We start from the raw sequence: 144,179 nt of genomic DNA, 5'->3' as shown, positions 1-144,179 counted from the left end.
CTAGTGTATCTTGATTTCAGCAAGGTGTTGTTGTTTTTTACAAAGTCCCCCATTATAGTCTTACAAGGAAGCTGGTAAAATGTGGGTTGACTGGGCAACTTTTAGGTGGATTTGTAGTTGGTTGACTGAACAAACCCAAAGAATGCTCATTAATGGTTCCTTGCCATCATGGAAAAAAGTGGCAAGTATTCATCTATCCGTACCCCATTATTTCTTGTGAGAACCAGGAAGTAGTGGAAGACATTTTGGTCAGTTACTAGGCAACCACCCATATGGCTTTCCTGCTGTTCTTCCTTTCATGGTTATGGGCCTGAAGGCTTGCTGGAATGAAGAAGGCTGTAAAATTAAAACTATGGTGACAACAACAACCACAACCCACTTAGTAACTGTCCAGGGGCCTATTTAACATGGAGGGTAGGGAGGAGCCAGCTGGGGGACCCATTTGACCCAGTGCTTAGCTCACACTCTCCAACATGTCCCAGAGGGAAACCGGAACACACATCTTTCAGGGCCACAATCTCATGTTAGAGCATGCCCCCCCAAAAAATGGGATGTCCCAATTAAATTGGGGCAGTTGAGGGGTATTTACTATAGCTTTAGCTTATGCATTCTCTGAGCTAGCTGTTAACTCTGCATTTAGCTCCTTCCGTGGTCCTAAATTGCCTCTTTAAAAGCCCCAGGCAGAAGTGGATCCGCATATGAAAATGCCCCTTTCCTGAAATGTTACGTTTTCCAATACTGCTCTGTTAGAGAAATTAGGTTCCCCATCCAGGCTACAGAAACTTGACCATGTGACATTTTCTGTTTCAGCCCTGTTTTTCTGGCACTCACTTCCAGTTGCTTCTCTTTGTATCAGGTACTGAAGGGAAACATTTCCAGCAGCAATTGTCTCATTTATTTTATTATTTATTTATTTATTTATTTACGGCTATTAGCCCATAAAATATGTACAAACATAAAAACACAGAGACATAAAGACCGATATATCCGACAGCAGAAGGTGAACACCACGATGCAAGGGTGGGTCATTGAGCAGAGCCAAATGACAGCTTGGGGCCAGGAGAGTTCCAAGGGACGGTTCACAGAAAAAGAAAAACTGAAGACGAGATCCGACATGCACTCTCATCATAACAGTCCGATTAGTTTTGATGTTTTTGTTGTTTTTTGGTGGTTTTTGTGTGTGAGATAACCGCATTCAGGAATCTCGCCACCTGCAGAGTTACAGAAGGATCTGTATCCTGAAAAAGCAGTGCGGCGTGTAACTCAACAGGCCTGCCAACCAAACGCAGTAAAGCAGGACCCAGGAATTTAGTCCTGGCTATGCTATGTAGGGGACAGTTGAACATTATATGTGGAAGAGATTCAACAGTTTTCCCGTCACACACACATAGCGGAGACACCAAACCCTTGGAAAATCTGTGGCTCAGCAGGTTCGATGGAAAGACATTGAACCTTGCACGAATAAATGCAAGACGCTGTGGTACTGATGAAAGAGATGACATGTATGATGGAAGGCCAAGTGGTGGGGTTATTCCATGATACCTGGGGGAGCAGACACCCCCACCCCAATTGTCTCATTACCTCAATCCTCAATTTTGAACCCATGGTAGTGTCTTGGGCCACTATATTCTACTCCCAGCAAGGGATTATCACTAACCCCAGTTTGTTAACAGATAGGGCCTAAGTGGGTGCAAGCGTAAATCAGTGTGAAGAGAAGTGACCACGTAAAATATGTTCCTGGAGAATGGTATGAATTGTAAACAGGACATTTGAACAAACCAAGGCTAATTCGCACGTTGCAGTCCTGATGTGGGAAGCCCTGACATACTTCTTCTGGCCAGTGACCCCACATGGTGACTGCAACAGCTGTGAGAAAGACGTGGAATAAATGACCCTTGCACTCTGCAGTCCTAGCGGAGGCTGGTGCTGCTATGAAGAAAGATCTTGATGGTTCTCTCTAGGCATTCAGCCTGGACACATAACAGCAAAAATGTGTCGGAGAATAGGGGTGTGCCCGGTTGCCAGGCACATCTGGGCAAACGGACTTACAAGCTGCCTCCATGCTAAACACAAAGCCTGGGCTGGAGTGGGCAAGTCCAGTACATTCAGAAACATAGGGAGGCAATGAAGCGCATGTTCTTGCCTCACCCCCTATGACTTTGTCCCTTGCAAGTCAAGACTGAACTCCAGAAGAGGGCTAATGCAACCAGGGTGTCCGTGGTGAGAGACTCACATAAATTATGACTCCATAACATAAAAGTGTTTTCCACAGCCTCTCATCTGGAGATTAAATATGAGCATTACCCCCACAGTTTTCCAAGATAGATGCCTTTTAAATTTGTGCTACATTGTTTGGGTGACTAAACCTGAATATAGAGAGTGTTTGTGTTTGTGCTGCATGCATAAAAATATGGCCTGTTCCAAGTTCCTACTGTAGATTTTCCTCTACCTTCCACTCCCCTCGAGGCAAAAAATTATTGTGAAGTCTTCCTGCAGGATTGCAAAGTCCTAATAAGCTCTGTCAGTTTCTGCTAGTCTGGGCCACACACTGGATGATGCGGGTACTGAACTGTTAAATGCAATAAATCAAAGCCGTATTCTCTGTTCCCAAACTCTTCCTTTGATGGGCATATTCAATGGGGCAGCTGAGGCTTCAGCCAAATCCATTTGCCAGTACAGTACAGTAACTGGAACACATCTTATTGAAAAAGCATCAGGATCCACAATTGCACCATGCAGACAGTAAAATCCATGTCCCAAAAACGACAAGGATCTTCTCTAGGTCAGGAGCCATGGTCATAAATTGAATGTACCTCACAGTGTGATCGTTCACCATTTATGTTTCTTTGACCTTTGACATTCCAGTGCAACTAGTCACACTTAACTATTCACAACAAGGGCTATTATTTATTATAGCACAAAACACTGTTGGGTTCATTTTTATAACTCATTTAGATCTTCAGATGTTGGAAAAGATGAATGTTTATAACTGTCAGAATAGAACTGGACATCTTGATCAGCACTGAGGGACACACCAGTCACAACATCAGTTTCTTGCCGCCATTAGGAATGCTATCAATTTAGCACCCAATTCAAAACGAAGCACTTTTCAACCTAGAGTGGCAATTACTGACTAAATTGCTGGTGCGGAAGCAACTCCTTTTGGGTTTTGCTGGGATAATGTATCATACTAAGAAGACACCTTAGGAATTTATATGCTGCCCTCTCAGGATAGCTTACAGCAATAATAAAAACAAATTGAAAATAATGCAGTAAAACAGGTCAATAAAACAAAAACAGCATAAAAACAAATGACACTAATTAGGCAGGAGCAGACTGAAAGGTGTGGAAAAAAGAAAATGAAAGTCTTCACCTGGCATTGAAGACATGAAGGTAGGTACCAGGTGACCATCTCAGAGGAGGAGTGCAACCACGAAGAAGTTATTTTTATCCGTTGCCCCCTCCCACATCTGGAGGCACCTGAATAAGGGCCTCCAAAGATATTAAGGTCTGGGTGAACCTTAATGCAAACATGTGAAGTCAGTCTTCTTCTTCTTCTTCTTCCTCTTCCTCTTCCTCTTCTTCTCAACACCCACATTGCATGTTAAGGAATAGTGAAGGAGATTTGATGGGTCTCTCCACTGTTCTACATACATTATCACATATTTCGGCAGCATAATTTAGTTAAATATAGTAATCCACATGTGTCTGAAAATGTATTTTCAGAGATTACTGAACCATAAAAATCTCCCTCTTCCCCACTGCCATCTCTGACTTGACCATGATATGCAACATTAAATGATAATCCTGAGTTGTTTGCTCCATATACCTTCTTAGCTGCTAAAATATAATGCTTATAATCACAGGATTAGGACCTTATAGGAGGATCGGGCAACAGGCAGTGCAGCAGAGAGCATGCAAGTGGGTACTTTTAAAATGTTCTCCAATCAAGAGATGGCTGAGAAAGGTCATGGAAATCAATGTTTTCAGCTCATCAGAATTTTAGTTTGCAATCACTAACTGATGGAGGCTTTAGGGTAACGCCACAAGCTTAATGGTTTAGGGAACATGCATAGTTATAAATAAAAAAATCAGATCTCATCTTTCTCCCTGAAGCAAACATTGACACAAAAATGCAGCTTAATATTGAATTAGCAACTGGTCAGAACTGCTGTTTCTTGCTGACCATGTTAAGTTGAATTTGTGGGTTTACATCAAATGGCCACTATGTGTTAGATATCTCATGGGAATCGTGAGCAAAAGCAAACCTCAAGTGGGCAGAATTATCCCCCAGATGACCTTGTGCTGCAGTTGTATTCTGGGATGGCTGATCCATTTATAGCATTGGTTTTTATTCTTAATCTTAGAAAGAAGTGCTGTTATCACTGAAATATAAATGCAAATATTATGAAACATATAAAGCACCGGACTAAAATATCACATATTCACCATCCAATAGCAATTGGGCAGACTACCATCTTCCAGAAGAACAAGAAATGTATGCCCTTCCTGCGTGTTTCATGGCCAGCTGCTACACCTGAGGCTAATGAATGGTATTAATGCTACTACATGTTCAATGACATAAGGACGATTTGTGCATTTTGAATGGGTTTTTAATGTAACACTGAGATTTTATTCAGCTGAGAAGCAACTAGTAAATTTCTTTAACCAAATAAACAACTCTTCCAGTGACAGGCCACAAGTTTCTTCCTTTTGGAAGGGGGAACCTGCTATTGGTCATGGAGCATGCTGAGCATCTTCTCTTGTGAGCACAGCATGGTGCCAGCTATGGGAGTTTCCCATTGGGCAATAATCACAGAGGGTCCCATGACTGCTGCTGGGGGTGAAGGCTGTGAAGGAGGGGCTCATGCATTTCTAGCAGTGTGGGAGCTGCTTCAGCATATGGAACCAGGGGGGCAGCGCTGATCATGTATGTCTTTCTCATTGATAAATTCTGAGAGCCCTGCCCACACAGTCACATTCGTTGTGTGCACAGCCCTGCGGTGTAGAATCACACCGTGAGGCAACATTCCCTGCATATGAATCAAACCCTTGCTGGTTCTTCAAGAACTATAACGCAGGTACAGACTATAATTAGAAAGGTCTTACAAAGCTTCTGAAAGCTACACTGGCCATGTTTAGACTTAACGCTAAACTATGGTTAATGTTAGTAAGCCATAGCTGAGGTATCTGACAAACAATCACTTGATTCTTGGATTATTATGTTGTAGAACACTTAAAGGCATCAGCAAGAACTGCTAAGGCTGCACACTTTTAATCTTCATGTGTGCAGGCAAGTGCCTGGAAAGGGCTTCTGTTCCCCCTGGATCTGTGGACATTGATGATAAAATGGGTACCAGGAGTGGTGATTCTGATTAGGGCGTTAATGGCATGGGACGTGTGGCAAACCATCATGGGAAAAGAAGGGTTTGGCATAAGGGATTTGCTCTCTTTCTATTGTCTCTCCATACAACAACTCCTGAGGAGTCAAGGGCATCCATAAAATAGGCAGTTAAATGCATAAATAACTGACATACTGTCAGGCCTACTCAGGCAGGTAAGGATGTCCCAGTTCCCTTCTCAGTTACTGACAGCTTTTTTGTGACCCATTTCCAGGCTCATTGAAGACAGATGAGTAGGTTTCTGTTGCTTGCCTTCAGCATTTCTGGCCTTTGCAGTGTTGCTGACTTGTTGGTTTTGCTACCAAATGTAGTGGATTTTCAAAAGTGCATTCAGTGGGGTAAATTTCTGCCCTTTGGTCAGTTGGAGATGCTGTGTGTCTTCTTTTTTTTCCCTAGCAGAGGTCAGTGGTATTTTTTTTTATTATTTTCAGTGACATTTCTGATTTGAGTTGGAAGCTGGGGAAACGATGTTTGTCAAGAGACGACAAAGCTTGTCTTATTCTGGCCAATAAAAGCCCAAGGAGGATTTGAATCAGTCAGAAGAGTTCATGGCCAAGTGGACGGTGGCATGGTTTCTCAGGCGCCCAGGCCACCGTTTACTCCCACTAGATGTCTGTGGTCTTCAGAGAAGATCAGACCAAGAAGAGGGGGCTGTGGCCTTCAAGTCCCGCAGGTAGGCTTCCTTACAGGCACCTTGTTGGCCACTGTGAGAACAAGGTGCTGGAGAACTAGACGGGCCTTTGCTCTCATCCAACAAGGCTCTTCTTAGGTTCTTGTTTTTAATACTAAGGTGAGGACAATAGCTGGTTGGTTTCCAACCACCAGCCAAGGTAAAAATAACAAATACTTTTGTAGCACCTTAAAGACTCACACACCTCCTCTTTTTTTTAAATATTTATTAAATTTTCCAATTTTTTAAACAAACAAACAAAAACAGAACAAACAAAAACATTAAAAAAGACATATAGTTCATAAAACGTACTTTTCCATAACAAATTTCTCAGACCTCCCCATACTTCTCCTCCTCGTATTCCAATTAAGATTATTTGTTCAGCAAATCCTTCATTTAAAGCATTACAGCTTATATTATTACCTTATTTTTCAAACCCTTTTTTCCCATCTGTATTCATTTATAACCTTACAGATAGAAACCACTCAATTTCAATCCAACACCATCAACATTCCTTAATTTTACAAAATTTCTGTAAATAGTCCTTAAATTTTTTCCAATCTTCTTCTGCTGACTCTTCTCCCTGGTCACGGATTCTGCTCGTCATTTCTGCCAGTCCCATACAGTCGATCAATTTCATCTGCCATTCTTCCAAGACTCACACACCTCCTCCTCCTCCTCCTCTTCTTCTTCTTCCTCCACCCTTCATCCAAAGAACTAATAACTCCCCCCTCCACCGCCACCACCCAAGCATATGTATTGAAAAAAACATCTGAATGCCTGGTTGAAGAGAATCATTTGTGTTTCTTACAGCATAAGCTTTTGCAGGCTACTACCTATGTCATCAGATATGTAGTTATCTTGAGTTGCAGGCATATATAGAGATGGGTGAGGATTGTGAACAGAGAAGCCAGAAGGAAATTAAATGAAATTCATTCCTATACTGACCATGGTGATTATATATTTAACAGTGGCCATTCATAAAAAAGCCCCAGTGGCATTGATAAGACGGGCCCCTTGGCCTCCATAAGCTACCCATACCCGTAGAATATCTGACTTGACCTTTAACATTTCTCCTTCCTCCATGCCTCTCTACCATTTTACTCACCCTCTGCAATTCCTTGAGCTATGACATTCATTCCTCTCTCTCCAGCTCTCCCTGGGCAACACAGGCCCCAACTGCGCATGTGTGACAGCTTACCCAGTGGTTTTTTTTTTCTGGGGCTACGCAGGGCTATGCACACCCCTAAACATTTTGTGAATCTTTGTACTTACTGTATTTACTTTTCCCAATTTGAACTATAAAATGGTGGTTTTCTTGAGTCAAAATGAGAAGACCCCCTAAACATATTTTAAGAAAAAAAGCATTGGGTAAGATGCTCAATTACCTATGAACGTCACAAGCTAACACTGGCTGGGAAATGCCTTTTATTAAGAATTGCAAATAGGTAAAGGCCAGTGCTTGGAATTAACTGGTTTGGTTGAACAAAGTTCACTAAACGGCACGAACAACACCTGAAATAATTGCCACACAGGCTTTTCAGGAGGTGACATGTCCAAGTGACAAGGCCTCACCTGGGCCCAAAAAATGTGTAGGTTTTACAGATGAAGCATGGAAGCCAGGAGGCTCAAGGCCTCCAGCCAAATTGAAATACAGTCCAGTAATTTGATATTACTAAGTTTGTGTCCATGACCTTATTCCAGACAGTGCCATAAATCAGTAAAGTTTCTTGCTATAGAGAACAACCATGAAGGTTTTGAGCAGCCATTTTGTGAAGAGCCTGCATTAACCTCTAATGCGGCATAAAAATAAATTTAAACAGAACTTTAAAATGGATAATAATTTTCTCACAGAGGTCATATCCTAGTTACCCCTTTTTTAATGGTGGCAGCGTTGGAAGGGAGAATTCAAAAGCAGCAGAAGACATCTGGGGCTTATTCATGGAAAAAGTGAGCTCCCTTTTGGCATCTGTATCTGATTATTTTATTTTTTTTACTCTTTATTTTTCACTTAACCAATTACCCACTTGGTAGGCATAAGATAGGTTATCTATGACTTTCACCTTCTAGATGGTGTGTGATTTATTCTTAATCATTACTATTACTTTTTTCCCATTTAGTTTCTTATTTTAAATTTAATTTTTACCCGATCAGATAATTGTAGGCATTGCCTTCTCAAAATGAAATCAAATTCAATTAGCCAATAAGTCATTGCATTAATGTCCATTCAAGCTCCAGAATGCTGGGAAACTGCAGCTGTTAAATCATACTATTTGGGCAATATGGATATGGTCTGATACCCTATGGTGAGATTAGCTCATGCTTCTCCACTACCATGTTGGTGGATGGCTGTCAGTGGCAGAATAATGTGACCTAAAGAACCCATTGAATTTTGAATTGGCATATGGGTTTTCCACTGAAATCACCTACTTAAGATGGGGAAATGGGATAGCAAGACAGAATTCTTCCAGCAGGTGATGTATGTGTCAGTCTAGTGCTACCATTTGAGAGCAATGAGATTTGGTTGCTGAACCAGATCCTAAGCAGGCAGGAAATTCCCAATGGGGAATATTTATCTGTATGTAAGAGGCAAGCACACTGGACGCGGGTGGCGCTGTGGGTAAAACCTCAGCGCCTAGGACTTGCCGATCGCATGGTCAGCGGTTCGAATCCCCACGGCGGGGTGCGCTCCCGTCGTTCGGTCCCAGCGCCTGCCAACCTAGCAGTTCGAAAGCACCTCTGGGTGCAAGTAGATAAATAGGGACCACTTACCAGCGGGAAGGTAAACGGCGTTCCGTGTGCTGCGCTGGTCCTGGCTCGCCAGATGCAGCTTCGTCACGCTGGCCACGTGACCCGGAAGTGTCTTCGGACAGCGCCGGCTCCCGGCCTCTTGAGCGAGATGAGCGCACAACCCCAGAGTCGGTCACGACTGGCCCGTACGGGCAGGGGTACCTTTACCTTAAGAGGCAAGCACAGGTGAGCAAACTGCATATGGTCTTCCCCTACGTGGTGCATGTACTGGCTTGCACATAACAGAACTTTCAAAGTCCCTAAATGGAATCATAGAAAGCTATGTCATGACTTCTTTTAAAATAAGCAGAAGAGAAAAGAATCAACGAAGAAGAAGAAGAGCTTTAGAAAGCTGGCTTAGAGCAGAAAATAAAAGCTATTATTGTGACGCTTTTGAAGAGCATGTTAGTAAAACATGTTTTTTGGCTTTTGTCTACATCTCTGTCTGCAGGGAATTGTCAATATGTTGAAGAGCACATGAATTCAAAGTAAAAAAAAAAAAGCTTTTTCTATATTGTGACCCATGTTTTCATTCAGCTCCTGAATTCAGACACAAAATGCCTACCTTTCACCAGTATGATTAAGAAAAGGCTAATGGAACTTTCCTACACACTGAAGCATGAAGCATGTATAATTTAATAACGCTGATAAATCTTAAAGCCAGGAGCATTTGGCGAACACATGACCCACTTTTTCAATCTATTGGAAACATTTACATAACAGCCTGATTCTCAGGCTTTTCATTTTCTAGATAGAGGAAGAAGAGACAGAAGCACATTTGAACACCTTAAACTCGACTGCCTCAAATAAATTCTGCCATTAAAGACTTAATAGAGCATTCTTGCAAGTCTTTCCTTTTTCTCCGTGCATCAGGATCACTCACTGGGGGCAAAATGGACCCACTGAAAAACAGGAATAACTACTGGTAGATCTCTGGATTGCAAACTCTTGCCCAGTCGCTGTATGTAGAATCAGTACAGCATATACCACCACATGGAGAAACAAAAGGGTTTGTAAATAACAGACAGCACTTCTCCCCTGTCCTCATTACAATTCCTTGGGGATTAGAGTGACACAGTCCTTCTGCCCTTGAGTAACTTTGCAATTTGACAGTCATCACACTATATTAAAATACTCGTGTCTTCCAAACAGCGCAGGCCTCTAATCTCCAGTGTTGCTATTATGTCCACCTACAAGGGTGGTCTTGATGCTGATGTTACCAGACCACGCTTAGATTCACTTCCCCTTTTGCAGTTCATAAGGAGGTGCCTAACAGCAGAGTCCATCTAGCTGCAGCTGGTAGCTGTTCTCCAAGGGTTGGGAAAGGGGGGGGGGACCCTAGTCCTGCTGTATAGTCCTTTTAACTGGTGGTGCAAGCTGTTGAATCTTGGACTTAGATGCAAAGCACATGCTCTAGCATTGAGCTGTGACGGGCTTATAGGGTATGTGCTTGAGGCTGTGCATTTACATATAGGGCCCAGTGATAGCATTGCACACTGAATTTTTACTGCTGTGGGCAACACATGTACCACCATCACAAATGTCAGAATTTCAAACAAGTAAGCATAAATTTCAAACAAGTAGCTCCTGCCAACCTAGCAGTTCAAAAGCACGCCAGTGCAAGTAGATAAATAGCAGGAAGGTAAACGGCATTTCCGTGTGCTGCTCTGGTTCGCCAGAAACGGCTTAGTCATGCTGGCCACGTGACCCGGAAGCTGTACGCCGGCTCCCTCAGCCAGTAAAGCGAGATGAGCGCCGCAACTCCAGAGTTGGTCACAACTGGACCTAAGGGTCAGGGGTCCCTTTACCTTTACTTTTAAGCATGTAGGTCATTTCTGCCAATCCCATACAGTCAATCAGTTTCATCTGCCATTCTTCCAGAGTGGGTTAATCTTGCGTCTTCCAATACTTTGCGATGAGTATTCTTGCTGCTGTTGTGGCATACATAAAAAACGTTCTATCCTTCTTTGACACCAATTGGCCGACCATGCCCAGGAGAAAGGCCTCTGGTTTCTTCAAGAAGGTATAAATACCTTTTTCAACTCATTGTATATCATTTCCCAGAAAGCCTTAATCCTAGGGCACGTCCACCAAAGGTGAAAGAATGTACCTTCATTTTCTTTACATTTCCAACATTTGTTATCGGGCAAATGATAGATTTTTGCAAGCTTGACTGGGGTCATGTACCACCTGTATATCATTTTCATAATATTCTCTCTTAAGGCATTACATGTCGTAAATTTAATCCCGGTGGTCCACAACTGTTCCCAGTCAGCAAACATAATATTATGTCCAATGTCTTGTGCCCATTTAATCATTACAGATTTAACCGTCTCATCCTGAGTGTTCCATTTCAGCAGCAAATTATACATTTTTGACAAAGTCTTAGTTTTGGGTTCTAACAATTCTGTTTCCAATTTAGATTTTTCCACCTGGAAACCAACTTTCTTATCCAAATTGTAAACCTCCATTATCTGATAATAATGAAGCCAATCTCGCACTTTATCTTTTAATTTCTCAAAACTCTGCAATTTCAGTCTGTCCCCTTCTTGCTCCAAAATTTCCCAATATTTTGGCCATTTGGCCTCCATGTTAAGTTTTCTCTGAGCCTTAGCCTCCATTGGTGACAACCACCTTGGGGTGTTCTGCTGCCCTCTATAGCCTGTGGGCAGTGATAAGGGCAAGGGAGCGTCAGCCTTCACTCGCTTGGATCTCTCTTAGGCAGTGATGGAGACTGGGGGAGGGGCACAGTGGCCGTGGCAAGGAGAAGGGGGACCACGGAAGATGCCATGTTGCTGAAGGGCTCTGCAAAATCCTGGAGACAGCACTTGGGTTATTTAACATGGTTCCACTTGATGTGAGAGAAAGTTCCACTTGAACACTCCTCAGAATCATACAGTTGGGCAAACTACTTAGAGCTTGTCACACAAGCAAGCAGTACTGTATATAATTTGTTTTTTAAAAAAGCATAAAAACTTGTCATTATTGAATGGCTTGCAGAAGATAAGTAAGACCAACACCTAGATAGGAAACTCCATGGCATCTAGTTTTGATGGGAATATGGGGAAATAGTTTAGCATTTTGGTAAAAGACTAGTCAAAGGAAATTGGAATCACTGTAATATAAATTTACAATCTGTGAGATGTTAAAGGGAACAAGATGTATTGTGGCTATTTAAGTGCTATTGTTTCTTTATGCTATGTTAAAGCAGAATTCTCCAGGATACCCATCTTAGTAAAATCATACGTATCCCAAATTATTCACAACTTGAGAGAGAAGAAGGAGGCAAATGGAAGATACAAATATAGAGGAAGGAAAGGAAAATTTGTCCTTTAGAAGAACTAACAGCAGGGGCATAGAGTGGGGGTGCCAGGGGGCCGTGGACCCAGGTGCACAATTTTTGAGGGGGTGTGACACAGGCGCCCCCATGCAGACACCCCCAGCTCCTCTATGGCCACCAAAGGTTGCGTCGACCAGCCAGACTCCCCCCTGCACAGGCGGGCAGGTGGCTCAGCGAGGCCCCACTTGGTTCTGATGGGAGTGGGGTTACTCCAGCGGTGGCAGCGAGGGCAGGGCTTGTTCCCACCCACCAGCCCTGGGCACTGGTAACGGATGCTATGCCACTGACTAGGCCTAGAACGTTCAGAGAAAGTTCTTCCCATAGATCACTATCAGTTTTCCAGGTTGTCAAATGCTGTTAAGTGTCCAAGACTGAAAACATTTTAAATTTTATACAGCAATAAACAAAAGTAGCACTTACTTGTTCTCTTTACAGGTGGTCTTCTCCTGTGGAGTCACTTTTTCCTTGGGTCTCCTAATATCAGACTGTTTACCATACCACCATAGAAGATGGAATCTAAGGTTTCTGAAGGTGGCCTGAACGTGACTCTCACCATCCGACTGCTGATGCACGGGAAGGTGAGCAGTGACCATGTGCTTCCTTAAAACAACGTCTGATTCAGGCCCAGCAGCCAGGGATGATTTACTTGTCTAGATGCAAATGCTAAGATTGTGTGGCCATGTCCCATATATTAGTTTAGTTCTCTGACAAATATGCGATTCATAACACAACAAACCTGGAAAACTGTCAAATTGGGGAAGTTATTGTTGTCCACCACTATCAGCTGAAGATCCTGATTGCTGGCGTTTTTTGAGATAGAGGCTCCCAACCAAAGTCTCCCAGAGTTCAGACTTTATAGAGTTCTTGAAATAGTGCCCCAACCCTTCTATATCATCCAATTCCCCATGGCCAAGGTCCTTCTGTAATGCCTACTCGCAAGCAAAGTTTCTTTCTAATGCTAGTTGAAAGCTTCAGGGGATTAGTGATGAAAAGTCTCTGATTTTGTCCTTCAACATCCTCACTGAAGGATTCCAAAGCCACTTTCTCTGCTCACGAGGTGATGGTGCGGCTTTACTTACTGATTCCCTTTCAGTTTGTTTTCTTTCAGTAACAGCATTTCCCCAACAAGAGCAAAAAATAAAAAGATATGCAGGGGGAACAGTATTTAAAAGTGCCCGCCTTGAGGCAATTGGGGGGGTTTAAAACTGGGTTTTCTATATAGTTCAGATATCAGCATAGAACACAAAATATGCACTGTACAAATGTTATGAAATATAATAATGAACTGTGATCAAGGCATCATTAAAGGTATTAAATATATATGTAATGAAATATCAAAGAGTGGGGTCAGACACAAAAATGATTTTTCAAAAGCTTTGGGTGGAAATCAATCATGTTTCTGTTCTATTCACAGAGCTTGTGGGAGCACTCAGTCCATGTTGTTTGCCTAATAGTCTTGTCTATTTCTTGAGTTCCAGTTATCCAGTTACTATAATTTTTATAAATTCCAAATAAAGGTTTATTTGGCTGCTACTCTAGTCTAGCAATGCTCTTATTATTTACAAAAGAAAGCATAATGGCAATTTTACCAGAGGCTGAATATGCCAGTGGTTCCCAACCATTTTTTGGCCATGCCCCACCTAAGGACCTCTAAAATCCTGATCTCTCCCCCCCCCCCCCGTGATATATAATTCTTATTATTCAAAAAGTGAACTATTTACGTGGACAAAGCCTAAAAGGCCACTAACTGTTAATAACTCATTCTCAAATCCCCCCCTCAAAAATCAAATTGCCCCCCTGTGGGGCATGTGCACCACGTTGGGAATCACAGGTCTATGTTAACCTTCCAGCCTGAATCAATGGGCTGAAATGTTCAGCCTGAAGCTTTGGAAGCCCTAAAGAGCTCTTTGCATATCCCCACCAGAGAGACGGCTACACATCCACTTCTGTGTGCTCCTCACCTGAGTGAAACCGAGCCATTTTGTATTTGGTGGACAGACAATACAAACAGCCCTGTTCAGAGTACCTGTTTCCCCGCAGAGCGTGTGAGGGATTGCCTCAGATACTATAATGGCAGTACTTACATTGGGCTTAAAAACAAACAAAAACCCAAGAGAGAGATCTGTTTTTCCCTCTTCTGCAAACCAACCCTACAATTTTATGATCTTATGATTATCCTCACTAGAAATGGTCACAGGCTGGATGCACATCCTGTGCTAGGAAAAAAGAAAGTAACACAAAAAGACTTTTTGCTTAATATTGTGCTTAATATCGCTTTTTACAGCTTTTTAATATTGCTTTTTTAAAAGCCCCGAAGTACACATTAAGCAACTGATTTTTAAAAGATGGTGAAATTATTTTAAAAACTGCCATTCAGGTGAATTAGACATTTTCTTTCCGCATCCGCAAATCTAGGCCACTCCAACTGGAAAGAATATAGCAGCATAATAAATACAATATCCCAAATAGGGTGCAAAGTCTATTGCATTCTTCAGAAGAAGAGCAGCGACCAGGTTGCACTAAGAGCTCTCCGTCGGGAAGATACCCTCTGCGGCCCATATCATTTAATTAATTTCAATCTCAGCCAAGTATGTTTATTAATGAATGTTCTTGAATTCTTACTTTGTTGCAATTTTTCTTTTAAAACAGGAAGTTGGGAGCATCATTGGGAAGGTAATTTCTTCAAACTTTGCATCTTAATGCTTCGATATTGCCTGTGTTTACAAACTGCACATGTGGGAGGGAAATGCCCCTTTCCCAGCTGATTTTTTAGTACAACCAGCTGCAGTGTGTGGTTTGGTGGAATGAGATGTGTTTACTCACTTTAGATTTCTAGGTATGTGTCAGGGAACTGCCATCAGTGCCGGAGGGAGACAGCAAAAGCCAGAGGATTCCAGAGAGCGTCCAGGGATCGGGAGAAGCAGCCCATCTTCTGGGGAAGAGAATCAGCGTAGCACCAGTGGAGAAGGGGGGCAGATGGGGGAAGCGGCGAGCCGGTCCCATGACTCCTTGCCGGGGACCAGCAGGGAGAGTAGAGGTCCTCCGCTGCCCACACCCTCCTTGCGCAGAAGGCTTTCGCGCAGAGAGAGTAGGAGGAGACTAGGCGTCAAAGAGCTTCTTTGCTGGAAGAAGTTTAAGAAACGCCCACTGACGGATTCTGCCAGCGATTGAGTCAGCCACGGGTGAGTGGCTGTCCGGACAGAAAAGGTTCACTTAGGCAACCCAGCCAGGTGTGTGCACCCAGCCGGGGAGATACAGCCGGCTTACGCACGAGCAGCCCCTAGAACCATTACAGTATGCCTCCAGAAGTGACTACCAGTAGATTCTTTTTTTAAAAAAAGTAATATTTATTAAGAGTTTTAAAATTACAAAAAGAAGAAAGAAAGAGTTAAACAAAGCAATACAATACAATACATGAAAAACAAAAAAAAACAGAACACTGCTTATCTTAACAAAACAAAAAACAAACAAAAACAAAGACAGAAACCATTAAAAACACATCCAATATTTCCATATCTTATCTTTCATTTACTTGTTTCGAGGACCTCCTCACACCTCCCTTCTTTGTATTCTAGTTCGGTTAGCTATTTCAGCAAATCCTTTCCATCTTTCTCAGTTTTTGTCCTATAATTTATCTTAACACAATCTAACCTTATTCTTTCCCCTTTGGCCCATTAACAGTCTATTTTTACTTAATTCTTTATAACATTTCTGCTAAAACCATATAACTTCATTCCAGCATCCTTCTAACATTCATTAATTTTACAGTGTTTCTGTAAATAGTCTTTAAAATTTAAAGAAAATTTAAAGACAGTAGATTCTTTAATAGGACCACAAATAATAGTCTCCATTTATGTGAAAGAGGCCAGATGGCACGCTATACCCTGCCATTTGTACAGTTCACCTACAAACAGATTCTTCTGTTAATTTAATAATTTGCTAGAAGGTCAATCAGTTAATTTCAAAATTAGATGGTTGCTGGCTGATGCAGACAAGTTTGTTACCTATATGGTAGCTTTAGATTTCCTAGCAGTGAGAAAGCTGCAGGCTTCTTTTTTGATCCCCAACAGTGTTGACTGCCAAGGGGATTAAAAAACATGATTTACTGTTTCAAGTTTTGACAACTTGTATATGTTTAGCTTACTTTTCAGTTGTCTTGTTTGTTTTTATGAGTTACATTGCAATGGCCATTGACTGCAAATAATAAACATCTGACTGGCTGACTAAAAAGGGACGAGCGATTCAGCTGCCCTGAACCTTCTTAAGATGCAACTTCTATATTATTATTATTTATTGAATGTATATACCGCCCTATACCCAGGGGTCTCAACCATCTACCTCAACCACCCCCTAGATATCCTTAGGTGCAAGGCAGATAAGAGTGTGCCTTACGTAATGGGGAAAACCACGCCTTTCATTTTATGATTATTAAACATAAACATTTATTTCAAAAATCAAAACAACCGCCTATTCTTTCCCTGAAAATGGTGCTATACTGTTGTCACTCTCATTTGTTAAAGGATGCTTCCACACTAGCCAGATATTCTCTTTTAGCCAGAGCTTGAACTACAGTACCAAATAGAAAAGATTAAAAAAGGAGCAAAAGAAAAGACAGAAACAATTATTAGTAGTATTCTATATTTATTTATGCCCTTCCCTTTTCTCTGATGGGACTCCAGGCAACATACAGCTAAAAACAAGAACCACTAAAAACATAGGAAAAACCAATAATTAAAATGCAATTAAACATTAATAGAATTAAAACTATATACATGTATAAAATCTGTTTAAAACATACCAATAATTACAATAAAAACAGCTCAGGACCAGTCCTTTCATTAAAAGCCTGCTGGAACAAGAAAGTCTTCACCTGCTGGCAGAGATCTCTGAATGAGGAGGGGCCATATAAAAATTTAATAAAAATACATACATACATAAAATAAAATAATTCCCCGTCTGGAAGCCCCTATGCACAAATGCCAGTTGTTGCTACGACCACATCTGGAATACATTTAGAAGATATTTCAAAATGGACTTCAAACATAGCAGGAGGTGGGGCTGTATTCTCTCCTCCATGTGCCATAGTGGTAACTTCGGAAGCTGTGCATGTACCAAGATGCGGGACGGGGTGTTTCTGTTTCTTAGTGAGCACCTCAAGGGGAAGGTGTGATTACAAGAGCTATGGGAGAGGTGGAGAGAGACAGACCCAGCTTAAAAGAAGCTGTGATTACTTTCTACAGATCTATCTGGGTCCTTAATAGAGTGGGGTTAGGGAAGAGCTGTCAAGTGCCTTAGGCCAAAAACAGCTGAGCTGTCCATTAATAAATGTAGCGGCATATTGGGCAAAGGATTTGTCTTTAACAGAGCCGAATTCTAAAATTTTCCTCAGTCTACAGGGCAAACAAGTTCACTAGATTTTTGATATAGGATGGTTATGTGCATCAACGGTGTGTTTTACCAGTGTTGTTCCCTGGATACGGGGGAGGAATTCACCGTTCCACCAGGGCAAGCTTTTTGGCTTGCCAGATGGAAGGCTCTCGCTCTCCTTCTCCCCCCGCAGGCTGTTCCAGGAGTTCTCCCAGGCTCCTGAGCCAATTTTGAATGGAGGGGAAATCCTGTTACACAAGCAGCCGTCCTTGTGCAGGGCTTCCGCCGATAGGACTCGTTAGTTAAATCCCTCCAATAATAAGGCAGACATGCTAAAATCCTTTATGGCATGTCTGTTAAATTTGCCTCAAAAGTGTTGATATGATTATAGCAGTTATTTTGCATCTTTTTCAGAAAGGAGAAACAGTGAAAAAGATGCGCGAGGAGGTAAGTGTCCTTCATGGTGATGCTGCAAGTTATAATAATAATATAATAATAATTTATTATTTATACCCCGCCCATCTGGCTGGGTTTCCCCAGCCACTCTGGGCGGCTTCCAACAAAACACTAAAATACAGTAACCAATTAAACATTAAAAGCTTCCCTAAACAGGGCTGCCTTTAGATGTCTTCTAAAAGTTTGGTAGTTGTTTTTCTCTTTGACATCTGGTGGGAGGGGGTTCCACAGGTAATATGTAAACTAGTATGATGATTTCAGAAGTGCAAAATCACAGGTAAAAAGGGCCATATGTTTTTGTGTGGTTGAGGGGGTTAAGTTTCTTTTCATTAGTAATATGTTGGAACATTCTGGAACAGAATGTAGGAACATTCTGCATAGCTCTCACAAATGACAGCTGAAGGAGGGGTCATGCTTTCCTGTGACATATGCCCAGTGCAGACAACTGTAGCCCAGAGATACACAACAATCTTGTAGGGCAGAGCTTTCCAAACTTTTCATGTTGATGACACACTTTTTAGACATGCATCTTTTCATGACATGGCAATTCAGTTTTACTAGAAAACCGGAGGTTAAACTAACCCCTTTTCAGCTCCAGGAAGAACGCAGGGAGCGTTCATGCAACACACCTACACAATGCAGCTGACACACTAACATGTCACAACACACAGTTTGGAAAGCTCTGCTGTAGGGCATGTATTGCTTGTACAATGTTCTGTTTGGGGGGGGGGTTTCACACATGGTTTTACAGATATTTTTCTTATATCCAAGGTAAGATATCAGTAGACATTACATGAGTAAATATAACTAAGCAGATTATCTGAAGAAACATAACTAAGCCGGTATCTGAAGAAGTGTGCATGCACACGAAAGCTTATAACCCAGAACAAACTTAGTTGGTCTCTAAGGTGCTGCTGGACAAATTTTTAATTTTTTAATTTATTTAAGCAGATTAGCTTTGACATCATGTGTGCTTCACATGTGTTGATTTTATAAATATGTGGTGCAAATAATATATCATATGTAATTACGATATGTATGACAAAGTGTGGTCCTTCCATTCTAGAGTGGTGCACGAATCAATATTTCTGAGGGAAATTGTCCAGAGAGAATTGTCACCATAACAGGCCCCACTGATGCCATCTTCAAGGCTTTTGCCATGATTGCTTACAAATTTGAGGAGGTAAGCAAATTGCTTAATAATTTTACAAGAAGTTAATTGATAGGCTCCTTATTGATGAAATGTCTTCACAAAACTGCCTATCAGCCCAGGAGCGAATGCAGACCATCTAGCTGGAAAAGATGCCCCACTCTCACCTGACAGGACGGAGGCAGCCGCCTTGGGCGGTAGAATCCAAGGGGCACCAACGCAGGTGCCGCTGGCAAAATAACAGTGGTGAAGGCTTCCAGGTTTCAGGGAGGTCTTGTGAAAGCCCTATGAAATCTCATGCAACCTCACAAGATTCCACAGGGCTCTTTCAAGATCCTGCCAGAACCCAGAAGCTGCCATTATGCGACCCTGGTAAGCGAGGCTTGGGGTGGGGTGGGGTGGCAAGTGGCAAGTGTCAGGCACACAGGGCAGCACTTTCCCATTTCACCTCAGGCAGTTAAAGGGGACGTGTGGCACCTGCTTACAGGCATCCCTGGCAAGGTATGTTGTGCTTCTCAATCCAGTTTGCAAATGATATGGACTGATTTCTTTAGGAGGCTGGCTATACAAAATATAGCTGAGGTGAAGGGAGGTTACATTTTGTTTAGTTCTCTAATCTTCTAGTTCTATTGTATTGTGCTAAATGTATAGCAGTTACAATCTACGATAATAATACAGTGGTACCTCAGGTTACATACGCTTCAGGTTATAGACTCCGCTAACCCAGAAATAGTGTTTCAGGTTAAGAACTTTGCTTCAGGATGAGAACAGAAATCGTGCTCCGGCGGTGCAGCAGCAGCAGCAGGAGGAGGCCCCATTAGCTAAAGTGGTGCTTCAGGTTAAGAACAGTTTCAGGTTAAGTACGGACCTCCGGAACGAATTAAGTACTTAACCTTAAACTTATTCTTAAATCAGGAGATTCAAGCAATTATCTCGTAAGCTTTTGAGAGATTCACTCCTTCCTTGTGCGCAGGCATGCTTTCTTGCCTTCTCAACTTAGCAGGAATAGAACAATTCTGTTTATTCACTCACAGGCTCATCAAAATGTCCGCCTCATTTTAAATAAGGTAGCATTGTCATCTGCATCATAAGGCTTTTTCTTTCTTTCTGTTCAAAGGATATAATCAACTCAATGAGCAACAGTACAGCTACCAGTAAGCCACCCGTAACGTTAAGGTTGGTCGTGCCAGCAAGCCAGTGTGGGTCACTGATTGGAAAAGGAGGCTCCAAGATTAAGGAAATCAGGGAGGTAAGCAGAGACAGGCTTTGTAGGGTGGCTGGTGGAAAGTCTGGTTATGCAGATTCTCCCGTTTAATTCAGCTTTGGGGATTTGTTGTTGTTGTTTTTGCATGGGGGGGATGGGAAGGTAAAAATACTCCCTGATCTTTTAAAAAGAAAAAAGGGGGGAAATCGTGGGGTGGGACTTACCATAACAGATTTGAGGCAGCAAATTTGTTTTCCGCTTTTTCTTTTTTTAAACAACATTTCCATTGGGCCATTTTTAATATCAGAGATCTAACATTGTTCCTTATTTCTTTATCTTGCCTGTGCAGGCAGAAAACAATGAGGGGATAATTAACAAAGCGAATGGGGAATTGGATTTCACTTCTTGATCCACACATGAATTCCCTGCCAAATGTTAGGCGCTTGCACAAGACTAACAAGCGGTCTGCCTATATTTACTTGTTTTCTCTTCTTCTCTCCCTACCTTCCTGCTCTTCTCCAGTCTACAGGTGCTCAGGTTCAAGTGGCGGGGGACATGCTGCCCAACTCTACAGAAAGGGCAGTGACCATTTCAGGGACCCCCGATGCTATTATCCAATGTGTCAAACAGATCTGTGTGGTGATGCTGGAGGTACAGTCTGTAACAATGGGGGTAAAGTATACAGAAAAAAACCAACAACTGAAAACTTGGACAATGTACCTTTCTTGTAATTCAGTTACTGTTTGGTATTGTTATGGATTCTTGCTTGCTAGAATCAACTAATTATGGTTTCAAGGCATCTGCAGATTATATGAATGATTTCAAAAAGACTTGAAGCAAAATAGCCAGCCTCCTATAAAGACATTGGCCAGAAAGCAAACAAAGTAGCCAGTCTAGTTTCTTGCAATGCCCCACATGGCTGTTCGTTGGATACAAAGTGGAGCATATCATGTGGAATGGAACACTCCAACGGTACTTTAATTAAATAATAATAATTCTCCAGAAAACCAAAGTAACAGAGGAGCAAGCAGAGAAAGAGTAATAAGGTCATCACTGCTATTCTTCTAATTCACAGTGGTCCAACTTTTCATACCAAGTGGGTCACAAGAGTACTTTGACATGGAACCTGCAGGCTGCACACTCCCATATCGGGGGGCGGCGGAATAGAGTGAGCCCAAAATGTGATGCCCCCCCAGCCCTTATTCTGCCTTCCGAAAGGTGGATAAATGAGGCACCAGGCTTTGGGAAGGAGCCACAAGGCTCTGGCAGGGTCCTAGAGCCCTCCTACAATCTTCCCAAAGCTGGGAAAGCACTAGCTAGGATTTGCAATGGAGCTGGACAGGCCTACAGGAATTCTAGGCATGTATGGAACACAGGTATACCACCTAAAACTCCTCAAAATCACAATGGTCTTCTGTCATATTCTAGTACAGCCTAACACCTTTACCTTACACCCTAACACACAAAAGTTAGTTCAAACAGTGGAATAGGGTTGCGAAATGTAGAATAGGCATAGATTACATTGCAGTAGTCCTCAAATTTTGAGGTAGTGAAGGCATGCTAAGTTCCCATCTTATATTAGACAGAGTGCAGCTCTTCCAGGTGGACCTGTCATGGATGTGAAAGAGCTGTGAAAATGAATCAACCTGAAATACATTCAAAATAAAAGCTTTAGGAAATTTAATTTCTAAGAACAGATGCAGAAGGCAAACCTGTGAACCAGAATTCCCTGGTTCAAATCTTACCTCAGTTTTGAATTCACTGGATGGGTTTAAAAGTGATGATTTTGTAGGTTTGTTGGAAGGATTCCTAAGACGAGGTATGTGAGATACTTTGAACACTCTATAGCAATGTATAAATTATAAATATTCCTTATATGGTAGAACCATTCTTTCTGTTAAGTGATTATTTAGCTACTCTGTTGTCTGGAAATTGGGCACGGTAGATTCATACATGGCATCATAGATCCACGTGCAGATCATGGTTTGATCTTTATGTGTTTGGTTGCTCTCTAACATTCTTTTTACTAACATTTCAGGAAATCTGGTCTAATGTTCTCTCTCCCTCTCCTTGTCCCTTTTCCTAGTCCCCACCGAAAGGTGCCACCATTCCCTATCGCCCAAAGCCCGCCTCCACCCCTGTCATTTTTGCAGGTGGTCAGGTAAGAGCCGACCCGCTTGCGGCCTCCACTGCCAACCTCAGCCTTTTACTGCAGCACCAGCCGCTGCCCGTTAGTGCTCTCAGGTTTTCTTGTCTTTTCACTTGCATGATGTCATCCCACTCATGTTGCGCCAAAGCACTTGGACTCAAAGCTCTTTATTGAACACAGGGTGTAGCTTCTTCGTCCTCCAGATAAGAGGCATGAAAGCCATTTAGCACAGCTAAAGCTAACAGATAGTGGCTTCTGGTTCAAACAATACTCTCTACTGATCTCCTCCTTAAGCACAACATTGGAAAAGAGAATGACGCTTCCTGCGGAACCCTCAAAGCAAGCCTCTCCCGCTCTGTAGCCACTCTTGAGTGGGATGTTTGAATAGGGTGTATGTGTCCATTAAAATGGATGGAACAGCAGGAATGATAGCTCATTAGGAGTGGGGTAGTTAGACAGTTCCTGAATCTCTAAGCCACCCTATAACAAAAGTTATAAGGTAAAATCATGGGCATCACATTTGATTTTGTTCATTAACGCCACATCCCAGTGTGAGTCTAGTGGCTTGAGACAAGCATGTTAGGTGCATGGGAAGGCATGTTTTTGCTGACATGAATAGGAGAACAAACTCTGGAGGACAGGATCCTCATTAAGGACACATTTTAATGTGCTTTGCAGGGTGTGCTTGCAAGTGCTTTGACTTGCATAGTTGTTCATTTCGTCCTGCAATTTTTGAGCATATGCTTATTTTAAGAATTTCAGTGCTCACAAAATCACAAAGATTACACAGAAGCGCATTAAAGAGTTCAAAAAGCAGATTTAAAAATAAGAGAAATGAGATCAAACATAAAGCATATCTCAACAGAACTCTAAATGTTTCTGTGCTAAATAGTATTGAATAGCCACGTTTGAGCAATAAATGCAAATTTGATAAGCTTCAAAAGACATTCCAAGTGCAGAGGGGTCTGTTTGAAATTTTTGTCTCTTGATTATTTAACTAATTTCAGTACAATTACTCAGTTTTCTCCAGGGCCATTTTACATTAGTATCTAATTGAAATATTTTTTTTTTTCATTGCGACAGAGTCCAAAAATGGTACTCACAATGAAAAAGCAATGCAGTAGATTAAAATAAACTAATCATGTGTTTGAGTCTCCAAATCTTGACATTAAACTCAGGCTGTAAATTAACGGAACCAAATAACACATTACACTGGACTTCCTTCTGCAAAAAGCTTTCACAAGGGAGACTGATTTGAGAGATTCAGCTCACAAAAAATGTGCCAGGTTGTTTTTCCTTGCACTTTGAGAGGTGGGTTTTAAGTTGGGTGGTGAGCAAAGGATTAAGGCACTTCCCTGTGCCATGAACCCAGTCCAAATCACACCACCACCTCTGGGCTATTTTTTGAAGAAGAAAATTATGTGAGAAATTCCAGATACAGAATTCCAACATACCATTCAGTTTGGCTCTATAAAGGAACCAGTTCATTTTTGTATCATACTTGTTATTTTAGCAGACACAATAAAAATCATAAGCGTATGCTTATTTAATGGATAAGAGTCCACCAAAATCATAACCAGTGCTATTGATTGTAAGAAAAGTATGGAACCACATGATGCAAACACATCAATTCACAGCAAGATTAGAAATAATTAAATGTTTTATAAGCATATTCTTGCAAGTTGCCAAGTAGTAAAACTGGAAAATTCATGTTGTTCCTCCTGAGTTAATGAACAGGATTTGCATACTCATACCTCACCAACTAAATAAATCTCTGCAGATTTTTATCTACCTAGATATTGTGCCTGACCACAAATGTTACCTCTGTTCTGTGCATTCGTGCTGATTTTTTGGGAGGATAAAAATGCCATAATGGCCCCTATCGCTTGTTTATCACTCTTTACCCAGTATTTGATCCATGATGCCTTTTCTCTAAAATAGCAACCTAATGAAAGAGCTTTGGGTCCAGTTTATGCTTCTCAAAAGGGAGAGTAAGACAGAAGGAACACTGCCAAATCATACTAAGAAATAAAGTGTTTGGGATCCTCATCTGTTGATCTGTTGCGTGTCGAGGTCCCCAGGGCCACCCCAATAACTCACACATCACACAGAATTTTTTGTTTAAGATTTTTGGCATAATTTTGGCCACAACTTTATTAAAATACAAATTTGTGAGTGGTTGCTTAGGCATTGGTTGCGACTATCTGCCCCCACCATGGGGGACAGACTGACATTCCGCACGATGTGAAAGTCAGAATAGGAGAATACACTTGGGGGTAGCGACGGAGCAGGGAACCTGCCCCCACCCCAAATGCAACCAGGAGCTCATTGCTATGGCCCGAGCCCCCTTGACAGAGTGGACAAGCAATAGTTAGCCCCCAATTCCTTTAACGGAATCCCTTGCAGCAGCAGCATTAGAGGGGCAGGCACTCAACCTACCAAGGGCAGGCACTCAACCACTGCCCCTCAACCAACCAAACCATAAACCAATGCCTAACTGCAACCTTACAAGTTGTGACGATTTGCTGCACAGTAGGCAAAAACCAAATGGCCCCAGCCAATCAGCCAGATGGACAAAATTCCTACCGGGCCCCTGCCCCAAGAGCAGACGACCCCATGACAGGCATAGCAAGGTCAAAGCGAACCACCCTAATTCTAGGGAGTGGGGGGGGGACAGGCAATCCGATGCACAGGCGAAAAGAGGAAGCCCTAGCCTCGTGCAAGGAGTTTTAGCATTTCTGGCTGTCAATCAACAAATGGCAACATGAACTTCTTCCCAACAACAAGGGAAGCCCCAATCGCATCAGTGGCCAACAATCAATTATCCCGCCCCCAACTTTGGAGTGTCCTGGCGGCCCCCACCGCAACACGTGCTCTCCATGAAGGAGAACACGCTTTATGAGGGCTAGGGAGTCCCAAGCAATAGCAGCCTGCTTTTTTGTCAGGGCTACCAAGACCGTTAACAAGACAATTCAGTACAAAATAGAATAAAAAACAATGCACCTAAGTATAGGATGGGAGCAAATGGGTGTTGGCATCCACCCAGCAAAGGAGGTGATTTTTAATTGCAGCCCCATCTCCTAATTCTCCTAATACTTCTGCAGGACTCCTAATGGGGTGTGTGTGTTGCAGGGTGCTATGAGGGGACTAGAAATTGCTGAGAATTTCTTTCCTCCTCCCCTGTTCCACTGACAGATGCCCGCAGACACTCATAGCTCACATCACAATTCAACATTTGGCAAAACAAAAGCATGGCAAAAACAAAATCCAATTCAGCTGTCAGTGAATAGAGTGTTTGGCACATGAGAACAGTAGCTCCTAACATAGAAAGGTAGGTGCAACCCTTTCCCCATGTCTTCTGAGGAAATACCTTATTGCTAAATTCTCAGATCTCGCAAATTACTTTTTTGGTGTCGTCCAAATTGAACAGCAACCCATTTTAGAAGGCATTCTATGTTTCCTTATATACACAAAAATGGCATATGCATTTGGGTGCGTATAGGGGATTGATTGTTTTAGTATATCATACTTTGATCTGAACTGCAGAACAACCAACATTGGAGTTACGGTGGTAAAAGCTGGCCTCTCCTTTCAGTCAAGCTTCCAGGAGACTTGATTTCCAAGTCAGGCTTAGGCAAACTTTGCCAGTATCACTAACAAATATTTGGGAATGTGTACATTTAAGGGCGTATTAAAATGAGGGGAAACGTTTAAATTTAAAAGGGGGGGAAACCAGTTGATTTGGAAATCAATATCTGGCAGCGTTTCCAACCCAAGTCTCAAGCACTGCTCAGTTCTTTTCAGCCTCCATTTCTGACTCTGATTTGAGGATTTCCTCTTTCTCAAACTTTTACCTCTTAAATCCAGTTCCTTTTTTTCAAAGAGTTAGATATCTATTTTCCTTTGCTGTTGTTACTCTCCCTTTGCAAGTGGTTGTCCATTTTTATCCCATTTATATTGGAATTGTCTTTAAATCACTTTAACTTATAAGAAATGCCTTCCTGAACAATAAGCTTCTTTGGCAGAAAGGCATCTTTAGTTGTAGTTATTTATACAGTGTGTTGTTCATTTCCATTATATTCAAGAAACAGAAAAGGGTTTATTTTAGGGCAACTGCAAAACTTTATTTAGAAATTCTTGATATAAAACAAGGCAGACTCTTAAGGTTGTATCCAGTGAAATTATTCCGTTAGCTCAGGCACTTCTGCCTGTGCATCAGGACTTCCTTTCCCTGTGTGCCCTCAACCCTCTAAAGCAGATTTGGGGGAACACATGGGGAGAGAAGCGTGAGGGACGCCAACATTAGCCCTAGTGCTAATAGGATGATTTTGTTGGAGACAGCCCTCAGATTAAGAGATTAATATACACTTCTGAACCAAGAGCCTGGCTCACTCATAAAAATTACAGCTGTGCATTTGTGTTGTCTCTAGTTTAGGATCATGTAAAATACATGTGTGTAGAAAATGGGGTAATATTGCATATTTATAAACCAACTACATAGAAGAGGAATTGTTCTTCTCCAGGATGTGAGACTGGGATTTTGCTTCATCTGTGCACGGGCTAAGGAACTGTATAGCATTACAGACTTCTTAGCAGCTGACATGTCCAATACTAGGCTATGGTTTTAAGGAATTCTAGTGGAGTAGCTGTGACAAATTAATGTAAATTTTAGACTGGGTGCTTTGGCACATTTTGGTGTGTTCTCCTAGCAGCATTCATATTTGAGCAAGATTCAGAAGGTGAATATTTGAGATCCAAGATCATGGCTTTTGAGAGGAGCTACTGGAAAACGTTGGACATGGGGATATTTAGCCCAGCCATAAACTCATGGGGGGGTGTTGCTCCTGTCTCTAACAACTAACAAGGGCAAAGTGCTTTTATATGACTTGAAGTGGGCCATTAATACAACAAGGGGGTTGTAGTCCAACTTCAAAAATTCCATTCATGCAGTAAACACAGCGTGTAACAGAAATGCACAAGAAATATTAGAGCTGTTGTTGTAAACTACTTGCAAACTACGTGGCCGAGCTACGTTGTCCACAAGAATGTATGGTAGCCTGAAAGGAATGAAGTAACCCTAATATTGCCAAACTAGGGGATTGTGCAACTGAAAGGCCACACTACAAAGCTTGGGGGCTTCTCCAGCTTGGGGGGTCAGAAGTTCTGTTAGACAGGACTAGGCACAGGTCACTGCTCAGAACTCGTGCTCCTCTTGATCCATTCTGAAGTGATCTTAGCAATGCAGATTTTTTATTTTGGGTAGGAATGAACATGGGGGAGGATGATTGAGGTCACAGCCATTAGTTCTGCCCCAATACTTCCTGCATTCAAGGTATCATTTGCACAGAAGCCTCTGCATGTACACCTGAATGTGTGTACGCTTTCTACATGTGAACCCTGGGGAAAAATAAGGGCATGGACCACCTGCAAAAGACACTCTGAAGGACCTATGGGTATAGAGTGGCTAATAACAACAACAACAACAACAACAACAACAACAACAACAACAACAACAACAGTCATTTCTACCCAGAATAAATACTTGAACAGGATGTCAATTCACAGAAACAGTTCCTCTGATGATCTGCTGTGTCTTATCATTGGTGTCTTGAGGCAGTAGTATTGGATGAACCTCTAAGAATGAAGAGATGAAATATGCACTGAATCTGTGCGATATAATTGTCACACCAAACAGCAGCTTACTGGGGGTAGAGTGGATATGGGGGTAGAGTGGATTAGAGACAAGAGAGAGAGAGAGATAGTAAAGATGTCACCAAGTGATTTTTCTTATTATGCAAGGATCACTGGAACATGTTGAGATGCCACAAACAAATGAGAAGATTGAAATTCACCATGTGCTGGCTCAATTCACTTTTCCTCAGTTGAGACATTCTGTAGTAGCTCTCAATCTTCTTGCACATCTGTGTTGTTTCAGAGCATTCAAAACTGACAGAAGTGGAATTACCTGTAATGGCCTTTGTGTATCAGCATATGTGTGTCAAACTCTGAATTAATTGTTCAGTCTCCTTAACCACAGCTTAATCTTTGTCCATATGTGGCCCGCTCCCTGGCACACATTTGGTCTGAGTAAACCAGTTCCACAGATATTATACCATGCAGAATGCCAGTTCTGCAGTTATAAAGAAGGCTGAATTTGACATTCCATATTGAACGCTAGTAGAAGTTTTAAGTTTTATGACATTATTTGATAATGAAGGCTCAAGAGCCCTTACAGTGGGCAACTGGCTCTCAGTTTTATTAAATGTTTCATTAGGTACATACATTTTGTCACTGTATATGACAGTGTATTTGATATGAATGTCTAAATCTGTCTAGAAGAACAGATGAGCTTAAGATACTTGGTGTATTACCATAGGGATGAGAGAAAATTATAAAACTAATTAGTTCCCTCCAACTGTGGTGTAAGTAGTCATTAGACACTACTGACAAATTCTTACACTGCGTGTTGTTTCTCTCTTGCAGGCCTATACAATTCAGGGACAATACGCTATTCCACACCCAGATGTGAGTTTTACCTTCATTGTTTGTATAAGAAGTTTGCTTTCTTATGTCATCTGCATGCTACTGCCAAATGCAACAAATATTAATATTAGAAATTAATATTAATACAACTTTTCTCAAAGTAAATGGCCGTGTGTAGTATTGGTATTAGCCTTTAACCTATTAGCACTCAACTATACTTCTGCTGAGGACTTGGCCTGTTGTGAAATTATTGAAATTATTCTGTGCTATCCCTTTGCTACATTGTGTGTGTGTAAGTGTGTGTACAACACACAAACACACACACACAAATATGCATTTTGTGCCTCAAATATTGGCCATTCAAAACCTTTCCCTCTGCTTCTCCTTCCCCATAAATTGCCCGCAAACAGATGCACCATTCTAAGTTATACATTTGCTTATTTGATAATATAGAGACTATACCCAGAATTGTTAATCATTGTGTGCTTCTCTCAGACTTCACTTCCTGAGTGATTCTACAATCTGTCATTGTAGATATCCTCAGTTATAATGGAAAAGATGTCTGAATACCTGATGATGCTGAAACCCTTCCTCCCAAACCTAGGGGAAAGAAATAATGTTTAAAGTTGGTCATTGTTATTCATGTTCTGGCACCCTGTCCATGGCAGAAAGTGAACAGATGTACTTATATACTTAGCAAAGGTTTGATTTCTTTCTTATGCATCGTCATCTCTGAAAAGAAATATAAGCCACACCTAGACATAATCTTCTAATGTTATTTGGAAATGTTTCTTTGGTGAGGTTAGAGATTGGCAGAGAGAATGAATTTGTATTGGGGCGGCACCATGCCAGCCTATAGGAGGGAGCTCAGTTTTACTTCTTCTTAAACAACTCTTGTGTTTAGCATAACACAAAGAAGCATTCCTGCTTTGCCTTCTTCTGGAAATGAGAAGGCATCTTTTCGTATGGAGATATGTGGGCCTTCACCTGTTATCTGAAGTGGTATAACCAGGGCTGAGCCAAAACAGCTAAATAGACAATATAATATTCTGAGATTTTTTTAAAATTTCCTTTTGGGGGGCTTACTGCCAATGATGGAGAATTTCAGGCAGAGGGGAGACTAAACAGTAGAAAACCTCTCCCACTTCTCCACCCACATATAAGGTGGGGAAATTTGCTTGCAACAGTCAATTCAACCCAATATTATTATTATGAATATTACTGAAAGTATCCATGGCCTCCACCCCTTCCAGTCTCACACCCTTAGCTCATTGCACACTTCGTCTATCAATAGGAACAAACTATAGAGTTTCATTCAACATTAAATGAACCCAAAGTGGGTTTTCGTGGAAGGGAGGGCAAAATCTGAGAATTTCCGTTTAGTCACCAACCCAAACTGTTGAATGGTGCAAAATGGTGAAATGTCTATCACAGCCTTACAGCCCAGAAACAGCATGGAGAGGTACTTTTTGCTCAGTCTTGGGGGCAACCCAGACTCAGGCCTAGAGAGAACTTGGCCTCAAGTTTTGCATTGGTCTGAGGATATGTGTTTGCAGTGGCAGCAGCAGCAGGAGGAGGAAGTTATTTTGGACAGTTTTCTTTTTGCATTCAGCTGGGTTGTATGGCTCACAGTGGCACAGTGTCGTGTCTTCTGTCAGGTAAGCCAAGTGACAGGAAAAATTTGGAAAGGAACTGAAGATAATAATAAGGAACCTGCCACTGTGCCCAGTGTATAGCAGGGGCATGAATACTGTGAACAGGAATCTTCACCTCACCAAATACATCTCTAATCAGAAATGGTACAGAAAAGACCAAAAATTAGAAACACTTTTCAGATGATGAAAAGTTAACTCGTTAGGTTAGAAAGTAGGAGGCGCGTACCCCACAGATGTGGCTACAGTTGGGTCTATTGACTTGTTGTGAAGAGGACCTTGTTGAGAGGACCTGGCGTGTCCGTTGGACAAGGCAGTGGGGATAATCATGGTGGGAATAGCATGAAACAAGGCTGGCACTGCTGTTTGCTTTCATCCCAAGCCACCCTCTCATCCTCAGACAGGAAATGTACAAGTCCTCTTCCTGCTACAACATAAAATATTCCAGTTAAGCTACTAACCAAAGGGGAACTTCATAATAATAGATTTACACAGCAACCAGAAATGGCGCTTCATTAATTCAAGTGGTTGCTTCATTAATTCAAGTGGTTGAAATGGCAGGGCATTATGTGAAGGGGAAAATTCTGCTACATTTAAAAAAAAAGCTTCCTTAGTGGTCCTGTAATAGATATGCATCAGAAGGCAGCTCATAACCTCTAAAAGTCATAAATGGCAAGAGCATAGGGCTGATGGCAAGGGATGTCACAGGCATTAGCCAAAAGGTACTTGTGACATTTGTACAATTTTTTAAAAAATGATCAGAGCTTTGGAAAGTATCACATTTTCCTAGAAACAAAATATTGCAGTTTGAAAGCTGGAAAAGTCAGATATCTCTACAAGACAAACATTACTCCCAAGGAAAACATCTCTATCTTACACAACTGACAAATGACAACTTGTGTACTCAATGCACAAAACAAAATTAGTAATTTAGGTTGCCATTGGCTTGCAGTGCAGAGAAAATTAGACTCACTTAATTCCCATTTCAGGAGGGCTTAATATAGAACTTGTCTTTCTGCAGATTGCTTCTCTGGCAGTCCTTTTTCTGAATACTGTACTTGTGCATATATTTATATAATTGTGTTTGGCTAGAAAAGGACAAGGTTCTCATGCTGCACCAGGATAATTTCAACAAACTATTGAGGAAAATCCCAATGCTTTTTCCTGCTATGTAATTCTTTGTTCTGCTGAACTTGTAGGCCAGGCCAGCCATAAATAAAGATTCTCCCTGCACATTGCTATGACCCTAAGTGAACTCGAGGATCACACCCAGAGCCTTGCCATTTTCATTTATTCTTGCTGGAATGTTTAGATGCTTGAGCAGTTTCTATTAATCTGTCTATGGTGTAGTTAAATGAATACCAATGCATTGGGGGGGGGGCTTATAAATTTATGTTAGAAAACACATTTGCCAAAAGGTTCTATGAATTATTACCTTTTTCTGTTTTGTGAGCATTGCATACATTGATTTCCTAATCTTCCACTGACAGTGTTCAACTTAACCATTTTTTTTCCAGTTAAGGTTTACTTTATAGCCCCAAGGTTCTAAAATAGCCTAGTGTGTTATATCAATGGTTTGATTTATCACAGAAGCATCAATATCATGAGATGGCGCACTGAGATTTTATACACCAACCCTTCTTTCAAAATTGTTTTGCATTCGAATTAAAGGAGTTTAGCTGATTAGTTATCTGGTGCTTAAAAAAATCTGTCTTATAACTGTTCTTCTTGCAGAAGGAGCCTCCCCACCCCCCACCCTACAGTTTTGGCGGGGGGGTCCATCTCCCCCCTCAGACCTTATGCTATAGCTGCTCCATTCCTCTCAGCTCTTGGTGGAACATTTTCAAGGGGCTGTTAAGGGAAGTCCAGTTTTCACCATATTTAATTTTGGATTGAACCCATTATGTTAAAAAGTATTTTGGATTTACTAATGAAAAAAATGACCCTATTTTCTTTCAAAATTATTTCCACTGCACTGAATAAAAGCCACATCTGGTGAAGTGGCTAGGAAATGTAGAAGAATATGCCACCAAGTGGGTTGAGCAAGACGAAGAAATTACACTGATCAGGAAATGCTGTGTCTCTCCTAGGAGACAGAAAGAGGACTTTCAAAGGAAACTCTCTATAGCTTTGAAATCTCTATAATTTCTTTTTTCATATATTCACACAGACCTTTTTTATTAAATCTACTGCTCTTACTACCAGAATTAGTGTGGCTGCATGCGGTGTAGGATAAGCCTAAATGAAGAAAGGTAGTGGAAATGGACAAGAAATCAAACTGTTATGTGCAGAAACCATGCAAACTGGACAAGGATGGTACAACAGGAAAAATGGTTCATTTCCTCCTTTCGCTGCCTCTGACCTTGGGAACATAGATAATTTGCTCTGAAAGATGCATTTCTTAAGGGTAAATTTCAATACATGGCGGACTTTTGAGGGTGATATTTGCTTGAGTTTCATTTGAAAAGTATTATTAGTTACTTTAGGTTCTGATTTCTATCTGTGAGCTTCTTTAAAAGTGGAGATAATTTGCATGCCATTTTCTTCTGGTGTTTTGCTTGCCAACTCTGACAATGGATTGAAAGCTCTATTTTTCAAACTCCCCTTTACCTTCCTACCTGTCTTCTCGAATAGCCTCCCAGGTGTTCTGCCTTCAGTGCTTCACCCTGACTATTACCAAACCAATGTCAGACTTCCCTGCATCCCTTCCCTCCAATATGCTGCAGGAGCAAGGGTTTTCCAGTTATTTTTGCCCAGAATTGAAAGTATAAGCTTCCCATGTCTTGCATTTCAGGGGGCTGCCCTGACTGGCTTGGTAGTATGTTCCTATGGCTGATTTGTTGTTCTTTTGCCATCTAAAGCAGGGGGCCAATGGGGTGCCCTTGAGATGTTGCTGGACTTCAGTTCCTGTCATCCCTGAGCATTGGCCGTGTTGGCTGATTGGAGTTGGGACTCCAACAACACCTGGAGTGCACCACATTGCCTACCCCTGAGGAATCGTATTACTCCCTGAGCCTGCACAGCAAAATTTTGAAAGTGGACATGCTTTGCCATTATTTTCCTTCTTGGGTAATAGCAGAGATGTCTTCCAGATGCACTCCTCTTTATGAGCTCTTTGTTAAGGGGCTCTTAGAAGTCTCTGAGCACAACAAGGGATGAACGGGGTCTGAAATACATACCTATTTTGGCCAAACCCACACACATTGGACTTTTCACCTGGCCTACATACTTCCTAAACCCGCACTAATGCTTGGGTCCCTAGAACGTTTCCTGCCTTGAGCACCAAATCCCAGCTCCAGTTCAGGAGCAGAATTAGCTCCTCTGCTAAGGTGCCCAACTTGGTGCTGAAAGTGCTTTATGTGTGCACTCTTGGTGGTCCAGATGTTTCCCAGTTTTGTTCCAGAAGATGCAAAGCAGAATTTTATTTAGTTGTTTTAGCTACAGGGATAAAAACACCAAAACTAGGCTGCTGTATTTCAGACCCTGATCGAGCACAACTGCCACAGATTTGGGCATTACTGTATTTACCCAGGCCAAGTCCTTCTGTTAAAGCTGTGTTTGCCATGTTTCCACATGGCTTCCTGGTGTTTTTTTTCCTTTTAATTATAATTTTGTTCTTAGTTTTTGGTGTGACTTGTATTCTATAACAATAACCTTCTTAGTTCTAATGTCCCTCCTACCCCTCAGCAGTTGACCAAGCTCCACCAGTTGGCTATGCAGCAAACCCCCTTTACTCCCCTTGGACAGACCACCCCCGCTTTCCCTGGTACGTACCCAAATACCCTTTACAGATTTCCTTCTCTTCTTACCTATGCAGTTTCTCTTTCTTTCTAAGTTCAATTTGTTTAACGGTTTTTTAAAAAATAGGATCTGTAACCAAAGTTGCAAGTATCAGTTTGAGATATGTTAAAGCACTAGAATAATAATCCAGTTTTTCTTCATTGTGGGTATGAGTTCAGTCCACTCATGGGCATTTTTATCTACTTTGCTCTTTACCTTCCTGAGAAATAGACAGGTTATGCGTCTGCAAGTCACCTGCTCATTTTGTCTGCTGCAAGACATCCATGTGGCCAACAACACTTTGTTTATGGGGGCATCGAAAGTGTCAGTTGAGAGGATGCAAATTCGTTCTGGTTCTCTGTCATGGTTTTGGTCACTGTTTGGTCACTGTTTCATTCATGTATTCAAAGACATGAATTCATTGTTAATTAATGTTTAGCAGGTGAAGCTCATGCTTTCATGAGAAATACTGAGAGGGAGCCGTTACTCTAGTGGATAAGCCCTTTATTCGAAGCATGGCGAAGACTTTAAGGGCTTCTGACAGAAACTTAGTAGGTGCTATTGTGCCTCACAAATGTTAGTAAATTATTAAGTAAAGTGAAATCATTTCAACAGAACACTCAATTAGTAGATACTACATTCCATGTATTACGTGTATCTATTTAATATATCTTCATTTCATTTGGGCGATCACAAAATGCGTGCTCTGCCATTTTGTTCATCATATTTTGAGCTTCCTAGATGAAGTGACATTGCTTATCTCCTTGAAGGCAAAAAACATTAAATCTGTTTCTTCTTTGCTCTTCAGGAGAAAAGCTGCCCTTACATTCCTCCGAAGAAGCTCAAAATCTGATGGGCCAATCATCAGGTAAAACAAAGGCTATAGGCAAATACACAGGGTACTATTTGCATTTATAAATATTTTTTCAATTGGATTCTGCCACTTTTGTAGCCACTTACAAATTGACTGCTCAAGTTATGCTGATGAGATAGTTTGACTCTCAGTGGGCATTAATATGTTAGTATAACACAATATGAACTGCTTAAGCTATAACGGTATACAGTGAATCCTATTTTTTTTTTTTAGAAAAACACTGGGATAAAATGAAATTGCAGAACTGAAATGTCTCCTCTTTTACAGAATAATTGCACTGTATAAGAACAGGATTTTGGCTCCTCCTGCTTTCTGTTTTCAGTCAACCTGTGAAACTACTCTCCTCTAAGCCTCTCCAACGTCCTATCAGTGGGTTTTTATAAGCAAATATTAATCAAATATTAAAAGCTTCCCTAAAGAGGGCTGTCTTCAGATGTCTTCTAAAAGTCTGATAGTTGTTTATTTCTTTGACATCTGATGGGAGGGTGTTCCACAAGGCAGCCGCCACTACCGAGAAGGCCCTCTGTCTGGTTCCCTGTAACTTCGCTTCTTACAATGAGGGAACTGTCAGAAGGCCCTCAGCGCTGCACCTCAGCGTCCGGGCAGAACAATGGGAGTGGAGACACCCTTTCAGGTATACTGGGCCAAGGCCATTTAGGGCTTTAAAGGTTAGCATCAACACTTTGAATTGTGCCCAGAAACGTCCTGGGAGCCAATGTAGGTCTTTCAGGACTGGTGTTATGTGGTCTCGGCAGCCGCTCCCAGAGGCCAGTCTAGCTGCCGCATTCTGGATTAGTTGTAGGTCTGCGTACGAGATGGAGCTGGTAGACAGCTGCCCTGGACACAGAATTGACCTGCTCCTCCATGGACAGCTGTGAGTCCAAAATGACTCTCAGGCTGTGCACCTGGTCCTTCAGGGGCACAGTTACCCCATTCAGGACCAGGGAATCCTCCACACCTGCCCGCCACCTGTCCCCCCAAAAACAGTACTTCTGTCTTGTCAGGATTCAACCTCAATCTGTTAGCCACCATCTATCCTCCAATCGCCTCCAGACACTCACACAGGACCTTCACCGCCTTCACTGGTTCTGATTTGAAAGAGAGGTAGAGCTAGGTATCATCTGCAAATTGATGAACACCCAGCCGAAACTCCCTGATGATCTCTCCCAGCGGCTTCATGTAGATGTTAAAAAGCATGGGGGAGAAGATGGAACCCTGAGGCACCCCACTAGTGAGAGCCCAGGGGTCTGAACACTCATCCCCCAACATCACTTCCTGGACACGGCCTAGGCGAAAGGAACGTAACCACTGTATGACAGTGCCCCCCAGCTCCTAGCCCCTCTAGATGGTCCAGAAGAATGTTGTGGTCGATGGTGTCAAAGGCCGCTGAGAAATCCAGCAGAACTAGGAAACAGCTCTCACCTTTGTCCCTAGCCCGCCGGAGATCATTGACCAGTGCAACCAAGGCAGTTTCAGTCCCATGTCTGAATCCTGATTGGAAGGGATCCAAATGGTCTGCATCCTGCAGGCGTGCCTGGAGTTGTTCAGCAACCACCCGCTCAATCACCTTGCCCAAGAATGGAAGATTTGAGACTGGGCGATAGTTGGCCATATTGGCCAGGTCTAAAGTTTTTATTTTAAGAAGCGGTTTAATAACTGCCTCTTTCAGCGGGTCTGGGAAGGCTCCCTCACAGAGAGAAGCATTCACCACTCTGCAGAGCCCAGAGCCCATCCCTTCCCGGCTCGCTTTTATGAGCCAGGATGGGCAAGGATCAAGGAGACAGGTGGTTGGTTTCACTCGTCCAAGCAGTCTGTCCACATCCTCAGAGGTAACAGATTGGAACTGATCCCACACAACTTGACCAGACAGGACTCTAGCACTCTCCTGCCCCAGTCCTGCTTCCACAGTAGCATCTACCTTCTTCCGAATCTGAGTGACTTATCTGCAAAAAAAAAAAAAAACTTTGCAAAATCATTTCAGCAGATCTTGGGGCCTTTACCGGGCCCCAATGGCACAGGTGGTTCCGTTAAATTGTGAACCACCTGAAAGAGTCTCTTGCTGCTATTTTCTGCAGATGCAACAGAGGCGGTGAAGAAAGTCTTCTTCGCCGTCGTTATCACCACTTGGTAGGCTCGATGTTGAGCTCTAACCCGTGTCCGGTCAGATTCAGAATGAGTTCTCCCCCACTGGCGCTCTAGCCATCTCAGTGATTGTTTCATCACCCTCAGCTCCGAGGAAAACCATGAGTCTCCATGCAATCGGAGAGGGTGCTTCGGGGCCAGACAGTCAATAGCCCTGGTTAGCTCTACCAGGGGCACCAGGGAATCAGCTGAAAGGCCATCAGCATGGGATAAAACATCCCCTACCACTCTCTGGAAACCATTTAGATCCATTAAGTGGCAGAGGCGGACCATCCAAATCAGTCCCACCTCCCTGCAGAGGAGAAGGGTCGCAGAGAAGTCCAGTTGCACCATGAAGTGATCCGACCATGGCACTTCATTGTTTTGCTTTTACTTAGTCAGATCACCCACATCAATAGAGGTAAACAACAGGTCTAAGGCATGTCCGCGACAATGAGTTGGGCCAGACTTATTCAGGGACAGCCCCATGGAAGCCATGCTTTCCACAAAGTCCCAAGAGGCCCCTTGTAAGGTTGTGCCGGCGTGGATGTTAAAATCCCCCAGGACAACCAAACTAGGTGCCTCCAGGAGAACATCCGCCACGACCTGAAGCAGCTCGGGCAGGGAATCCTTGGTGCAGCGGGGAGGTCGGTACACCAAAAGCAATCCTCTACTGCCGTATTGCCCAACTTCCGGAACATGCACTCAGAAAACTGGGTCTTCCCAATAGGACACCTGGTGTAAACTAATAACTTCCTAAAAATCTCTGCAACCCGACCACCACCACCATATGACCTGGGTAGCTTAAAATGCTTAAAATCCCCCCACCAAGCGTCCATTTGGTGTGAAAAGTCACAAGAGCCATATGAATACTTTCATGTTTTGCAGCACAACTTGTGTTAGAGAGGGATTCTGATAAAGAATAGCATTACAGGAGAATATGGTTAAAGCCCCCTCCTGAGCACCAGGTTTCCAATATGAATTGGGATTTAGTTTACTTTTTAAAATGGTGTCTCAGCTCCAGAGGTAGCCAAATGCTGCTGCTTACCTGTGTTTTCTTCAGCTGGGTCCTGAACCTAGTTTTGGGATTCTTAGTAAACAATCTGTGCTATAAGCCAGTCACGGGGAGTGTGCCTGGATGTTGTTATGTGAGATGTAGACATGAGGAAGCCTGGAATGCCTTGGGACCATGGGACTTGGGAGGAAGAGTTTGACTTTCTTCTGCTACCATGATCCCAAGAAAAATCACCTCTCCAAAGTTGTTTCTTGCATTTCAAGGGAAGCTCTCCTTGGTGCTGTCAGAAGCTTCCCTTGAAAGGCAGAGAGCAGCTTCAGAGGTGGGGAGTGGGCCTGCCAGGGACAGAGGTTCCTCCTTCCTCTCAGTCCTATGGCTGTTCAGGTTTCCCCATGTCTGCTGTTCACTTATTTAAAATGTACATGCTAATTTCATTCAGGCAATAAATGTCACATCTGGTTAAAATTAACGATGGCAAATATTCACATGTAATTTTCCTTGCTTATTTTCAAAAACAGCAAAATAAAATTTAAGAATTCAGTATTATCTGTGAGCATTACGTAGACCAGATCTAAGATTTGCCCCTGATCTAACACTGCATGAACACAGACTTTGGTGCTGGGAAGGCGTAGATACTGGTAGCTCTTTCAAGGAAGCTGGACTTCTGCTGATCAGCAATTCTGGGAGGGAGGGAGGAGTCTGAGTTCAGTTCTCCACCAGATTGCTTGTTGGGTGTTAGCAAATGGGCAAATAAGAGGCTGTTTCATTATAAGATCATGGAGAGGCAAACTGCCATATTAGAACTGGAAGCCTAAGGAATCACAGAAGTAAGTGATGAACTAGAGAATAAGCACGCTAACTTCATTTTCTTTAAATGTTGAAATTATAAGTCTTGCTTTTATTTCGCATTATATTGCTTGTAATTTGCAGCAGATCTGCTTCCATGCACGGTCAAAGGGAGCAGCCTAAAAGGAAAGTTGTAGTTGAGCGTGCAGCCTTGAATCTTTGTGCAGTCCAAGGAATCTTTCCTTTCAACCTAATAATAATAATAATAATTTATTATTTATACCCCGCCCATCTGGCTGGGTTTCCCCAGCCACTTATCTGAGGCCATTGTGGATAGGACATTAACTAATGCAAAACTAGGCTGAAATAAATTGGATGAAAACCTCCAGGCAGCCTCTTTTGCTGCAACATTTTATAAATCACGCAGAGTGATACAGATACAGACCTCTTCTTACTGCCTCTTCTTATCTTTGCAACCAGCTCCAAAAGAAACAAGGAAAGCTTCCATGTCAGTGGGTTGGTCTCTAAATTTACACTTATTCTTTCAAATGAGTATCTGGAGCAAGAATGGGATATCTGGCCTTCCAGATGTTGTGAAACTCCCTCATCTCTGACCATTGTCCCTGTGGACTCAGGCCAATGAGAGTTGGAGTCTGGCAACATCTGGTGGGCCGACTACAGGTTCAGAATAATTATGTGAGAACTGTTAAGTTCCATGGAAAATCATATTTTTGCAGGCAAATATCCATCTTCTTTTGGGAGAAATGAATTATACATTCCTTGCTTTTTCAACATGGTGTTGAAATTGCATAAAGTAAATTTGGCACTGGAGATGTGCTGTATAAAGAGTGAATCATTATGACTGAGGTGGTCAGGAACATGTTCTCATTCTTCAAGTCATTGGGTTGGATACTAAGAACTTTGAGTGAAAGGAAAACGTTGGCTAGCATTGTTCTGCAAATACTTGCTCAAAAGACCAAGAATTCACACCAGGCTTTATAGCGCTTCTCATGCATTCACTTGTGCTACCGATCGTGCAAGGCGAACAACACGTCTGGATTTAGTTTCACTTTTCTTGCTGTAGTGTGAGGTGGAAAACAGCTGTTCTGTGACAGGTAGGTAGCAGTGTTGGTCTGCTGTAGTCGAAACAAAATAAAAAAATTCCTTCCAGTAGCACCTTAGAGACCAACTAAGTTTGTTATTGGTATGAGCTTTCGTGTATCTGAAGAAGTGTGCATGCACACGAAAGTTCTTACCAAAAACAAACTTAGTTGGTCTCTAAGGTGCTACTGGAAGGAATTTTTTTAAGCTGTTCTGTGAGTGAGAGGCAGTTTTGCATATGGGGCAATTTGAGATGGAGCAAGTTACTTTGTGGAAGTTTTCACAGTTCTTTGACTTTTCTAAAAAAGAATACTGTGGTTTCAAATTGGGTACAACTTATTCAATATATATAGCATTACATATAGGGGTAGGTAGACTGTTTTTTAAGATGACAGCGTATAAATTAGAAGATCAATATATATTTCAGTCATTGATTTCAAAGCAGAAATCTCTTGTCTTGTGACCTATTCCTACAAGAAATAAATGCAATAATAAAGACTAATAGATGTGGCAAAATACAGTAGCAGCAGTGGGAAAGAGCTTGACCACAATCCCAGGGACTGATGATAAGCTACGACAAACTTTAGCTTTGGACTGGGAGTGGGGAGCAAAGCTGGACAGTCAACACATTTGCACAGTCTGGGTAAGCCAAAATTTCACTGACTGTGTTGCCTGAACTGCGCCAATTAATGAACACTCCCTGATTCAGTGAGTGGTCATGTTGTCAGCTCAAAAATTATTTCCTGTTTGTACTGCTTAAACCTGATTAATGCCATCATCAGGCTAATGCATTCATCTACTGTGGAATTGATGGTGATGGACCTTGAAATTGAAACAATATAAGCTATTACAGCCGGAAGCAGCAATGGTTCTGGATACCATTTGCTGGAAACCACAGAAGGGGAGAGGGCTCTTGTTCTGGAACCCTGCTTACTGGTTCTCCATAATGGGTATCTGGTTGGCCACTGTGAGAACAGGATGCTGGACTGATCCAATGGCCTGATCCAGCAGGCTCTTCTTACATTCTTACTTGCTCATAGCAGCCAATATGACAGGAAATTTTGCTTCCCCCCTCCCCAGTTTATACCTTTGGCCTTCACGCCACTTACCTCTGGAGTACATTTGCAGTAGAACTCTATCCTTATATTGGGTTTGGTGTCAAGATATGTTCCATGCTTGTCAGGGGCATCAGCATAATGCAAAGTGGGTAGCAATGTGGGAACCAATTTGTTTATGTTTGGCAACCAAAACAGTCTGGGTGGAGAGACTGAATACGATGTGCTTCACAAAATGGACTTCTGTGGCAGACATTGCATCGTGGCCTGGACATGTTCTCCCCAACACTAACCCCAAGGTACCACAAGGTCCTGGCTGTGTTTTTGCTCTGTTGATGAGCAGCAACTTTTTGAGCCAACTGTTAAGGAATGGTGAGGTGAGGATACGGTACCTATGGAGTTTGTAATGATTTGTATTAGAACCAAATGGGCAGGTTAAGAGAGAACTGGTTCTAGGAGCTCTAGGTTAGTTGTATTAGTGCTTTCCTTTTTACTTTGCCGAAACATGTTCCTTCCTTACCCTCTGGCCCTGGTGCAGTCTGAGAAATTCACAAGGTCTGCTATTTTGGTGGGATACCAGACGCTGTGCAGTGCTATGTCTTCAAGCTATAACCATTTTCCCTTGCATATGCTCAGGTTTGGATGCCAGTCCCCCGGCCAGTACTCATGAACTCACCATTCCCAATGATGTGAGTATCGCATCTCAATGCTCTCCATACCATTTTAAAAACATGTTTCTCTACAAATGACATCTAGGACATTTAGCAAAAGCCCAAGCATTAATTCCAGGCATATTATTTCAAAGTCTTTTAACAAAGTACAGTTACTAAATTGAAAGGGGTGGAATAAAGAATTGGGGAGGGGGATTGCCTTGGCAACCTTTCTTCAGTAGTCTAGTCCTTAGGAAATGGACTGACATCTCTAGAGAACGACACCATTTTCTGACCCTTTCTGGTCCTACAGCATTAGAGGTTTGCCAGCTGCAGGCAGGTGCTGCCTCAGTAATTTCACAAGTTGCCTTATGGGATGAAAAGGGAGTTGTTTTTCTTGCCCATTCTGATCCTGACCTCTGTGCTGAGTGGTAATCAAAGCAGTGCAATTGGAGATGAGTTGGAAAATGGTGGGACTTACTTTGTGCATAGCTGTCAACTTTTCCCTTTTCTTGCGAGGAATCCTATTCGGAATAAGGGAATTTCCCTTAAAAAGGGGGAAACATTGACAGCTATGACTTTGTGGTGGGAGAGAAGTGGGAGGAATCGTGGCTCCATTTCTTCTTATCTGGGTATTGTATTCTAACAGGAAAGGTTGTGCTTCGTTGACTACTTGTTCATGCAAATATCACATTTGTTTCTAGATAAAAAGCAAGTAATTCCTCCCCTATTTTTAAAAACCAGTTTGACAGTTTATGAGAAACAGAACAGAACATATATAGTACTCCTTTTCAAATAGACCCTGCAGAAATTCTACATTTGATGCCGTTTAGAAAGGTTTTCATGCTGGCTATTTATTTATTTATTTATTTATTGTGACTTATTTCAGAGCACAGAAATGTAAATTGACCTCTCTTCCAGTCCACTCCAGCTGTGCTTATTTCACACATTATGAGTATGGTTTAGAACAGGAGTTCCCAAACGTTTTGGACCCAGGACAGCAGCACATTTGAAAATCTAAAAAATTGCTGTGAGCACCACAAAACACTAATTTCACAGAAGAAAAAAGAGCTATAATAGCTCCCTGTCCCAAGCAGACAAAATACCTCCACCTTTAAAAAAAAAATCAAATAAAACACAGAGGGAAGAAGTATACCCCCCCCCAATAACAAGCTATCTATCTGTCTGGAAAGACTAAAGGCCTTGGTGGACACCAAGGTTGGTTTCTGGGGGTACAGTGTCCCGGCCGTATGCACCGCACTGGAGACCCCAGGTCTGGAAACAGTTGAGAGCTAAGCAAGACAAAAACCATGGTGGAGTGCGTTTTAGAAAAAGACAGTGAAAAGGGTCTGACTGAAGTTTCTGAACATGCGTTTCCAGCTCCATGAAATTGTGGTTTTGTATCTATTGGCTTTGGAGAAAAGGTGCAATATAAATGTTATAATAAACAAGGTAGAATGTAGCTCTATCTTACTTGCAATTGTGAGCTTCCTGTCAATTTATCCTAGCTCATTAGAGGACCCTGAAAAGATTAAAAAGTTCCTATTTTAAACAGGCATAGGTCCTTCAGAGTCTCCTCTTTTCTATACTTTTCTTACGAAATTTCTAGAGCCAAAATGTACTGTTAGTGTTGGTTGACTTGAAAGACATAATTGTTTCTGGTATGCTTTTAATTTGTGGGGGCAATTTGCTTAGCAACAAACATTAATTCTCCCCCATTGAGCATGCAAATTTTGGCATGAACATACTCTTTAAAATTAATCTCAGTTATATTTAATTTGTTTGAATTCATCTTCCCTGAATATGGGCAACCAAAACTCTTTTCCAGGTTTGTTCATTCATTCCCCGGGGCAAGCCAGTCCTCCCCTACAGAGACAGCATGACTTTGCCATGTCATGCCAACCCAACATCCACCATTAAAACCTCATGGTTTGCACTGTTTATCCATTATGCAAATGAAAGCAAACTGAGCTCTGGTTTCAGTTAATGTATGTGCAGGGACACTGTCTATCACAATTACATCAACATTCTTCTGTTCCACATTCAATAAAACCTTAACAAAAATATTTAAGCAGGTTTCTAAAAATGCATACCTGCATCTGAAGGTGAACAAATAATGTGGCTGAGGAGGAAAAGGTGATGGAGGAATTCTGACTTGAGTGTTTCAGTTTAGTTTAGTTGGTTTATGCCATTGATTTTTGAGCTTGGCATGCAACCTGAAATTTAGAGGCCGCCATAGTATATTTGAATGAGACAAAGACTTTGGGCTTTTTGAACAGCAAATCATTATTAATTATGGTGTCTTAAAGTGGTGTTATCCTCAACAACAATGAATGGGATGTTCTCTCTAGGACTAGGAATTTCTTCTGAATCTGTAATCCAGTCTGACTCTCTGGCCCATTATAAATGATCTGCCTCTGATCCTACAGAACAATTCTTCAGGAAATCTACCATTTAAAAGACCTATTTTTCTTTCTACTAACTTAAATTATATAGACAGCAATATACTGTGAGCCGTTTCCAGAATGGCTTGTGTTATGTATTTTGATTACAGCTATTATAATATATTCTCCAACACTTCACAGATGAAAACCAGGGTGCCTATGAGTGTTACCCCATTCTCACGTTGAGTATACTGTGACTTCATGTTCTGGACAGATATAGGCATAAATATGCATTATTTTCAATATGCAAGCCATGTTCACTGTAACCTGTTCCTCAATAAGATTCCATAGAAATGCATCCATAGAGTTACGGAAGCAATTTATTTTTGGAGTATGAAAGGGACAATATTCTCTTCGCCATTTGCTTCCAAGGTCCTATCATTGTGGATTCTGTTAGATTTCTCCCCAATACCTTGTTGCTTTCTGGTTGATAGGGTACAAGCTTGCACATCTTTCTATATTCTTACATGGTTCATAGAACCATAGAATAGTAGAGTTGGAGAGGGGCCCGTGAACCAAGCTTCCACTTGAATCAGAAAATCCAGATGTGGTGTATTCCCAACAGATGACTGTCAAACCTCTGTATGAAGACCTCTAGCACACAAACATACACATGCCAGCAATTGGTTCCAATTGGTGTCAAGTGGTCCTTACCAATAAGACGTTACTCCTAAGGTTGCACAGAAGCCGAATCTTCTGTGATAGAAGCCCATTAGATCTAGCTTTGCCCTCCTAGGCAGAAGAAACCAAGTCAATGCCCTCCACTGTGTGACAGCCCCTTTGGGTATTTGAAGTGTGCTTTCATGTCCCTTCTCAGTTCCTTCCACCTTTGCTGTCCATATCCCTGCATCTTCATTGCCATCTTTGGAACCAATTTTTCTACATCCTTGTTGTCATGCTCTGCAGTTCTGATGATGTCTGACAAGTGCAGAACCAAGTGGAACCATTATTTCATAACTGTCAACTTTTCCCTTTTCCGAATAGGAATCCTATTCAGAATAAGGGAATTTCCCTTAAAAAAGGGAAAATCTGAATAACTGTCAACTTTTCCCTTTTCCGAATAGGAATCCTATTCGGAATAAGGGAATTTCCCTTAAAAAGGGGAAAAGTTGACAGCTATGTTATTTTTCATAATGCAGCCTAAGCTTACATCAGCTTTTTTTTACACCCATATTCAGTTGCTGTTTGTAAAAACATTGTTGGATTTATTTGTATATTATTTAGATTTATGCCCCACCCTTCAGATACATTGCCAGGTTTGGTTAAATTCTTAGGCTCTGATACAGTTTCTTAGGATGCTCTGTGATGAGTTTGATGGATAGTTGGTCCTGCCTTTGAGCTAGATCACTACAAAAAGCTTTTTTAAAAAATTACATTGCACTTATAATAGAAGAAAATCAAAATCTGGGGAAAGCACTAACAGGCTCTTGCAGGCAACACTTTGCACACATAGAAGCAACACTGCAAGTTGTCATGATATAGACAGATGCTTCATTCCTCCAGAAACAGGGTGTATCTTGGAGTCCAGCAGACCTTTAAGTCTCAAGGCAACTGAAAATGTGGACCCTCCAGCTCCACAGCATTCGATGGCAGAGGGTGAGAGATGAAAGAGATTCAGCTTCAAAACATTCAACTCTGCTTGAATCATGTGGAATGTGGTGTATTGCCCTGTGTATAGGGATAGGCAAAGCTGTCATGTTGAGTTATCTAAGTTTCTCATGTTTCCAGTCTTAAATTCAGTTCTTCACATTTCTACAACAATTTGCAATTTTATATTAAAAAAATCCTCATGAAAATTCATCAGCCTTTTTTGTGCAGACTTCTCCTGCTTGTATGTAGGTTTTCAGTAGCAAACACATTTTTCAAGCAGTTTCCCCTAATAACTGCATTTTTGTGCACATTTTCCCTTAAAATATTCATTTTGTGCATATTGCTTAGGTGGAGGATGGAAACGCAAAATTCAGAGAAGGACAAACTCCAAAGGAAAGCTGTGTTTTGGTTCACATATTGTTCTAGAAAGTGCAAAATAACTAAACTAAAATGTTCTAACTAAAACCTGAGCAAGATTGAGTATCTCCTCAATCCCTAGCTCTGTATGACAATTTCAGTTCCATTGATGTTCAAGGCAGCTACTAAATTAGATTTACTTTATCATATATTGTTTGTTTATGTTTGCTGGGATGATTTCTTACCTGCTCCTTCACCACGGTCCCAGGGCAGGTCACAGCAATGTAAAAATTGTCTGTTTTTACCGGAGGGGTGGTCCTCCTAGGAATTTTCCTTGCAGGTTTCCCAAAAGACAGCCAAAAATGAGCAGTAGCAGCATTTAGCAGACCTACTTGAGTGTAAATTTATCAGTAAGTAGATTCAGAAATACTGTGAACAGGAAACATCGAGATAGATTTTGGAGGCCTAACATTAAAAGTGACTAAGGTGCTTCACAGAAACAGCAACCCAGGTGTAGCTCAGTGCCCCATTGTGGACACAGCTGTAGTGAATCTTTCTTAACACCTGGTGGCTAAAACTCCTGAGTTTATAGCTGAAATAACATTTCAATTAACACTCATGTGTTTGAAGACTACTTTTATTTTGATGATGGTTCTTTTTACTCAGAAGCATTCTTAAGATTTTGCCTTGGGGTTTTGGCTTCCAGCTGCCTCTTCTCTGCTTCTCTTTTTCACACTTGAAATGTTTAAGTCATGGCTTTGCTTAGAAGGTTTGCATGCTCACTTTAGTTCACTGACAGCTACTGGTATTACTGAAGATTCGTTTTTGTTAGTGGCTTTGATTGGAGGAGCTAATGAGTGAGTGGGCACGAAAAATCAGTTACCTTCTCATCCCTGCTTATGCCACACACACACACCCCCATCCAGCTCTGCCACCACGGAAGTGGGGCACCAGGCCGTGTGTTGACCTGGCCGATCACAAACCTTTCTGTGCCCCTTCCTTTCCCTCTGGTGATCAGCTCAGAGCACAAGCCCTTGCTCCATTCTGAGCACACCTGGGAGGAGAGAAAAGGCAGAAGGGCTGAGGCTGAGGAAGAACACAACACCTGCAGCTCACAGCCCTCTTGCAGAGAAAGGTAAGGGGACAGAGAGCCCTTTCGGCCCTTATTCAAGGCACTGCCACCAACACCATCTTATAGTATAGGGAGAAGGGGACATGGAGCTGGCTGGGTCCACCACATCTCTCTTTTCACACCATCTGCCACCACAACATGCAGGGAGCTGGAGGGGTTGGGACTGGGGCGAGGATGCAGGCCTCTAAAGTCTCCTCAGCCATTTCGTTAGCCATGATTTGTGGCAAGACAAAGTGCCATGCAGGTCATAGACACGCCTGGTGGTGACTGTTTATAACCTGAATAGTTTGGAAGAGATTGCCAAGACACAAGCACAGTTCAGCAGGAGAGTGATATAGCAGAGCTCTTTTGAATATTCCATTTCCAGAGTATTCAAAACAGAAACATGTACCCTGACATATCTCACAAGCCCTACAGTACTACTCACAATTTTTTAACACCAGTGGACCAAATTAAGAAATGCCCCTGTGCCTTTTTTTCTAGCTAATAGGCTGCATAATCGGACGCCAAGGGACCAAAATCAATGAAATTAGACAGATGTCTGGAGCACAGATCAAAATCGCCAATGCCACAGAAGGTTCATCAGAACGCCAAATTACCATCACAGGAACCCCAGCTAACATCAGCCTTGCTCAGTACCTCATCAATGCCAGGTGAGAGCTGCTTACTAAGGTTTCCTAAGTACCTCCCTCACCCCACTTTCATAACCCAAGATATAAATAAAGTGGCCAATTGGATCACAGTGCAAACGTCTCTGATGCCAACATGTACTCTTTGCTCTACATGGCAGCAAAAAGTGAGATCATCCATCAATCTAGTTTTGGGGAATTCAGTGAACAATTATGTTGATGGTTCCCCTTATTCTATTAATCTGGTAATGACAGCTGTAAACACTAAAAAAAAATCCAACTATTTTCTCAGTACAGATATCTCTTTTCATAACTTACAAATTAGTTTGGCTATGTCAGAATCTCTCTTACCTCAGCCAGTGTGGTGTAGTGGTTAAGAGCGGTGGACTCGTAATCTGGTGAACCAGGTTCGCGTCTCCACTCCTCCACATGCAGCTGCTGGGTGACCTTGGGCTAGTCACACTTCTCTGAAGTCTCTCAGCCCCACTCACCTCACAGAGTGTTTGTTGTGGGGGAGGAAGGGAAAGGAGAATGTTAGCCGCTTTGAGACTCCTTCGGGTTGATAAAGCAGGATATCAAATCCAAACTCCTCCTCCTCCTCATTCAAAGGGTGTAATTCAATGTCACAATTCTTCTGTCTGGAAAAGCATTTCCGCTTGCCAGAAGGCACAACCCCACCTTTCCCCCTGCATGCTGTTCTGGAGTTTCCTAACTCCCAAGCCAATTTGGGGGGTGCAGGGGGAAGCCCCATTGCACAAGTGAAAGTCCTTTCACAGGGCTTATGCTGAAAGGGTTCATTAGGTGACCCACCCAAAGAGATGCATAATTTATTTTGCAATATTATCGCTTGTTTTGATCCTAAAAAATGAATTGCATTTGCATTTCCTGTATATATTTTTATCTTATCAGGCACTTTTCTGAATAAGGGCAAATAAGGAGAATGATAATAGGTTGGTCATTCCATCTTAATCAGACTTTTAAAAATTATCCTATCTGCTATTTGAAATAATAGGATGTGTTTTAATAGCAGCCAAACTGGTATGGATGAAACAGGGAGAGGAAATGTGTGGGTGGCACAGCTGCACAGGAAGGATCATCGAGTTGGAAGGGACACTGATGGTCATCTCTTCCAACCTCCTGAAATGCAGGAATCTCAACTAGATCATACATTCCTCCTCTGCTTAAAAGCTTCCAGTGAAGTTGAGTCCACCATCTTATGAGGGAGTCTATTCCAATGTTGAACAGCTGTTTCCATCAGAAAGTTATTCCTGAAGTTTACTCAGAATCTCCTTTTTTGTAACTTGAAGCTCTGGGTTGTACCTTCTGGAGCAAGAGAAAACAAGCTGGCTGCTTCTTCCATGTGACAGCCTTTGAGATTTTTGAAGATGGCTATCCTATCTCCTCTCGGTCTCTTTTCCAGGCTAAACATACCCAGCTCTTTCGAGTGCTCCTCGTAAGGCTTGGTTACCAGACCGTTGATCATCTTGGTTGCCTTCCCCTGCACTCGCTCCAGCTTGTCAACATCCTTCTTAAATTGTGGTGCCCAGAATTGGACACAGTATTCTAGGCGTGGTCTGATGTGGCAGAATAAAGTGGTACTATTACTTCCCTTGATTGGGACGCTAGACTTCTGTTAATGCAGCCGAGAATAGCATTAGCTCCTTTTACTTCTGCATCACACTGTCGACTCATGTTAGATCCTTTTCACATGTTCTGCTAGTAAGCCAGGTGTCTTATAGTTGTGCATCTGGTTCTTCCTGCCTTATATTTGTCCCTATTGAAATTCACTTTCTTAGTTTGGACTTATTTCTCCAATCTGTTCAGGTCATCTTACATCCCAATTCTATCTTCTGCAGCATTGGCCTCCCCTCCCAGGGTTGGTGTCATCTGAAAATTTGCTGAGAATCCCCTCAATTCTTCCATCCATGTCATTTATAAAGACGTCATACATGACTGCCTGCTCACTATCGTACCAGGCAAATTGAAACCAATTTCACCACAAGAAACATATGTGCTCTTGTAAACAATCAAATGTCACTTGGGTAAGGAGAGGTGACTTGTCTCCTCTTGGGTAAGGGTTGCTGGCCAACTCAGGAGCAGGGGGCTAGGGTGGAATATCCTGGAAAGGGCCTGGCTGGCTGGAGCGCTGAAGGTGAGCCCTCCATACAGCAACGTTTCCTTCTTTTTGTCTTCTTTTAAATATACTAACTGTAGTTGTGTTTAAATTAGATCAGATGCTATTTTTTAAGAGAAAAGGATGAGTGTGACAAAATCCATGGTATTGCAGGCAACATGAATGTAAATTAGCTTGTCAGAATCATTAGCAAGCTCTTTTCCATGTTTGAATTTATGTGAACAGGGGACCTAAGGAGTATGGCGTGAAGTCCTCAATGTCTATGTTTGTCATAAACTTTAAGCGATTCCCCACTTTGCCTCCCATTTATTTTTTACAATTATTTATTCTAGGCTGACGTCTGAGGTCACTGGAATGGGCGCACTCTAATTTCTGCCAATCACACATCATTCGGCATCACATGACCCTCTCTAGCCAATGACGCTTCTTCACCCAGCTTCTACAATGCGTATACTTACGGCTTCACACACCCCTCTTCTCCTTGGAAACTTTTCTTTAATAACAAATATATGTATATAAATATATATATATCTATATATATATGTATGTATGTATGTATGTATGTGTGCACATACTAATAAGTTGCTTTATAAGTTGCATTTTGTGATTTTGATTTTGTTCCTGAATTTTAAATTTATGCTCCAGGCCAGTCTGTGTTTCAGCTGTACAGTGCTAACTATTTTGTATAGGTTTTGCCTGGGATTTCCCTTGGTAAGACTTTGGAAGAAGGTTGGTCTCGTTGGTCTTTATTTAGCTCAGTTTAGCTAAGATGGTTTTTTTAATTTTACCCTTTTTTGCAGCACCTGTAGTAGGACTGAGATCTGGCCTAATCTAGAGCAGTGGTTGCTTTGAAATAGCTGTTTCTTTTAATTATTCAATTATTCCTTCCATCTTTGAACCCTGATTGTCCTTGGCTCATCCTTAAAATGTTTGGATCTCTGTCCTAAGAATGTGGCATGACTTTCACCCATTTCATGTTGGAAGTGGAACAGGCAGGAGCCCAGGAGCGTCAACTGGGACCTCATGGGTTCCTGCAAGGACTGGGCTGCTTCCAGTGAGGCACAGCCAAAGCAAGCCATTTTCGTTACCAAGCAGAGAACAAGGTGAGGAAAATATTCCTTTAAATATAGAATTATTTCATAGAAATGGAGACAAATAAAAAATTTTATGCGGCAGGAACTGCTGAAAATATCCTTAAGAGAATCACCCACAGACTTTTGGACTTAGCTCAGGAAGCTCCAGCCTCTGGGAGCCTGCTGTGTTTGCCATTGTTTGTATTTAATAAAAGTCTGTGCAGCTCTGCTAGTAACAAGCTCTGCCTTTGGTCTTTGTGTGCTCCTTCTTGGTTTTCCTTGACAGGCTCTTTGCCTCACCTGCCTCCACTGCCTCCTTCCTCTTCCATGCTTCTGTTTGATCAGATTGGATCCAATAAGCATATATTTAGTGATGGTTGTTGTTTTTTGTTTTGATCCTCCCTCAACGTTCCTATTCACTTTTAAGCTCTGCTGGAAACTCTGAGACACAGGTGGTGCTGTGGGTTAAACCACAGAGCCTAGGACTTGCTGATCAGAAGGTCGGCGGTTCGAATCCCCGTGACGGGGTGAGTTCCCATTGCTCGGTCCCTGCTCCTGCCAACCTAGCAGTTCGAAAGCACGTCAAAGTGCAAGTAGATAAATAGGTACCACTCCAGCGGGAAGGTAAACGGCATTTCCGTGCACTTCTCTGGTTCGCCAGAAGCAGCTTAGTCATGCTGGCCACATGACCCGGAAGCTGTTCGCTGGCTCCCTCAGCCAATAAAGCGAGATGAGCGCCGCAACCCCAGAGTCGGCCACGACTGGACCTAATGGTCAGGGGACCCTTTACCTTTACCAACTCTGAGCGTCTTGAAAGGCAAACCTCTGGGAACAAACCATTCCGAAAAACACGAAGGCAATAATGATGAATGATGAAAATTTACCAGGTCCTCTGACTGTGATGACTCTACTGCCACCCCCTGAAGGCTGGGGGCGGGGGGAGGAAAAGGGAGACGGGGGGGGGGGGGCAGAGGAGAAAGAGGAGGGGATCTTCAAGTGCAGGACTCAGGAAGCGGCATGCTCCTTTTGGACCTGGATCTGCCCCCCCCCAGCTTTTCTGAGCCCACTGCCTCAGTGCTTCATGGGCCCTGGAATTTACCGTATTTTTCACACCATAGGGCGCACCGGACCATAGGGCGCACCCAGTTTTTTGGGGGGGAAATAAAGGGGAAAATTTTTTTCCCCAGGCTCGAGCTTCCCCCGACCCCAGCCCCCAAACAGGCAGCTCTCTGCAAGCCGTGGGAGCGCTCCCGCTGCTTGCAGAGAGGTCCGCGAAGCCTGGACGCGCTGAGCTCAGCGCACGCAGGCTTCAGCATGCAGGCAAGTCTCCGCAAGCAGCGGGAGCGCTCCCGCTGCTTGCAGAGAGGTCCGCGAAGCCTGGACGCGCTGAGCTCAGTGCGTGCAGGCTTCAGCATGCAGGCAAGTCTCCGCAAGCAGCGGGAGCGCTCCCGCTGCTTGCGGAGAGGTCCGCGAAGCCTGGACGCGCTGAGCTCAGCGTGCGCAGGCTTCAGCATGCAGGCAAGTCTCCGCAAGCAGCGGGAGCGCTCCTGCTGCTTGCGGAGAGGTCCGCGAAGCCTGGACGCGCTGAGCTCAGCGCGCGCAGGCTTCAGCGTGCAGGCAACTCTCCGCAAGCAGCGGGAGCCCAGCGCTGGGCTCCCGCTGCTTGTGGAGAGGTGTGCGAAGCCTGGAGAGCGTGAGGGGTCGGTGCGCACCGACCCCTCTCACTCTCCAGGCTTCAGCGAAAGCCTGCATTCGCACCATAGGACGCACACACATTTCCCCTTCATTTTTGGAGGGGGAAAAGTGCGTCCTATGGTGCGAAAAATATGGTACTACAACAGGATATAGCACAATCAGTTCACACTCCTTTCTCAGCACCTGGGAAATGTGGGGTGAAATCACCAAATGCTAACTTCTGCTCTCATTGACCAGTACTGAGACAATTAGGTGGAGCCCCCAGCCCTGGGTTCCACAGCAGGGTGTACTTCTGCCAGCCCATAATCTCCTGAATTGCTCTCCTCCCATAATCCCAGTTGGATGCCTATAAGAAACCAAGTGGGAGGTTGGTGGCATTTTTAAAAAGAGCATCAAATAGTTATCTCTGAAAATGCCAAAAACACCCCTCCACCCGCCAAAGGCATGGTATTTTCACATTCATAAAACTCTACAGATTGTAGTAAATTGCAGTTGATTACAAGTGGAATAAATGGTAGAGAGCAATTCAAACATCTCTTGCTACACAACAATAAGTAGTGATTCCTCACGAAGGGACAGCACAGCACATGCCTCGTTTATATTCTACGTTTGAATGTAACGTTTTCATTTATAGTAATTAAATGTGGTAAGGAATTTTCACTTGCAAAGAAAGCTGTCCAAATGTTGGAAAATTAAGGTCAATCTACTCTTTTTCTAATAAACACTATAAAACCCTTTTAAGACAAATAGTTATGAAGGTCTGTAGAGACAGATGATTTTTCCAGTGGTCTTTAACAACCTTATGGAGACAATGTCGAGTAGCAGAAGTCCACAATCGGCATGTTGGATCTATTAGGACTTGTACAACGTTATGGTTTGGGCAAATGTGAGAAAACTTGAGGTGGCTAAAATCCTTCGCGCTAGACCTTAAGTCTATGGTTCTATGCAGTTTTTACAACATGATGCCTGAAAAGGACATTTCTCAACAATAACTGAACAAATCAAACTGCATGCTAAAAGACCACATCAAAGACACTGAAGAAATAAGAGTGAGTTTACTTCTACAATTTATTATGGGAATAAAATGAGGTAAAGAATCTAAGACAAGGTGACAGAATATCATGGGAGTGGAGGGTGGGAATCATGGATGGTACTAAGACTTGCTATTGGATTCAACTTGGGTAGAAATCCTGTGTCAGCAGAACAGACAGACAGACAGAATACCTTTAGCAGCAAGAATGATAGGCCATTATACATTATACATTAACAAGCATTGGCCAGCTAAAACAACCAGTACTTTGGGTCTCAGAACCACATGTGAAGTTAGGTGTATAGACAGCAATTATTGCTCATCTGTCTGGCATCAGAAAACAGCCAGTTAATCTGATGTGCTGTTACTTTTGTTATATATGCTAAAATGTTACCCATGGACTGCCAAATTGTTGGAAAACCAGGAGATACGTGCTGTAGAGTTTCTGATCTAGATTAAGTCCCCTTTGACATGTGTTACATTGTGCACAGGGAACCAGAAGGGATAATAGCCCATATAAAGCAGAACTCGAATGCAGACAAAATGACACTGATTCTTTAATACCAGTAATTCTAGACGAACACCCTATGGAGATGGTTGTCTGCTATCCAGCTAGATTTGTTTTGGAATCACTGTTGCAACATCATGCATATTAACTGACTGGGAGGGGGGAACGTGATAAATACCTGGGAGGCTCTCTGCACATTGATTTATGCTACATCTTCTCAATGTCAAAATACTGTCTGCTGTTTGTGAGGGATGAGCATGGAATTTAACATGGAGCTATAAAAAAAGTAAACAGTATTTTGTATAATGGATAATATGAAGCACACCGGCAGCATTTACTTCCCATAATTGCCAGGGGAACTAAAACAGAGTGAAGTTCATTTGGGGCAGAACTTTGAACGATTTCTAGCTCTTCTTCATGTTCATTCCCTCCCACACTCCCCCAGCAGGTAGACTGGACTCTTGCATTTAAAAAAAAACAACAAATCAGTAAGTCAATTGGACATCTATAATGAAAGTTAGAAAGCAAAACAGGGCAGCAATATTTTTAGGCATGCAGATATGGAGGAACTGCTGTTTCTATGGATGCTTTGTGACTTAATCACTGCTGCTAAGCAATAAGAAAGAAGGCGAGGCAGACATTTCCTGTATCTTTCCTGCTGAAGAAACTCACTCTCTTCCAAGAAGAGCAGCTTGGAGGGAGAAATATAGGAACAGGAGCAAAGAGAAGGGTGCCTTGTGCCTTTAATCACTATATGGCAAGCAGAAATTAAGCAGGGCAAGCCTTTTCTAGTAAGGAAATACATTAGGAAGAAAGCTTCACCTGTTGACACTTGTGGACCGTTTACTTTTGGATCATATCCATCAGCATAGCAGCTTAAATTATAACATGCTAGATGCTGAAAGAAATAACAGAGGATGGGGTTTTTTATGAACAAAGAGTTCATTTGGATGAAATTGAACTAGAATGGGTTCCTTTTTTAAAAATAAACTTTCCAAGCCCTGGTTATTTCCATATTTATTATTAAAATTTATTTCAGACCAGAATTTAACCTAAGAGCAACTGCCTACATGCTAGAACTCTGGAACAATTACAAAAGACAAATCCTCAGTTGTTTTCACCCCTGGCAGAAACCTGCCTGAATAAAAAACATATTTCATTGTCTCTGGAAAGCACACGGACCTGAACTGCAGCAGATTTTCTCTTTTGGAGGAGCACCCACCCAGCAAGGATATCTCACGATGTGCCCTAATCGTTTGTAAAGTGTTGGACTTGGATGTTTCTACACCTGAACCAAACATAACATTGTTATCTCTGTCACTTCTGATTGTTTAAATGATGCATAAAGATTATGGTGAGAGGGGAGTAAATACACTCATGATTAAAACTCAAGAGCCTATGATGATTACCAAGCCAGAAGAGGCTAGAATTATGGGTAGCTTGGTTTTTATGTAAGACTTGAATATTAAAGTCAAAGTGAGTAGATGTCTGATCTGTGCAAAGTTTATTGTAAATTTGTGTAAGTGTTTTAAGCAAGCCATTCTGGCCACCTCATACACCTCCCTATGTGGACTGCTGTGCGTCCTTTCTAGAGCTAACAGTTCTGGGTAAATAACGTAGGAAGCGCAGCACTGGCCTGGGAACATTAGTTCTGTTATTGGAATGCTCTGAAAATTAAAAGCAAGTGTCTGCTTGAGCATCTGCAAGTGGCAGGGTTCCTATGGCTTGTAAGTTTGCCAGGGGCCTGAAAGCCAGAGCAACTCTCTGTTCCCAGAATGATGCGCTTGCCAAATGTGCAGTTGCTTATACTGGACCCCTGAAGGTACCAATGCTGAGAATTCATACAAGGACAAACGTGCCCCATGAATACTTAGGACCATTCTCAACAGCTGCATGATTTATTTTCTAACTAGCATTTCCATCAAGCCGGAAATCCAGCCAGTCCACTAAAGTTTTGGTACATTTCCTAGGTTTAATTCTGCAGAAATTAAAATATGCAAAAGCCCCAACCACCAAAAGAAAAGTTGCCCTAATCTGAGGCTCTATTTGAGGCATGATGGAAACCAGTGAAAACTTTGGGGCTAATTCTCACTGAGGTGTAAAATTTGTGCTTGATCTGTACCACATTAGACTGTACAGTAAACAGTGCGTTCAATGCTTCTCCATGCAGAAACTTTCCTCTCATATATAAAACTAGCATACGATGCTAGGCCAGAACACATTCCCCTTAATACTTAGAATTTTTGTGAGGGAAGTTTTTTGCTCATATAATAACCTGAAAACACAAAACCAGTCATGATTCCACCACACCAACAGCTCGGGACAGCGAAACATAGGCACAGGTTTACTATCTCGGGGCAAACTAGGACTTTGGGCTGGTGTTGTAACCAGAGATGCATGAATCTGCCAATTTTTGTTCTCTCCATTTCTCATTTTTCCACTCTTAAATTCAGTTCTCTCCATTTCTACAGCAATTTTCAAATTTTAGTCTAATCCTATTGAAATTTCTCCTTACACATATCACAGAACTGCAGAGCTGGAGTGGTCAACTAGTCCAACCCCTTGCAGTTCAGGAATCTTTTGCCAAACGTGGGTCTTGAACCCATAATCCAGAGATTAAGAGTCTCATGCTCTACCGACAGAACTAACCCAGCAGTTTTCTGCCTGGACCAGGCTACTCTGTACCCATAATTTATTTTTAGATGGAGTCTAATTCTGAATATAGGCAACTAAGTCGACAAACAGGGAATGTCCTTCATACAAAGCACAACAAATTGGCTTCCCCACCCTCACCACAAGCCAGCATATTAGCCTGGAGTCCTTTACCTCTTTCAAGATGCTCATTTTCCAGCTTATGTTTCAGGAGGGTGGAGTTTCTCTTAGAATTTACTTAGTAGTTGAACATTTTGGCTTTTGTTTACTTCTGACCAGATGTGGCAGAGGATTCCAGAGCAAAGCTGAGAGGCAGAACTTGTGCTCAGAAATTGGCCCACGGCCGCCCTCTCCACCGGCGCTCTGAAAGTAGGACTGTATGTACTTCATGGTCAGAGCCAAGTTTAATCCAAAATCTACATGGAAAACTCCCCTTAAAATGTTCTCACATCTGTCGCTCTTAGTACTGGCACTCAGAGTGTAATGGGATTATCCTGTATCTCGTGTGGCTCACTTTCTTCAGGCAGGGTAGTTCTATGCGTGGATGAGTGCGTCACACTCTAAGGCCTGCTGAGCCACAACATGTGATGATATTGCAGCATCACTGCTGTGAAAACCTCAAGCTGGTTTGGGGGCCCCATTTGGAGAGTGGTTATCATTTTGTGCCCAAATCGGTGTAGCTCATTTCGAGTGGACTGGGGACCATGGAGATACACAAATGCATCTCCGCCATTTCAAGCTGCCTAAAGATTTGTTTACTAATGGAGAGGACAGCAACTTCAGACAAGGCATTGCAAAAATGAAACAAGAGGAAAGAAAATAACTCCATATTGCCTGGACCACAGCCTTAGTCCTTATTGTCACTCCTCCAGCTGCTTTTTGCGAAAAAAACTTTGCAGAAAATAATTGTAGCCATTAATCTCAAGGGCTGAAATGTGTGATTTGACCTCTGGTGTTTACAGAGTTTGGGCCTTTCCACTCGATACTTCCTGCCACTTGTCTACTTCCTGGATGCTACCAGTTACAGCTAGAGTAGAGCGCAGCCCACAATTTGTAGTCACTTAAGAACAGAGGCATAAGAAAGAGGGAGAATGTATTGGCCACATGCAGTTACAAACAGCAGAGGCGGATCTGTGGAAGCGCAACAGGCACTGGGCACGGAGCCTCAGGGACACCACAGGGGGCGCCGCAACTATGCTGTAGAATGGAAAGTGAGAGCAGGGGGTGCCACTTTTTGACATTGCACAGGGTGCTGCTGAAATTTGAGAACCCAAAGTCTGCAGTAGGAAGAGCAGGTAATGTGCTTTTTCGTATCCATATTTGAGCCCCCTCTCCATCTCCCAACTGCAACCTGAATCACACATACATATTGAATTCCATGCATAGCAGTGTGTTTTGATGGTGGGCTTCTATGATTGACAATAAAACAGCAAGGTGTAAAAGATTTTTGAATAAAGAGCTTTTGCAAACTCCTACAGCTACCATAACTGATAGTGATCAGACACAGACAAAGGAATAGAAAATTAATAGTGGTTAGGAAGGAAAAGTTCAGCTACTTTGTCAGTGATGGTCTCTCCTCTTATTTTCTGATTGAATACAAGCCTTTAATGGGTACCCAACCACAGACCATGATGTCTCTCAGGTTCCAGTTAAAACACTGTGATTATTTGATGTGGTCTCTAGGTTTTGGCTGCTGCGCTTGCTGACTCCGCTGTGGTATGAGATAGAAAAATATTGCTTGTTACCCCTGATGGCCTAACTGTGAGCCAGCAGTAAATCACAACAAGCAAGTTGCAGTTTATTCTTTACTTGCAAAAACAGGATCTGCACAGGAGTGTCAGGCCTAATGAGCACAGCAACTGGAGACTGTGCCTGCGTGTTGCTTATCTCTCCTCTGGCCTTTTCATGATTCTTCTGGTTCTGCAAGACAAGGGTGGAGAGGAGCTTGTCGCAGCAGCAGAGGGAGACATGCGTGACTCTTCGCCAGCCTGACTCATCTCTGCCTCTTGGCCTCCCTCCTTCCACTCTCCTGCTTCAGCTTCTGCCTCTGATTCTGGACTTCTGTCTGCCGTAGACTCGCCCAGCTCACTAGGCCATGTTACCTCTTCCATTTCTGATACCCCCCTCTCCCAGTCTTCATTCTCCTACTCCCCCTCTTCATTGTCCCGCCACCAATGTTTGGGCTCTGAACCTTCTTCCCTTGAGGGTTCCCCAGCTGGTTTCCACCACCATTCCTCTGTGTCCAGAAGCGGCTTAGTCATGCTGGCCACATGACCCGGAAAAACTGTCTGAAGACAAACGCCGGCTCCCTCGGCCTGTGGAGCAAGATGATCACGCAACCCCAGAGTTGCCCGCGACTCGACCTTTACCTTTTAGAGTTCTGGCACTGATTATTTCTAATGCTAAATTCTATCATTTCCATTTTATTGCATGTATAATTCCAGTCACACGCTTTCAGTCTTGGATGACACAACTAAGAGAAAGCTGCATGAACATAGTTTGCACCAGGGGGAGCCCTGGGACTCAGGCTAGATCAGACTTCATTGTGCAACTAACTCCTTGGTTGGTTCCCTTGGCACCCATAAATTCTCCAAGCTTCTGCCATCCAAGCCCCGGTGTATTTCATTAGCCTTCCTTGTAAATATTCTTTAAGGAGCTAACTAAGCAAGACGGGAGCAGTCATGGGTATTATTCAGACAGCGCCTGCTATTTGTTTAATGCAAAATAATCCATGTGTGCAACGCCCCTTGTTGCCTTCGCCCTCATCTGGCTCCCCTCTGACGTGTCCAGGCCTTGTGTCTCCCGTTTGCCTCAGGCTCAGTGCCAGATTTCAACATTTCTCTCCATTTGGCCCTGACACTTGGACTGAGCAAATGTTTGCAGCCTCTTCCAGTCCTGTAGATGGACACAAGTCCAGATCAGTTATGAGGTTCTTTTGCAGAAAGCACCACCTAGGGCATCAGTGTCATTTGAAAGTGAACACCTGGGAAAAGATATCACTGCAGCCGGGGGGGGATGGGGGGTGAAACCTGTTGGGATACTGCCAGGGAGGCAAAGTCCATCATAGCCCCCAAGCCGGCTGCCGGACGATCCATCGATCTCCCGTAGACAGGCAATATCAGCAATTAGCGACACGAAGCCTCAGAAATAGACTGCCACATTCTTAGGCTGGTGCACACTCTATCAGCAGAATTCACACAGCGAAAGATGCACAGCAGGAGAGCATATTTACAAGTTTATTCAGCGTTGGTCAGAACAAAGAAAAAACATGACTGCCTGCTTCGGTATGCTCAGGCAACAAGAGAGAAACGAAAGCAAAGACACAACAGAAACATCCTGTGAAACAGGAAATACGCAGGCTGTGACACAAACATCCTGCTCCCTTTTAAGGTGGAACGGAAATATCCTAACACTAACCACTAGTCTGACCAATTGAGCTAAGTTTCACTATTATTATCACTGTCAAACACATCTAAATAAATCAAGCAATCAATCCAGTCAGTTGTTGGAGTGGGGAGATTTAAGCTTTCTGTCTCCCCCCAGCTGCAATAGTCGTGAAAATCACTTCTCTGCACTGGCAATTAACCTTAGGTGAAAAGCTCTCATTGGTGTCTGGTATATCATTTCTTTTTAAACCCACAAACTGTTTGCTAATCACATCATTAGTGTAACATGTTGCATTAATAGGCACTACAAAAATCAGATACTGCGTATAGTAAGACTCCAGTAGCTTTTCACAGCAGGATCCTCACTGAGCACATTCCCGTAGCTCTTAGCATGAATTAATGCAAGGAAACGCTATTCTCTGCACACTCACTTTCCTAGGCAGCTTTGCACAAAGGAATGTGGCCGCGCTAAACATTTTATCTGCAGGATAAGGGAAAGGGAGACTTGTTAATCAGTTTTGCTGTTTTGTTATGAAGTCAGAAATGTGGGCGGGGGGAGAACTGCTGGGTCCTTTGCTTTCTCCTCCCTGCTCTTTCTTCTCATCAGAACTCTTTTAGGTTTAGAGCTACATCCTCTGCTACAAAAATTCCTTCTCCAAACGACACTTATTTTCTGGGAAATCGAGCCAAACTTTCCCACAAATGCAGACAGCTATTAAAGATATATTATTACCAGATGTTTGGGGGTTTGTCCCATATAACCAGGAGCCAACAGGAGTTAATTGGAAAAATATTAACCCTTCCAAAACCAATAGTGCACTAAAACACTCTATAGAGCTTGAACCGCTAGTTCCACAGATCACGTGCTATAACTGTTGGGTCATCTTCATAGTGGGTTCAAAATAAGCCAAAGTCCTGCCCACTTGGCCAGGTGAGACTGGGTGGGGGCTGCAGGGGACTAGAAACAATAGAAATGTGAAATGTTTGGGAAGAGAATCAGGAAGGCCACTCTGAACTGCTTGAAGGAGGGCAAGATTCACATAAAATAAACGTTTATTTTAAATTAGCAAGCAAGCAAATAAATAAATAAATAAATGCTTTCCATGGCAAGAAATTAGAATTAACTCAAACCCAAGATGATCGCTTACACCAGGGGTCACCAACCCTTTTGGACTAATGGGCACAGTTTGAATTTTGTGAGAGTCACAAAATGGCTGCCATGGAGGGAGGATGCCATAATGCAAAATGGCTTCTGTGGGTTGATTTAAATTGATAGCTAGCTGGGTAGAGAACTGCCGAAATGGAAAAACAAAACAAAGCTAAGGGAAGGAGTTGAATGCCTGCCCACAATAAAAAGTTGTTATATTTAACTCTTGAAGAGGGCAGGGGGCTGCTTTTTCAGGATAACCTAAGTAATTATAGGGTGGTTGTGTTCATGAAAAATCCAACCACCCTCAGGGAAAGCCTTATGTGAGGAGACCTCTGGGCAGGGCTGGCCAGTCCATGAGGCAGACTGAGGCAGCTGCCTCAGGCGGCAGAATCCAAGTGGTGCTTCCGGAGAAGGGAGGAGAAGTGGCTGCAGCTCCCAGGTTCTGGCGAGATCTCACAAGAGTCCCCGAGCCTGGAAGGTGCAGGCGCAAGGCTTTGCCAGGGGAGCACATGGCGCACTGTCCATGCACACGGCAGCACCTTCCCATTTTTCCCCATGCAATGAAGCAGAAGCCCACCCCTGCGCCTCGGAGGGCTCTTGTTGTGCACTCACCCTGCCTTAGTCCCTGAAGAAGAAATTCCTCCTGCTCTTGAAACAAGTTGTCGTTCTTTGAATGAAGGTTGTCATTGTTATGTACTGAGGTTCTCACCCTGGGCCAGCAGGGGGATACTGTAGATAGTTTTAACTCAGGTCCACATATGCAAATAAGGGATTGAAAGTGACGTTCAGTGATTGGATAGTTACAGAAAGTGTTACAGTTGCGTTGTACTGGAGCTCTATATAAGCAGGCTGGCTGAACCCTTCAGTTCAGTTCTGTTCTGGCCTGTGAATAAACAAGAGCTGTTTGAAGAATTGCTGTGTCGTCTGATATGTTCACCCACAACTTAACAGTCATCATCTGCTTGGTCTTGAATCAAAAGTACTGTACATTTTTCCAAATCAAATTCCTGGGGTGGGTGGGTGGGTGGGAAGCCCAAGTTGTGGTGCACCCATGAACCCCACCTCGGCTACAGGGCTGAAGTGAGTGTGACTCCGACACATTCCCCCTTTCCCAGACCTTGACTCATTCCCTCTTTTCCTTATGAGAACAAGACTGTAAACAATTACATGTGGCAACTGTGAGGACCAGGCCATTTCTTCCCCTTGTGGTTGCGTGCTCTCTCCATCCCTCACGGCTCACACTGTGTGACGTGCAAGAGTTGCAGTTGTCAAGCAACTCCAAGCTCCCCAGGCCTGAGGCTTCGCCATGTTCCTTGCTGTGGGGAGAAGCTGCCCTCTCAGCACTTTCCGGAGAGAATCAACAAATGGTACTGTCAACATGTGTAGTTAATACCCAAATACTCCCTGGTGGAAGTAATGAAAATACTGCTTTTTCACCCATCTCACTGTCTGCCTGATCAGCACTGCTGATAAACAGGATGTTTTTTAAACAGGAGGGCCGCTTGTCAGGATCGCAACCAGGAGCACAGAAAGACCTCTTCAGAAGAAGAGGCAGCTTAGGACCATAGCTGTCAATGTTTTCCCTTTTTTAAGGGAAATCCCCTTATTCTAAATAGGATTCCTCACAAGAAAAGGGAAAAGTTGACAGCTATGCTTAGGACTCTGTGGAGAACTCTCAATGGGCGTTTTCACATTAACTTGCTCAGGCATTCCCAGGTCCTTCATATCAGTTTCAAGTACTCGCCCTACAGTAACGGATCTTAATATTTTACTGATATGCTTACATTGATACGCTTTGTGACTGCTACTTTTTATGGCTGATTATAAACCTCCTTAATACCCTGGACTGAAAGGTGGTATATAAAGTTTTAGAAATATGGTAGAATGCAGTTCTATTTTTCAACCTAAAATACTGGCGTTATGTTTTGATTTTTTTCCCCTTAATGAGAATAAGAACCCAAAGATGCTTTATTTGGAAGTTAACCCAAAGGTTTTAAAGGTGTCATTTGTTGTCATGTGTGTGTGTGTGTCTCTGTGTGAGAGAGATTAACACTGCAGTCCTTTCTAGGCACATTTACCGGTAATCAGATGTAAGATGCAGTGAAAGCTGGACCATAAAGTGAAAGCTGGACCATAAAGAAGGCTGATCGCCGAAGAATTGATGCTTTTGAATTATGGTGCTGGAGGAGATTCTTGAGAGTCCCATGGACTGCAAGAAGATCAAACCTCTCCATTCTGAAGGAAATCAGCCCTGAGTGCTCACTGGAAGGACAAGATCGTGAAACTGAGGCTCCAATACTTTGGCCACCTCATGGGAAGAGAAGACTCCCTAGAAAAGACCCTGATGTTGGGAAAGATTGAGGGCAGAAGGAGAAGGGGACAACAGAGGATGAGATGGTGGGACAGTGTTCTTGAAGCTACCAGCATGAGTTTGACCAAACTGCGGGAGGCAGTGGAAGACAGAAGTGCCTGGCGTGCTCTGGTCCATGGGGTCACGAAGAGTCAGACACGATTAAACAACTAAACAACAACAAGATGCATTGAGTTAACTGGAACTTACTACCCAATAAGCAAGAAGATGGATCTCCAAAGGGAAGCAGAGGGTTCATCTCTGTTGGTGCCAGCCTCCTTAAAAACGTCTCTTTTTTAAAAAAAATGCTGCAGCCACCATCCTAATTTTCCCAGAATGCCTCTGGACCCCAGCAGCGGATCATGAGACAAACCTAGGGAATTCAGTGGTGTCAGTATCATGAGCCCCACGGCGCTGTCAGAATCAGGCTCTAGTTGGCAGGCTCTGACCCAGGAGGAGGAAGAAATGTTGGGGTGGGGAGCTGAATGGTGAGAGCCTGAGAAGGAGGGCTCTTCCCCTTCCACTCCAACTTCCATAGCCTGGGAAGAGGGAGCAGGAAGCCATTTGTCATGCCCCCCTACTGCCCCACCTGCATGAAACAGACAAGAAGGGAGCCAGAGCCAGAGGTGGCAATGGCTGAACAGGCGCCAGATAGGAGGGTGCAGTCTGCTCACTCTTTAGGGGTGCTACCTTTGCAAATGAGAAGAGGACCCCCCCGAAGGAGCACACATTTGCAATTCCGACATCCCTGTAAGGTGTGCAAGTCTAGTGAGTGAATGCACCATGCCTCATCTTTGAAAACTTGGTGGGCAGGGAGCGGAGACTTATTGGGGCATCTCCATTGCTCTCACCCAGCTCTGAACTTCTTGTTCTGCTCTTGAACTTCTGAGCCTTGTGTCTGCTGCTGAGCCTGTCCTTCTTTTAAGTATTTCTTACTTAAAAGTTAAGAGCTTCTGCTCGTGTGTGGGGGCTTTTGGGGGGGGGGAGGACAGTAAGCTGGATCTGCCTCGCCCACTTCTTCTCTTTAGGTCCTTTTTTTAATATATAAATGTTTATTAAAGTTTTACAAAACGTATATCACATATAACAAAGCAAGAACAAAAACAACAGACAAAAAATACACACTTAACAGGAAAAAGAAAAGAAAGAAAAGAAAATTCCACTTTTAAATTTCAAAATTCCATATCCCTCTTTCCTGACCTCCTCACATCTCCCTTTTTTGTATTCCTCTTTATTCCGTCAAGTTCAGCAAATTCTAACCCTTTTTCCGATCTCATTTATAATTATATATTTCCAGTTATTATGTCTCTAATTTCCCTTATCTTGATCCTTTACTCCACCTTATATACTTTGACATAATATTATTCTAGTCATACCTCCTCCTTTTTTAAAAAAAATATTCTTCTTTTCATAGCTCTTTTAACCATATCCCAAATGCCATGTTACCTTCAAATCCCACATCATTTTAACACTCAAACATTTTACAATATTTTTGTAGATAGTTCTTGAACTTTTTCCAATCCTCCTCTTCTTCTCTTTGGGTCCTTGGGCTGCATATCAGCACTCTGCCCTGCCTGCAGCCCTGAAATCCATCCTGCTCCCCCCTTGTGAAGCTCACAGGGCTTAGACATGCCTGGGAGGGTGGGCTGTTTCCTGCATCTTTCCTCAACGGCGGCGCTTGAGTATGGAATGTATCTTTCCATTTGACTTCTGGTCTTCCATTCCAGCGTGCAATACTTTCCCCCCCACAAGTGTGGGCTACACCATCATTTAAGTTTCCTTTCCTCTTGACTTGCCACTCCCTTTTCACATGCAGCCCCAGCCCCCCAGAAGTCAGTTCTGTTTCATGAATCTCATGTATTTTGCAACATGAAACTATGATTCTTTAATTATTACCATCAGTGTATAAGTGAAAATGCCACTACATGAACACCCTTGCTTTACAGAACATATTTCTTTAATGCTGTTAATGTTGGATTTAAGTTCTGGATGGGGGAAGTGCTTTTCTCAGGAAACAATGCTTCTGTGGAAAAGATGCACAGTTCCATCCCTTAAAAGGTAGCTGCTTTCGGTGATTCCGTTTTTCTGATGCACAGAAAAATTTTGGAGAAACGAGAGGCCCCTTGAGAGCTTGCATGCTCTTACGAAACCAGCTGCAGATCCACGCTCGGCAGCCAAGGGGGTGCTGTTGCTCTTTCCTCCAGAAAAGTCTTTCTTTCAGAGCAGCTGGGATCTGGCCCAGCTGCAGGGCTGCCAGGAAAGCATGTGTCCTTGATTCCTTCCAGATGTGAAACAACTCCCATATATAGTCAAAGATGAACGGCAAAAGCCATACCATTATCATTAGGCTTTAGTAGACAGTTGACTCCTTTCCAGTTTGTACTGTTCAAAGCAGCCATGAAGACGTGAAGGCCTGGAAACGATGCCTTATGAGGAACGGCTAAGGGAGCTGGGCATGTTTAGCCTGGAGAAGAGGAGGTTAAGGGGTGATATGATAGCCATGTTCAAATATATAAAAGGATGTCACATAGAGGAGGGAGAAAGGTTGTTTTCTGCTGCTCCAGAGAAGCGGACACGGAGCAATGGATCCAAACTACAAGAAAGAAGATTCCACCTAAACATTAGGAAGAACTTCCTGACAGTAAGAGCTGTTCGACAGTGGAATTTGCTGCCAAGGAGTGTGGTGGAGTCTCCTTCTTTGGAGGTCTTTAAGCAGAGGCTTGACAACCATATGTCAGGAGTGCTCTGATGGTGTTTCCTGCTTGGCAGGGGGTTGGACTCGATGGCCCTTGTGGTCTCTTCCAACTCTATGATTCTATGATTCTATGATTCTACGTTTTCAAATGACCAAAGTTTCCTTAACTCTACTACTTTTTTCCCCCCAGTAACAAAGACACAACTGTTTTGTGCAAGAAACTTTTTGCTAAAGCTTCACTAAGAAAAGAGGAAAAACACAATACCCTTTCTGGGATGGTCTGTTGGTGTGTTGTAATGAAAATCTAAAGTCTAGTTCATATTTAAGAAACCAGCTGGAATTTTGGGGGGGTGGGGCAAGGATCCTGTTAATGCAGATTCCCTCTTCCCATTCCTGAACTAGAGCGGAAATCAATGCCAGCCCTATCATTAGGCAGAATGAGGAGGCAGGAGGGGGTGGAGGTGAAATACAGGTGTCACCCAACTGCTGGTCTGATCAGCTTTTATCTATGGAAAGGGAGTTGCTATCTTGCTATTTGCCTCAGCCCTGGTTGAAATACAGGCAACCCTCCATTTACGTGGATGTTACATTCCCAGGCACTAGGCATGTTAGTGAAATTGTATATAATTGAAACCCATTGAAAAAACCTGCAAAAAGCCCTGCCCCGCCCCACCCCCATTCTGCCCTTTTAGTGACGTTTCAGTGACGTCTTTTATGACGTTTCTGGGTCACTTCCAGGTTGGGTGTGATGCATGTATACATAGTCATGCACATTTTGAATGCACATAAAGGGGGGCTGCCTGTATATAGAAAAAGGAACCGCCAAACTGGAGCCAATCCTGCAGTGGCTATGCTGGGACCTATTGTCTCCCCCCCTCAGCACAAGGCAGGTGCATCCAATTGCAGAGCAAGATATTTGAAATAACACATATGCTGATGCAAGTCCTCTTCATGAGTTACTTGAATGAATGAAGAGAGTCAGCCCAGTGGTCGGGGCAGCAGGGCCACACATTCAGCCCAGCCCCGCTCCAAAGTTGTGTGGCTCCTCACACCATTGCCACCTTTATTATGATGTCTACAAGCAGAGGCTCCCCAGGTAATGTTGAGTCCCAGGCCATCACTCCACATTGGGTGGGGGGGTGGCCTCTAAACAAGTCCCTAAATTTAAAATTGTTAACAGTAAATGCACAGGTGACCTACTTCATGTGGTAAACCTTGCAGAGGCCTAAGCTCTTCCTGCATATCCATCACTGTTGGGTCAACACCAACAGTTCAGACTCCTGCCCCATTTACTTTGATTAACTCGTTCCTTTTCATTTCAGAGTGGGGATCATTACTGCCAACCATTTATCAGTGAAAACTGAAATCCCCAGGAGTTAACCATTTAGAAGTCTTTCTTGTTGTGCTCCTGGGTTAATAAACTTTTATCTTCTCAGCTTTTACTGTTATGTACTGAAGTTCTCACCCTGGGCCAGCAGGGGGATACTGTAGATAGTTTTCACTCAGGTCCACATATGCAAATAAGGGATCGAAAGTGACGTTCAGTCATTGGATAGTTACAGAAAGTGTTACAGTTACGTTGTACTGGAGCTCTTAAGTTCAGTTCTGTTCTGGCCTGTGAATAAACAGGAGCTGTTTGAAGAATCGCTGTGTCGTCTGATATGTTCACCCACAACTTAACATTTACCATTCAGTAGATTCGGCTGAAAGGTCTCTCTTGGCAAAACCCCATACTGGTGCTAGAAGGGTGGAGTTGGGACAAGCAAATAAGTGGTGCAATGAGGCAAAGCAGAAGGGCTTTGCTGGGAACGGCTGTTAAAAGAACTGGACAAGAAGCATGAATATGAAGTTCGCTTATAGGAAAACTACCAAATTTTAAAACCAAAAGGGGGGCATTTTTTCCACCATTTGTGATGAGCATATTCAGTTGTACTATAACCATGCAGATATTACTTTATTAGTTGCAGATACAAAGTTAGACAAAGGCCTTGATTTACACAATTTGTTATAAATACCTTCATTCTAATTGCAATAGCATAACAGTTGAGAGGAAAGCTAAAAATGAGTCAGGGGACATTTTGGGGAAGAGAGGGAAAATAAGACTGCAATGCATGCTTGGGAAAGCCTTCCAAGTATTCAGGCTTAATGCAATGAAGGAAACAGCAACAGGGAGGAATGCAACAGAGACGGTGGGGACCTTCATGAGGCAAAATGTTCCACAAAGCATCACCAACACCTGCTTTATGTCACACCTGATGCAGAGCTCTGGAGAACTCAGAAGCTGGACAGATTTTTTGATAATTCTGTTGGTCCTAATAAAGCTAGATTTTAGAACATAAATGCAGTTTACCAAACGTCTCTAGAGCAAAATTACAAAGAGACCAACTTTGTAGGCTTCAACTCTATTATATCTTAAGAGGCTTCAACTCTATTATATTAGATACCCATTTGATACAATTCTGCTCATTTTTCATCTTTACTTGTTAGCCATCTAAACATCCCCTTTATATCCTGAATATTTCATTGGACACTAGAGTCAGCCGTTATACAAAAACATGAATTAACGTGTTGCTGCATTGTAAGTCATTAATCAGTTGCAAGCATATGAGGACAGATAGCAATAATTTTGTAATGGAGCTAAATTACGTTTTAGTATGAGGAGCACAGCCATATTTGAAGAAGGCAGTGGCAAAACTGAACTCGGAGAAGGGAGACTTCAAAATGGGCTGGTGTGTTTCATGACTCACTAGCTAGTGCTGCAGTTCAGCCGAATCTGACACTACTGTTATGTTCCCTCCCTCCTGGAAGAGAGCTCCAGCTCCTGCAAATCCAAGCCGCCTCCTCGTCTTAATTCCCTTCCTTTCTCCTTCCACTCTCTGGAAACTCAGGGACAGAGCAGAAACTTAATAATAATTGCAAACTAGGTGATAATTGTCACCCTCTGAGTTCTAGGCTCCCTCTCTTTTTTCCTTAAATTTGTCCTCAAGTCTCAGTAAATGATAACTACAATCCTTCCAAGATGAAGTTCGCTTACTTTTTCCCAGTCTTCCTATTTCAGGGCTGCTTTCTTTTGAGAACAGTTCTTGCTCAAGTAACAGCAGTCTCCAATGGTGCAGCAACATTTCAAGGTAAGAAGATATTTTCACAGTGTGTTGTCTTCTCCTCGCTTATGCTTACTGCCTTCTTACTACATTGAAATGAAACAACTATCAGTCCATGATCTGATGAAGCATCTGTTGTGTTATTTCACTTCAGAGTTTGGGCGTTAACTTTTATGCTAACTTTTAAGTTTGTCTGACTTATACAAATATGAAAATCAGTAATAGGACAGCAGTATATGCAAGCAAGGGGTAGCAATCATACAGTACATATGTTTTCTTGTCAGAGATTTTTTTCTGTGCTGAGTTGCAGTACAAGCCAAGCCTGTATGTCCCAATAATACGGTGACTAATAAGCCATTATGGAAGTCACCAGATTTTGCTAACTTTTTCAAAAATTACAAACTTTTATTCCTTCTTTGTTTTGAAGAACTCATTAAGGGATATCTGAGGATTATAGCCCCACTTTTTGATGAAGAAAGAGCTTTAAGTAGTGTCTCTAGTGTAGTGAGCATTCAGCTTTGGAGATAAATACTCATGTTAAAAATGAAATGAAAATGAATACCAAAAAATGGCCAAAAGAAGAAGAAAAAAGCTTCGGAAGAAAAAAAGAAAAGAAGGGTGCTTTATATGTACTTTTGACATAGCAGATATTCTTAATGTAATAATCTTTTTATATTAGGAAGAAGAAGTAGTGGCTCATTTTACTGTCTCAGGCTGCGTTCATTTTTCTTTAGTTTCCCTCTTAAAGGAATGCTCTTGAGCAGAGGCTTTCAACTAAATATCAACTGTGTTTATGTGTGTATATGTGTGTGCAGCATCACACCTGTTGGTCCTGTCTCTGACATCCGTGTATTTGAGTGACGTGGGCACAGAGGCTTATGTGTGCATCCTCTAATAAGGGAGCTGGCTTTGGATGTGCAACTTATGCTCTCCATTGGCACGCAACCCCCCACAGGCCCACTGTGCAGATATCCTGAGAGCAGAAAGGTCAGGCATGGCAAGGGGAAGGGATTGAGATGCAATCCTGACCCCTTTCTCCACATGAAGATCTCTACAAAGATAATCCAGATGCCCAAGGCTAGTGACAGTTTCTGGCATCTGCAATATATGGATATTGTAGATGATATTCCAAAACCATAAGTAATAATTTTTAGAGGGTTCTAAACCTTGTGACTAAAGCCACCCAGAGGGACCTTCTTTTCTTAGCTCGCAGATTTCCAGGCCAGAGACTGCTGTTGAGGCTCATTCAGGGGTGTCAACTTGAATAAAATACGGGGGGGGGGGGAGGTAAGCCCAGTCCCACATAATTGATCACAAGACGTGACGCATACACACCATTTGATGCTCATCAACTTGGGGGGGGGGCAGCCCCCTCAAATATTTTATTGGGGTGAGAAGGGAACTCTGCCCCTAGAAGTTGGCTCCTATGGACTCATTGGAATTTCAGAAGTGGGTTGCCATGTTGGGGGGGGGAGTGGCAGGGTGATAGTAGAGAAGCACAAGGTCCAATTCCTGTTTGGGTGTGAAGGCCTCTGCACTGTGGCCCACATGCCTCGTTTTATTTATATATATTGAGTCATTTAAATTAGTTTAATAATAATACTGAGCATTTACGTAGCACTATTTAAAGAGTTTCATGTCCCTTATCTTGTGATAAGGTCCTTGGAAGGTTAATCCTTTCTTTTAACTCCATATTCAGAGGGTGGGGATGTATGAGGCTATGCGAGAGCTTTGTGCCTCCCGCCACCAGCTGAGCTCCAAGCAGATCAACACAGTGGCGTAGCGTGGGGGGTGCAGGGGGGGCCGGCCGCACCGGGCGCAACATCTGGGGGTTAGGGTTAGGGGGCGCAAATCCACGGGTTAGGGGGCGCAAATTACTTGCCTTGCCCCGGGTGCTGACAACCCACGCTATGCCACTGGATCAACAAAAGACAACACGCGAGCTAATAATGTATTGGCGATATTTATGAAACACTATCAGTTGTTTCTTAATTCATAAACAAATTCATAAACAAAAGCCACATAATACGTGCAAGAAGTCACGGACTAATAGAAGCCAAATAAATATTCCATCAACAGGAATTCTTAGAATGGTGTGTGGCCACAAAGAAACACTGAAGTTGAGGCAGAAAGCCTTCTCACAGCTTATATCTATATCAAGGTTTGGTGGAGAATGAACTGGAGCCGGGTGGTGCAGCAAACAGAACACTTCTTCCAGGATAACGAACTGTTTCAATGATATTTCTTCATCAGCAAGTTAATAGTCCCCAAAGAGCTCTCACTCTAAAGTATAGTAGGCTGATCCAAGCAGAGACAGGAGCTCCTCATCTGCAGCTTAGGCTACAGTCCCAGTAGCTAAGGCCACTGCATTCAGTGTGGCTTACTTCCAAGTAAACAGGCAGAGGATAGCACTCTTACACAGCAGTCCTAAGAGGCAATAGGGAGATATACAGACTCTTGCCTGCCAGGATGGAGCGTGGGGGCATTTACACCTCCCTTTTCTGCCCCAGATCCAGTCTGGCACCACAGGGGAGCCCAGACCAGGCCCTTCTTCAGGATCTGACGGCTCCATGGCTGTCCGTGCTCCATCCTACCCCCATAACACACTGTTCGGGGGCCCCACAATAGGCTGCGGCTTGGGGAAACACTGTGGGCAGAAGCCGCCATGCTTTCCACAGCTGCAGCAGGACCCCCCTCTGACAGTAGAGCCCTGTGCAGGTGGAGGGAAGCAGATGGAGAAACCCAGGGGTAGGACTACAGCTCTGGCTCCTCTGGACTGCTGTTCTCTTGTGGGCATCTTCTGCCACATGCTCTGGGCACAATAATCGTGCATCAGCAGTGGATTTATTCTGCTTTATCTTGTTCTGTGATGCTGCCTAATACCACCACATTCTTGCTGTCGAGAGGGGCACTGAAAGAAGGGCAAAAGTCAACCTGAACATTTGTGGCACAAAGCGATGGGATTTCAGCAGGAAGTTCCTAAATATGCACTGACTAGAAAGGAAGCCGTGTGACTGCCCCATCAGTGTGGAAAGAAGGGTCTTGTATGACACTCCATCCCTGCATAGCATCATGATCACAAATGATCATGGATGCACAATAAAGAGGTTGTCTGGATGGGCTCTATGTCGCATAGGTACTACACTGCAATGCTATCCCTCCATCAAAAAAGACCCTCTCAGGTGTACTTCATCATGAAGTATTGCAGACTTTCTGGAGAATCTTGTATTATAAAAAGTGTTCTTTTTCAACTTCCTCTTTCTGATTTTGAACAGATTGTCCTGTGGATCTGTTTTTCGTCTTGGATACCTCTGAGAGTGTTGCCTTAAGAGAAAAGCCTTTTGGGGCCCTGGTGGATCAAGTTAAAGCATTCACCAACCGATTCCTTGATAAGTTAACTGACAGGTAAATGTTGCATGAACTGCCCTGGTAATCCTACAACAAACATCCGATACGGTCTTTTGTCTTGTTCTAAACATTCAAGGCACATTTTTACACAGTAAGAGTAGTAACTTCATTTGAAAAGCATGCATTTTATGTGCATTTTCCTAATCATTGTTCAAAATTCCTGCTGCATTTCATATGGAGAAGAATGTTCTGCAGTCTCCTGCTCTAAACTGCAGGTGGTAGTGGTATTCCTTTTCAAAATTCCTGGTCTTGTTTTATGTTTGGGCAGACCAATGGCGGGGGGGGGGGGGCGGAATGCTTCTTTCATATTTAAGTAGAGCTGAACTTGTTTTCCTTACCTTGCCTTTGTGCGCGCTGATGAAACACAAGTTGATGTTTTGCTATTGTGGTGATAAGTGGCATTTCCAGGTGGAGTGGAACCACTGGTGGTGGAGCCAAGGCAGGGTAAAGTTGCAATACCTGCAGGACAACCAACCATGATTTAAACAGGCCACAATTTTATTAATTACAGACATTAGAAGGTTTTGGCGCAGACATTGGGGGGTGTATCCTGAATCAACTGACCTGTCTGCCGGTTGATTATTTGGCAAGATTACCCAAAGTTAAGGATCGCCCTATGATGTACATCAAATCAGGGCAACTCCCCCCCATCACGATTTTTGGGGGTGGCATGACCCATCCCCCCTCCCTCATCTGGGGTGTCCAGACAGATCACCTCCCTGGATCCCTTTAAGGGGATCCCCTGATCCTTTGGAGAGAGACCCCACCCCTTGGCTATTTAGACTAAGGACCCAGCCTTGTCCCCATCAACTTGTGACAATGACTACGAGGCAGGCAAAACCCCCAGACAGGCCCAATTTGTCTGAAGGCAAATTCTTCCCTGGCCCCAAAGCTGGCGAATAAAGGTTTCCATGGCAAGGTCCTCTGTGGGAGCTGCCTGCTTGCCCTCGGGCAGCCCCACCACATAAGGAGCAGGGAGGGCGGGCAGGGAAACCAGCGACAACTGAGCTGCGGCCTGGGTGCCATGGCTTCTATAGCCAGAGAGCGGACCAGAGGGACAAAGTCTCCCCCCTGGCCAGTTCCCCAAACCATGCCCCATGGCTTCAACTGTGGGTGAGCCCTAGCAGCCAGTGGGCCCAGCAGAGGAAGAAGGGACGTCTTTCCCCAGCTGCACCAGAGCCAGTTGGCCGACCCCACTTGATGCAGCTGCGCCAGAGCTCCACTTCTGCTCCACTTATGGAGAAAGCTAAACATCTGTATCAAGCTGCTATCAACGGCATAGGAGAAGGAACTAAGATGACTAAGATAGCAAGATAACCAAGACAAAAAAAAATCTAGCTTTTGCTCTTTAGCTGAATCAGTGCTGATTTGTTATGAGAGCAGATATGCAAAACACCCTCATGTGCTCCACCCTACAGCAGTATCCTTGAGGTGTCAGGGGCGTTATTGGGTTGTTGTTTTTATTTTGATTATGTATTTTGTGGTTTTATATTTTGATTTTATTCTGTGAACCACCCTGAGATGTCTGGGTATAGGGCGGCATATAAATTCAAATAACCACAACCCCACACCTGCAAGCAGCAGCCTTATGTGCCTCATGGCAAGAGACAGAATCATGCAGCCTCTCATTTCTGGTATGTAAGTCAACAACAACAACAACAACAACAACAGCAACAACAACAGGAAGGAAGGAAGGAAGGAAGGAAGGAAGGAAGGAAGGAAGGGGAGCAACAGCAGACACCATCCGTCCATCCTGCTCCCAGGGCATCCTGGGACACTTGGCAGCCCATCCGGTATTGCCACCTGAGGTGAAATGGAAAGGTGCTGTTCCCCTGCAAGATCTTGGAGTGGATCTGCGAGCCACTTCTGCTCCTCCTTGCTTCTCTGGTGGCAGCAGGAGGCTGCCCCAGTCCACCTCATGGGTGGGCCGGACCAGCTGGTACAGGATGCTGTGGGGAGAAGAAGAAGAGAAGAGTTTGGATTTGATATCCTGCTTTATCACTACCCGAAGGAGACTCAAAGTGACTAACAATCTCCTTTCCCTTCCTCCCCCACAACAAACACTCTGTGAGGTGAGTGAGGCTGAGAGACTTCAGAGAAGCGTGACTGGCCCAAGGTCACCCAGAAGCTGCATGTGGAGGAGCAGGGAATCGAACCCGGTTCACCAGATTACGAGTCTACCGCTCCTAACCACTACACCACACTGGCTCTCACAGATGGAGCTTTCACAGATGTACATTGTGACATATGTCTATTTATACACTATAAACAGATAGAAATAAAAAATATGCAAGGGGCACCAAAGCTAAGGAGGTGGTTCTCTTTCTTTATAGATACTATCGGTGCGACCGGAATCTTGTGTGGAATGCGGGAGCCTTGCACTACAGTGATGAAGTCCAGCTGATCAAGGAGCTCAGCCGGATGCCTGCAGGGAGAGCAGACCTGAAGAACAGGGTCTCCTCCGTGGTGTCTATTGGCAAAGGCACCTACACAGACTGTGCCATCAAGAGGGGGATTGAAGAGCTGCTCATCGGGTAAGTGGGAACGCTAATTTTCTCATTCCTTCAACGGAGGAAAGGAAAAGTGGGAGGAAGACGGGGTACCTGGGCCCTTTCCGGTGGACTGTAGTATTGGTGGCTTGGCAGCTGGTCCCTGATGCCACAGCAGCCCGTTCATATACACCTATCAATTTCACTAGGCAAAAATATTGAACCCTGTGATAAATCGTTTGGATTTTGGTGCAGAATTTGAAACCAAATTTGTTGCCGTGTGGAGAAACCCCTTGGAAACAGGAGGTTTGTTTTAGATGTGTGCTTTTGTGGGCCTATACTAATTTGCTCTTCAGACTTTCTGCTCTTTCTTATTGATGTGATTTCCCACACACTTGACGTGCATCAGTGTCGCACACACAGGAACAAATGCACGCACTATCATGCACGTTTGAGCAGGGCTACGCCCAAGAGCAACTACCCAGCTTGAATGCGTGTGAACAGCACCAAGACAACCTAGCCTGAAGAGGGTTCCCTCTGGATTAAGGCTCTGAGATCGTCCCCTAACATGTCCTTCCCCATCCCCCAATGGTACATCCTTTGGTGAGCCAAACCAGCTGCTCTGTGCCTCTCCCTGTCCCTGCACAAATCCAAGCAGCAGAACTTTGCAGAGCCCTGACAGGGGACGTTTTCTTTTTAGGGTGGGGTACTGCCAAGCATTGGGAAATGCTGCAAATAGTATCCTTCTCCACCAGGGGCTCTTGGGCTGGTCGACTGGGATGAGCATGCTCTGCCTTGGCTCTCTGAGGCTTTGCTGTCTCCATCCCCTTTCACATAGTTGTTTGGGTTGGGGAAGGAAGAGGTGGGGCAGTGGCAGGTGTTTTGCCCTTTACACCAAGAGCTCACAGCAACCTGAGCCTTTGCAGCGGGGTGTGTGTGAGAGAGCAGACACACAGTGACAAGGCTCTTTCCCATCAAATCAGTATCCTCCATCCCAGCAAAATAGTTTAATAAGAAGCACTCAGGTAAATTTATTGCACCGTGGGGAAGAAGCTGTCACACAAGTCTCTCTCTCTCTCTCTCTCTCTCTCTCTCTCTCTCTCTCTCTCTGTGTGTGTGTGTGTGTGTGTAGGGCTGGTTAAAGGGTGGCAAGGGACATTTGGCTTGGTCCTCAAGTTCAAAGGGGGGCTCATTAATTATTTGGTATTTGATAAGCTTCACAAGTTGTTTTTATGCACATTGGACCAACATGTGACAGCTTGGAACTGCAAAGTTAAGCTGCTCTAAGAGATGCAATTTGGTAACATACATCTTGGGGGTTAAGTGATATAGCTTTGATTGTATTAAAGAGTTTAAATCGTTTATGACTTGTCTCTCCCTATACATTGGCTGTGGCGTAAACCCCTCCACTCTTCTTTACTAAGGACTCTGTGGCGGGGGGGGGCACTCTGTGAACCAAAGTGGTGGCTTGGAGTCGGAGTCAGGTTTATCTGCCTCTTGCTCTCTTCTCTTCTTTTCTGAGGATGTTTGGGGGGGGGGTCAGCATACTTGGTTGCCCAGAAGGCCTTTTGAAGAGGAGGGGAGCAGCAATGCAGGCCATTTTCCCTCTCCCTTCCCCTCATTGCCTCAAAGGTCTTTTGAAAAAGGGGAGGGGGATAAGTGAGGCCCCCGCCAAGGCTTCGAGGCCTGTATTTGCTCTGGATTGCTTTGGGGGACCCCTCACCTATGACCTCGAATCCAAAGCCATGCTGGGGGGACACACCAAAGTTTCAATCCTCGCAATGACTTGCACTGACAAACCAAAACGGCCACGACTTTCTGCCCCCGTTCCCCACAAAGATGCACAAAGGCACAACAGGAATTGTTCCAAAATTGCTGCTCCTGTTTTTGTTGGTCTCATCCGCTCAGTCTGCCAGAGCCTCTTTCGCAGGCAGGGGATAGACAAGTCCCTAACGCACTGAGGGTTTGAGGCCCATCGGCTGCCCTCACCTGGTTTAGCTGGTCAGGGGAAGCTGTTCTTGGGGGGCGGCCACTGTCCCAGGTGGACAGCTTCTAGGAGCCACAGGTGAGAACTGAGTGCATGATGGGGACCAAAGATGGGTCAATTACCAAAGAAAGAGCAGGACACGTCCCCCACCATAGATATTACCCCACCCCTAAGACCTCATGCAATAAGAATAATAATTTAAGGTGCTCACACCCACTTGGAGAGTTTAGCCCTCCCTTTGTCACCTGGGGTGCTTGGAGCATGGCAGGCAAACCTGGAGACTTCAGGTTAGTCCTGGGGGTCTGGCAACCCTCTTGAAAGTGCATTCCTAACCTCCTCCACTCAGAATTAAGTCCTATTAAGTTGGGTGGAGCTTACTCCCAGGTACTTGGGGTAAGGAACACAGCCTAACTAGGCAGGAATCTGAGGCATTTCCACTGTGCAGCTCTCTCCCCTTCAGTCTGTGCGTTTAGTTCTCAGGCTTTCTGTCACGAGGAGCATGTGTCTTTCTTCATCTGACGTGGAAGCAGGGAAAGAAGCAGCTTTTGGTTGCTGAATGGGAGGACTTGTATTATATTATATTGTATTGTGTTCACTCATCATTTTCAATTTTCATTATGAGTAGGGGTTTCAAATGTTGAAAGTGGCCTGGACCTCTCTGGACTCTGAGAGGACCTGTGGGTGTTAATGTGTGGGGGGATTTTTTTCCCTCTAACTAAAAAAAAAGTTAGTTTGATACTAGAACAAAATGCACTCCTTATTTACTTTGAAGAGTTTATTTAAGTCATAGAATTTGCACTTTCTGATCACAATATTCACAGTTAGATTTATTATTGCTTGCTTATTTCCTTCATTGTTTACATTTACCCCTCATTCTGTAGGGTGTTGAACGCACACAACAAAATCATAAGCTATTTAATTTAAACATCATTACAAATTGCATCGAATCAATAAAAAACAGTTCAGCCACATTTTCAAAAATAGTGAGACTCATTTACAGACCCCCCCCCAAATGCCTGTGTGAACAAATGTGCTTTGGGTATGTTTAGCCTGGAAAAGAGGAGATTGAGAGGAGATAAGAGATCCATCTTCAAATATATCAAGGGCTGTTACATGGAAGAAGGAGCCAGCTTGTTTTCTCCTGCTCCAGGGGGGTAGGAACTGAACCAATGGTTTAAAATGACAAGAAAGGAGATTCTGAATAAATATATGGAAAAACTGTTTGACAGTGGAACAGTCTCTTCAGGGAGGTTGTGGACTCTCCTTCTTTGGAGGTTGAGAATACACACCAGGAGGGGGGGGGGATGCTATAAATAAGTCAGAAATTAAATTGTTATAACAAAAGGGGAAAAAAGGCTATGGAAAAGCACTTAGAAATTTTTTTTGCTCTCTGGTGCCATCTGGTGTTGCATGTTTATAACACATTCAAAATGCTGTTTCTTGACTAATATAGCTGAGTCCTGAGTTGAGGTTCCTGCCTTGCAGGGGGTTAGACTGCATGACCCTTGGGGTCCCTTCCAACTCTACAATTCTATGATTCTATGATAAACGTCCTCGGTCCAGTATATCTGAAGGAGCGTCTCCACCCCCATCGTTCTACCCAGACACTGAGGTCCAGCACCGAGGGCCTTCTGGCGGTTCCCTCACTGTGAGAAGCCAAGTTACAGGGAACCAGGCAGAGGGCCTTCTCGGTAGTGGCGCCCGCACTGTGGAACGCCCTCCCACCAGATGTCAAAGAGGACAACAACTATCTGACTTTTAGAAGACATCTGAAGGCAGCCCTGTTTAGGGAAGCTTTTAATGTTTGATGTATCACAGTATTTTAATATTCTTTTGGAAGCCGCCCAGAGTGGTTGGGGAAGCCCAGACAGATGGGCTGGGTATAAATAATAAATTATTATTATATTATTATTAATGTGTTTTGTTACATTTCTAGCATATTGCTTGTTGAGTAGGGTTCATCGGCAAATGCAAACCTATATATCTTTCTGTAATTAGACATTACAATTGGTACAGCAGGTGGCTATGCCAGTGCAAGCATTTAGGACTGGTGCTCTGGAGTTCTCATATTATAGAGACAGTATGGCGGCACTAGTGGGTTTGATTTCTTCCCCCTGCAGAGGATCTCATAAGAATGAAAATAAATACCTGATTGTGGTGACAGATGGACACCCCTTGGAAGGCTACAAAGAGCCCTGTGGCGGATTGGAAGATGCTGCAGCTGAAGCGAAACATCTGGGGATCAAAGTGTTCTCCATTGCCATATCTCCAGACCATCTGGTATGAAATGCACACACACGGATGCTATTAGAGCAATTGCTGCCCATAAATAGAGAGAATCAAAGCAGAAACAGGATATTACTTAGCAAATCTGATTGATCCTTTGGCTCACAACATCCCTACCATGACCTGGAAGATAGGCGAAAGGCCTCTCTCTAAACCTTGGATTTTAATAATCTCTGAGGCATTGCTAGATCTCCATGGAAATACAGTATTTCCAGAAATTATTCTGTTCTACCACTGATGCCAGGGCTAAGGAAGAGGAAGAAAGCTAAGTCCACAATTCCACACCCATTTCCTCTCTCCACCAATTTGTATGTGTGAAAAGGCTTTTATTAGAGGTCATTTTTGCCTGTAATGCAGGCGAGGAAAAGGTGACAGCTACGTAAGGTGAGTCAAAACCAGCAACTACTACTAAGAAGTTATGGACAAGTATCAAGCCTTGAACAACCACTTTGTGCATTGGCAGTGATCAACCAGTCTCTTCGGGTTAGGAAACCATGAGTAAAGTCTCAGTATGTCCAGATCTGGAAGAAGAGTGAGTCAAAACCTTCCTGCTAGATAGTCCTAGAACATGCTCTTCGTCTCAGCTATGATCTGAAGTTTGTTTTAGTTCACCTCAGGGTTGAAATCTGGCTCCCTGAAGGAACATAATTTTCTCAAAGAGCTCCACATCACCCCTATCAGATCACAGCACCTGCCAAACATTACTGTCAGATTTTTGTTTACAATCAGCTTCAGTGGACATGCTCAAGTGCCCCCCATTATTTTTTTTAAATAATTTTTATTAACTGGCCAATCACATCAAATTAAATCATATCACATAAATTCCGAATTACATAGCCGAATTTTAAATTTTGTTGGGGGGACCCATATTTCAAGATCCGAAGGGGAATTCTGATCATCTTCTTGCTGCTACGTTAATGTCCAAATCAGTCCAAACAGAGTTCATAATTCTATCCCATCTTATCTTGTTTCCACATCACATCTTGTTCATATATTTTCTCTTTTTTCTTTATGATCTCTTCTGATAGTCTCCTTAAGCCGATAAACACCAATAGTAATAATAGTCCTGTGTGAATTTTCCATTCTTCCAATCCTCAAATCGAGATGGTTTCCATATATCATCTCCTTCATAGATAACATCACTCTTTCTATCGTAGTCTCGTAAAACTGCCGCTCTTAAGTCCCACTGAGGAGTTTAACCCACAATATATAAACAACTCTATTTCTCTCTTTCTCCTCCCAGACTCAAGACCTCCAACAGAGCTTCCCAATATAGCGACGGCATTTTTAACTGCATCATTCCAAAGCTCTTACACATTCCACGCTCTTCTTTAAAGGTGCTTTGGTTCGAAAGTTTATCTCCACACAGCCTCAAATCCACAGCTTAAGTCCTTAAAACGACATTTCTGACTCGTGCGGGGAGGGGGTTCTTGTTTAATCACATAAGGAAAGAAAGGAAAGTTTTTCCCCCTCCCCCATCAGTCATTTGCCGTACCTTGTCTTGGCGTGTCTTCTCATGTTTTATTCTTATCTTGTTTTGTCAGAGATCTCTTCTGTTAGCAGTCTTTACTCCCCCTTCTTTCTTGAAATATGTGCATTCCTTTCATCCAAATTGTTTCTTTTGAAGTTCTTGCAGCTAGTGGCGCGAATCAGGGACGGCGTCCAGGAGTGCCGAAATCACACAGGAGGGCTTTGTGCCTAGTGCCCCCATCCCCACAAATTCGGGGGTGGTATAGGGCACAGCAGGCAAGGGCCGTCCCCCCCCACAATCCTGGGGGGGTTAAGGAGGCTAATTACCCCCATCATAGCCTCCAAATTACCTCGTGTGGGTTGGAGAGATGTTATTGTCAGCCATCTTCCAATGCGCCCCCTAGTGGCCCCCCGAAGTGCCCTCCATTAATAAATTCCTCCCGTTTCCCTGTAAATTATTTTGCCAAAAAGTAAAGAATTGGTTTCAACAAACTTTGCCCACATCCAAGAGAAAATAATTCAGTTAAAATGTGTTATATTACATGTACATTTTGTCTGCAGTATTCCTGCAGTTTATGTCATGAAAGCAAGACTCTTGACTATAGATAGGGCTGGCAGATGGTGCCTAAACAGCCTTGATCCAGCATTTCTGGCTCTTGAGTCCTTCCAATGGTGCTTGCCCAGCCAGCTCCCCTGTATGGTTTGTAGGTAGCTTATAACCAGCCTACTCTTAGACAACGACTTTTAGAGATTGTGATTGCATTGTAAGCTTCATGTGACTACAGTTATCTCCTAGCTTTCTGTAGCGAGTTTCTTCATTGCAGTGTCATCCGATGAACAGAATTACATCAGTTCAGCAGCCCCAAGGAACTTAGATTTGGGTGAGAAAGTAGCATTCCTTCCAAATCTCCCAGTTTCTCATTTCTGCCCGTGTGCTTCTTTTGTCCTAGGAATCTCGGCTCGGTGTGATTGCCACAGACCATTCCTATCGTGAGAATTTCACAGCAACTGGACGTCCAGCACGTGATATTGACAACACAATTGACAAAATCACTGCTAGAATTGTGGGTATCCGTCTTCCCTCTCTGTTTGTTCCGAGTCAAATACATTGAACCATGTTGTGCCTCATATGACTTCTTTGTTGTTTATTTATTTCAGACGGAGACAGTGGAGCAAGAGGTAAGCTGTTTTTCCACCAAGGAATAATTTCTGACTTTTACAATTTCCCTGTATGTTTCCATCATTTATTCTCCAGTAGAACTTCGGCTTGCAGGGCAAATGTAAACCTGAGACCCAGGATTCTCTTTTTCCATTGCCTGTGTGTCAGAAAAAGGAAATTATTTTGCTCACAGAATATCTACCATTCATATTCTCCTGTCCACATCACAGAGGAAGATGTAGCACTGCAGTAGCTGAGCTAGTGGCCTGCTGGAAATAAATTGTCACCCCTGTGCTCCTCCCCATGTCCTCCTCCTGCTGTGCTGCCATGGGCTAAGCCATGCTTTGGCTTAGCTTGTTGACCAAAAACCTGCTTACAGCTTGTGGTTTGTCTGGAGCAAGACAAAGCATGAGCTATAGTTTGGAGAACACATTAAGCCAAACAATGGCTTAGTTCTCAGCAGCAGGAGAACCAGGGAAGGAGGTCAGTGGCCACTATCTCCTCCCTGGGAAGCCTCCTGCTTGTGCATTCTCAATGAGTCAGAGTTTGGCTTAGCATTTCATGCCAAGCAGAAACACTTTACTGGGCCAGTACATTAGCTTCTTAAAAGCTAATTATATGGTGGCTGAAACAACCTAAAGCTTCCTCTCCTCTCTACTTCCCTGCATTTTGGGGCAATCGTGGGGAGTGATAACATGAGATTCCTGTGTAGGTGGAAGTTATAGATGACTATCTATAACAAAGTTTCTGCTTCCAGACAGGCATCTGGTCATCCCTTTCCACCCTAAAGTACCCACCAACTGGAGCATAATGGAGAGGAACCCTTGGTCCAAGCTGAGGCTGCTTGTCAGTATGGAAGGGTTTTGAGGAGAAAGGCCTAAAGGACGGACTGCATTATTCAAGGAGCTAAATAGACTCATGTGCAGTTGTAACATGCAAATGCATTGCATGCTTTGCAGGAAAAAGTCACACGCAAATAGGCCCTTTTATTCCATTTAAAGTGACATTTGTTTCAGATTTGCCAACATTTTGGTGTATAGTCAAGCAATGGAACTTTGCTGGGTCTTTTAGTGTGGTCTTTTGCTTCAGTTTACCAGTCTTGGTACTCAGTAGATTAGTTTGCCATCTATCACATGGAAGCCTATGGCACATCTCTAACTCCCCTAGAGCTGACCAAAGCAAACCTTGGGGGATATGTTAAACTGTAGTTCATTGCATAAACATGAATAAATGGTTTTTCTGCTAGATTAGTAGAGAAAGAGTGCGTGTTCTGTGAAATTTGTTTCCCAGTGAGTCCTTTGCTCTTCCTCTAATGGTATACTTTCTCTTTCTTGGCAGTGCTGCTCATATGAATGCCAGGTGAGTGTCTATCTAGTAATATAAATTAAATTTAATGTCAAAATGGTCCCATTTCTCTGTTCAAATCACGAACTCTTCACTGTTCTTTTTGCAGCCTGCTCGAGGACCCCCGGGACCATTAGGGGATCCAGGATATGAGGTTGGTATTTTACTCAATTTGTCACACCTATAAGGCTGAATGTGGAAAATCTAACAAGTTTTGAGGAATACACTGCCACTGGTGGGACAAGGAGACTGACAGTGGCAAAAACATGTGACATTTGCAAGGTATTCCACCCTTCCAGTTTTTCAGCCAGTGACACAACCGCCTTTGTCTACTGCTAGTCAATGCCAGGTGAGTAAATGGGAAAATAGAAGCCAGCCAGGATTTAATCCTGAATGAGCTTAAAGGTGCTGCTGGATCTAGCACCACACTGGGTGTGCACTGATAGCTGGAGTGCACTTTAATAGCTTAGATTTGCCAGCTGCAACTTTTCCTGGAAAGAAATTACTTAGCCACAGTGATTCTTGCCTTATTCACATCTGGATTAGTCCACTGAAATGAGCTCCTTGAAAAGCAATAAGAAACACCACTTAGTTCCAAATTCATCTGCTTGAGGGTTGCCTGGTGCAAGCTGTGTGCAGAATGCAGTCCCAATTTTGCAGTAGCTTAACTGCCTTCTGGTTTGCTTCCAGGCAATATTTAAAGGGATGACTTGAATCGCCAGAGCTCTAAGTGGGATGGACCCAGGATACTTTAAGAAATAAGAGCTGTCTTCTCCCATAAGAACTTACCAATGTGATGAGATCTTCCTTAGGAGTCCTATTTCATATGCTTCCATTGTCCAAAGTACAAGGGGTGAAAGGTGTACATGTGAGCTTGCAGAAGAACCAAAGAACACAGCATAAATTTCAAAGGGTGTTTTTTTAAAATTTGTTTCTACTGAAGATATTTTTGTGATACAAAGCAAGCAAATAAGTGTACATGTAACATGTACACTTTCATAGTCTTTTTCACAGCTCATTTACATTCTGTATGAAACACTATTGTCCCAGACACTGGGGGGAAAGAGGAAGAGGAGACATACCTCCACATGTGGTGGGAGTGCCCCAAAGTTCAATCCTGTTGGATATCAGTGCTGCTGGAAATCTCCACAGGGTGTATCTTTTTTTTTAAAAAAAAACTATATTATTATGATAACCTTTGTAGTTTAAATTGTAGTGTGGAGACTTTTAAATTAAAAGCAGGTTGCAAATACTTTAATTAATAAATGCTATGACACGAGTGGCGCTGTGGGTTAAACCACAGAGCCTAGGACTTGCCGATCAGAAGGTCAGCAGTTCGAATCCCCACAACGGGGTGAGCTCCCGTTGCTCGGTCCCTGCTCCTGCCAACCTAAGAGTTCAAAAGCATGTCAAAGTGCAAGCAGATAAATAGGTACCGCTCCAGCGGGAAGGTAAACGGCGTTTCCGTGCGCTGCTCTGGTTTTGCCAGAAGTGGCTTAGTCATGCGGGCCACATGACCCAGAAGCTGTATGCCAGCTCTCTCGGCCAATAAAGCAAGATGAGCGCCGCAACCCCAGAGTCGTCCGCAACTGGACCTAATGGTCAGGGGTCCCTTTACCTTTACCTATGTTGTGGTGATGTCTGTTATTTGTCTAATGTTGTTGTTAAGTGTAATTTAGACTTTCTTCTGTGTTGCAAAGGACCAACTACTTAAAGCTGCCTTTTGAAAATGTCTGCAGTGTGGCAGATTTTTTAAAAAAACAAACAGATTTACAAGAACAACGTGGTGGTGGCTTCACCAATTAAATGGGCTCTTGGAAGGAAACTCATCTCATTCACAAATCTGAGGGTATTCTTGGTCCCCCATACACACTTCCCCCCACCCCATGCATTTGTATAGAACTGTAGAGTTGGAAGGTATCCCAAGGGTCTCCTAGTCCACATAGCTGTCAACTTTTCCCTTTTCTTGCAAGGAATCCTATTCAAAATAAGGGAATTTCCCTTTAAAAAAGGGAAACGTTGACAGCTATGCCTAGTCCAACCTCCTGCAGTGCAGGAATCCTAGTCTATGGAACTGAATGTAAAATAAAAATTGTGTCTCATGTTTACTTCTGTTTTGTTTCAGGGAGAAAGGGGGAAACCTGGCCTTCCTGGTGAAAAAGGAGATGCTGGAGAACCAGTAAGTTGCTGTTATTTGACTGGGAAATAATCAAGTAAAATAAAACTTTGTTTAGGGAAACCTATTGAGAAACCTTCTCTGGGTGCTGTGAAGGCTGATTCATGCTATTTACACATTTGTTCAGATGACCACCATAATTTATTTTTAAAATTTTTAAATCTGAAGATCACAGGGCAATTTGCAACATAAAAATACAAAATAAGAACACAAATTATGAAGCAAGATTATGAAGGGAAGATTTATTTATAAAAATCAAAGGCCCTCATTTGTCATTGCATCTTCTGTAGCAATGCCCTTGCATACCCTTCTGAAGGTCGCTGAATGGAGCCCAGGCAGGTAAAAATGCAAGCACCAAGAACACTTCAAGCGAGAGACTGTACACAAGTGTTTATATGCTAATGTTAGAAGCCTCTGAGCCAAGAAGGGTGAAGTGAAGTGCACTGATATATTGCATAAATGAAACCTGGTGGAATGGAGAGAACCAGTGGGACATAGCTAACTCAGTATATAAGCTCTACAGGAAGGGCAGAGAAGGATGTACCAGAGGTGGTGTCGCTCTGTACATCAAAGGGAGCACTAAGGCCAGCAAGCTAGATATCCCAAGAGAGGAAGACTGCTCCACAGAATCCTTGTGGGTGGTGATATTGACGATCCGTGAGTGAAGCGATTTCCCCTGACCCTGGGGGGAGTTTACAAAGCTAATTACCCTCAGTCATCTTTGTTTATTCCTTTGCCAGTGGTCTCCGGTTGCCGTGGGAGCTACTCCATTAAGGCAAACGGATCCGGAAGCCTCAACCCAGAACCTCACCTTAAGTGGGGCCTAGCATGAGACAGCCAGACTTGAGAACCATTGGTGGGTCTTCCCCTCTGCTGTTCCCTGGCACTCATGAGGGTTTCTCTGCCCATTAAGTAAGATTAGCAAGAGACCTCAACCAGGCTTAGGCTACATTCAGTCACCCCACCCCTATATTTCCAGCCCTTTAACTTACATCTCTTTTTTGCCAGGTGTTGGCCAAGAAGCCAACAGTAACATATTCTACCCTCAGATTTATTTATTTGTTGCCTGCCTTTGGGGATCCACCTCTTTCAAAATACAAACAAGGCAGCGTTATTCAGTCCTCTTTGGGATACAATTTGCTAACAGGGTGGAGTGTGTGTGTGTGTGTGTGTGTGTGTGTGTGTGTGTGTGTGTATTCCTTGTTCCCTCCTCTATAAAAACCAAACCAAACCTGGGTACTTTTAGTTTGGGAGGTGGCAAGTTTCTCCCACATCTCCAAAGGGATGGTTACTCATATTGTTTGTTTTGAGTTTGGAAGATCAGGAAACAGCACTTCATTCATTTAAAATTTTTCCTTTGGTTTTATTTTCATGCACTCATTAGGTAGGGGTTTTTTCCTTGGGTTTTCATTCTGATTTTAGTGGGGAGATTGAATGCCTTCCCTGGCTGTCCAGAAAACTAATTATATTTCCATCAGCCAGTTAACCAGTTAGAGGTTTGGGGGCATGATCAGAGCTGCAGACCCACAAGAGCTTCCCCTTCTCATCCACGAAGGGAGAAACATCCCAGGAAAAGAAGTTCTCTTTCACAAAGCTTTTAGAGTTGGCTGACTGCTGGTTTTATAAGCCAGACTGCTGTTGGCATTTTTATTCACTCAGCTGTTTGGACTGTATGTAATGAGTGTTGCTTTTCTTTTAGTTTCCTTTGTAGCTAATCACCTTGTGGATCGAAAGTGGGGTACAAATAGTTTCATGTATTTAAACAGTAAATTAAATACACTGGGAGTCATCAAGTGAAGACAGGATTCTAAAGGAAGTTTGAATGCCTCCTTTCTATATCCCTGGGCCTTCATTTTCTGAGCAAAGAATGTGTGTTGCAACATACTTTCACCACAGTTAGGGCTCGTTTACATTCCGCTTCTTCCGTGCCTAGAGACCACGGGGCTGGGTGCCTTTCCACTTGTCCCATGCTTTCTAGGGATGAATCGAAGTGGTTTTGCCTTTGCACTGCTGGTTTCCCTGGGAAAACCCGTTCTAGTGCTGAATTGGAGTAAATGTCAATCTACAAAAACCCAACTGATGTTTGCTTCAAATTCAGCAGCAAAGGTTGGGTTTTCCCAGGCGAAAATGGTGGGATGAACCCTTAGAATGGCTGCTTATCTTCACCCACAATGGCATACACAGAGTACATTAAAAGTTATAGAATGCTATTAATGTACAATCTTTCGTGTCCTGCCCATAATAGTAAAATTGCTTTTGCTTAAAAAATTTCAGATACTAGTGCATATGACAACAGATGTCTGATTACTTTGTGCGAAGTGGTTTGTGACTTTTCTTATTATTACTTTATTCTAGGGGAAGCAAGGTGACCCAGGACCCATTGGTTACCAAGGCATGAAGGTATACTGTTGGTTAACGGATTGCTTAATTTGACTTTCTATAGTTAAATTTTGTCTCATTTCTTCATTTTGTAATGTGTTTTTCCCCCTTATCCTCTTTAGGGAGAAAAAGGTACCCGAGGTGACAAGGTGAGTGTGCCATTGATTAACAGTGCAACCCTACAGAAGGCAAAGAGCCTGCTCAATAATATTATAAAAAATCCAAAATGGTCCATCAAGTCCACTCACCCTCATGGTGCCACAGTGTTGCTGGTGTCAAGGACCCGGAGAAGAATCCCAGGATCGGCCTCCTGTCCTGATGGGCGGAGCCAGTGAAAGCCCACGCTGCCTATCAGGAGCCAGATCCTAGCCTGCACCCAAGATTGACGAATGGAGGTGCAGCCTCGGCCAGGGGGTGGATGGAGCTGATGGAGCAGAAGGGCTTCCCTCCCGTCTGTGCCCTGGCCATTTAAACAACCCTTACCTGGAGCTCTTACCTGTTCAGCTTTTACTAGGACCAAAATATCACAAAATAGTAAACACAGTATACAGCACAGTCCTGGCCATGAGCACCCAAATATAAGTAGCAATTTGGGGTTGAATACAAAGGGGTTTGTTTTGCTTTTTGACAGAACCAAAACAGTTAAATTATACTTTTGTTGGCTATAGATATGTCAGTGGTGATGGGTGGGAACTGAAATATTTTGTAAGTTTCCACTTACCCATCTTTTTTTTAATGAGAGAACAATCTCTCCACAGTTAGCGAGGGGATTCCTAGACTGTGGTCTGAGGGCACATGATAAAGATGCCTTGCTGGATTTAAGCAGGTTTGGATCTGATCAATGCCAGGATGAAAAGCTGCCTGGGACCAACTCCTGGTTGGTTAGGTGATCAGTGAGGCACATTTCAGTAGCTGGTACCACAAACTAAATCATCTTCTCATCCACAGGGCTCAAGAGGTGCAAAAGGAGCCAAGGTATGTATTGGGGGTTTTTTTTTGGGGGGGGGGAATGGATGCTACTTGGAAAGTTATGCTGGAGACAAGAAACATTGATTTTACATTTTTGGCATTTTTTCTCCTTTCAGGGGGAGAAAGGCAGGCGTGGCATCGATGGTTTAGATGGCAAGAAGGTATGGTTAATATGCACAGGGCACAATCTCTATGTTTTTCCTAGCAAAGAAACGTACGTAAGTCAGAGCAAATGTGCATGAAAAATATTTGCAACAGGGCCTGAAAAGGCTCATTCCAAGAAAATCACCACTAAATGTGTAATGGTAAGAAGAACAGAGATGCAGAAGGAATAGCCAATGTGATGAGCATCCAAGCGCTTAGAGAGGAAATCACCAAAAGCTTATGCTGGAATGAGCAACTCAGATCTTTTTAGGCTGCACTAAAGCTGTGTACACATTACCAACATAAAACATGGCTGGGTTGTTATTTTGATGGGTTGAGGCACAAGCTGGTTTGTGGGGAAATGCTTCACAACACAGGATGGATTCAGGGCAGATATGGAGTCAGGTTAATGTCATGGACACAACACTTTCCAGACCAGGAGTGGGAGTCCACCGTTTGCAGAGCGGTTGGGGCTGCCTAAGTCTGAAGAACTGTTTGCTGTGTATCAAAGCCAGTTGCTTCCATTATTATTATTTTTAAAAAGCTCACTGATTTAGTTTCTTTGGATAATTTCACTTTCTGTGAATGCTATATAGTAGCCTGTTGCATGCTGCTGGTCACAGGAAGAAGAAAAAACAATGTCAGGTTATCAATCTGGGCAACTTTTCTTTCCTTCCAGGGTGAACAAGGATTTCATGGGTTACCAGGATGCAAAGGATCGCCAGGATTTGATGTACGTAGGTTCAAAATATTAGAACTGGTAGCAGCAGAGATCTGAGTCTCCAATAGTGGATGCAGGTTTTTAGATAGAGGGACATGTTTTATGTGTTTTCATCTTTTGCTGGTCTACTGCAGCTGAGAGGATGAGTATGTGCACCCTCTACTTCTGCACTTGCCTTATTGCCTATCTAGCATATTTTACTTATGTAAGGTAAAGGTAAAGGGACCCCTGACAATTAGGTCCAGTCGGGGCCGACTCTGGGGTTGCGGCGCTCATCTCGCTTTATTGGCCAAGGGAGCCAGCGTACAGCTTCCGGGTCATGTGGCCAGCATGACTAAGCCGCTTCTGGCGAACCAGAGCAGCGCATGGAAACGCCGTTTCCCTTCCCGCCAGAGCGGTACCTATTTATCTACTTGCACTTTGACATGCTTTCAAACTGCTAGGTTGGCAGGAGCAGGGACCGAGCAACGGGAGCTCACGCCGTCGCGGGGATTCGAACCGCCGACGTTCTGATCGGCAAGTCCTAGGCTCTGTGGTTTAACCCACAGCGCCACCCGTGTCCCTTTTATTTATTTATGTATGTAGGTGCTTTTACCTTATGCTAGTCTATGACCATAATAAATATTTGGATTGGATTGGATTGGATATAGGTGCACTCCTAGAGTCAGTGTGAGCAGCAGAATCTCACAAGTGGTGGAGAAAGTGCAACATGGGAAAGTTTGAAATGCAGTGCTGGGAGATTGAAGGAGGCTGTGGCAAGGCATGTACCTGAAGAGGACAGTTAGATCCCAGAGAAAAATCAGGCCCCACCCTTGATGAGGATCATTGCAATATGTTAACATATGTGATTTATCTTTGTTTCCCACATACGCTGATTGCAACTTGGTTTCAAACAGGGCTTACAAGGACCTCCTGGGCCAAAAGGGGATCTAGGTCCATATGGACCCAAAGGAAGAAAGGTGAATAATAATCTGTTTTCTTTTTTATGGCTTGGAGCAGTATAGCTGTCTATTTAGGTCAGGGAACAGTTCTATGCTGAAAGTCAGGTGGAAATTGAACATGAACATTTCACCACACTTGCAGAACAAGGCTTGGGGAAGAGGCCTAGTGAGTTGCACTGTTCCTGGCTGTTGTTTTGCTAGGGCGACTTTGATTGCCTAAAATGATCATGCACCCTTTATCTGTGTGTGTGTGGTTTTTTGTTTTTATTTTTGCAAAAAACAGAAAAGTTTGCAAAAGAAGTGTGATCAACATCATGGTGTTGGAAAACAATCTTATTGCAGCAAAATTTATGTTGTATTGAGGCTTCAAGTTTTCCTAGCGACACCTTTTCAAGAATGCACTTTCCAAAAAAGGAAAATGTTGGTTATCATGAGTTCCTGCACTTTGGAACTCCCTGGCTGTTGAGATCAGGCAGGTGCCTTCACTGTGCTCTTTTCAGCACCCGCTTAAAACATTCCTGTTTAGACAAGCCTACCCAGCTGTTTAAAAAGTTGAGGTAATTTTAATCTGTTTTAATATTTTAACTTGTGTATATTTTAAAGTAGGGTTGTATTTTTTCTTGATTTTACTGTTTTATCTTTTGTAAACTGCATTGAGGGTTTTTTTTAAACAACTAAGCGGTATGTAAATTTTATGAAATAATAAATAAATAAATAAAGCTGTGAAGATGACTTCAGACAGTCACACCTAGTCCCCAAATCTTTACGCTTTCCCCTCACAGGATATTTCCCATACTTTAGTGAAGATTAATAGATTCGAGACATGTGTTTCTTTGGAGCATTTGTGACAAAGAGGGATAAAAAAATTGGTAGTAAGATAACCTTCCACTTTACATGGTGACATTCTGTGTCATCCAAATACCCAAATAATCGCCTACCACAAACTTTGGTCTGGTTGGTTAATGCCAAGGAAGTGGCTCAGAGTAGCTTATATAGTGTTGCAGAAAGATACAGGGACGGTATCTGCGGGATTAAACCATGATACTTTAAGAATGGTTGCATGGAAGGGAACTGTAACACACATGCTTCAATTGCTGCCCCGTTTTGGAGGGACATTTAACACCGTCTCTCTCAAATAAAATGAACTGCTGGAGGACCAATATACTCACTCTGCAAAAATGGGTGTTCTTCTGTCCACTTTTGTGATAACCACTATACCACACTGACTCTCTAAGGTGGCAGGTCTTGAGGTCCTGTATACACACTGGTCACCAACCTACATAAGGGATTAGAGCCAAGTTATCAAGAATGATCAATCCGGGGGGGTGGGCTTGCATACACTTCCCTTTCCTCTGGTGTTTCCAGGTAGATGGCCACACTTTAAAGCTCTGTGTCCAAATCCCAACCCCACAACTTGAGCTTTCCCTGCTCTTTAAAGCTTAACCAGAGCAAATGGCAGTTTGTGGGAAATGTGAATTTGTGTTTTCTCTGATGGAACACTGAAGAGTGCGTTTTTGTGGGGAAAGTTCTGGGGCAAAACAAAAATGTTCAGACACAGGGCTTTTAAGGAGAGACTTATGCCTGAAAGAGTGGGACAAAAGGTAAGTGTGGATAAGCCCAGAATCTAGGTTTCCCAGGATACTTGTGAACAGGACTAGGAAGAAATTCTCCCATCACTGCTCATTACTGAACATTGGTTCTTTCCAGCTTGGAGTCTACTGTTGTTCCTCTGAAAGTTCTTGAACTTTTGATCAAGGCTGGTTCCTGCACTCTGGGGCAGATCAAAATTATGCACATGCTTACAGATTATAACTTAAAAACTGAACTATTGAATTTAAAATAGTGAGTCATATTTAGTTTCACAATTCTGTTTTGTGTCTGGGTTTATTTCCTTCAAGGGAGAGCCTGGGCTTAGTGGAAGACCAGGCAGGACAGGAAACTCTGGAAGTCCTGGAGATAAGGTAAGGTTGAAGACATGGCCTGTAGACGATCACTCAGTTCTTTTCCATACTACAATGATGTCCTCAATGTCTCTGTTACCTATACACTCTCTTTGCAAGGAGTCAGTTAAGGTGAAAAGGAGCTTGGTGTTCACCATGCTTAGTTTTCCACACAAGTTCATGAAAGAAGAGCCATCTGGCAGTGAAACAACAATCCCTTTGCATTTGAGAAGATCTGTCTTTCTACCCAGCTCTGATATGTGTTCTAAATGTCTATGGAGTCAGCGTAGTCAGGTACCTGCTGAGACCCATGGCTCAGCTCAAGTATATTTCTGCCTGGGGCCCATTGGCTTCTGCTGTTCCCTGTTGCTGCCCAAAGGTGACGGTTGGCCAGAGAGCAAGCAGGGGTAATGAGAAAGGGGAGAAGTTGCCTTGCTCTTCTCCCTCCCTCTGAGATATTATGAAGATTGGGACCCTGGGCCCTAAAATGGTAGGCTGCAAGAGCAGCGAAGACTGGGAGGGAGAGCAGCATTGACATCTGCCGCCTGCCCACTCAGTTACTTGCAGAGGCCCGGAGAGAAAGGGGCAAGGGCCATCTTGCCTGAAAACCTTTAATTTGGCTTAAGTCGCCTTACTGGCCAAAGTGAGGGCCCAGAGAGAGAGCATGAATTGTTCTCTCTAGAGGAGGCTATGCTTTTATCTTCATATCTCCCGGTATGCCCCAAGGAGAGCCTCAAGGTCCATAAATAGCAACACCCTAGTGGTCCCGGGCCCTAAGGAAGTTAGATTAGCTTCAACCAAAGCCAGGGCCTTTTCAACACTGGCTCCAGCCTGGTGGAACACTCTGCCTCATGAGACCAGAGCCCTGCAGGATCTGATTTCTTTCCGCAGGGCCTGTAAGACAGAGTTGTTCCACCTGGCCTTTGGCTTGGAGCCAATTTGATTCCCTCCCTCTCTTTCTTTTTTCTTTTCCTTTCTCCTCCTGCGATGAGGTTTCAGTATTTTAATGTTGTATTTCAATTTTGTTTTTAAGTTGTATTCATTCAATTTGTTTTTATTATTGCTTGTTAGCCGCCCTGAGCCCGGCCTTGGCTGGGGAGGGCGGGGTATAAATAAAAATTATTATTATTATTATTATTATTATTATTATTATTATTATTATTATAAAATTCAGTAGCAGCCATTTTTCTTCGAGCTTTGGCTTCCAACCTGCTTTCATTTTTCATATGATTCGTCCATATGAAGAAACACCTGAAAGAACAAGACTGTGGAAGATTAGCAACTAAATAAAAGATACCCTCCCAATACACCACTTTTTCAAATTTTGTCTGTGTAAGTGAATATGCCAATTTTGAATGACAACCCCAAAGAAGACAATCTTGTTTTGGCAGATATATCCATTTCTGTTGTTGAGATCAACTCTTTTCATGTGGCGCACAGCTGGAATCCTTTCATTTTAATGTGCTTATTTCTTGCCTCGCATGTGTTTGTTTAGGGACCGCGTGGAGAGTCCGGAGCGCCTGGAGAGAAAGGAGAAATGGGAGATGAGGTAGACATGTAAAAATTCTCCATTGTCTAAATGACCAGATCGCTACACAGATTGGTTTCAACATTTCTTTCCTATTCTTATAGGGAAATCCTGGCCCAGATGGCCCCACAGGAGACAGGGTAAGGCTACTGTTTTCATTACAGGGGAAGTATGCCTGTTGGCTAGAGTAACCAACAATATGAGGACTCGAGGCACCGATTTTGAGTAATCCTCTGAAAACCCAACATAGCAGTAGTTGAGACATGGAGGGCTGATTAAAAGCCATGGGGATGACCTGGCACAGAATGCAGCGACCTGTGAAGTGCTGCAGCAAAGAACCTTCTTCAACTCCTGGCTCCAACCTTGTCACTGGAGGTTCTGGTGGCCTCAGTGGCTAGGAGTGCTTGTTTCCTACTCTGGTAGGTTTGCCAGCTACAGTCCTTTTGGGTCAGGGATTACTTGACCAGAGCACTCTGACAATGTCCAGACTGAACTATTGGAATGTGCTCTGCACAGGGCTGCCCTTGAAGTTGCCACAAAGGTTTCAACTGGTCCAAAATGCAGCAGAGACATTATTGGCTGGGGTTCCATTCAGAATTCACATAATCCCCATTCTAAAACAGCTGCATTGGCTGCCAGTTTGTTTCTGGGCCCAGTTCAAGGTGTTCACATGAATGCTAAAGCCCTCAGTGACCACCTAAGAGATTCTTTCAGGAGCTAAGGGACAGTCTTCGTAGTTTCTTATAGGTTTGGGGGGGTGGCAGAATGGGAGAAGGCATTTTCTGTAACAGCACCTAAGCTGTGGAATTTCCTCCTCTCAAAGGTGAGTGTTGCATAGTTTTTGTCATGTCCTGAAGACACACCTCTTTGACACCTGAGATACAACAGCAACAACAACAATGGCAAAACAATAATAAAGCAGAGGAATGAAAGAAAGCTTTGGCCTGCCACCAGAATGGTCAACAGAGTGCACTCCCAGGGTAAAAGTGTGCACTCCAGGGAAACCACATACAAGATGTCACAACCAAGAATGTCTTCTTCCCTGTTGCTCTGGGCTGCCTGAGGAATTGAGCATTGCCATCATTATTATCTTTTTATGAGGTTGATAAGTCACAGCTGTCCCAGGAGATCTCCCCCTGCCCCCAACATGTTCTCAACTACCTTCTCAATGGGCTTTTGAGGACAAGCTCTTACACTACCTTCCCCACTCAGTTCTGCCAGATGAGAGAAAACCACAACACAGTTGCCTTGTCATGTAGCCATCAGATAACAAAGCTGACTGCTATGGCTGCCAGTCAAATTCATAGCTGAATCTAGTGTACTACAATTTCCTCATCTCTGACATGCTCTTTATCACACAGGGTGCAAATGGAGAAAGAGGGCCACTAGGGAACCCTGGTACCCGTGGACCAAGAGGAGAAAAGGTAAACAAGCAAATCCCGAAATAATATTTCAGTAGAGCTTGTTGTCTTTCCACTCACTGCCTTATTCAATCTCAAGCATGCATGGAAACTGTCCAAGCTGTGCCAGGCAGAGAGATCTGCTATATGCTAGCTGGATTTGTTTTTGTCCTTAAATGGGGCCACTCAAAGTTCTGCGGCAGGCCCTGGCATTTTACCCTGCCCATGAGCAATGTCACAACGATCATGTGCCCTGTTCCTGCCTTGTGGCCTGAAGCAAGTGCAGACCACCACAGCTTTAGCAGCCCTCAATTGCCAGTTCATAAGCTCTGGTCTCCAGCACTGACCTACCGCCTTCCCTCTCCTCCTGCCCGGGCTGCATCAGAGCAAGGTATGAAAAATGTGTGTTTGTTCAGTGCAGGACTTCCTCAAGGGGCCTTGTATCCCTTCCAAGACTGTGCTTCCTACCATACGTGTCGTTGCCCAAATAGCCATAAAACAGCAGGTGGGGTTGAGAAGGGGGAGGGAGCCACTGGCCTGTGGATGCAGCGTGGCCCTCCAGGTCTCTCCGTTTGGCTGCAAGGCCTTTTTCAGGAAAGCACACCCTACTGCCCCACAGCTGGCATCACACATGACGCCAGGTGTAGGGCAGGTAAAGGCAGGGCTCCACAGGAACAACCCAGAGCTTACAGCTTCTGTGCTCTGCTCATCCATCAGCCAACAAGCAGTAGTCTGTCTAGTAGAAGAAAGGCACAAATCTATCTTTAGAGCCGGCAAATGTGGTTGTCATTTGTGATATTCACAAGTTGCACGAGGCATGAAGACGGCTACATAATGTAAAGATTCAAGCAAACTTTGTATGAGATGTGGAATAAAGTGCAAAGCTGTAGAGTGGTTTGGGTCAAACATTGCTGAAGTGCTTGAACATCTAAAAAAAGCCTTTTCCTTTTGCTTCCTAAATTACCCATTTCTATTAAAACCTGTTTATGTACTGAATTTCTTACAGCTCTGTTGGCTTGGAGGATCTGCATGACTCACTGGGGAGTTCCTGGATTGCATTCATATATTGGTGCTAAGCAAACCAAGAACAGCGCAGTTGTAGAGGGGAGGGGAGAATGTGTCTTTTCAGGGAGAGGGTTCAGCTCCTCCATATGAACTGGGCGTAAGTAGGAAAATATTTTATATGTCTGTCCCAAGCTGAATCACCCAACAGGCACATGAGCTGGACAACTTGTAGAGTTTATCTATCCAAAACCAACATGGGCAGTGGCGCAGCTTCTGCCAGGGAGAACGGAAAAATGTTCTGATGCCACTGAGAAAAATTAGTGCTGTTAAATAAAAAAAACTTCAGTAAGCATTGTGCATTTAAATCATAGGTTCCCCTTCATTTCATCTGCTCAAGACCTCCCAGGGGGAAAAAAAAGACATTTTGCATTCTACCATATAAGCCTCAGGTGTTGTCTTTTTCTCTTCCAGCTCACTTGGTCAGTCTGTAAGGTGTCTTTTGAAAACCTTACGGTGAAAATACATCTCTGTAACATTCAACTAACCCCACAGTCAACATTTTGAGCCTAAGCTTCTATTACATCAGTTCATCTGGGCCAATATCAGCCAGAGCATGCTCTGAACTTAATGCTCTGTCTCCGAGCATGGGTTGTTGTAGGTTTTGTAGGGTTTTTTTGAGGGGGGTTGCCCTGGGCTTTCCCACTGAAAATCCATTCTTTAAAGCTGAATCAGATCAAACATCAATTCAGGTTTTCCGCAGATTGGTGCTTGTTCCAATTAAGCTTTAAAGAGGGTTTTCATCGGGAAAGCTCTGGAACAAAAAAAAAAGGATGTGTATGCTCCAACACAGAGCTTTAAATCATGGACCATGCCTGGGAAGAGTGGAGGAGAGGTAAGTGAGGCTAAGCTCTTAGACATCCTCCCAAATAAGGGCTATAGAACGGCAGCCTTAAAGGTCCACCTCCTTTCCTCTGTTAGGGTTGTGCGGTGCAAGAGCTTGTCTTGGACTCTGCCCATTGTGCATGCTTTCGTTTGAGTCGTGTGTCACTGTGTGTCTGGTGTGAAGAAACCTCCTGTCCTAGCTGCAAACAGTTTGCTCTCTGCTGTCATGCACAGTGGAAATGGAGCCCATACAAACATACAAACCCATAAATCAGCTTGATGTGCTGGGCAGGCACAGCAGGAGGAAAGTTCAAGTCTCATCTAAATTTCAGTTTCCTGTTTACATCTCATGTTTTCACAAACAGCAGTTCAACTGTACTTTGTGAACCAGATGTGGATAGATGTGCCAGCAGAGTGCCTTAAATTAGGGCTCTTTGAAAGGGAGGAAAGAGGGGAGCTCCCAAGGTTTAGGCGCTTTCACAAATGCTGATCTTCAGAATTCATTTGAGCCTCTTCCACAGACAGCGAGCGTTCAACAGCCACTCCTCTGCTTACCCCAGCTTCTCTAATTCCATATAAAATGTTGGACAAGTTGCTCATTTCTGTTTGCCAGGCTTTCTCTCTGGAGGGCTGTCCTGAGGCATCAGCATTAAAGTGCTCTGAGCTTAACCCAACCATTATGACTTCTTGCAGGTGTGGAATATGGTGTTCTAGACACTCTATTTCCAAGCAGATTGACAGGAAAGTAGTTTTTCATTGTCATTAGATGCTTATTGTGTTGATTTAGTTACCTAAGAATGGATGTGGGCCTTGAGCCAGATTCATTAGCACAATGAAAAAGAGCATCTGTGCCCCCGCCAGCAGCTCTGCAGGGCAAAAACCAGGAAAGTCAAATACCCATCATACAGGTGTCATCACACACACATGTAAACATTTAAATATAGTTTCTGCATCAGGTTTGGAGCTACACTCTGCAGGCAAAAGACCCAGGATGGGGCATCAATACTGCTGAAGTGTTGCTTGTTTGTTTATAGATCTAAATAAACAATATAAAATAATTGGTTCAGCATCACATTACAAAATGCTTGTAATGCACAGTTAACATGCCTTCCCTCAAGGTTGCACATCTGTTGTAGGCATATCACATTTTTCAAGTACTCACACAACAGCATATTTTCTACAGGAAAAATGTGGTTCTTCTGTAGTACTAGAGCTGGAATTAGGGTAGTAGCCATTCTTAGAAGGCAAAGCTGCTCCCATCCTGGAGGGAAGCAAAACAGAACTTGGTCCCTCCTGCCATTTTGTCTTTTGTGCCTCTCTGGAAGCCTCTTCAGATCAGTCCAGTCTGGTACCTCTCCCCTGCCTGCCTGCCTGCCTGCCCTCTCCTCTCTGCCTGTCAGAGGAAGGAAAAAAGGTTCTTCCTCAGAGTGAGGCATTCTCTGTGAGGTGGTCTAGGCAAGGGCCTGCCAGTTTCTTTTGTTAATTCCTTAAGTTTAGAGAATGCCTAGCCATCCTGGAAAAGCAGCCATGATACAGGAACTCTCCCACAGTGGCTTTCTGTGAGGAAAGACTCCACTTCCCTTCCTCAGAGTGAGTCAGAGAACGGGACAAGGCACAGCACTGCTGTGTTGCCAACAGCAAAAACAATAAAAGTAAGAGAAGCAGGAGAAGGGGCAGCAGTGGGAGGGGCAGTTGGTTTGTTGCCTTCAAGTGGCACCAGATCCGACACTATCCCTGAGCTCAGACTGAGGGAGAAGGTCTGGCCCAAGGCCACCCAGTGAGCTTTGTGACTGGGCTGAAATTGGGCCGGGGTTTCTCTAGTGCTGCCCTTAACTATTGCAAGATGTTAAAAATATATTCTTATGGATGTGATAGGGCAAGGGCAAAAAGCAACCAAATGTTTAGGTGTTATCTTCAAAACAAAATTTTTTTTCCCTTCCAGTAGCACCTTAAAGACCAACTAAGTTAGTTCTTGGTATGAGCTTTCGTGTGCATGCACACTTCTTCAGATACACTGAAACAGAAGTTGCCAGATCCTTCTATATAGTGAGAAGGTGGGGAGGGGTATTACTCAGAAGGGTGGTGGGAATGGGTGATTGGCAGATAGCTGTGATGAGCCTGTTGACGACTCTTAACGACTGCAATAGGTCTTACAGGAAAAAGCAAGGGGTGAGAAGGTGAAAAATGGGTTTGTCATGTATAATGAGATAAGAATCCAATGTCTTTGTTCAGACCAGGTCTCTCCATGGTTTTAAGTTTGGTAATGAGATGCAATTCAGCAGCTTCTCTTTCCAGTCTATTTCTGAAATTCCTTTGTAGTAAAACAGCTACTTTGAGATCTTGTATAGAATGTCCTGGGAGATTGAAGTGTTCTCCTACTGGTTTCTCGGTCTTGTGATTCTTGATGTCCGATTTATGTCCGTTTATTCTTTGGCGTAAGGTTTGGCCTGTTTGTCCAATATAGAGAGCTGAAGGACACTGTTGGCATTTGATGGCATATACAATGTTAGACGATGAGCAATTAAATAGTCCCGAGATGGTATGTGTGATGTTGTTGGGGCCAGTAATGTTGTTGTCCGGGTGTATGTGGCAGCAAAGTTGGCATCTGGGTTTATTGCAGGCTCTGGTGCCAGTGTCCGTGTTACGTCTGGTTGTAGTATTATTGTGGGTTAGGAGTTGTTTAAGATTGGGTGGCTGTCTGTAGGCAATGAAAGGTCTTCCTCCCAGAGCTTGAGAAAGAGAACTATCATTGTCCAGGAGAGGTTGTAGATCTCTGATGATGCGTTGTACTGTTTTAACTTGGGAGCTGTATGTGATGACTAGAGGTGTTCTGTTATTTTCTTTTTTGGGTCTGTCTTGCAACAAGTTCTCTCTGGGTATCTGTCTGGCTCTGTTGATCTGTTGTCTAACTTCATCTGCTGGGTATTTTAGTTCTAAAAAGGTTTGCTGTAGATCTCTTAGGTGAGAGTCTCTGTCTGTAGAATTGGAACAGATACGGCTGTAACGTAGTGCCTGGCTATATACAATGGACTGTTTGGTATGTTTGGGATGGTAGCTAGAGGCATGTAGATATGTTTGTCGGTCAGTTGGTTTACGGTATAAGGTGGTGTCTATGCGCCCATCCTGTATTTTTATAGTAGTGTCCAAAAAATGTATTTCTTGCATAGATTGATTCATTGTTAGGTTGATTGTGGGGTGAAAATCATTGAATTTCTGGTGGAAGGTGTCCAGGGTCTGTTGACCATGTGTCCAGATGATAAAAATATCGTCAATGTATCGCAGGTACAAGAGAGGTTTGAGTGGGTAGGAGTTTAGGAAACGTTGTTCTAAATCTGCCATGAAGATGTTGGCATACTGTGGGGCCATGCGGGTGCCCATTGCTGTGCCGCTGATCTGAAGGAACAGGTCATCACCGAATTTGAAGTTGTTGTGGGTAAGGACAAATTGGCAGAGTTTGGTGGCAAAGTCCGCTGTGGTTTTATCTGAAATGGTGTTCCTTATAGCTTGTAAACCATCGTTGTGTGGGATGTTGGTATACAGAGATTCCACATCCATAGTAGCTAGTATAGTATTGTTGGGAAGATTATTTAAAGATTGTATTTTCCTCAGAAAATCTGTGGTGTCACGTACATAGCTGGGAGCACTGATGGCATATGGTTTCAGAACAGAGTCCATATAACCGGAGACACCCACTGTAATAGTGCCACTACCTGAAATGATGGGGCGTCCTGGATTTCCTGGTTTGTGTATTTTAGGTAGAAGATAGAAAGTTCCTGGTCGAGGTTCTGTTGGTGTGTTGGTGAGGATCTGTTCTTGTATGTGTGGGGGTAGCTCCTTAACAATCTTGTTCAGTTCTTTTTTGTATTCTTGTGTGGGGTCTGAGTCCAATTTTATGTAAAAGGCGGTATTGGAAAGTTGTCTGTGAGCCTCCTGAATGTAGTCAGTTTTGTTCATGATGACGACAGCTCCACCTTTGTCTGCTTCTTTAATTATAATGTCTGGGTTGTTTCTGAGATTATCTATGGCTCTCCTTTCAGCATGGTGTTATCTTGTGTTTGTGCAGGGAAATGTACATTCTGAACTGGTACTTCTGTCAGGGTCACTTATTTCTCCTTTTAAGACCAAGAATCGGATTGTGTGAGAGCAGCTTCTCCAGCTTTGCAGAGAACTGGCTGCTGATATCTCTGGCTCCCAATGCACAAGGCAGAAGCTGTGGCATTTCCTGATTTTTCAGTGCAGCCAAATACTCCGCTCATGTCAAGGTTTGGCACCACTGAGAAGGAAGAGGAACTGCCGTGTGCTTCTTGGGATGGGCCGCTGCTCTAATGTATTCATTTCTGCAAACAAAGAAAAAACTGTCCTCTAAAAGTACCCGGAGAAGTCTGGCCCTCCATTGCAGGGGCCCATCAGAAGTGAAGGACTCAGCCCCCGCCTCACAGCCTCTGCTCATCATGGGTGATGGAAGCTGTAGCCCCAGTCCTGCTCCATTGCCATACCATGTATGTCACAGGGCTGCTTTCCTCTTGGAAAGTGGGCTGGCAAGTGACTCTCTCTCCACGAGTGATTTCTCAGCTGTGGGGCTGCAAGAAGCCATTCTGCTTCCCATCAGAACCCCAAGTTCTTTTAATTAATACAAATCAGCTCAGCAAGGCCACCAGGGAGCTGTTGGTGAATGCCTGTTGCCAGTCAGTTTCCACATATGCCACTGTCCTGGCTTCTTGCCCTTCTCTTGTGTAACAATCCCATAGGTATTTGCACAGCAATATCTTGGCAGCCTGCAGAAAGTAAGCACTGCACAGAGAGAATTTTAAATGGGGGGTGAATTGTCCAGACCACCAGTGTGGTGTAGTGGTTAAGAGCGGTAGTCATGTAATCTGGGGAACCGGGTTCGCGTCTCTGCTCCTCCACATGCAGCTGCTGGGTGACCTTGGGCCAGTCACACTTCTTTGAAGTCTCTCAGCCCCACTCACCTCACAGAGTGTTTGTTGTGGGGGAGGAAGGGAAAGGAGATTGTTAGCCGCTTTGAGACTCCTGAAGGGGAGTGAAAGGCGGGATATCAAATCCAAACTCTTCTTCTTCTTCTTCTAAGCCTTGGTTGGGCTGTGAGTAGAGTCACTCATAGTGAACCTCTGCTGATAAAGGACTGAGAAGAGGAGGGCCAAAGTGGGTGAGATTTTGGCTGTGGGCAAAGGGCCAGTCTGCTCCATGGATGCCCTGCCATGTACAAACCCTTCCCAGGCAAGTGGACACAGGACTCATCCACACTGCAGTTTTCCTTGTGCCCCACCACTTTCCCTGGGAAAACCCTCTGTTTACTGCTGAATTGGAAGAAACTTCAGTCCGCAAAAAACCTGAATAACGTTTGTTCTGATTCAGCAGCAAACAGGGTTTTCCCGGGGGAAGCAGTGGAAGTGTGGATGAGCCCCCATTTGCATGCAGAATTTGCACACCTGCTTAGTTGCTGCTGTGCTGACTCAGCGTTCAAACAGATCAGCTCAAGTACAGTCACTCATATGGCTCACATGGAATACTTACATGGGCAAGTGATTTATCCTCCTTGATTTATCCTCATGTTTCTTTTGGCCCATTTGAAACTATTGGACTTACTTCTCAGGAATCATGTTTAAATCATGAGTTGTCAGGTCTTCTGGAAAACGTTCTCTTGGATTATGGCAATGACGATCCCATATTCATGTCGAAACTCAAATGGCTGATGTGGTGAACGTGAGCAAGCTGTGAACAAAACAATTCTATCTGTTGCTGATCCACATGTCACAAACTCCTCTGGAGCACAACACCCTAAAAAAGAAAAAAAATGTCATTTTTTAAAAAGTGTTACTGTTCTATGTGTCCAGCACTATGATGCCAATAATTTATTTTTGTCATCCTACAACACCCCCTCCAAATGTGTCCGTTTTGTTGAAAAAAAGTTTTAGCATTAAAAAAGTATTTTACTGAGCACTTCTGCACATCCCCTGCTGTGATGCCAAAGGGTTTTTGTGACTCACATGTGTCCTTTTTAAAAAATTAGACTTCAGTCCCACCTTCTTAGATGGCTGTCATTAACTGTGGTCAATGTGGACTAACCAGGTTAGTCATCGCTGCTCTAAAGATTTCCTGCTTGATATGGGTCGGTCTCATCTCTGCTGATTACAGGGGAAATCCAGCACAATTAGATATGGAGAAGACACCTTATTACTGCAATTATCTTATTTGCTTGCTGTTCCATTCTGCAAAGTATTTTTGTTGATGTCTTTTCAATTTCTTCTTGGTTTTAGGGTGAACCAGGGCCACAGGGTGACCAAGGACGAGAAGGACCTTTTGGACCACCTGGAGAGCCAGTAAGCCATTGTCCACCCACTTGATAGTCCATATCTGTTGTATGGGCAGAGGCAAAAGGCAAGCTACTGCATGCGAGGGAACAAGAGATCAGCTCAGGAACCCAGCCAGGTCCACGGCAGCTAGAGATAGCTCTTAGACTCTTCTCCACACCCCTTGTCTGGTCTACATATTACCTCTGACCCACAGTGAAAGCTGGAAATTGCCATGTATTGGTTGAGAAAATTTCATCAAAATGAATTTTTGGCAGGGAAAAATGTGATGAAGTAACAGTGCTAAAATTAATAAAAATAGACCAATAAGCGTCAAGCGTCAAGAAAAATCAGGCAAGGTATGGGGAACTTGTGGCTCTCCAGAAGTTGCTGGAGGTGAACAAAGGGAGAACCACCGTTTCCCAGTCCTTGAAATAAGACTTGATCCTTTCACTTTCGGCTCTTTAGCACTCAATCGGCACAAACGACAATTCTGGTTTTCCACAGATTACCATTTCTTACAATCTGTTGCTAAAGAGCGGGTTTTCCCTTGGAAAAGGAGTGGGGCAAAGGGAAAACTACTTGGGCCCGTGCCTAGAAAGTGTGGATCTTGCGGAAAACCACTCAGATGTGTGATTTCTAGACACAGGAGAAGCAGAAGTGTGGAAGAACCCTTTGTGAATGAGAAAACCTTGGCTGATCCTGAATATCTTGAAACTCATAGTATAGGGTTGTGCAGATACTATTAATGACACAACCAGTTTGGTCTGAATGATGTTTTATGACATTTTGATTTTTTTACCCTTCCTAGTTGCCCAAGTGTACCCCCGGGGGGTAGTGTATCCTTCCTCGGGTTCCAGAAATTCTTGTCCTGTTTTTCGAGAAAGGATTCTTTGCTCTGGTCTGTTTGCCAACATGCATCCCATCCAGTCTGTTGTGAAGTATCAGTTTTTATAGCAATATTGTTGAGCGTAGTTGAAATTAAATGCAGGTGTTCTCTGTCAGAAGGAATAAGATGCGTACATTTTAAGATGTTTAAGATGCATACATGGACAGGGTGATGTAGGCACTTGAATTTGTGACTAAAAGGAGAAAGAAATCATCATTTGAACTGATGTGAACATCATAAAAATCTGAAGCCCGCCTTCTAGGAAAGAAGTAGGACTGGCTACAAGTTTTGGGGAAATGCAGAGGTTGGGGACTAGACCAACTGATTCTGTCTTGTTCCCTCCTCTTTCCCGGCAAAACCAGAGTGGAGGCTGGATGGGGTAACCTTTGAGGTCTTCCAGCCCTACAATTCCATGATCCTACTAGCGCTTTGCTTTGTTCAGTTACAGTGAATTTCTGGTTCTTCAGTCTACATCACAGGAATGTAGCACCCACCTCCAAATAAAAAATGGTCCTTATTCCCTTCCAGGGCACATTTGTTAACAATATGTACCCTGCGCTCATTTTCCCCTCCCCAAGACAGATGTTGCCTTTCATTTAGTTCCTATGACAGCTTTGGCCGTTCTTTTCGAGGGGGAGAGAAAAGTCAAATTCTTACACCTTCTGCCAGGAAATGCTGTCTCATGCTGTCCATGCCTTCTAACCCCATTCTATGACACAAAGAAATTGGACTGTGTGACATTTTCCAGTTGCTTCATATTAGTTATTCTTGTGCACGTTGATCTAGAAAACGGTTCAGCATTACTGCCCTGGGCTCCTTTGGGAGGAAGGTGGAATATAAAGTGAGTGAGTGAGTAAACAAACAAACAAACAAACAAACAAACAAATGCATTCAGGTTACACAGGTCAGCCTATGAATAAAGCATCAGTAGCCCAATCCTATGCATGGCTACTCAGAAGTGTGTCCAATTGGATTTGCTCTCTTATATTGTGTTTCCGAGCACAATTCAAAGTGTTGGTGCTGACCTTTAAAGCCCTAAACGGCCTCGGTCCAGTATACCTGAAGGAGCGTCTCCACCCCCATCATTCTGCCCGGACGCTGAGGTCCAGCGCCGAGGGCCTTCTGGCGGTTCCCTCATTGCGAGAAGCAAAGCTACAGGGAACCAGGCAGAGGGCCTTCTCGGTAGTGGCGCCCGCCCTGTGGAACGCCCTTCCAGCAGATGTCAAAGCGATAAACAACTACCTGACATTCAGAAGACATCTTAAGGCAGCCCTGTTCAGGGAAGTTTTTAACATGTGATATTTTACTGTATTTTTGGTTTCTATGGAAGCCGCCCAGAGTGGCTGGGGAGGCCCAGCCAGATGGGCGGGGCATAAATAATAAATTATTATTATTATTATTATTATTATTATTATTATTATTATTATTATTATATTGCATCTGAGTGCAACTCGGAACTGCTAGATCCAGATTGGCCCATCAAGTCATTCACATTTCAGTTCTGCCAATCCATCATGAAATCATATAGCCAGTATGCCAAAGGGATTCACCAGGAGGTCATTGAGGGAGTTTGGAGCTGAGGCTTTTGCACTTTGCACAACTTTATGCTGACCACATATTCTGAAGGGTGAAGCCATTGAGATGTCTTCCCATTTTTCTAGGGTGACGCAGGCCCAGCCGGTCCTAAAGGTTACAGAGGAGATGAAGGCCCTTCTGGACCAGAGGTTAGTATATTCTAATGTCCATGATTAGGGGATCTATTCCTTGCCTCAAGAGCTTAAAAGGCCACACACTTCATAGACAGCAATGTTGCAGAATGCTATGCTGCAGAAGTCTCCTGGGGCTCAGAGACCATCATGTGTTTTCATGACATACAGAGTTATACATCAAAGGCTACTTAGAAGACATGGAATCTAGTAGGGCTTCTGCCCCTGCTTGCTTCTCTGGGCAACCCCCACTTACACCCCTGGCCAACCCCCTCCCAGCCCCAATAGTTAGGACTTCAAAGTGAACCACTTTGAAGGGCTTTCAAACTGCCCTTTGTAAACATCCTTTTCAATGGAAATTTGATCAGTAAAATAGAAAAAGGTGCCATTTGCAGTATCTTAGCAACCCATTTGCAAATAAAGCCCCATCTGGAAAGCCCATAGAGTCCTCTAGAACGTTAAAGGCAACTATGTATTTATTTAGTATTTAAGGCACCAGAGGATGATTCAGATTTAAGGCACCAGAAGATGATGTTTGTGTCTCAACAAGTGCTGTCCGTATGGCAATGACTTTGATGCTTTCCCCTATGTGCTTTATAGGGTCCCAAAGGACTGCCTGGCCCACCTGGATTACCTGGAGAAACTGGCTTGATGGGTGAAAGGGTGAGTGTCCTAAAGGAAGCGTGCAAAACGTGAGAGGAGACCACCGAGCTGGACCAGGAGGACTCTGCGCAGTCCTCTTCCTCCCAGCTCCTTGGGAAGCAACTTTGCCAGACCTGAGAAGCAAATGGTGGCCGGGGGGAGAGGGGAACAGAGCAAACCAGGTACTCACTGGAGTGTCGGAGGAGAAAATGGGGGGAGGGGAGGAGAAATCCATCCCCATCTGAGAGTGGCTGCTGTGCTTCACTTACTTCTCCTTCAGGCTCCCTCCTGTCCCTTTCACTCCCTTGACCACCTGCCAGATGCAGTGCTGCTGAGGAGAAAAGGGGAAGCAGGGCTTCCCCAGCCCCGTTCTCATTGCTGCCTCACTCGTGAACCTGCAAGAAACCAGGGCTGCTATGTCCAGTCGCCAGTCACGGGCTCCAGAACAACCGTCAGCCCCACCTCTTTCCTCTTGGACCCCCCCCCAGCCTCTGTTTCTCTTGCCAGCCACCCTCCCTTCATTCCGCTCTTTCTAGCCATGCCCACAATGGCCTTCAGGTGGGAACCGTCACCCTTTTTTCTAGGGGGGGGGGGAAAGCACTGCCTGTAACATAAAGTTCTGTGGTGGCTAACAATGAGTCAATCCCAGGGAGCCTGCCAGCTTAATAGACTAAGGACATACAAGGTTCATAAACTAAACTTTGACGTCTCCTCTTGGTTTTGGAACTTCCTCTAAGGGAGAAGATGGCCGAGCAGGAAATGGCACAGATGGTTTCCCCGGTTTCCCGGTGAGTTTCACTCCAGAAGGCCAAAGTTTAAGAAAGAATTCAGACAAAGCTTATTACCACTTGCATTCTTTTTTGTTTAACTTCCTATTTTCCTTCTCTTCCAAAGGGATATCCTGGCAACAGAGGTGATCCTGGGGCTAATGTAAGTCTCAGTCTCTCCTTTCTTTACTCTTGGTACTCAGGCATGCCATGTCTCCTCCCCAGCCCCTGCACACACAGTTTGAAAGTATCAAGCATTGAAATCATATGCTGGAATATTTGTTAATCGCAGAACAGTAGCGTGGAACAGCTTTAGAGCTGATACTTGTGGTTTTTTGAAAAGATAAACAAGATCTTTGGGAGATTTTCAGGTAACACCATTATTTGGAGAGAAAAGTGTGATTGTGAATTATTGTACTAGTCTATTGGTAAAAGCAACTTAACTGGAAAGCAGGATGCAAGCAGACTTCTTCAAGTTTAGGCTACAAGAACTTTTCATAAATTTCTTCTCTGACTCAGATCAAAATATTGCTGGCTGCTATCCTGTCACTACCAGCCCTTTCTGCCACTGCCAGCAGTCCATTCCCAACACAGGGCCCTGTTCCCTTCCCACAAGAGGGAACTGTTGCTCTCAGGAGGACTACGTACCCCATGGTCCCTGGCGCTTTGTGCTCCAATGCTCTGCTAATCAATATAGAAGGATAATATGAATTGTGTTCATATTTTCACTACAAGAAATTCTGCTGTTCCCAATTTAATCCAAAGCAAATTTGAGGGAGCTTGCCCTTTGTGCTGAAAAGCCTTTCCTTGGCTGAGCATCTTATTGTAAATAGTACACTAATAATTGTTTGCCTAATGTTTCCAATAAGCATATGAGAGGTTTTGCCCACAGTCACGTTCTACCCAGAATTGCCTTGCAGTGCAGTGGAGGCAGATGATTGCTTTGAATATAGCTTGAAAGGTCTAAGTCCAGCAGATGGAATGTATCTGAATGCCTTCTGGTGATCTCTTGCCTGCAATCAAGCGTGTTGACAAGAAGCCGAGAGCGCTGTGTCTGCTGCAGTCTATGGACAATGCCTCTTTCCATGGTTAACTGCAGGAGCTGAGTGCCACGTGGTTTGTATACTTCTGCCCAATGGCCTTATCTCTTCCCTTTCCAGGGTACCAAAGGCTATCCTGGTCCCAAAGGTGATGAAGGAGAGATCGGAGACCCGGGGCTGGAAGTAAGTAAAAGAATGGGATAGATTATTCCCTTATGCAATATAATCCATGAGTTTTATTTCCCACCATACATCTTTGTATGATAAAGTATTCAGCAATATTATTCAATACTTTAACACCCATCCATTATACTATTCAAAAATATGTGGAGGGAGTAATAGGAAAACTTGTCTGGACAGATAGGGAAGTGAGAGCATGTGTTAGGAAAGAATTGAGTTGCCTTGGTCATGGAAGACAGGCAGAACAGGAGAAGAAAATGTGGAGACCAAATTTCTGTTCTCTTTTAGACACGACAAAATAACTCCTATTTACCAAGTCTTTGAAAAAAACTAATTGAAATAAGTGATGACACAGAAAAGCGAACACACAAGTTGGCCAACTTTAGCTGAGTTCACCATCTGAGACAACAGCTAGAATTAGAAATATGCAAATACCTACAGATGAAACATTCTTGATTCAAGTATGTTCTGTGGAAACAAATGGGGATTCCTCCCATTTAGGTTTTCAGTTTACCTTTCTGATAGATATTAATTGTTATTTATTTGTTTAAGAATTTATGTTAATATAGTGTACAATTCTCCTCTCAGGAGGAGACAAAGTACCAAAAAGAATGGAGTAAATTTATGGTTTATATAAGTGAGAATTGTACAAATATGAAAATGTTGGCAGGATTGAAATAATTCTCATGTCATGGTATAATTTATAATTAAAGAATCTGTAAACTATAGAATGGAATAGGAAAACTGGTGGAAGGGAAGGACGGAAGCTAATGGATCTATGAAACACAAAGTAGGATACATGTAACAAGATGTAATGTTTTGGTGGTGGGTGGGGGGGTTGGCTGGTGATTGTAAATTTCAATAAAAATCATTTTGTAAAAAATATATAGTGTGCAATTCATTCTAAACAATATAAAAATGCACATTAAAACCAGCTTAAAATCAAACAACCTAAAGCCCAAGATAGAAGAAAGAACATTAATAAACACCAATTGAAATAATAATCAAATATACATTATTTGCTATCAAAGGCTTGAGTGAACAGGACAATCTTAGTCTAGTGCTGCAAAGATAGCCATGGTGGTACCAGGCAAATGTTCCTGGGAAAGGCCAGTTGAAGGGCCAACACAGAAAAGGCCTAACATTTGAAGGCTTGAATATCCATTAGGAGCAAGGCTTCAGATTATGATCTCAGCAGACAGACAGGCTCATGACAGACGTGGTGTGTGGTGGGCAGATACAGTGAATTTAACTACCAAAGACTGGAGCACTTGTTTGGGGGTTTTGAATTTAGGGAAAAAATATGACGAAGGAGGAAATGATAGAAGTTTATAAACTTACGAGCAGAAGGGAGTGAGTAGATAAAGGAGATTCTTCTCCCACTTTCATAACATTAGAACTCGGGATTACTCAATTAATCCTCGTTTTGCATGGGGGTTCGATTCTGAACCCCTGCATGAGTTGGTGGAGCACATGTGCGCCTGCTCCACCCTGTTCCACCCCTGCCCCTTTCCTCCCCTTTCCATGCTGTCTTTATGACCTTTGGGGGCTAACTTCTGTGCCGTGCACAGGATCGTGACTGCATGTCATGCAGACATGCCTAAATCAGTTGTTGCCTGTACATAAAAGGCAGCACCATTTCATACAGTGAATAAATAAATTACAGTATGGAACTCACTGCCACAATGTATGAACTAGAGTTCCAAAAGAAGTGATAAAAACATTACAGGACCAATTTTCAGGCTTTTTATCAAAGCTATGGGTGACGATGGAGTGATTTATCTTTTCAAAATATGTGTGAATTACTATGAATGTATAGATGTCGTCTGCATTCAGGTTTGTGTGCTGAGCACAGGTAAGATTTATATATTTCTCATCTGTTCACATGTTGCAGGTTCTCACCACACGAGAGCCAGTGTGGTGTAGTGGTTAAGAGCGGTAGTCACGTAATCTGGGGAACCGGGTTCGCGTCTCCGCTCCTCCACATGCAGCTGCTGGGTGACCTTGGGCTAGTCACACTTCTCTGAAGTCTCTCAGCCCCACTCACCTCACAGAGTGTTTGTTGTGGGGGAGGAAGGGAAAGGAGATTGTTAGCCGCTTTGAGACTCCTTAAAGGGAGTGAAAGGCGGGATATCAAATCCAAACTCTCCTTCTTCTTCTTCTTCTTCTTCTTCTTCTTCTTCTTCTTCTTCTTCTTCTTCTTCTTCTTCTTCTGAGAGTGCCGTGTTGTGGCTCTTGCACCTTCCCTACCTGGGGGGAAAGTGACATGCAAACCAATCCTTAGATAGGCAGTGATCTCACAGATGCTAATCAACCAGTTTGATTGCTCAGTTGTCATAGTAAGAAAGTTGAGCAAAGGCAGCCCAGACGTCCTTCTCTAACTTGAATGTCTTCTTTAACACAGAAAAGAGTGTAAGTGTCCTCTTAGGAAACGGGTGTCTTTTTCTTCCAGAGCAATGCAACTGGGACCCGAGGCATGAAAGGAGCCAAAGGTTACAGAGGACCAGAAGGGCCCCCAGTGAGTAATAAAGTTCCCACTAACTATGGATTATGAAGGAACGGGCCTTTGGGGAGCTACTTGGGATATATTATTATATACAATAACTGACTAGCTAATAGTCTTTTATCAAAATGCCTTAGGTAACAAATTGCACCTGAGCCAATGTCTGGTGCTTTTACGAGGATGGCAACAAGAATATCTTCACAACTCTCAAGAAGAAGAAATATCAACCACAACATTCAAAGGCATTTTCGTTGGCAGAGATTCTAATCCTCATAGCCAGATGACTATGAGTACAAGTGGGGAGGTGTATAATTTGGATTATGAGCAATTAAAAGAACTACAGTGGGGATCCCTTGGTTTTAATTTTTGGTGAGGGGTGTTTGGTTAGGAGGGTTTCCTGTTTTTGAGGGGTGTTGCCAGTTTATTTCTTTGTCTGTGTTGGGGGATCCCTGCGGTAGCAACTTAAACCATTTGTTCTGGGATTAGAGCTCATCTCATCACTCTCTAAGGCACCACAGGACTCTGCCATTTTTGTAACAACTGTCTGACATAGCTTTCTCTCTGGAATTTGTCTGATGCAACTAACTATTCTCTTGGCACTTGTACAATGTGTTGTTTTCCAGGGACCTGCAGGACCCAGAGGCCCACCAGGACCAGATGTGAGTAAAACTGGCCTTACATGACACTTGGGTCCTTCTCTTAGTGAAGGGTTGAGTGATTATGGAGGGAAGTGTTCAGCAAAGCGAAACAGAGTAGAGATGCACTCTGGCTTGTCCTAACAAAGCTCAGTCCCTGAGTCAGTGACCTTCCCTTCTTAGCTTTCAGTAGTATTTCTAGCTATCTGTCTTTCCTTTTGATTATCTGACTTTAAAGTGAAGAAAACAGAGGTGACCTGTTCTGGACCTTCCTTACAGCCTTGCATTTTCTTTCACTGGTAGACACCCCAGATACAGCCTTTGCCCCCTCCTTGTTCCCTTAGGCCAGTTCTGAGATTTATACCCGCATTGGGGAAGCTCCCACAACCCATAAACTAACTTTGTTATAAGCTCATTGTCTGTACAGTACTGTAGTCAGCTAAGAGGGGACAACTTCAGAATGGCAGATCAAATGGCCATCTTTTCAAGGAAGCAAGGAATAAGCACCCATTCACAATATTAACTAGAATTCATTACTTTAGCCTGAAATCAAGACTAAAGTGACAGTGTTGTTTACACCAATGGAAACTTCCTTCTTTGCTTCCTGCTTATTAGATAATGCTCCACAAATGCAGCCTGCCCTCTCAGAAAAACATCTAACGCTTCACAGGCTGCCTGGTGAATTGATTGCTAAATGTGACAGGGCTATTTTCTTGGGCTATGAAGGACCCAGCTAAAGGGGGATGCAGAATGATTCTTAATTTCCAAGACCTGGGTGACACCAGTGTTTCTTCGTTTGTTTTCAGGAATGTGAAATTTTGGATATCATCATGAGAATGTGCTGTAAGTATTCCGACTCCTACTGTTGCAGAATTAGCAGCTGTATCATTACCAGTGACCAAGTCAGAATAAGAAACAATAGGTTGTTGACTTTAACCAAGCTTCACACCATCACATTGATTCTGGGATCCAAGTCGTCATGTTTCTAAATGGATTCAGGCTCAATGTTACAGAACCAGGGAGCCAGCTTGGCTCTAGTCAACAGAAGTCATTGCCCAGAGTCATCTGAAAAACAGTTGGATCTATCATGCAGCAAGGGCCCATTATCAATCCCAATCAGGTCCCAAGGGCCAGTCTATTGGTTTTTTGGACCAATAACAAGCCTTGTATCCTATCTTCCTCTAATTCAATTTTTTAAAGTGGCTAGCGTGACTCAAGCTTGGAGGGGACTTCTCCTCCATTAAGTACTGTGTTTCTGGTGTGAACCCAAGAGAAAGGGAAATTGAAACCTGATTCTGCCTGTTTTGGCAAAGAAGTTCACAGACTAAGGCTCTTAATTTGTTTTCATCCTTTATTTATATTTTGAAAGTATTAAACGTTTGCATCTACTATTGAATATCATCCAAGCAAATTATTTCCTACATTCCAAAAACCGCAAAGAAATGATAAGAGAGATTATTTACAATGTTTTGGAAAGGCCTCCCCCGTGCATGCCGTCTGCAGTGCCAGTTTTAACTAGTTGAGCAACTCTGTTGCCCTGGGAATTAGGATTTCCTGTATACCTTATCTTCATCCTTGTTACATTTGTTGTTTACATCAAATTACATTTGCTGCTTAACAAACTCTGTAGTTATTTTCCAGAGTTTATTAAACACTAAATGTGATTTCATTATTAATTGCAGTCAGGGATGTCAAACAATCCCAAAATATGTGTTCCCGCTGAAATGTCCTTCAGCATTTTTATTATACTTCCCTCTTTACTTTTTGCTAAGTAGCATATGCTGGATTTGAAAAAGAAAATATCTGGGATATGAAAATCATCTTAAAGTTTACCTAATATCAGGGAGAAAGTTTTCAACATCCTCATATTGATATTTAATTTCAGTGGTCTTTAGAGTCACAGTGAGTTTGAAATTGATTCTCAGCATATTTCTTTGTTTTCTTCCTCTCTCCTAGCTTGCTGCGGTGAGTGTCATTTTTGCAGTTTCTTTAACAACATGTTTGCATTTTCATTTTAAAAATTGTCACAAGATTCAGATGGGGGAAGCTTACTCTTCAAATGCTGTTGCTGCTGCTCCTCTAAGACCCCTTGTCACTGTCTCCATTTTATGGCCTTCTGCTATAGCTGTTTACTGCTACAATCTTAAGTTATTGTGCTTCCATAACATTGGGCCATCACATAAAAAATGCCCACATCATCTACACAACCTTGCTGGTGTCCCAGATATGCATGTGCAGCCCTTTCAATAAGTGAGTAAATAACTCAGAATCATACTATCTTTCGTTGCCTTAGCCTTTGCAAGGATGTTCCTATGATGCACTTATATCTGTTCAGGTGGCACAAACAGAACCACTGAAAGTTAAATAAGTTCTCTTGAATTACATCTGGGTGTATAAAGGAATTAGGGCGATTATTATTTTCCTTTCAAACTGCTACTTCATCAGACTTGAGTTGCAGTCCTAAGGGCATTTACTTAAATGTATTTTATAACAAAATATGACATTCTGAGAGGATGAAGATGAAGCTCTGATTTAGTGTGAGTTTACATGTTCTCTCACATTGTAATAGGGATTCTGTGTTTAAAAAAAAACATGTAAACATACTCTAAATTATGTCATCACACAAATCATGGTTAAAGAAGCTTACAGTGCACTTTAATATCTAAATTAACTAACAGTGGTTTGCAACTGGCAAATCAGAAACAAAAACCAATATTTGAGGTAGATTTGCAAACTGTGGTTATACTAACTATGATTTGGCATGACTGGTCAAATCATAGTTACAGCTGCTGCTCTGCCTTCAGATTTATCCAGACACTGAAGTGTTGAGCAAGGAAAATAGTAATGTCAGCATTTCTAAACAATGGTTTGCCTGTAATGTTAGCAGTGCAAACCATGGTTTGGATTCTAAGCTAAACTTAGCATTTGGCAAGAAGTATAGCTTTCATTGTTACTGCTGTTGTAGTTGGTTCCCTTGGGTTGTTCAGCATCTGAAAGAAAGCCTTCATACTTCCACGAATGTTTCTATTGTGTGGTTCTGTGCTCTGTTACAGAATGCAAGTGTCTTCCTGGTGATGTTCTGTTTGTGCTGGACAGTTCAGAGAGCATTGGCCTGCAGAACTTCCAGATTGCTAAGGATTTCATTGTCAAGGTCATTGACAGGCTTATCAAGGATGAAAAAGTGACGGTAAGACTTGCAAACATCACATGTACCCCCCAGCAATATATGTTTAATGCATGTTATCATAAAACAACTGAGATACTTTCAAGTTTCCGAGCATTGTCAAAATCAACTACCTCCAGAACCTTACCCAGAGAACAGGATGCTGCCGTTACAGTTCCTAGATGTTATAAACTGTTCTTGGTGTCTTTGTTTATGATAATACATGGACTGAAAAACATCATTTGGTGTTTAACTTTTCTCTTAACAGTTTAGACCAGGGGAGACCAACGTTGGTGTCGTGCAGTACAGCCATGACAACACCCAGGAACTGGTGGCCTTGGGAGATAGCAACATTGATAATATTGGAGCCTTTAAGGAGTAAGTTTAGATCAGATAATTGGGAGTTAGAGAGGGGTTATTGTGCTCAGTTTTATATGTGGCACCTCTGTAGGATGTTTTTCAGGTCTCTGAATACCTTATTGTAGGAACGCTTAGCCCTAAGCACACACCCTGGGTCTCATTGCAGAAGCAATAATTGTGGCGCTACAGCCCCTGAGGTCACCAAAGCATGGCCAGGTTTAGCTCTCACCCTAAAGGCATAACTAAACTGCACTCAGTTACTTTGTCAAGTAAATGTCTGCCTTGCACTCGGATAGGAAGAAACACTAAAGGACTGTATTTGGGAGCAATGTATCAGTGACTCTAAAACTGGGCGGAAATGACCATTGTAGTAGATCACCTTGATCATTACATGATAAGAGACAGACCAACATGTCTTCTGCCACAGATATGCCAAGTGGAATTCTAGGGCACATTAGCAAAATGATGGTTAAACAGAATTGCCACCTTAATGCATTGAGACAAAGATTCTTCCTTCTTCTGGGAAATTATCTGATTGGAAGATATTTCTTCTAAGAATCTTAAGGCTGATCTGGGTGTTTTCGGGAAGAGATCACCTGCCTTCAACCCATCCAACACCTCCCATCCCTCTTTACCTTGAATTTCCCTGTCAAGTCAGGTGTCTTTGTTATACAAAACTCACTGATGAGCAGTGCACGCATAAATCTCTGTATTATTAGGATTTTGCTCACTATTTATTATCGCCTTGCAGCACTGGATAGGAACACTCCAGCCACCTCTATGCTCCCATAGTAATATGTTGATTTTGCCTCCATTTGAGATGTGCCAAGAAATCACTAACTGAATGGAGTTTTGCTGCAAAAATTGAGAATTTAAAAAGTACTCCCCACCTCCTCCAATTTCTAATCTATAGACATGCTGTTCAAATTAACTCTCTACCACAGAGCTTTCCAAACTGTGCGTTGCAACACGTTAGTGTGTCTGCTGCAGTGTGTAGGTGTGTCGCGCAAACACTCCCTGCTCTCCTCCCTGGACAGGAAAGGGGGTGCTTTAGACTCCGGTTTGCTAGGAAAACTGAATTACTGTGTTGTAAAATGATGCATGTCTAAAAAGTGTGTCACCAACATTAAAAGTTTGGAAAGCTCTGTTCTGCCAAGAATGCTTTGAAGATAACTAACTAATAAAGCTGCTCACTGGAAGGACAGATCGTGAAGCTGAGGCTCCAATACTTTGGCCACCTCATGAGAAGAGAAGACTCCATGGAAAAGACCCTGATGCTGGGAAAGATGGAGGGCACAAGGAGAAGGGGATGACAGAGGATGAGATGGTTGGACAGTGTTCTCAAAGCTACGAACATGAGTCTGACCAAACTGCAGGAGGCAGTGGAAGGCAGGAGTGCCTGACGTGCTCTGGTCCATGGGGTCATGAAGAGGCAGACACGACTAAATGACTAAACAACACAAACCAATAAAGCAATTGATTACCTTGGTTTGGGGTACATTGATTGACTGATACATTGCCAATTGAGAGTACATGAGAACTTCCTCAGAATATAATTTTGTACTTCGTATGCAAATTAGTAAGATTACATCACTTTCTCACATTGCTGCCACAAAAATTATTTAGGTTTGTTCATGGTAAGTGCTTTAGATTTTCTAGAAGGAAAAGCAAGTAAACCAGACTTGACAGGGGAGGCAAACCAAGAATAAGGAAAGAGCCGGGAGACAGGTCTAGATTTCTCTGTCAGAAGAGGAGCTGGCACTGAAACTCAATGCTGCTTGCTTTGCAGAGCTGTGAAGAACCTGCACTGGATTGCTGGTGGCACATATACTGGGGAGGCCCTTCAGTTCACCAAGGATAACTTGCTGCGGCGCTTTCCCTCTGAGAAAAGAGTGGTCATAGTCATCACAGACGGACGGTCCGATGTACTTCGGGACCAAACACCACTCAACGTTCTCTGTGAAAGCAAGACCCAGGTGAAATCAATATTATATGGAGGGCAGGAGGAGGGATAGGAAAGGCTTATTGGGTCAAGGTGTGTCTTCCTATTGAGAAAAGTTTGGGTCAGTGACTTTGGTTAAGCCAGGAGGAAACCAGCACTTGTGCGGGCAGTGGAGCGCAAGCTGCCTAAGGGCTTCTTCAGAATTCCACTCATCCTGTCACTTTCGCCCAGGAAAACCTGCTCTTTATCAAGTTTTTGGCAAATTGAAGTTTGCTCCAGTTCAGTGGTAAAGAGCTGGTTTCCCTGGAGAAATGGAAAACTGGTGAGACCCATGCCTAGAAAACACAGGACAAGCTGGAAACCCTTCAGAGCCCTGATTTCTAGGCATGGGACAGGCAGAGTGTGAAGGAGCCCTGAGACGGCTATGTAGCAAAGGGCAGCTCCAGACTGAAATTTATGTCTTTTACTGAAGAGTTCCTGCAGTGATCACAATTCAAGGGCTAATGTGAATGCCAGAAATTCAGTGAATGTTGATACTCATTGGTAATTCTTAACGCTTTAGAAGACCAGTGGGAAGTATAAGTAAGTTCTAACAAAGCAGACTTGGAAGGATCCTAAATAAGCTTATGAATGGGTTTTGTGTGATATTTACCAAGGCAAGCAGGGCTGGAAAATATCAAAAGAAAACTTGGCAGCATGATCTCTGTTCTTCAGCAACAGGATAGTTTCCCTTTACTTGCCCCAATGTTAATGAAAGATAACTGTGTCTCGATTAACACTGGATTATCCAGTAAAGAAGAATTCTGTCTTCCCCCTGACCAATATATTCCCTATATTATTCTTGTTATTTCATTTTATTCCCCTTGAGCCCCACTTGGGGCACCTGAGGACTAGCTAATGTGGAATCGTTGAGTATAAGCCTTACACATACCTGTCAACTTCTAGGTGGTTCCCCTGGGTATCGGTGATATTTCCAACAAACCAGCAAACACTGAGCAATTATCAACTATTTCCTGTGGGGGCATCTCGGTTTATCAAGAAAACTTTGCTTTGCTGCTGGATGACAATTTCCTGCAGAATGTTACCTCTCAGATCTGCAAAGGTAGGCGACACATATTTGGTTGCTGAGAGCCTAATTATGAGCTGGTATTATGAGCTGGGATTGTGTTGATCCAGCTTCTCAGCTCAATGAATGCCACAAAACAGCTGATGAGTGGAAGAATGACCACATAAGCCTAAGTTTGTCTTAGATGCCAGAGTTTATTTAACAGCACATTCTGCTAGTACTACTTTAGTGACCCACACAATTTAAAGAGATGAAGTGGCCCTGTAGAATCCATATCTGCCATCTATACCAAGGTCATTTATAAGGTGAATGCAGAAGGAAAACAGCCATGGGTGGGTCCAGCATACTTGTGATGACTGCTGTGAGGGTGGCCAAAGCCAGAGGGCTGGAGCCCCTTTGCCAAGTGGGAAAATTCCAACCTGGTCCCAAATACGGCTACCCACAAAGCCATTGCAAGGTCAATCAGTGCAGCACATGTCAGCCAAATAGGGAGGGCGTGGGAAATCCAGCAAAGTGGCTGCCAAGAGAAGCCGCGGGCCTTCCTTATATGTCCAGGAAGTGGACTGACACCCCCCCCCGAGGAATGGCCCACCCCCTTGCACCCTTGTGATTGGCCAGTTGAGTGAGCAGGCAAGATCTGCTTCCTGGCAGCAAGCTTGGCCCAGGACCTCCTTTCCTTCCCAGGAAGCAGCCCCAAGGGGCCTTTCTCCCCAGATTATGGAGGGCGGGGGGAGAGCCAGCCTGCAACCGTGCCCACGAAGCAGGGGGAGTGGACTTTTGGTGTTGAACATTGATTGTAAATGAAGAGAAGGGTTTAGTGTGACGTTGTTTCGTTTGTTTTATAGAAAAGAAATGCCCTGACTACACCTGCCCAAGTGAGTACTTTTTTTACAAAGTTGTGTTTATGAGTTGAGAATTTCTGTGCTCCAATCTTGAAGTTGCCTTAGTGGCTGCTATTTAGCTTACTCCATTTCCTCTGGACACTGACCAGTCACCTGAGGAGCACCATAATTTGAAACAAGCTCTGTGTTTCAAATATTATGTGCCGTTGCACACCAGGGCCAAAAGAAACCTGCATTTCCCGATGAAATGGAGCAAACCCGATTGCTGCTTGCTCTGATTCAGTCGTAAAATGTGGGTTTTCCCAGGGGAGGAGGGGAAAACAGGACAAAAAGAACTCTGCTTGGACACAGGCCTGGAAAGCCCAGAGCTATGCCTAGAAATGGGGCACAAAAGGAGTCGGGCTCAGAATCAACTAGTACCTCTTGGGGTGCCCGGTTTCCTTTTGCATCCGAAAACGTACTACTTAGTTTCCAGAAAACTTAGTTCTGAGATTAACACCTCTATGGCTTGTATACCAACAGAGCAGTCCCCATGCCCTGCCTTTTTATGCTGGTATTGACCACAGCACACATACCCAACTCCGAAAGATTTACAGCAGTGTCGTTAGCCCCTATCTCCTCTCTTTCCAGTCTCTTTTGCTGTCCCAGCTGATATCACACTCCTTGTGGATAGCTCCACCAGCGTTGGGAGCCGCAACTTCAACACCACCAAGACGTTTGTGAAGCGCCTTGCAGAACGATTCCTGACAGCAGCCAAGCCTTCGGAGGATGCCGTGCGCATTTCTGTCGTCCAGTACAGCGGCAAAGGCCAGCAGAAAGCGGAGGTGCGGTTTGAGCAGAACTACACGGTGGTTGCTAATGCTATTGACAGCATGGAATTCATGAATGACGCCACGGACGTGAATGCAGCCCTCCGCTTTGTCACTGGTCTCTACCGGCAGTCTGCCCGTGCTGGAGCAAAAAAGAGAGTTCTGATTTTCTCTGATGGCAACTCTCAAGGCATCACCAGCAGCGCCATTGAGAGGGCAGTTCAAGAGGCTAGACGGGCAGAACTTGAAATCTATGTACTAGTGGTTGGCACTCAAGCCAATGAGCCCAATGTGCGTGTTCTGGTCACTGGGAAAGCGGGAGAGTACGATGTGGCCTATGGAGAGAGGCACCTTTTCAGAGTGCCGGATTACCAGTCTCTGCTGAGGGGAGTGTTCTACCAAACTGTCTCCAGAAAAATAGCTGTAGACTGAGGAGGTGGGAGTGGAAGAGCAAAATATATAGATTCTAAGTGTTCAGAAATAAAATGTTAGCAGCCAGCTGGATCCATGTTTTTTATACAAAGCCATAGCCCACCCATGTCCTTACTTTTGAGCTGTGCTTTCTTTGTTGTCCATGAATTCTTCCAGCCTGCAGGGAAAAGCATAGGATGGTTTATTTTTCCCCTACTTTGATATCTCTCTTAACTGTAACTGAAATGACTATTTTTGTACCATATTTGATGAAGGTAAGCCGGGTTCATAAAGAACCTTAAATGCACTAACCTTATTTCTAAGGTTGATAGCACATTTCACATGAATATTAGGGTCCTCTTTCTCAAAATAAAAGGATCCCCTATATTTCATTGCCAAACTAATTTGTTAAATTTGTCTGTTCTTTTATTTTTATGTCAAGAAACATGTTGAGTAGCGATTACTGTTTAGGCTTCTTAGCTCCTGAAAGATTACATTGTCTTCAGAAATATAAGGTTCATTTCATGGTATAGTTACTGCTTTCCACGACAACTATGGAAAGTGCTAAATTTGTAACTTGAGTCATACAATCAAGTTCAAAGTAGGTTACTTTGACAGAAGGATTAAACCCAAGAGTATCTCCCCAAACTAGAGGACGGGGTGAAGGAAGCTGATGTTGTTCATACATGATGAACTTGAGGGCTCATCCACATTGCTGCTTGTCCTGTGATTCCTAGGCACGGGTCCGAGAGGTTTTTGTTTCAACCCGCTGCCTTCCCTGGGAAAACCCCCCGTTTACTGCTGAACCAGAACAAACATGAATTGGGCTTTCTGAAGATTTATGTTTGTTCCGATTCAGCAGTGAGCAGCAGGTTTCCACAGAGAAGCGGCAGGACAAAAAGAGAACCACTTGGAGCTGTACCTAGAAATTATGGGACAAGCAGGAGAAATTGTGGGCGAGCCCTGAGATTTGCAAAAGTGATATTCCAGTTTAAACAAAACCCAAAAGCCTATGCCGTGAGTTTGGGCCTTTTGGCTTTGGAGGGCCATCTCCAGCCAACATGAAGTCCATGTCGGTGCTACCCCTGCCATGCCACAAAGCCTGAGGTTTTACATTGTTCCTATGTTTACACATCAACTCATGAAAGAGACATTGAATTTAGGAACTGGTTTGGACAGATTTCATCCAGTGTTTCCAATGGTGCTCTTGCTATGATTTCAGTGTCCTTTCTTTTCAAAACAGGAAATTGTTTTTAACACTGCGCCTTTTATTGTTTTTTCACCAATATTCATTTTACCACTTCATTTTATTTTATTCCTGTGATTTGCTGACAGATGTTCACTTTGAAAATTTGTTCAAATAAATTGTTTTCCACAGTTTTGGTAGGAGGGAAATTGATTTGTTTCAGTTCTTAAGTTACAAGAAAAAGTTGCACAAGTAGTGTGTGCAAGGTTGTGTTTGACAATGTGGCTTCATTGCTGCATTTGAGATACCAGAGATAGCCTTGGGTTATTCTTAAATAGTAGTAAAGGGTAAAGGGGACCCCTGACCATTAGGTCCAGTCGTGACCGACTCTGGGGTTGCGCGCTCATCTCGCTCTATAGGCAGAGAGAGCCAGCGTTTGTCTGCAGACAGCTTCTGGGTCATGTGGCCAGCATGACTAAGCCGCTCCTGGTGAACCAGAGCAGCACACAGAAACGCCATTTACCTTCCCACTGGAGTGGTACCTATTTATCTACTTGCACTTTGATGTGCTTTCGAACTGCTAGGTTGGCAGGAGCAGGGACCGAGCAACAGGAGCTCACCCCATCACGGGGATTCGAACCGCCGACCTTCTGATCGGCAAGTCCTAGGCTCTGTGGTTTAACCCACAGCGCCACCCGCGTCCCTAAATAGTAGTAGTAGTGATAAATAAATAACAAGGTGTGTATCGCTTAATTGTTCAATCCTCACAGCAGTTTATGAAGCTAAAGGCAATGACAGTGGGCTGTTGATAGACCAGAGAACAAGAGATTAACAGAAATATCTCTGTGAGCTTCTCTTATTAGGAAGATGTCTGGGACGGGACAGAGCATGGCACTGAAGTTTCAATGAGAACATTTTTTAAAACTGCTTGCCATTTCCCTTGGTAAGGCTCTGCCCTGGTTGCCCCCGAGGGTCGGGGGGAATGGGGGGGAGCTTGTTAATAGTCCTGTGTGGCACCTTTAAAAAAAGATAAAGGACCCCTGACAGTAAAGTCCAGTCACAGACGACTCTGGGGTTGCGGCGCTCATCTCGCTTTACAGGCCAAGTGAGCTGGCGTTTTTCCGGGTCATGTGCCCAGTATGACTAAGCCACTTCTGGTGCAATGGAACACCAAAACCAGAGCAGCGCATGGAAATGCTGTTTACCCTCCCACCGGAGCGTTACCTTTATCAACGACTTGGATGATGGACTCAAGGGCATCCTGATCAAGTTTGCAGATGACACCAAACTGGGAGGGGTGGCTAACACCCCAGAGGACAGGATCACACTTCAAAACGACCTTGACAGACAGAGAACTGGGCCAAAACAAACAAGATGAATTTTAACAGGGAGAAATGTAAAGTATTGCACTTGGGCAAAAAAAATGAGAGGCACAAATACAAGATGGGTGACACCTGGCTTGAGAGCAGTACATGTGAAAAGGATCTAAGAGTCTTGGTTGACCACAAACTTGACATGAGCCAACAGTGTGACGCGGCAGCTAAAAAAGCCAATGCAATTCTGGGCTGCATCAATAGGAGTATAGCATCTAGATCAAGGGAAGTAATAGTGCCACTGTATTCTGCTCTGGTCAGACCTCACCTGGAGTACTGTGTCCAGTTCTGGGCACCACAGTTCAAGAAGGACACTGACAAACTGGAACGTGTCCAGAGGAGGGCAACCAAAATGGTCAAAGGCCTGGAAACGATGCCTTATGAGGAACGGCTAAGGGAGCTGGGCATGTTTAGCCTGGAGAAGAGGAGGTTAAGGGGTGATATGATAGCCATGTTCAAATATATAAAAGGATGTCACATAGAGGAGGGAGAAAGGTTATTTTCTGCTGCTCCAGAGAAGCGGACACGGAGCAATGGATCCAAACTACAAGAAAGAAGATTCCACCTAAACATTAGGAAGAACTTCCTGACAGTAAGAGCTGTTCGACAGTGGAATTTGCTGCCAAGGAGTGTGGTGGAGTCTCCTTCTTTGGAGGTCTTTAAGCAGAGGCTTGACAAGCATATGTCAGGAGTGCTCTGATGGTGTTTCCTGCTTGGCAGGGGGTTGGACTCGATGGCCCTTGTGGTCTCTTCCAACTCTTATGATTCTATGACCTATTTAGCTACTTGCACTTTTTGACTTGCTTTCAAACTTTAGGTTGGCAGGAGCTGGGACCAAGCAACGGGAGCTCACCCTGTCGTGGGGATTTGAACCGCTGACCTTCCAATCGGCAAGCCCAAGAGGCTCAGTGGTTTAGACCACAGCGCCACCCGCTTCCCTTGGCAGCTTTAAGATTGACCAAAGGTCAATCTTAAAATTTGCAACAGTAAGGAAAAAAGACACAGCAGCAGAGTAGCAAGATAAAATGCAATTTGCAAAAGGAAATCGAAAAGGTGTGGAGAGCGTAAAGGTTTTCACCTGGTACCAAAAGGACAGTAGACTTAGTGCCAAGCAAAGCTCTACTGAGAGCTCCAAAGCCAGGTCTCCATTGCAGAAAAGACTGACTTTAAGATTGACCAATTCAGGCTGCAGTCCTGTACACACACATAAAAGGAAGCAATCTGCATGAGATTAAGTGGACCTTACTTCTGATCAACATGCGGTCATTGTGGCTTGAAGGGCATTAAGAAAACAGCAGTGTTTAAAAGTCTACTGTGTCTTTGCAAAGGAGGAGAATAGGGAGAGAACCAGAGTGTGTGTGGGGGGGGGGGTGTAATCCCAGAGAAGAAGCAATTATGATAGCAGGGACCCCTTCTAAACCAAAGTAAGGCACTTTTCAGTTTAGTTAAGTGCTAATTATTTGTAAACCTGCAATTCTTAAGTGCCCACAGTATCTTTGCAGAGGAGGAGGAGGAGGAGGAGGAGGAGGAGGATAAAAATAGAAAAGCTTAGCCATGCTGCCAGGCACCTCTATGGCTGCCAGGCACTCTACCAAGTCCAGTGTCCACCAGCTGCCACTGCCAGTCACTTGTACTTGGGGGTGGTTGTGGGGCGGCTATTTGGAGTGGGCTTGGCTGTGTGGTCTTCCCTCTGCATCACTTCTGGCCTCCTCACAGATAATTCAACAGTCTGTCTATAAGCACTTTAAAAAGGATACTAAGAGCCAGTATGGCTTTCTCAAAAACAAGTCATGTCAGACAAATCTCATTTCCTTTTTTTTTATAGAGTTACAAGCTTGGTGGATCAGGGGAACGCTGTGGATATAGTATATCTTGATTTAAGCAAGACTTTTGACAAAGTCCCCCATGATATTCTTGCGAAGAAGCTGATAAAATGTGGGTTGAACAAGGTCATTGTTAGGTAGATTTGTAGCTGGTTGACTGACCAAACTCATCCTCATCGTCCTGGGAGAAAGTGACAAGTGGGGTGCCACAAGGGTTCTGCCCTGGGCCCATTGTTGTTCAACATCTTTATAAATGACTTGGGTGAAAGAATTGAGGGGATGCTCATCAGATTTGCAGAAGACGGGAAACTGGGAGGGGTAGCTAATGTCACAGAAGACAGAATCAGGATTCAAAATTACCTTAACAGAATTTCAGTGGGGACAAGTGTCAGGTTCTACACTTAGCAAAGAATAAGCAGCTGCAGAAATGATGGGAAACACATGGCTTGCAAGCAGTGCATGTCAAAAGGATCTAGGGGTCTTAGTAGATCACAAGCTGAACATGAGTCAACAGTATGATGCAATAGCAAAAAAAAGTGAATGCTATCCTCTGCTGCATCAACAGAGGTATAGTGTCCTGATCAAAGGATGTAATACAAATCAAATCAAATCAAAATGTTTATTCGGCTTTACGCCCATCATGAAACACAACACAACAAAACAAATCAAATAAAACAGCGGACTCATACAAACCACAAGTAGTATAACACAGTTCACAACTCACAAGGACAGATATTAGCCGTTCATAAAAAAAAAAGTTTAAGACTAAGATTAAAAATTTTAGGCACTACACTAAAATCAATATCTGATGTCATTATAGAAAATTCTTATAACCATCAATAATCAGCTAACATTCCATTCCGTCTCTTGTACGAGAGGACGGCTGTTAGGAATTTAGCAACCTGTAGGGTAATATAAGGATCCACATCTTGAAGAACCCAGGCAAGCTGTAGGTCTACTGGTTTGTCAGCCATAGGCTGGATTATGGAGTTTAATATACTAGCACGGGCTGAACTGTACAAAGGGCAGATAAACATAACATGATGTAGAGATTCAGATGTTTTCATTTCACAAGCACACATTGAAGGGACTTGGCCCTTAGTGAATCTATGTCTCAGCACGTTTGTTGGAAAGACATTGAACCTAGCTCTAATGAAGGCATATCAATGAGACACGGCCATAAGCGAAGTTAAGTAGGACGGAGCGCGGTAGATAGGGGTTATGCCGAAATTTAACGGAGAGCAGGCTCCACCACCAGCTATGAAATTTTGGTATAGCTCCACATCATCCAGCCTTTGATTTATACACCTTTTTGCCACATTTAGATCCAGTTTGAGCAATTCAGTGGGCGAGATCTCATAGGACAGCAATTTGGCATGGATTTTTCCTGACCACAAATTTGTGAAGTCATCTCGCCACATGCATTGAATGAGATAGTGGTTTGGGAGTTTATGCCATAGGGATATCCAATAAATCAAAACTCTCCTCCATATAACTAGCTCCACTGAGGGGATCTTCATTTCTAAGCGAATAGCTGCATTACTTACGCATGTTGGTAATTTTAGAAATCGGCGTAAGAATTGGCTTTGAAGTGACTCTAAAGGTGAGAGGTTTGCAAAGGCAGCCCATAAAGGTGCAGCATAGGCCATTGTGGCCATCACTTTGATGCTATACACTTTCAAGTCCGCAGGGATGAATAAGGCCCCCTCAAAGTAGAAAAAACGGAGGAGGGAGTGTGATAGGGCTTTTGTCTTGTTTTGAAGATATTCAACGTGCGCTTTCCACCCTAAATTATATTGAAAATAAATTCCTAAATATTTAAATTTATGTACTTGTTCGATTTTCGTGCCCTCCAGTTTCCATGAATAAAGTTTTCGACTCCTTGAAAATATCAGTACTTTGGACTTGGTGTGGTTGATAGACAGATGATTAGAATGGCAATATGTCGCGAAAATCTTTAATGCCCTCCTTAAACCCACTCTGGAGTAAGAGAGTAGTACCGCATCATCTGCGTAGAGAAGTAAAGGACAACGGTAATCTGCTATACGAGGGGTGTGGATAAATTTTTGTGAGACGGCTAATGGGTTCCTCATATCACTGATAAATAAGTTAAAAAGAAGAGGCGCTAAAATACAACCCTGGCGTACACCCTTATTTACTGGCACTGGGTTAGTCAGGTCTCCAGCAGGGGATAATCTCACCCTGGCCACGGACCCGGCATGAAGTTGGGAGATAAGCCACAGGAGCCTTCTATCTATTCCCCAACAGGCAAGTTTATCCCATAGTAATTTCCTCGGAATACTATCAAACGCAGCTTTCAAATCTATGAAAGCTGCGCAAAGTTGGCCCCGTCGAGGTGTTGAGTATTTCCGGGCTAAGTGATAAAGAATAATTGCCTGGTCTGTTGTGGATCGATTTAATCTAAATCCAGCTTGCTCATGTCCAATCAGGTCAGCCTCAACTGACCACTTCATCAACCTTGCCAGCAAAAAACGGGCATATATTTTCCCAATGGACAATAGCAGACTGATATTCCGATAATTCCCTGGGTCACCAGGAGGGCCTTTTTTGTAGATAGGAATTATAATGGCCTCCTTCCACATTCCTGGTATTAAGCCCGTGGCATTTATTGCATCGAACGTTTTAGCTAAAATCCCTGCCCACCATGCAGAATGAAGCTTTATAGCCTCAACAGGGACCAAATCTGGCCCAGGGGCCTTACCAGTTTTCAGCTCAGCTATCAATTCTAGGATTTCAGCAGGGTCGGTATTAGGCCAGGCGGGAAGGGGATTAGAAGGTCTCCAATGAGTGGCCGGAGCTTCTGCCACTGAGAAATGTTTTCTCAGGAACTGCTCCCATGTAGGGGCCGGGATCACCGTTAAGGGATATTTCGTGTTTCTTCCCTTTATTAAGGGAGTTATGAGATTTTGAGGCAGAAATTATAGTCTGCCAACGCTTTAAATGCCACTCCCGTTTGGCCGATTTCTGGGCCTGTTTGTATGCTTTTTTAGCCAGGGAATAAGATGGAGGTAAGGCCAGAGCGCCGGAAAGTTTATAGTCATTATATATTGTATGTAGATGGAGTCTGGCTAGTTTGCAAGCAGAGTTGAACCAAGGAGCGCCAAATTTAAAATAATCGTTTTTAACTCCGTAGGTTGGAGAAGTAAAAAAGCGAGTTAAAACTTCTATCAGGCAAGAAAAAAAATTCATACAGGTAATAGGATCACGCAGGACTATTCCTACGTCCGGCTGATCACCAGAAAACTTTTCTCGAATAAAATCCGTATATCTATGAGCGAGGGCAGGGGACCATCTAATCCCCTTTGTTTTAGTGGACGACTCCACAATCACCGGGATTGGGTGGGAGCAGTCGAGCAACTGCCAGTCAACACATAACTTGGTTATCAGGGGAAGATGGTCACTAAATTGGGCATTGTCAATTTTAAAAGAGGTGACATTCAAAAATAGATCCCGGGAAACCAATACATAGTCGAGAACACTGTTTGATTTTAACCCCAGGTGGGTGAACTCTCCTGGTATGTCTGGAGGACACCTGCCATTTAATATAATTAAATTAAGGCGTAGAGTCATCTGATAAAGCATCACTCCCGCCTTATTGACTTTTACATCCTTTGATATTCTAGTGGGGGTGTATACTAGATCGTAAGTTTGAGCGCCGGGGTCAACCCACCACTTAGACTTTTTAAGAGCCTCCCGATTTGAGGCTATCCGAGCGTTAAAATCGCCTCTAGTAATGGAGGGGACATTGGGATATTTAAGATAACAAGAAAGTAAAAAATCCTCTAGGGATTCCCATCTAGAAGTAAGATCAGCTGCTAACCCTCCCGGAGGAAAATAGACATTTGTAACCAATAAAGAGAAGTTTCCACCAGAGATCAGTCCAGTAATAGCATAAGGCGGAAATGCATGCACTAGTGAAAGTTTAGCCCGAAATTTGAGGGAGATACCAATTGTAAGGCCACCTTTAGGGCGGCCACCATTCGTTGACGGGCTAGCAGGCAGACATATAAACTCAAAGCCATTTAACTCAGTTTCCTCCTCCACCCAAGTTTCTTGTAATAGTATGATAAGAAAGGAATTAATATATTTTTGGAATTCTGGATCTAATTTTTTACTTTTCCATCCAGCAATGTTCCAACTTAATATTGAAGGCTGGGGTTTCTCCGTTCCTCCAATTGACTGTCATTCGGAAAATTGGCTCAACTTTAATATGGGAAGAGGGGAGCCAATAAAGAAATCAGTTATCTTCCTCTGATGAAAAACCTCTCGTAAAGGCTGAGTGGGATTTACAAGGTCATCTGACTGTTGAGCTTGGCCACTCGATCTACTAGGAGTAGGACTTTGAACAGGGGCGGACCCCTTTTCCAAAAGAGTTTGGTGGGCCACCCGGGGTGGACCAGCTATCTCGTCAGAAGTTTGGTCTCTCTGTAGCCTGCTACTGGTCTTTTGGGCTACTTGATTTATGTGGCCTGTTGGATCTTCAATCAGTTCCGTCACTGGTCTTGCTGTTGAATCCATAATACTCCACAAAGAGGGATAAGGCTGGGCGAGAGGGCTATTTGGGAAGGTTGGCAAAGGCACCTCTTCTCTTGATTGGTCAGTGCTATAAGAAGGTTCCAGGTCTGGCATCGATGAATGTGTAGAAGGGGATTTTTCCTGTTGTGTGCTGCTTTCTTCAGGTATGTTTTTCGATGGGCGGTCATGTAAATCTATTAAGAGCACAGAGGATTGTTCTGCTTGGAGGGGAGGACTAGTAGTTGCTTCTTGGGGTTGTATCTTATCCTCCATTGCCGACATACATTTAGCATTAGATATTGAGAGATCCATATGATCTGGTTCTTCTAGGGAGTCATGTTCGCTGTACGTGAGTATTCTGGTGCTGATAAGTTGGGTTTTAAGCGATTCCAGTCTATTAATAATTTCTTTTTGTTCCACCACTGGTAAATCTGCAAAGGAGGCAATGAGTTCGATCTCTTCTGGTGGTGTCATGCCACTTTCCGGATGGTCATTGTTCTTTGCTAGGGGAGTGGAGGCCACATAACTCTTCTCCTGGGATTGAACGCCCACTCCGGTGTCCACTGGTGGATCAGGTTTAGCAGATTTTGAGCCCTCTTTGGTTATTGCCTCCAACAGTAGGGGTTTAGGCGTAGGGTCTATAAAGGCTCTCGTTGGTGCTATCCCACAGCGAAACAAAAATGCTTTCTTTCGTAATATGATAGTGGGAATTTTTGTGGATTGGAACGCAAGCAGGACTCTCTGGGATTTATGATGATGGAGAAGGGGGAGGACTGCACAGAGGTCAATTTGTGTTGCCTCCATATTTAAAAGCACCTTTAGGAGTTCCTTGGCACCTCCCAGAGTTCTCCATCTTGGGTCCCCATTTTGTATGGTTAGGCTCACTTTCCTTGGTGTTAAGATCAAGGATTGATGACCTAATTGAGGGTTAAGGTTGTATTTAAATTTGTCAGTACGTTTGTTATTTAAGGACAAACTCCTCGTCCCCTTCCTCTCTTCAAGGGACTTAACACCGGCTGACGCTGGGGAAGTAGTAACTAGCTTTTGTTAGAGGCTGTGTAGCTGGGACGAAAGATCATCTAGTCTTTTGAATATACAGTGCAAGGTTTTGATTATTAAATGGGACTGTTCAAATGTCATATGATTGGCCGTGCCAAGGACCAGTTCCTCCTTCTGAGGAGAGACTACACTCTTACTGTTGGCCACATCGCTTGTTATTTGTGGAATTATTCGCTCTTCGTCTTTAAGTGCTGACGCGCAATCAATCAGTGGGTTGAAACGGTTCTGAGTTTCTACCATGTAGGAACAATCCAGTAGATTACTCCCTTCTTTAAAGTGACATGGCTCAACCCTTGTTTGCTTTGATCTCGGAAAGGGAACGGGGACTATCTCCTCGGAATCTCTAAGACGTTTCCCATATCCCATAATTCAGATATCGAGAAGAGGGGGGATAGTATTTCAAAGTCGGCGTCTTCACCTTCACCCTCACAGGCCGGCAATTTAGGTCTACAAGGAGACTACCGGTAAGCAATACAGACCATTCCTTTGAAGACCTACTCCCACCAGGACTAAGACTAATATAAGATGCTCCTTCAAAGCTTATCGCAGGGCCCACCGCGGTTCGGTCTCAGATGAAAGGGAAACTCCCAAAGGCCTCACCTTAAACAGGGGAGTTTCTCTTCGTGCAGCTTAAAGACTTTTCTCCAACATCTCCAACCGGTGATTGAATATAGTTGTAGTCCCCAGTCTTTCCTCTACTGCCCTGGCAAGCTTCTTGTATTCTTGTATACAAGCACTGTATTCTTGTATACAAGCACTGTATTCTGCCTTGGTCAGGCCACACCTGGGATATTGTGTGCAGTCCACACAGCAAGGAAAAAAATGGAAACATCAAATCATATCTCACTGAGCAAAGCCAAGATTCTAAATTTGCTCATCCTGGCAGATCCTTGGTTTCAATTCCACTGATAATATCTTTGTACATTGCAAATATTTAATTTACTAAATCACTGCAGAATAGAATGATAAGGAAGGGATGCATTCAATTTCCTAAGAATTTGTCTATAACAAATTTTGCTCGTACATGTTACCAGCTGAATAGAATTTCTGAGCTCATAATCTGTTGAAACAAATATTTACAAGGAAAGACTGCTAATGTCCAAATTAGCATTTTCCTTCCAAGTAGCTGAACTTTGTGATATGTAGGCTGGATGAAAATCCAGCTGGAGGAAGATTTTGTAATCCAGACAAAAAGAATGCAATCTACGAGTGCCGGACACTTCACTGGAAAGTCACCAGGCACAGTGGAGTGGGTGACAGAAGCCAAATTTGGTCCACTATGTACTTTAGGAATCATAACTCCTTCCGAATGTAGACAGATCATGTATTGAGAATAAAGAATGAGAAAATGTAGCATCTCCACTGCCTTTATAACATACAGTACTTACTCCTGAAGCATTAATTATTGGGAATAAAATGAGCACTACCAGCTGCTCCTTGAAGGCTCCTTTATCCCTCCTGCTATTCAATCCTAGGAGTCCTTATGCTAAGGAAACAGCTTACGCAGTGAAGTTCTACAGTCCTCCGATGTCAGCTTTGGGGTGGCACCTGCTTCAATTGCATACATTCTGGGACTCGGCACCAACCACATCACTCCAAAGGCTTGCGGATAGCTGCCTGAAGCCCAGGGGGCACAGTGGGAGTTGGCGCAATGCTCCCCGGGCTGCAGGCTGCTATCCGCAAGCCTTCGGAGCACGGGGGGAACTCCTGCTGCGCTCCGGAGGCTTGCGGATAGCTGCCTTCAGCGAAAGCAACGTGAAGCCTCTGGAGCGCGAAGGGAGCGCTCCCTCTGCACTTCGGAGGCTTCCCATTGCTATCGCTGAAGCCAAGGAGCCTGCATTCGCTCCATAGGACGCATACACATTTCCCCTTCATTTTTGGAGGGGGGAAAGTGTGTCCTATAGAGCGAAAAATACGGTAATTTACTAAATCACTGCAGAATTGAATGATAAGGAAAGGATCCATAAAATTTCCTAAGAATTTGTCTATAACAAATTTTGCTTGTACATGTTGCCAGCTGAATAGAATTTCTGAGCTCATAATTTGTTGAAACAAATATTTACAAGGAAAGACTGCTAATGTCCAAATTAGCATTTTCCTTCCAAGTAGCTGAATTTTGTGATATGTAGGTTGAATGAAAATCCAGCTGAAGGAAGGTTTTGTAATACCAGACAAAAGGAATGCAATCTATGAGTGCTAGACACTTCACTGGAAAGTCACCAGGCACAGTGGGTGACAGAAGCCAAATTTGTTTTTTTTTTTTAATTTAATATTTATTAGGATTTTCAAAAAACACACAACAAACAAAAACAAGAAATAAACAAAACAAAAGAGAAAAAAACAAACACAAAAATACAAAATATTCAAAACTAAACAACAATAAAAACACATAAAAGTTTCTGATACTTATTGTTCTTAACCTTATTTCTCAGACCTCCTCACACCTCCCCTTCTTGTATTCCCATTTAAATTGTCAGTTCAGCAAGTCCTTAACTTATTTCTTTACCTTAACTTATACATTTATTCTAACTTACTATTGTTTTACTTTCCTTCTTTTTTCCATTTCCTCCATTTATTTTTAACAATCTTATTTTCAATTAATTTAAAAAGAAAAAACCAATTTTACCTTATTAAAAACACACATCCATACTTATACCCCATTAATTATTCTTAAACCTTTTTCCTGAAGTCGACCGACATTTCCCTTCCACGATTTGCCCAATTTCCTTACCATTAACTAAATTATAAAAAACAAATTATCCTTATACACCCTTTGGATTCCCAACCTCCGCCCACCCTTTTCCCGGTTCCAGACCCCAACCAATGTCCATCAGTCTTTATGTTATTTATTTAGCCTGGAGATCTCACGTCCGAGGCCCTTATATCTCTCTCAGTTCCTTTCCGCCGGTCTCTTTGATGGTCCTTAATGTTAAGCCCCAAGTCTCGGAGGGGCTCCGGCCCAACAGAATCCATGTTGCTTCCAGCCAGTCCTCCATACTTAAAAGCAAAGCCTATGGGGTGCTCCAACTCTTGTTTCAGATTTCTTACAGATCCAAATGTCCCCAAAGCTCCAGCTTTCACCTTCAACCAATTTGTAATCCTCAGGTCTTCAGGTCTCCTCCCGAGGAGATCTTTCCATTTTCCAGATTCCCATTCAGACCAGGCTTTCCACATCCAATTTTTATTATCCTTTTTTGTCATCATGTCAGGCCTCATGTTGTAACTCTCCTTTAACTCCTGCAAATCTCCTGCTCCTCCTTCATTTTCTTCAAAAACAACACATTGCTCCATCGTTTCTACGCTTTCAGTTTCATTTATTTGTTCAGTTAAATAGGCTTCCTGTTTCAAGTCCTTATCAGGCTCCAAGCTGTTGTTTACTGTCCAGTGTAGTAATGATACGTTTGTAGACAAAGCATTGTATTCATCTTTCAAGTTTCCCAAGAGAACGAAAACTCTGTCTAGTTCTGCTTGGAATTTACATACTCCAGTCATTTTTGTAGTGTAATGTCCTTATTCCCCCTCTAGGGGGATTTTAGTTCCTTAATGTTCCTTTCAGCTCAAAACCAAAAGTCCAGTTATTTTGTATCAGCCCTCCTTGTTTTTAACAAAGTTGTACCAAATAAACCAGCAGAAACAGCAGAAACAATGTTTTCTTTTTCCAGCTGACAGCTAGCTGACTAACAGCTCACTTGACAGCTGTCAAAATCTTCCATACACCAGGCTTTCTCATAGGGCGTTCCCGGGTCTGGGGGGGGGGTAAAATTTCAGTCCCCAAGTTCTTTTTATCCTCCAGTAAATCTTCTTATAGTGTCAAAACCGTGAAATCAAAATCTTTTCATTAAAAAAAACAAGAAGCAAATTCTTTCGACCTTAGCTGCTCAGTCCTTTGCTTTAAATTGTTTACAAAGAGGGGGGGGTGACTTCCTTTTTAGCCCCTTCCCGCTCGTTCCAAATCCAGAATTAAAATTTTTTATAAAGTCCCAATCTCCGTATTACTCACGGGTTTATATTTTAGAGTCCAGTCGATCTTGGAAGAAGTTGGCGCTCTCTGTCTATGGCTTGCGGCTTCACTCCGTAGGCGAGGGAGTACTCTCAGCACCACGCCTCACCCTGCCTCCGTTCCGAAGCCTTTAAAAAGGCTCCGTCGCAGATTGGGGGGGCGCAAATGGTGCCCGCCGAGTCTCTGTGTTCACAGGCATCCGCGCCTGTGATTTTAAGGGTCCCCGCTTCGCCGCAGCGGCCAGACCCAGACGCTACGGAGCCGATTCCCTCCGGAGCTCGGAGGGAATCCGCCATTAAACAATGGCGCCAACCCGGAAGACCGACAGAAGCCAAATTTGGTCCACTATGTACTTTCGGAGTCATAACTCCTTCCGAATGTTGACAGATCATGTACTGAGAATAAAGAATGAGAACATGTAGCATCTCCACTGCCTTTATAACATGGCTATCATAAATGGCTATCATAAATCACTGCATAATTATCTCAGTTGGCAGCACATTGGCAGTCAACAACTAGTCAGCCATTCTCCTCCCCGGAAGTCCTTGGGAGTGAAATGGGCCAACCTTCATATAACCTAGTCCCAGACCATTTACACTAAACAGGCACATCAGAAAGAATGTGCCGAGCAGGCCAAAGGACAGGACAAAATGCTGCCACTTCAGGTGACCATCATCTAATTTTTATACCTTGAAGTTAGAAGCAGCATTTTGAGTAGTGCTGTGGAACAAATTGGCAACTAGTGAGGGCCTTAAAAGCAGCCAGAGAGCTCCATTCTAGTTAACAATATTACTGCTCTGTCCACAGAGAGGAGCAACTCCTTACATTTGAGTAATCCATCTGATTTTTATTATGTTGGGCCATTGAAAGTGGTAATTGGTTACACAAGAAGAGACAGGTGAACAGAAAGAATCTTCCTGTGATGTCTGCAATGGATGAGGAAGTTCAGCTGTTTTTCTAAAAATGTACCTAGATGAATAAGATCCTAAAGAAGGGCTTTCGCATTTCAAGGCTTAAATCCCATTTACACAGTGGGAGAGCTGGGCATGTGCTTTACTTTCTCCCATTGAAATCAATGGGACTTTTATTTTACGTTGCTTTGGCTGGATCATGCTCAATTTCTTAGGGATGCATCTGAAATGTCCTAAATGTACCTTTGCAAATGGGCCAAGTATGAGTAACCATACGAACGCAGGCACCATGCACAGACATGGATTAAAAAGCTGAGACTGCCAGGGGCATTTTTTCAGGACAGAATCTGCACAGGCTGCTCACTCCACGACTGATGCTGATGAAAAGGGCAGGGTTGCCTGAGCTCTATTTTGCCTCCCTGGCCTTTGGAGAAGGCCTGTCCTGCCCCCGAGAAGCCCCAGCCCTCTTCAGTTTTAGAACAGGAAACAACTGACCACAAGTTTAATGCTTCACTTTGGCCTTAGTGGAAGATGACTCATTTCAATCAGCCACATCTGGATTGACTTACCGCTCTCTCCAAAAAGTGCTGGGAAACAGGGAAACAAACAGATGTGTGAGGCCGATGTCTGACTCCCACTTCTGGTTCGAAGATGATTGTAAGCCTGGGGCCAAGGCTATCTTACTTTTATTCCTGCACTCTCCTGAGTGATGGTAGGCATTTTTATTAATAAGCTTACTTTTGATAATGCCATAATAAATAACATGTGATATTTTGTGTGCATCTAAGTGAGAGGCATAAGGAGAAGGGGACGACAGGACGAGATGGTTGGATAGTGTTCTCGAAGCTACCAGCATGAGTTTGACCAAACTGCGGGAGGCAGTGGAAGACAGGAAGGCCTGGCGTGCTCTGGTCCATGGGGTCACGAAGAGTCGGACACGACTAAACAACAACAAAAACAAGTGAGAGGCATGGGGTGCGGGTGGCGCTGTGGGTTAAACCACAGAGCCTAGGACTTGCTGATCAGAAGGTCGGCGGTTCGAATCCCCGCAATGGGGTGAGCTCCCGTTGCTCGGTCCCTGCTCCTGCCCACCTAGCAGTTCGAAAGCACACCAGTGCAAATAGATAAATAGGTACCGCTCCGGCGGGAAGGTAAACAGTGTTTCCGTGCGCTGTTCTGGTTCGCCAGAAGTGGCTTAGTCATGCTGGCCACATGACCCGGAAGCTGTACACCAGCTCCCTCGGACAATAAAGAGAAATGAGCGCCGCAACCCCAGAGTCGGTCACGACTGGACCTAATGGTCAGGGGTCCCTTTACCCTTTACCTTTAAGTGAGAGGCAGGTAAAGAAACGGTCTAAGTAGTAAATCAACAACCATTTATGTTGGTGTCACTTACGCAAACTTAAGAGGTTACTGAGAGCCAAGCCTCTTTAAGAACAACAGCAACCCCTAGTTCACAGCCTGTTTCAGCTGCTTGAAAAAGTGGTGCTGAATCAGGGAGGCTTCTGCTGCACCTGTGAAGGGCTCTTCCCAACAGGAGGTCTATTGTGTAATCGGTGTTGCTCATGCCCACAAATTTTTAGCAGCATCCACACAACCTCTTTGTCATCAAAGCACCAGGCTGTACTTTTTCACACTGAATCCAGATTTCCCCCTACTGCAGAAAACAGAATAAGTAAAAATAGCCTGTTGTACATCTGCAGTCACTGCTGGTGTGGAAAGTCATTGACAAAGTCTTCTTGGTGGGCAATTTGCCTCCTGTGTGGCGATGTTTAGGTCTTTACTTTTTTTGTTCTACCAATTATTAAATTTATTCCTTCCTTCATTCATTCCAGGTATTTATTTATATACTGCTAAATAATCAGAATTTCTAAGCGTGGTACATAAAATTCTTTTTACAACCATATAGAGACTAAGAACTATGAAAGTTCATCCTAGAAATGGAAAAGTACCGTTGCAATGTCTGCTGGAAAAGGAAGGTCTCTGTCAAGCACCTGGTGTTCAGCGGAGAGGAGGCCTGTCTAATCTCAGCCAGGAGGGAGTGCCACAGGATTGGGCCCACAATACTGAACACGCAGCTTCCAGTCGTTATAAGCCATGTATCTGAACCACGGAAGAACACTAGCAGAAACTCCCCTGGGGACCTCAGTGATCAGGCAGTATTGGGGACCAGGCAGTTCTTAAGGTATCCTGGACCCTATTTCTTAAGGAGGCCTTATAAATTAATACCAGAACTTTTACCTTGGTCTCACAGAGTATAGGCAGCCTTCACAACCTCATCCATTTCACAGCTGCAGCCAGACTGTGCTCAGCCTCTTCTGAGTTAGATGCTATGGAGAAAAAGAGCAGAGCATCATCTGTGTACTGAGGACACTTTGCCCCCAGACTCCTAATGACCACTCTCAACAGCTTCAGGTGGATGTTAAACAGCACTGGTGTCAATATCATGTCCTGTGGCACACCGTAGCACAAGGGCTGTGGGGCTGACACAGTCTCTCTGTTGTCTTCTCCAGATAGGGCCTTGCAGTTGGAATGGAACCACCGGGGTGGGGAAGTGCCCCAATGCCCATCCCACAGAGCTGGTCCAGGGAGATGCTCATCAATGGTTCCTCTTCATCCTGGAGAAGAGTGACTAGTGGGGTGCCACAGGGTTCTGTCTTGGGCCCGGTCTTATTCAACATCTTTATCAACGACTTGGATGATGGACTCAAGGGCATCCTGATCAAATTTGCAGATGACACCAAACTGGGAGGGGTGGCTAACACCCCAGAGGACAGGATCACACTTCAAAATGACCTTGATAGATTAGAGAACTGGGCCAAAACAAACAAGATGAATTTTAACAGGGAGAAATGTAAAGTATTGCACTTGGGCAAAAAAAATGAGAGGCACAAATACAAGATGGGTGACACCTGGCTTGAGAGCAGTACATGTGAAAAGGATCTAGGAGTCTTGGTTGACCAGAAACTTGACATGAGCCAACAGTGTGACGCGGCAGCTAAAAAAGCCAATGCAATTCTGGGCTGCATCAATAGGAGTATAGCATCTAGATCAAGGGAAGTAATAGTGCCACTGTATTCTGCTCTGGTCAGACCTCACCTGGAGTACTGTGTCCAGTTCTGGGCACCACAGTTCAAGAAGGACACTGACAAACTGGAACGTGTCCAGAGGAGGGCAACCAAAATGGTCAAAGGCCTGGAAATGATGCCTTATGAGGAACGGCTAAGGGAGCTGGGCATGTTTAGCCTGGAGAAGAGGAGGTTAAGGGGTGATATGATAGCCATGTTCAAATATATAAAAGGATGTCACATAGAGGAGGGAGAAAGGTTGTTTTCTGCTGCTCCAGAGAAGCGGACACAGAGCAATGGATCCAAACTACAAGAAAGAAGATTCCACCTAAACATTAGGAAGAACTTCCTGACAGTAAGAGCTGTTTGACAGTGGAATTTGCTGCCAAGGAGTGTGGTGGAGTCTCCTTCTTTGGAGGTCTTTAAGCAGAGGCTTGACAATCATATGTCAGGAGTGCTCTGATGGTGTTTCCTGCTTGGCAGGGGGTTGGACTCGATGGCCCTTGTGGTCTCTTCCAACTCTATGATTCTATGATTCTCTGATTCTATGAGATAGTATGGCCAATGGTTTCAAAAGCTGCAGACAGATCAAGGAGCAGAGACACATTCTCCCTGTCCCAGGCACCAAAACAGAACACAGTGCTGCTGGCATTGCTAATGCACAAAGGATGTTTCCAGATGAATCATAGAACTGTTGAGCTGGAAGCCACCCTGAAGATCACCTGGTCCAGCTCCCTGCAATTAGGAATCTTTTGCCCAACGTGGGGCTCAAATCCATGACCCCCAGATGAAGAGTCTCATGCTCTGCTGACTGAGCTATGATTTGGGGCAGCTGGTGGATCACATGTGTATAAGTATCACCACATGCAATCACTTTTCATTGCATGAAATGGCTGAGTCGGATGATGCCTTGGTGATTTTAGAAATGAATGTGTGTGTCGTATCTTGCTTTTCAATAAGTCCCCAGCGTTTGGGCTCAGCTTAGCAGGGGGGGAAACTTGGAAAAAAACCCAGAAACTGGTAAAGTGTTACCAGCTGTAAACTTTCACTCGCAGCAGCTCCAGGCAAGACTGTTTGCAACTCTCAGCTGTGCATCTAGAACCTCAGCCTTATTCAAGTACAATGTTTCGTAGACCTCTCCTACATAAAAAGAAATAGCGCATGCATATTCAAAATGGCTGCAGGATATACTTCCTGTTCTGCTTCCTAAACCATAAATAAAATAAGGCTCTGAATTCATGTGATTTTCAGAGGAGAATAAATATTAGAGGGGAAATTGTGTTTACATTTCCAAAGAAGACACATTCATTCCCCAGCTGGAGTCACCTTTATTATTATACTTCTGCCATTTTAAGGCAGGCAAGGCTGGTACCTTAAAGACAAAGTTAATGACCCACCACAAAGCCATCCATGGCTGTAATTCTAGCCATATCTGCTAACAAATAAGTCCCGTGGGGGGGGGGGAGTTTTGTAATAGAGCACTAAGGAAAAAGCACTCACAGCAAGAGTCTGGGTGCAGGCTGGGGACTCAGGCTGTGCCAGGGGGCAGGGCCGACGGAGCAGGTAGGATTCCCTCAGATCCACCCCCTGCCCATTTAAGCAGCCCCCACCTGTTTGTTTCTTCACCAGATTTTTCTTCTGCCCACTCACCCTCGGTTTAAGCTGATAGTCAATGACTTTGTTGTGGCTACGGTGGTCACCGTTCTTTAAGGGGCTGGGTAGGAATTTGCCCACCGGGCTAATTGGCACCAACCCAGTGGTTTTGCCTACCTCATAGCAATCATCACAACTAGTTTGGCATTGGGGCAATCTGGGGGGAGTGGCCCATGTCCACGTGCCCTGGGGGAGCCAGGGCTGAAGGCACTCCCCCAGACGGTGGACCCTGTGGGGGTCACCCTATTTGATATAAGTCTTAGGAACCCCCACCTGGATTGACCACGCGTCACTTCTGGCAGGTGGCTGGAAGTATTTTGATTGTCCCTTGCCCAAGGCAAACCTTTTTCATCTGTATTCAATAAAGTTGTGGCCTGTTTTGACCCCCAAAAACCAGCCTCACTGGTCTCTTATATGCATGGGTCGGGGTATGGGGAACCCTATGTCTCATCTTGCAAGGCAAGCCTCTTCATAGTCTGTTTTCAGCTGAGTCCTCCAGCATCAGGTCAACATGCCCCCAAACCAGGACTGTAGCTAGGGGGTGGTGAGGTGGCGCAGGCGATGGGGGGCACGCAAAATCAGCTAAAAATGTGTCCCTAAATGTCTCCTCCACCATTTGTCCACAATAAATATTGATTATTGCCTCATAAGAAATGTTTTTAAATAGAAAGTGAATTGAATGGAGAGGCGGAAATAAGAGCCAATTTGTCCATGGCTGGAGGGCACAATCTGGATGGTTCTGCCAGGGGCGCAGCTACAGCTCTGCCCCAAACACAAGGAATTCAGAGAACTAGAGAGCAGCTGTCCCAGTGTCCATCCCTACAAAACGGGCTTTACCCCCTCCTACTCCACTTACTCTAGAGTAGAACCTCAGCAGCTTCTGGGCCCCAGGGCAGGCGTTCCTTGAGGGTGCCCTGGGCACAGAGGTCCAATGGTGCCTTGTGACGGTCATCAGGAGCCACCTAGAGCAAGTGGCAACGCTGGACACTGGACTGCCTGCCTCTGGCTGGTGAGAAGGGGCAGTTCTGGTGGTGGCTGAAGTGGAGGGGTGGGTGGGTGGGGTGCTGCCTCTGGTGCTTCTACTGCCTGAGGCAGGTGCTTCATTGCACCTCCTGTGTGGGCCGGCTCTGCTCTGACCCGTTCCCAAGCTGCTAGCGGCTGCCTTGGTGCATATCCCTTGATTCGCTTCCCATCTGGTTGCCCACCCACAATTCCTATTTCCTCTCCCCGCCACCATTTTTCCACTCCCTCCCACACACACACACACACAATGGCACCTGCTCTTTGCCTGTTTGGTGGCATGAGCTTCATCACAGTGGCACACCGCCCCTGTGGCTTCTGCTGATCTTCTGTTGTTGTTTTTTAAAAAAATAATATTTTATTAAGTTTAACAATAGAAAAATAGAACAATAAAAACACAGAGAAAATATAAAACACAACAATACAAACTTTCACAATACATAAAATACAAACATTTAACAAGGGGGGAAAAAGAACAATCAACACACACAAAATAGAATAAGAAAAACACGAATCACTCTTTTCTAATTATTCATCTTCAATTAACTTATTTTCCTGACTTCCTCACGCCTCCCTTTTTTATATCCCTTTTTAACAATTAGTTCAGCAAATTCGTATCCTACTACTTTGTCCTTATATATTTTACCTCCCAAATTTATAATTTCAAGTTTTTATCTCTTATTACTAGAACCCCTTCATTTTATTTCAATGTCATCAGCATTCATACATTTTACAATACTTCTGTAAATAAATTTTAAATTTCCTCCAATCTTCTTCCACCAACTCTTCTCCCTGGTCTCGGATTCTGCCAGTCATCTCAGCCATTTCCATATAGTCAATTACTTGCATCTGCCATTCTTCCAAGGTGGGTAATTCTTGTGTCTTCCAATACTTTGCAATGAATATTCTTGCTGCTGCTGTAGCGTACATAAAGAAAGTTCTATCCTTCTTTAACACCAATTGGCCAACTATGCCCAGGAGAAAGGCCTCTGGTTGGCTTCTGCTGATCTTCTGATCCCTCCACTTGGAAAATGTTTCGCAGTATGGCTGGGCTTTGGCCCTCTTTTTCTCAAAGTTGCCCCACAGATGGGAAAACTTAGACAGGGAGACCATCTTAAGCAGCTAGGGGAGAGTTTATAATGGAAAGGAGCTGCAATGAATGTCCTCCAGCAAATCATTGTACGTAATACTCACATTTCTAAGTTGCATGTCTAAGGAGAAATAAAGGGAAAGGTAAAGGGACCCCTGACCATTAGGTCCAGTCATGGCCGACTCTGGGGTTGCGGCGCTCATCTCGCTTTATTGGCCAAGGGAGCCGGCGTACAGCTTCCGGGTCATGTGGCCAGCATGACTAAGCCACTTCTGGCGAACCAGAGCAGTGCATGGAAACACCGTTTACTTTCCCGCCGGAGCAGTACCTATTTATCTACTTGCACTTTGACATGCTTTCAAACTGCTAGGTGGGCAGGAGCAGGGACCGAACAACGGGAGCTCACCCCGTTGCGGGGATTCGAAAAAAAGAAGAAGAAAAAAGAGTATTTTCTGCTCCTTTGGGATATTGGGACCTACAATTCCTAATAAGAAAGCTTCTGGGTTTTTTTTAAAAAAATAAAAGTTATTTTAAACATTTTTTTCAATTCATTATATATTATTTCCCATAATGCTTTAATTACTTTACACGACCACCAAATATGATAAAAGGTACCTTCTTTTTCTTTACATTTCCAGCACGATTTGTACTTGTCTTATACAGTTTTGCTAACTTACTAGAAGTCAAATACCACCTGTACATCATTTTCATATAGTTTTCTTTCAGCATGCAACATGCGGAGAATTTCAAATCCGTTTTTCGTAATCTTTCCCAATCTAAAAGTTGAATATTGTGCCCCAAATCCCTCGCCCAGTGTATCATTATGGATTTAACCTGTTTATCTTTTGTATACCGTTCCAAGAGCAATCTATACATTTTTGAGAGTAATTTTATATTGTTTTCTAACAGATCTTTTTGAAAACTTGAGCTCTCATAACTAAAACCTTTCTTTTTGCCTGTCTTAAAAATATCATTTAATTGGTGAAACCGTAACC

General features: G+C 43.5%; 2 protein-coding genes across 7 annotated transcripts in view; both read left to right on the top strand.

Moving 5' to 3' along the window:
* PCBP3 (poly(rC) binding protein 3) overlaps positions 1–51,638 on the top strand; it is a 65,126-nt gene extending 13,488 nt beyond the window's left edge. The window contains exons 2-14 of one of the 6 annotated variants that reach the window (XM_053362592.1): positions 12,638–12,780; positions 14,852–14,875; positions 17,984–18,016; positions 19,092–19,208; positions 20,293–20,424; positions 20,902–21,030; positions 22,466–22,540; positions 29,012–29,053; positions 34,351–34,429; positions 35,252–35,311; positions 42,032–42,084; positions 48,052–48,221; positions 50,664–51,638. In XM_053362592.1, coding sequence (XP_053218567.1) covers positions 12,712–12,780; positions 14,852–14,875; positions 17,984–18,016; positions 19,092–19,208; positions 20,293–20,424; positions 20,902–21,030; positions 22,466–22,540; positions 29,012–29,053; positions 34,351–34,429; positions 35,252–35,311; positions 42,032–42,084; positions 48,052–48,221; positions 50,664–50,700 — 1,020 coding nt within the window. In that variant the 5' untranslated portion in view covers positions 12,638–12,711 and the 3' untranslated portion in view covers positions 50,701–51,638. Of the gene's footprint in view, positions 1–12,637; positions 12,781–14,851; positions 14,876–17,594; positions 18,017–19,091; positions 19,209–20,292; positions 20,425–20,901; positions 21,052–22,465; positions 22,610–29,011; positions 29,054–34,350; positions 34,430–35,251; positions 35,312–42,031; positions 42,085–48,051; positions 48,222–50,663 lie in introns of those variants that run through there. The other 5 variants (XM_053362557.1, XM_053362571.1, XM_053362563.1 and 2 more) reach the window with 5 other exon arrangements.
* A 17,979-nt stretch (positions 51,639–69,617) lies between these two features.
* On the top strand, positions 69,618–122,845 carry COL6A1 (collagen type VI alpha 1 chain). The gene is made up of 35 exons (XM_053362548.1): positions 69,618–69,998; positions 73,247–73,376; positions 75,713–75,913; positions 79,976–80,135; positions 82,562–82,675; positions 82,770–82,790; positions 84,109–84,129; positions 84,224–84,268; positions 86,240–86,293; positions 88,646–88,690; positions 88,792–88,818; positions 89,618–89,644; positions 89,755–89,799; positions 90,462–90,515; positions 91,400–91,462; positions 93,343–93,405; positions 94,880–94,933; positions 95,017–95,052; positions 96,274–96,336; positions 104,478–104,540; positions 107,061–107,123; positions 107,706–107,768; positions 108,485–108,535; positions 108,642–108,677; positions 109,675–109,737; positions 112,187–112,252; positions 112,861–112,896; positions 113,679–113,715; positions 114,829–114,837; positions 115,926–116,059; positions 116,304–116,413; positions 118,185–118,371; positions 119,283–119,439; positions 120,249–120,278; positions 120,876–122,845. Exons 1-35 carry the CDS (start codon positions 69,890–69,892, stop codon positions 121,484–121,486), a joined length of 3,048 nt encoding a protein of 1,015 aa, XP_053218523.1. The 5' UTR covers positions 69,618–69,889; the 3' UTR covers positions 121,487–122,845.
* The last annotated feature ends 21,334 nt before the right edge of the window (positions 122,846–144,179 follow it).

Source organism: Podarcis raffonei, chromosome 1, assembly GCF_027172205.1.
Source record: "Podarcis raffonei isolate rPodRaf1 chromosome 1, rPodRaf1.pri, whole genome shotgun sequence".
Taxonomy (NCBI): Eukaryota; Metazoa; Chordata; class Lepidosauria; order Squamata; family Lacertidae; genus Podarcis; species Podarcis raffonei.
The sequence above is the reverse complement of the archived record's forward strand: the minus strand, read 5'-3'. Positions and strand labels throughout refer to the sequence as shown.

Bases quoted from the DNA above. Each gene is read 5' to 3' on its own strand.
- COL6A1 (XM_053362548.1), top strand. From the start codon at position 69,890: ATGAAGTTCGCTTACTTTTTCCCAGTCTTCCTATTTCAGGGCTGCTTT. The intron at 112,897-113,678 runs GTGAGTAAAACT...GTTTGTTTTCAG, and splicing joins GAGGCCCACCAGGACCAGAT to GAATGTGAAATTTTGGATAT. The intron at 120,279-120,875 runs GTGAGTACTTTT...CTCTCTTTCCAG, and splicing joins CCCTGACTACACCTGCCCAA to TCTCTTTTGCTGTCCCAGCT.